We start from the raw sequence: 106,911 nt of genomic DNA on the forward strand, positions 1-106,911 counted from the left end.
ATTTTAAGCCAGTGGGTTACAGAATGAGACTGTGTCTCGCAAAGCAAAGCAAGGAGGAGGTTTGAGAACGTTTCCAGTGCATCTGCCTAGCACGGCATGGCACAGGGCTGGCAGAGGAGAGGTACCTGGGACGGTAGAGAGTGTCTGCACTCCGTAGATGGATTAACAGAGAAACTCACAACCAGTCAGAGTGCAGAGGATGAGAATGCAGTGCTCAGCCATGAATGGAACATCACACGCACGCACGCACGCACAACACGCGCCCACCAAGGCTCAGGGACTGTTATGGAAGAAGGAGCAGAAAATGAGAACAGCCAGCGGTCAGGGAGGACTGGGGTGAAACTCTCTTCTGAACATGACTGGACAGCTGCCCCCATGAACTCACAGTGCTGTGGCTATACGCAAAAGATCTGCCCAAGATCCAGGTAGTCAGCCTTCCAGCGTGAAGGTGGGGAAGGGCTTACTAGCTCTCACCCCTCACATAGGAGCCTCTATAGTTGATGGCTGCTGCAGGAGAGAGAGACAGTTTTATTTAAGGGCGTAGCCCCTTATAGATCAACCACCTTCCAGGGGATGGCCACTTACTTGTGTATATATGGACTTCATGGGCTATATTATATATATTATATGAAGATGGGGGTATGGAGAGTTATCTGGGAGGAGCTAGGGAGAACAGTGGGAATGAGTATGATAAAATAAATTATATGCAAGTATAAAATTATCAAAGAATTAAAGTCAGGTGGTTGTTGCACACACCTTTAATTCCAGTATTCTGGAGACAGAGGCAGGTGGATCTCTGGGAATTTGAGGCTAGCCTGGTCTACAGAGGTAGTTCCAGGACAGACAGGACTACACAAAGAAACCTTGTCTTGAAATCCCCCTCCTTAGAGAGAGAGATAGAGAGAGAGAGTTAATAAAAATATTCTATTAAAAGAAGGAAGTTCCTATAGTCAGAGCTGAGTTCGGAATCACACTGGGCAGCTCCTGGGGCTCTGAGTGGGTCCTAAATCCTTAGTCTCTCTTGTAAAGTGAGGATGGCATTTATTATAAAGTGATTATGGAAATTAAAGGGCAGAGCAGCTGATCTCGGTGTACACACACATGGGAGGCAGGAAGATTACATAGAGTTTTTTTATTATTTATTTATTTATTAAGGATTTCTGCCTCCCCCCTCATTCGCCTCCCATTTCCCTCCCCCTCCCCCGATCAAGTCACCCTCCCTCATCTGCTCGAAGAGCAATCAGGGTTCCCTGACCTGTGGGAAGCCCAAGGACCGCCCACCTCTATCCAGGTCTCCAAAGGTGAGCATCCAAACTGCCTAGGCTCCCCCAAAGCCAGTACGTGCAGTAGGATCAAAAACCCACTGCGATTATTCCTGAGTTCTCAGTATTCCTCATTGTCCTCTATGTTCAGCTAGTCCGGATTTATCCCATGCTTTTTCAGACCCAGGCCAGCTGGCCTTGGTGAGTTCCCGATAGAACATCCCCATTGTCTCAGTGTGTGGGTGCACCCCTCGCGGTCCTGAGGTCCTTGCTCGTGCTCCGTCTCCTTCTGCTCCTGATTTGGACCTTGAGATTTCTGTCCCGTGCTCGTCTGTCTCTGTCTCCTTTCATCACCTGATGAAGGTTAATATTCATGAGGATGACTATGGATTACATAGAGTTTGAGGCTAGCCTGGGCTACATAGCAAATTCCGGACCAGCTCAGGCAACACAGAACAAAACAAACCAAAGAACAATGTATTCTCTAGACTCCTACCCAGGAGACAGTCAATGGGCACTCTTCTCTCCCTCTCTCCTTCTCTCTCTCTCTCTCTCTCTCTCTCTCTCTCTCTCTCTCTCTCTCTCCACACTCCCTCCCTCCACCCCACCTCTCTCTCCAAGGTCTCACTTTGTATTTCTGGCTGTCCTGGAACTCACCATGTAGACCAGCCTGGCCTCGAACTCACAGAGTTCCACTGCCTCTGCTTTAGAGTGCTGGGATTAAAGGCATGTGCTACCCAACCCCAGTTTGTTTTCCCTTTTGTGAATTAGTCACACGGACCCCAAAGTTATCAGAAACGTCTACAGATCCCAGTGGAAAGGTTCATCTCAGGGTAACTCACTGATATGAAAAGAAATATATTTAAAAAGATCATTATGTGGCCCGGTCATAATTACAATGTACTGAGAACACATTACATGCCAGGCACATGGGAATGACTTAAAAACGCTCGTGTCTTATCTCATATCATACTAATCCTACCGGGCTGATACTATTTTCTCCGTTTTAGAGATGAGGAAAGCAAGCTCAGAAAGGTTAAGAACCCTGCTCTTTGATGGTTGACTCCAACAGACATCTGACTTTGAGCAGCACTGTCTTCTGGATCCTAGAGAGCTTCTCCTGGACTTTTCCCCTGAGCCATGTGGCCTGCGCTGAGAAACAGGGCCTTCTCACACAACATCTTTGGATGCTAGATGTTTCTGGACTTGACCTTACCAGGAAACTCTTACTCCTGAAATTCCAGAAGATTCACACTTGAAAAATGCCAGCCTTCTGTGACACTGTCTTCTCTGCCAAATTGGCCATTATTCCCTAATTTGCTTTGACCACAAACATAAGCCCTGCTATTGACTAAGTAAGCCGAGCAGGGCTTTTTAGACTTTTATTCTGTTTCCCAAAATATGACGAACTGAAGTCATCAGCTGATGAGCTCGTACTTGAAACTGAGAGCAGCGTGAGTCACTCCCGTGAGTTAGGCCCAGCAGTCAATTCATCCAATCGTGTCCCACTGCCAACACCGCTCTCAACAGTGTGCCCAGACACGCTAGGGGCACTCCTTGACCTTGAGGAGATTAAAATCTTCAGGTGGCAAATTAGCATATAAAACAACATCCGGCAATAAACATTTTAACAAGAGACCTACTACTAGTTCGGGCACTGTGCCAGGAGCATAGTGTCCCAGTGAGGTAAACCAGTTCTCCAGGACGCATAGTTCATGGGGACACAGACAGTGGCAACCCTATGTAATAAGGGTGACATAGGGCAGAGAGACTGTGTCCAGGGAAGCCAGCAAGCATTGATGAGCAAGTGGCTTATAAGGAGGAGAGGGCACGTCCCAGACAGAGGTGTACAAGGAGCCATGGGTGTCTGGCTTGTCTCTGCCCAGTCCCAGCTTCTTGTCCAGTTCCACACCACAGATCCGCACAGTCGATGAAGGCAAACAAAGACTTGGGAAGGCGTGGGGCAAGCAAGGAGGACAGGAGCCAGGGGCTGAGCTGGTGAGCGGCTGTAACAGAGCAACAAAGCCTCTGCTAATTATTCTGAACTGAGTCCCCAGGGACAAAGTGATGCTGGGAGGTAGAGGACACCACAGGGCCTTTCAGTAGCAAACATGCAGAAACAGCAAGCATGATAGCCCAGGGTGTAGGTGGACTAGTTAACTGCAGCGCAGCAGGCAGGTGAAGATGGAGACAAGGGAGAAGCGAAAGGTGGCCTCACCTCAATGCATGTTTTTATGAAGTAAAAATTATCCACAAAGCAATGCTCTGTTATGTCCTGAAATCAATAATCTATCTGTCTGTCTATCTATCTATCTATCTATCTATCTATCTATCTATCTATCTATCCATCCATCTATCCATCTATCACCCATCCACCCATCTATCCATCCATCCATCCATCCATCCATCTATCCATCCATCCATCCATCCATCCATTGTTTTTTCAAGACAGGGTTTCTCTGCATTACAGCTTTAGCTGTTCTGGAACTCACTCTTGTAGACCAGGCCTCAAACTCACAGGGATTCACCTGCCTCTGCCTCTCAAGTGCTGGGATTAAAGGTGTGCACTACCACCGCCCCGCTATATCCTGAAGTATAAAGTGGATTTCTTATTTTTTTTCTTTTTTAATTGATTTTATTGAGCTATACATTTTTCTCTGCTCCCCTCCTTTCCTTTCCTCTCCCCTCCCCTTCAACCCTCCCCATGGTCCCCATGCTCCCAATTTACTCAGGAGATCTTGTCTTTTTCTACTTCCCATGTAGATTATTAGATCCATGAATGCCCCTCTTAGGGTCCTCATCATTGTCTAGGTTCTCTAGATTTTTTTCTTTAGATCTTGTCTCGCATACACATTTCTGGATTCCTTCATTCAAACAGAACTTTGGGGGAGGGTTCGCTTTACCAGTACCTGGTGAACAGAAGGGGATTCAGGGATTTGGGTGTGGGCATCTGCTTGCTGTGAGATCAGTTGCTCCATCTCAGGCGATACAGGGTGTGAGGAGAAAGCTGAATGAAGATTGTGCAGGCCAGGGGTGAGACTCCAGTCACTTGGGAACAGACGGGCATAACAGGTGAACATCACAAGGGGATGGGCTCTGAGAGCCAGCGTGTTGGGGACACAGTAACAGAAAAAAGGGAGGGGGCGGTCAGGGAGAGCGAGTCGCCAGAATAGGGTTTTTGGAAATTTACTCTTAGTTACCATGCACTAAGTAAGTAGGCTCTATCAGCTCACAGCTGGACGCGGTTTCCCCAGAGGCTTGGCTGTATCATAGCCCTGGCTGTGGCATATGAACAATGGAACAGTCACTGAGGAGCTGGGGAAGTCAAACAGGGCTCAGCCTGGTATAATTGGGAACTTAAAAAGGTGAAAATTTATTTAAGTAACAGTCTACAAGACACATTGGTATGTGTAATTGGTACGTGCCAACAAAAATATTATAAAAAGATTATTTTTGAGCAGGATATGGTGTCATGCACCTTTAATCCCAGCCCTTGGGAGGTAGAGAGGTAGAGGCAGGTGGGTCTACAAAGTGAGTTCCAGGATAGCCAGGGCTATCCAGAGAAACCCTACCTCAAACAAACAAACAAGAAACAAACCCAGTCAAACAAAAAAGACTGGTATGGTGGTACGTATAAGTACTTGGGAGGCTGAGACAGGAGGATGAGAATCCATTCCCAGTTTTGGCTACAAATTGAGTTTGAAGACAGTATGGGCTACATAAGACCCTATTTTTAGGAAAAAATTAATTAAAATTCTATTCTTTGAATGCTCTGCCACTATTTAAAAAGATGTTTACTACTGCTCATGGTGGCATATGCCATAATCTCAGCACTCTGGAGGCTAAAGCAGGAGGATTGCTGAGAGTTTGAGGCCAACATGCGTTATATGATAAAAAAAAATCCTGTCTCAAACCAGACCAAAAACCAAAACAAAAAAAAAACCACCCCAAAGCAAAACAAAAACCCAAAACCAACAACAACCAAAGAAACAAAAACAAAAGAAACAGACCACCAACCCCCTCCCCCCCCAAACCCATAAAACCTGTTTCCATTCCAGCAATCTTAAAGGCCCCAGCAAGAGATGCCAATTTCAGATCACCCGGAGCCACAGAGCAAGTTCCAGGTCAGTACTTGTCTCAAAACAGCAAAAAGAAAGACAAGCAATCGTCTCTAAAGAAAATGTAGCTTAGAGATGCCGTGGGAATCATGTAAGGCTTAAAGACAGTATTGTCAACAGAGCACTTGGGATTCAGTAAAAGTATCAGTGAATAACAAATAACAAGAATAAAAAGATACCTGTACTTATTACAAGGCTCTAATTCCAGTTGGTTTCCCCTCCTCTAACCTACAGATTTCTCAGACACATGTCCCATAGCAGGGATAAGGTACTCCTGAGTAGATGAACGGAACTTTATGTTAGGATGCGTGTGAAACCCGTGCCTTTCGAAGAGAGCACAGATTGCGCAGCCTGGTACTGAAGGATCAGGATTTTCCAGGCAGAATCTTAGCTCAATGAGTGCACAGGCATTTATGGGACCCCTGCCTGGGACGAGAAGGGACATAGGGAGGAAGAGTCATCTCTCAGGCAGGCGGGGGGAATGGCAAGTCCTTGGGGAACTCGTCCTGCTAACCCTGCGGCCCAGAAGGAAACCCTGGGTGAGCTTGTCCCCACTAACCCCAGCTAAGGCTCAGGTCCTGCTTCCACACCGACAGAACAACCTTGGGAATCTCTCCAAGGCTCAGCTCACCCCTGTGTTAACCAGGGTACAACCCCAAAAGGCAATGGGAGTCCCAGTTTACCATTGTTGACCTGGAGCACTGAAATGGAACGCAAAATGCCTGTCTGTATAGCGCTGACTCGGGAAGGATGCGTAGAAAAAGCGAAAACACTGGGGATAATAAGAGTTTAGTAACCAGGATACAGCCAGTCCCTGCCCTTCCTCCACCCAGCCACTCACCCTCCCTTTAACTGTTATTCTCTACTATCCCCGAATTCTCTCAGTCTCTTCCTCTTTCACTGTGGTCTAGTCTCTCTCTCTTGCCAGCTTGCTTCTCCTCTATTCTCTCCAGGCTTCCCCAGGCCTGGCCATGTCCAGTCTAGTTTTGTCTCTTTCTGCTATGGACTCTTCCAGGTATTGATGTACATTTTCTCATTCTTACACACAATAAAAACTTCCCCTAACAACAGGGCAGTTGGGTCAGCAGTTTTTTCTGCACCCTTTTGCATGCAGGGTCATCAGCAAGTTCCAGGCCAACTACGTAGTGAGAACATAAGATACAAATCAGATCATGGTGGCAGGGTTTGAAATCTGGATACTTGGAGTGCTAAGGCAGGAGTGTTACTGTGTATTCTAAGCCAGCCTGAGCTATAATGAGTTCCAGGCCTGTTAGGTCTATACTGTGAAAGGAGGAGGAGGAGAAAGAGAGGGGAAGAATGTGTGTGTGTGTGTGTGTGTGTGTGTGTATTATAAACACAATAATTAAACAGCAGAAAATATAGCTTCAAAAACTGTACGAAGATAAATACAGTAAGGAGAGAAGAGATACTTGAAATATAGAAAATTACCAGAAAGCAGAAGCAACCGTGATTATAAATTAAAATTTTTTTCTCTTGTCATTCCCTGTTGATCAAGGCTTCCACAGAAGAGACACACGGGTAATCATATTAAGGTCACAGAGGAGGCTTGTATTGTCTCAGTCTTTGATGGACCCGCCTGGCTGGATGTGGCATCTCTTTCTCTAATCCTCCCTTGCTGTGAGAAGTGACCACATCTACCTACCCCTCCTGTGCAGACTACTTGCAGGGCCATGTGAGGATGTGGGGGTCACAGCAGGAGCAGCTCAGCAGGCAGCATTTGTCCTAAGCTGAAATGAGGCCACGTGGAAATCCGGAGACAAACCTAGTATCTTCTCATCAGCATTTTAAGAAAGGAAACAGGATCAGAACGTTGACTGCTCCAAGCTCAGGTTAGAGCGAAGCCGCTCCACACCGTCACGGTGGAGCGTGCACTCTCTCTGACACTACAGAGTCTTAGCTGTAACTTTCACACTCCCCACAGTGTACTCTGCCTTGGCTCCTTACACGCCCTGACACGCAGAGTCCCAGGAAACCCAAACTGAAAACGAAACCACTGTTCCACCTGAGTCACATCTGTTTCTCTTGTATCACCACAGCGATGAACTCCCACACAATTGAGGCGCGCTCTATTTAGGTCTTAGAAACGTCATCCCGGTAATTAAAGCAGGCTATTATTGTACAGTAAACAATCAGAAAACATGTTCTTAGAAACATCTCTCTGATTCACAGATGTTTGTGTGGTGACGTAAGGGAGGTGGAACGCTTTGCTACCAGCAGGATAAGGATGGGGGACCCCCCCGCCCCCCGCACACGGGGTTAAGCCAGTGGCCTCGAAGTGGAAAAAAGCGGCAGGGACATGGGACGTTTAGCTTGTAATGGTTGTTTGGAGTAATCTAGTTTAAAATATATTCTTCTCCTAACATTGTAATCCACTTGATATTTCTTTATTCGTTCTTTCAAGAGGTGTTTATTGACTGTACCCCGTCCTTCTTGCTGGGTGGGGACCACGCTCCGCTGCGTTTCAAAGTCCAGCCACTTGGAGCGCTGTCTGTGTTTCTACGATCCTCTTCCCTCCGCCTGGAACTTCCTCCTTCCAGCCACTCCAACTTCTCCCGCAGAAAACTGCTATTTTAGTTTATTGTTTAGTCTTTTAATTCCAGGCTGGTCGTGGTGGGGAACCCTTGTAATCCCAGCACTTGCAGGACAGAGGCAGGACACTCCGGAGTTAAGGATCACAGAGAATGAAGGAGGCCAGCCTGTCTCAAAAAAAAAAAATCAAAACTACTTCCTCCTGTAGTGGGGTAAGCCACATTCAGCAGGAATCGCTATGCCGTTTCAGGGACCCACGACCAGATGTAAACGCGGAGTTCCCTTTTCAGAGTGGTCACAGCAGGATGTTAGGCGACTATGACTTTATTTTTTGTAAGTGGGTATAATGGTTTCTCGGCTAGTCAGCATCTCTTCACTCCACCGGAGCCCATGCTTCCCATTTGGCCCCGGGGAGAGCAGCACACCTCACATTTTTGGTTCACAAGTAGTGGGCGAGCAGGCTGAGCAAACCATTCTAGGAACGGGTGTCTTTGGACCCAGTCAGAGCTGACACGCTGCAGCAACCACAGGGCTAGGGCTGGGTCCAGCTTTCCTGCTGGACTTAGAGCCAAGGAGCTAAGAGCCTGGGACTGCAGAGGCAGCTTTGTGTAGCTGGAGAAAAAGCGGGGACCGCCACCATCAGGCTGGTATGGTGACGGCTGGTGAGATGACCGTCAGGCCGGTCTGGGGGTCTCAGGGGTGGGGTCCCATAAGTCTGCTCTCTTCGGTCGTTAAGTCATTTGAACTGACATTCCCCATACTTGCCCATATTAGGCAGAGGGAAGAACATTAAACATCATATATGTGCGGCTCTTGTTAGTGGCTTGTGTTTTATTGTTTCTGCATGCAGATTTAGAGCCTGGCTTTATGGCTCCCGTTCTGCTTCTGTCTGTAGCCTCCTCTTGCTCCGGACATCTTATCTCTGGTTTTTCTGTCATGATCCGTCTCTCCTACCTCTGTACCCTTCTTTCTAAAAAGACAAAATATGAGAAGCCAGGCACGGTGGCTTGTGTGTGTAACCCCAGTGCCAGGAAGGCAGTGACAAGAGGCTCTCTGGAGCTGGTTGGCCAACTGGTCTACCCACCCACCCAGTCTCACTGAGTAACCCTGTGTCTACAGGCAAGGAGGGTGGATCCAAAGGAATGACACTCAGATTTGTCCCCTTGACTCTACACGGACATACACACACACAGCCTCCCCAATATTTAACCTTCTTGTTTCTGAGACAGTCTCTTGAAGGTCAGAATGGCTTTAAACACACTGTGTAGCAGAACTCGGCTCTGCACCTTTGATGTTTGTGCTTCTGTCTCTCTAGGGATACAGGCAATTTTCACACTTTCCTGTGTGTGAAATTTCTTTTAAAATGACTTTTAATGATGTATATTTATCTGTGTGGGGTCGTATGTGTATGTGCATGTGTGTGGGGTTGTGTGTGTGTGTGTGTGTGTATGTGTGCGCGCGCGCGCAGGTGCCCCTGGAGGTCAGAGGAATCAGATGCCCTTGGGTCTAGAGTTACAAGTAATATGAGCTGTCCACCATGGGTGCTGGGAATTGGCCCCGAGTCCCCTGCAAGAGCAATGCATGCTTTAGCCACTGAGTCATCTCTCCAGCTCCTATGTTTGAATTTTGTTGTTGGTTGTTTTTTTTTTTTTTTTTTTTTAAGACAGTGTTTCTCTGTGTAGCCCTGGCTGTCTTAGAACTTGCTCTGTAGATCAGGTTGGCCTTGAACTCACAGAGATCCACTTGCGTCTGCCTCCCAAGTTCTGGGATTAAAGGCATGGGCCCCCACCATCCAACTTGAAATTTCTTATAACAAAAACATTTTAGAATAACTATAAAGTGCCCTAGTATTGAAGATAAATGAATGTATTAAAGATCTACAGCAAACAAACTGAAACAGAAGAGACTGATCACAGGCCCTTTCTGGCTGACTTGAGCGCCCACTTCTCCAAACTCCATCCTTACCTCTGTGTTAGCTGGAGCTCTCCAGGCTCTTCTCACCCAGCGGGATGGTCTATGAATTGTATTTTCTGAGCAGCATGAGCTAAGGCTCCCTGTAGATTATAGGTCGTGATAGGGTCTTATAGCAATGTTGTCGAGGGACCTGTATTAAGGATTCTTTCTGCCTCAGGAGTGTGGGGTGACTGCAGGGCAGAGTACTTCCTTAAAGATGGGTCTCAAAGGGGAGGGTGGGATGTGGGTGTCGCTCATTCCAGAGAACTTGCATGGTGGGTATAAAGCCCTGTGCTGGATCCCCAGCACCACATAAACTAAGTGAGGTGATGTACATCTGTACTTGGAAGGAAGAGGAAGGATGATACAAAGTTCAAGTTTAGATGTTCAAGGCCATCCTTAGCTACGTAGTGAGTTTGTAACCAGCCTGGGATACACAAGACTGTATCCCAGATGGCTGGGAATAAGGTAGGAAGCATTCTAGGTACAGGAAACAGACTTCTACAAAGGCGTGGAACACGAAGGAAGATGGCTTTCTTCAGAGAGAGAGAGGAGACCTATAACCCTGGGTAAGAACACATTAGCAAGACGAACCGGGGAAAGTCACTTGAGGTTAGATTATTAATGGTCTTGAATGCCTAGCTGTGAATTTAAAACTTTTGACAAGCTGGGAATCTCCCAAAGGTCACATTTTTTGTCAAGATCGACACTTGAATGTTAGCACAATATCGCCTTGATGATTGTCACCCCCATTAATCGCCAGAGTTTATTCTGCTGATCTGACTGGCCAACCAGGTATGCCTTTCCTCCATCACTTCTCCATGTTTGTCCATCCTGGAGACAGGTGTCTCCAGCTAAGAAGAGGACTTTCCCCAGCAGAGGCAGGCCCTTCTAGGTCGTGTGTAGAGAAGTAGCCTCAATCCCCTGCCAGGAATTCCAAACAAGCTCTCAGGCTGGACACTGCCCTTTCCTCTTATTTTAAGTTTGACTGAGAGCTGGGACAATTAAGGGAAATGCATGAGTCTCTGGACAACCTGGGGGACCTGGCTCTGGAGTTCAAAACTATGAGTTACACCCCAAGCTTTGAATCTACAGTTAAACACAATTGTTCAGACATGGATGAGAACAAGGAGATAATCTGCTCAGGTGATACAGGATCTCATCACAAAGAGGGCCCTTGACCTGGCAGTCTGGTCTTCACTGTCTAAGTGGCTGGCACACTTGCCTCAAAGCCAACAGAGAGAGCAGTGAGACGCATTCCCCCCCTCCCCCCCGGAATGCTGCCCTTGTCCAGTGCTGACTTCCTAAGTCTTTCACCAAGGGGCCCAGTGAGCTGATAGAGTCTCTCGCAGGAGTGCCTTGGAAAATGCTGTTTATGAAGGAACAGCACAAACTGCCATTGGGAAGCCTACACGAGCAACCATGGCTCGTGAATTTGAACCTAATTCTGGTTTTAAGCCTATGTTGTAAATTGGGTGTGGTGGACTAGGCCTGTAATCCCAAAACTTGGGAGGTAGAGACAGGAGGATCGGAAATGCAGGACCACTCTGGGTTACACAGAGCCCTGACTCATTTTTTTTTTAAGTCCATGAAGAGAAATGAAAGTTCTGTTCTTTGCAAAAAATGGAAATAACGGAGAGAATGATTAGGCAAATGAAGTCTCAGAAAGAAGAATGGTGCATGTTTTTCTCATTTGTGGTTTCTAGATTTTGTAAAAGTTACATAGAATTATACATGTGTATAGGATAGGAAAAGGAAGTGAAACTGGCCAGGGCCATAAAGAGGACTGGAAAGAGAAGGAAGGGGAGAAAAGGGAGGGACACGGCATGGGGTGCGCTCAACTATAATACATACATGGATGAAAATTTTAAAATGAATAATTTTAAAAAATGCAAATAAAAAACCCTCCCTGGTCTTCCTGCTCCCCCGTGTGGCTCTCCCGCTGCCATGACGACAGGAAGGCGTCTTGGACGGTGCGGTGGAAACACAGGAGGAGCACTAAGTGTGCAAAGGAAGGGCTCTTTAGTAGTGATGGTGGCAGCCCACGCCCAGGAGTGGCCCACCTTAGCCATACAATGGTTTCCAGTTGTAGCCTGACATGAAGGGAAAGGTATCAGCATTCACCCACTTGTCCTGGGCGCACACGCAGGACAGCTTGTGTCCCCTCCCGACTGATGTTTTTTGACACGTCACACTCTGAAAGTAAGAAAGGAAGGTTTTGTGGGTCTGGGCTCTGTCTGTGAGAAATGGACTAGAAACCCAAGTCAGCCATGAAGGAGAGACTGACAGGGCCAGTTTCACTCCTTCAAGGCCTTGCTCCTTGCAGACTCTGCCAGTGATGGTCTTGTTTTGGACCACAGGAAACAAGATTTTTATTTTTTTGGGGGGTGGGTGGGTGATCTGCATACCATGCTCTGTGTGTGTGTGTGTGTGTGTGTGTGTGTGTGTGTGTGTGTGTGTGTCAGAGAACAACCCAAGGGAGTTGGTTCTCTTCTTTTCCTTTGTGGGTCCCTGGGATCTAACACACTTAGGCTGGAGGCGGGCACCTCTACTTGCTCAACCATCCCCCCAACCTCTTTTTCAGAAATTTTCTGGTAACAAACGCTGAGCTAAAGTAGCTGTGGAAAAGGACATATTATATCTAATTATTTTCTTCTTAAGGTTTATCTCAACACTTTCAGGGTGGAAAATGAAGACTGGAACGACTGGGGAATAGAGACAGTGAGGTCTGAACCCTGAAGTGTGAATACTGCAAGACGTCATTATGTTCAGGAACCAGGGAAGTTTCGAATCATATAGATTTCTACTCTGATGTTTCCAGCCAGGCTTTCCAAGGATGCTTGCTTGCTTGCTTCCTTCCTTCTTTCCTTCCTCCCCCCCCCCCTTTTTTAAGAGAGGGTCTCATCCCAGTAATATTACTTTTGGATATATATCTAAAGGATGCTCAATCGTGCCACAAGGTCACGTGCTCAACTATGCTCATAGCAGCATTGTTTGTCATAGGCAGAACCTGGAAACAACCTAAATGCCCCTCGACCAATGAATAAATAAGAAAAATGTGGTACATTTACACAATTTACACAGCAGAAAAATAACAACATCTTGAATTTTGCAGGCAAATGGATGGAGCTAGAAAACATCATTTTAAGTGAGATTCAGAAAGACAATTATCATATGTACTCATTCATAAGTGGTTTTTAAAGATAAAGCAAAGAAAACCAGCTCACAAATCACAATCCCAGAGAATCTAGACAATGAGGACCCTAAGAGAGACTTACATAGATCTAATCTACATGGGAAGTAGAAAAAGACAAGATCTCCTGAGTAAATTGGGAGCATGGGGACCTTGGGGGAGGGTTGAAGGGGGAGGGTAGAGGCATGGAGGGGAGCAGAGAAAAATGTAGAGCTCAATAAAAATAAATAGATAATAAATGTTTCCAAAGAGAGGGAGAGAGAGAGAGAGAGAGAGAGAGAGAGAGAGAGAGAGAGAGAGACTGACTCATGTAGTTCAGGATAGCCTTGAACTTGCCAAATGTCTGAAGTTGATCTTGAACTCCTGACCCTTTTCCTGCCTACTCCAGGCCTGGGTGTAGGTGGTCGTGGAGATGGAAGCCAGGGTTTTTTCATGCTAGGCAAGTACTCTATCAACTGAGCTACCCGGCCAGTCCTAGAGGGCAGATTTTCTCTGCTCAGACCCTCTCCTCTGAGTTTTTTCCTGTTGTCAAGACTACACGTCCTTTGTTCCTCCTTCCCCAAGACAGCAATGAGGAAGAACCAAGCTTCTCCAGGTCACCCTGTCCAGAGAGGTATCACGTGACTACAGCCTGCAAAGGAAGCCACTGAGGCAGGAACCTTTTCTGGCTTGGACTGAATAGACTCCCTGGTCTCAGCACCCCTCACTCACCTCACATCTGAGCCTCACCAGGGAAGCAGAGGGACTGACTGTGTGTGTCCTGGCAGCCACCCTGCTTGAAATCCTGCTTTGCCAAATTAAAGATTATTGTTACTGTTGTTGCTGTTATTAAAATTATGTGTAAGCGTGTGTCTGCTTGTGGGTCCGTCATGTGAGCACACAGAGGCTAGAGCCGCTACATCCCTGGTGCTGGAGTTGCAGGTGGTTGGGAGCCACTTGACATGGGTACTGGGATCTGAATTCAGGTTCTCTCAAAGAACAGCAAGTGTCCTTATCTGCTGAGCCATTTCTCTAGCCCCATGAAACAATCTGTCCACTTTGCTAAATTAACAACACAGCTTTCAGTCCACATCGTCCACTTTCTACAATTCTGTTGAAACTTGTCTGCTGTCGTTCCCCTTCTGTCCTTTAATGAGTTATTTTCTATTCTGTTTTGTTTGTCTTGAGATGGAGTCTGGTTCTGCAGTGAGGCTGATCTCAAACTCACTATGTAGCCCAGGACCCACTGCAATCCTCTTGCTTCAGCCTCCTATTGTACAGTAACTACAAATGAGAGCCACCATACTCAGCTCAGACTAGAATTTAAAACTTTTTAAATATAAAGTGTCTGTTTAGTGTTACTTTTGTTGCTGTTGTTTTTGAGACAGGTCTCACTATGTGGTCCTGGCTTGCCTGGGATGGCTGGTTTTGAACTCATTGTTGTTGTTGTTTTTGAGACAGGGTCTCACTATGTGGTCCTGGCTTGCCTGGGATGGCTGGTTTTGAACTCATTGTTGTTGTTGTTTTTGAGACAGGGTCTCACTATGTGGTAGCAATCCTTTTGTCACAGACTCCCCAGGTCTGGGATTGCGTGTATGCCTTGCCAAGCCTAGTATGAGATTAATCTTGATTGTCTGCTTGACTGGAGTTAGATTCACGATCCCAGCAGACCTTCTGGCACACTTGTGAGGGAGTTTGGGGTAACTGAAGAGGGAAGACCCACCGCAAATGTGGGCAGCACCATTCCACATGCTGGGGTCTCAGATTAAATAAGAAAGCGAGCTGAGTACCAGCGTTTGTCTGTCTGCTTCCTGACTGAGTACCAGCAGCGTGAGGCAGCGCGACCAGCCACCTTGCGCTCCTGCTGCCTGCCTCCCTTCCTTAGCGGACTAGATTCTTCAAACTGTGAGCCAAAACGGACCCCTCCTTCCCCAAGTCACTTCCGTCAGGTGTTCTGTCATAGTCACAGAAAGTAACCGGTATGCTGGTGTCAATGCCTCGTTTTAACCCAAGGTTACAAGAGAAAGCCAGATTCCATTGGCCATTGCCTGTCTTCTCATGTTGTAATCTACTTGTATGACAGCCACGTGTCTGAACCTCATCAGTGAGTGCCTAAGCACGTGGTTGGTCACAAGAAACCCTGTGGATTGCATCATGAACACAACCTCAACTTCTGCAAAAGTGTACTTGCAACTCAGTAGTTCAGAAGGCAAAACACTCTAGTATTTGAGTTCATTTGTCAAGCTGTCTAAAGCCTGTTTGCCCCTGGTAAATACTATGAATACAAATATTCCTTATTTATTTTTGTGTTCATCCACAAACGTGATTGAACACCAATTATGTTTGCTTTGACTTACGTTATTACCATAAGACCCTATCAGATATGACCTTGTAAACACACCACCTCTCTTAGTTTTTAATTTCCATTGTTTTCTACTTTCAAAATCTCAATTCATTTTGTATTTTATTTCTTTCTTGCAGAAACAGACCTCATAGAGCCTGGAACAAAGTCTTGTGCAGTGAAGCGTGGCTTGAGTCATCCTCCTGCCTCCTCTTCTAGTGCAGGGTTTGCAGCTTTCGGCCGGCAGACCCAGGCTCCCCCACCTTTCTCCACGGCCTCTTTCTCCTAATTCATTCATTTTACCGCAGGAGGGGGGAAAGTGAGGTTTGTGTCAGGATCAGTGAGAGCATTCATTTGTCACAGACAGAAAGCCCCAGCATGCTTTGCGGTACCCAGAAGGCTCCTGCCCCTTGGTTCAACCCCAGGGTCGCCACAAGAAGCCACTTATTGTGTTTACCTAAGGGTGCTGCGATAATGGTAGCAGAACTGGGAACGCAGATCTTCCTCTGCAAGCTTCTCACCACTGTCAGGATAAAAAGTCACCTCTGAAGGTATGGCCTGGTTTTTGTTTTTTCCTTGCTGTGAATTCACAGGGAGCACACCGTCTACTGGTGCTCCTGTTACCTTATTTCCACGTGTCTCAGTTCATATCTGCTTTGGCATGTTCTACAAGCTGGTTCTGGGCAGGTGAGTCATCCAGGACGATAAACTCACACTGATCTAGTCATTCATACTTTTACTTTACTTAAAATATTGACTTGTGTGTATGTGTGCTTTGTGTGCACATTGTCTGTCCTTGCTATGTGTCCCCCCACTGCCCCACCACTGAAATTACAGGCATGGACCCCCCCACAACCAGCTTTTTTTTAAAGATTTTATTTATTTATTATGTATATAATATTCTGCCTCCATGTATGCCCACATGTCAGAAAAGGGCACCAGATCTCATTACAGATGGTTGTGAGCCACCATGTGGTTGCTGGGAATTGAACTCAGGACCTCTGGAAGAGCAGCCAGTGCTCTTAACCACTGAGCCATCTCTCCAGCCCCCCACAACCAGCTTTTTATGTGATTCCTGGGGATCCAAACTCAGGTTCTCACGTTTGCCCAGCAAGTACTCTACCCATTGAGCAATCTGACCAGCAAGTACTCTGCACACCGAGGCATCTGGCCAGTCTCATATTCATCCATCCATTCATTCATTCATTCACTCCTCAGGGTCAGTTTTTATAACAATGCCTAATATCTGCCCGAAATCATAGTCTGGTGTTGAACACGGCTGTTCAGCCTGTGTGCGAGGACAGCTGATGGTTTAATTGCTTGGAAGTTGCTTTTTTTTGTTTTTATTTGTTTGTTTTGTTTTTGGCTTCCTGAGACTAGGTTTCTATGTATAACAGCAGCCCTGGCTATCCCGGAACTCACTCTTTAGATCAGACTGGCCTCAGACTCACAGAGATCCACCTGCTTCTGCCTCCCGAGTGCTGGGATTAAAGGCGTGCGCCACCACTGTCTGGCTGCTTAAAAGATTTTTAAAAAATAGTGTGGGCATGTTTCTTGAGTCTTCTCCTCAGGGACGAGGTCTCCTACCCTCAACCCCAAGTCTTTCAAGACTTCAGATGTCTCTTGTAGATCTCGTGGATCTCTTGTCATGGGATAGATGTGACTCTCAGGACCCCTGAGTTTTTTCTGTAGAATCAGAGCTAATTACTCCCAACTCTGTAGGGGAAGTAACAACCTCCTCTTGCAGAGTGGGCATGCCAATGCATCTCCTCTCTCCTCCCCTTCTTCCCCCCCACCCCTGCCCCACCATGTCTTAGGGTTTCTATTGCTGCAATGAAACACCAAGACCAAAAGGCAAGCTGGGGAGGAAAGTGTTTATTTGTCTTATACTTCAGCCTTGCTGTTCATCACTGAAGGAAATCGGGACAGGAATTCAAACCGGGAAGGATCCTGGAGGCAGGAGCTGATGCAGAGACTGTGGAGGGGAGCTGCTTACTGGTTTACTTCCCTTGGCTTGCTCAGTCCGCCTTCTTATAGAACCCAGGATCAGCAGCCCACGGATGGCACCACCAGGGACTGATTCTGTAGGCCCATATTTCTATATGGTGTGGCAGCCAGGCTCTGAAGCCATAGGCCCCACCTAAGGTTGTCACATAGCCCCGTAGACAGACTGTCACTGCCTAACAAAGGGTCAGGATGTTGTTGCTCCTTTCTTTGTAATTTGGAGGATGCCTGATAGAGATGCTGATTCAAACCACTGTGATAGCAACAGACTGGCCAAATTTCCTCTTAAAGGTATGAAAACTTCCGTAGTACAGCCAGAGTTGTGAGGCACCTTGAAATCTCAGCTGATGCGGGAGGATTACCATGTAGCCAGGACTACAGAGCAGGATTTTATTTTATTTTATTTTTGGTTTTTCGAGACAGGGTTTTTCTGTGGTTTTGGAGCCTGTCCTGGAACTAGCTCTTGTAGACCAGGCTGGTCTCGAACTCACAGAGATCCGCCTGCCTCTGCCTCCCGAGTGCTGGGATTAAAGGCGTGCACCACCACCGCCCGGCTCAGAGCAGGATTTTAAAGAAATCTTATTTTATTATTTTTGTTTGTTTGAATGGCAGGATTGTAAGAACTGTAGGCCGGTGTACAGAATGCCCTGGTACGTGTGAATCTCAGACCCACAACAAATGATTTTTAGCATAGTTATGTCCCGCATAGTATTGGAGATATACTTAAAGTGAGAGTACTTTGGGATTTTGTTTTTTTCTTTTCCTTTTTTTTTTCCCCAGATGGTTTCTCTGTGTAGCCTTGGCTGCCTTGGAACTCACTCTGTAAACCAGGCTGACCTTGAACTCAGAAATTCACCTGCCTCTGCCTCTGCCTCCTGAGTGCTGGGATTAAAGGTGTGCGCCACCGCTACCTGGTGAGTGTCACCGATTTAAGACAACACCGTTTGTAAGACCCCCTCACTCACTTTGGAAGTCACAGTGGACTTGTAACCACTGTGGGACTGGCTAACGAGTTCAGACTCCTAGAAATGCCTGGGGGCCGGCAGCCTGCCTGTAACTCCAGCCTCAGAGGGTGCTGATAGGCATCCCCAGAGCAAGCTGGCGGGAGAGGAGTCTGGCTGTTCTGCAGGGAAGCTGTACGGGCTTGATTCAGAGATCCCCAGTTAAGGGGAAGAATAACTGAGGCTGAGTCCCTGCATCAGCCTGGAGTCTGCAAGTGTGCATGCACACACACACACATACATACACCACTCACACACACACCACGTACCATACACACACCACACATACACACCACCCCACACTCACACAATACACACTCTCACACACAATCACATACACACACATACCACACACACATATACACCACACACTACACAAGCACACACACACATACACGTACCACACACACATACACGTACCACACACACATACACACCACACACATACCACATATGCACACCACTCACACACACAACACACTACACATACACACCACACACACACAACACAAAATACACACACATATATACCACCACACACACATACACACATTCTCCTGCACACGCAAACACACACACGCATGCCAGACACACCAAATTATAAAAAGAAAAAATAGAAACTAACATGCTTTTAACAATTGTTCTCCTGGATTTACTGAAAGAGATCTCTAAGTCTCTGCTGGGGAGGTGGCTCTTCCTGTAATTCCAGCACTTGGGAGGCAGGAGGATTGATACAAATTCAGACCAGTTTGGATTATATGAGTTCCAGGTTAACTGGGACTACCTCATCACAGCTAAAAAAACAAAAACAAAAACCATCACCACCAAAACCCATTGTCTTAGCTGAATTCCTGTGAATGTTATAGGAAACAGCAACACTGTATCTCCTTGGGAACTTATTGCTGTCTCTTCCATAAAAGCCATGTAATATATCTAGCAACTTCAAATACCAAAGCACTACCCGGTGGTTATTGTTGGTGTTTGTAAGATATTTCACATGAGTAATTAAGCCTCGGAGTCAGGTGAGGAGATGCACCCCTTTGATCCTCCACTTGGGAGGCTGAGGCAGGAGCATTGCTATTTTGAGGATTGTTTGAGCTACACAGAGTTCAAGACCATCCTGGGCAACTTAGGCCCAGTCTCAAAATAAAGCGACATAAAAGGAGCTGCCTGGGTGGCTCAGTGGGGACCTCGCCCCGAGTTCCAACCCCAGGACCGCTGTGCTGCAGAGCTGGAGTCTAGACCGAACTGTTCACACTGCTTGTGTCTTTCCCAAACATTAGTATCATATGGTGTTCCGAAGCCTAAGCCTTCACAATGGTCTCTGTACTTTTAAACTGAAAAGATTATGCTGCCATTGGCAAAAGCAGTAACTATGACGACAACCTGCAAAACTCCTTTCATGGCCCTGGAGAAGCCAGGAGAAGGGGCGTGTGGTGACACCTGCAATCCCTTCACTCCAGAGGCAGAGGCAGGAGGATTGCTGCAGGTTCAAGGTAAGCATGGCTTCCATAGTGAGCTCAGGTCAGCCAGGGCAACACAGTGAGACACACTGTATCCAAAAAATTGGAGGGGAGGGGAATGGGGAGATAGATGGCTCAGTCAATAAAGTACCTGTCCCAAAGCCACGAGTACTCGAGTTGGGATCCCTGGCAGCCCACGTAAACGTCATATGTGATTGTACGCACATATAAGCCTGCCCTTCCAGTGGGGGTGGGGGAAACGGAAGGGGCAGGAGAATCCCTCAGCAAGCCCAGTTAATGGTGAGCTCTCAGTTCAGTGAGCAATGCTTTCTCAAAAGGTAAGGTGGGTGGGCTGGCAAGGCAAGATGGTTCAGCAGGTGACGGCACTTGTCACTAAACCCACTGAGCTAAGTTCATTCTCTGGGATCCACAGGTTGGAGAGAGAATAAATGCCTGCAGGGTCCTCTGACCATCGGTGCGCAGTGCATGCCCACCTGCACATTTGTGTTTGTGCGCTTGCACACACGAAGGCATGCTGTGCACACACACATACACAGGGGGTGGAGAATATATAAAAATGTAAGAAAAAATTAAAAAATAAAGGAGATGTGCTTGGTATTGGAACATGCCCAATGCCAACCTCTGACCTCCATGATGTCTATGTGCACTCATGTGCATTTGCACATACCGTTACACACACGCTCAGGGCACGGAGAAGTTTTTCTTACATGTCTATTCTAGCCTGTCCCCCAAAGGCCTGTGTGATAAAGGTTTGCTTCCCAGCATGGCGCTAGATAAACGATGGAAGATTGGGATTGGAGGGGTCACGGGCAATGCGTCTTTGAAGAGAATGTGGTCTCTCTTTATTCCTCTAGTTATGAGGTGAGATGATTAGCCCTCATTGTTAACGTGACTAGCTTGGAATCGCCTAGGAGACACACTATTGGGCATGCCTGCAAGCTTTAACTGAATACAGAAGACCCCCGTCCCATGAATGGTATCCCCCTATAGGGTGGAGTCTTCAAGTGAATCAGAAGGAATTGGAGTCAGAAGGCAGGGCAGCACACGTCTCTTCTTGCTTTCCTCCGGTGAATGCTCCCTTGACACTCCATGACAGTCGGTAGCATGTGAACATGGAGAGCCAGGGCCAACCCTTCCATCGTTAAGTTGCTTTAGTCTTGCATCTTGTCACAGCAACATGAAAAGTGGCTAATGCACGAGGCAAGTAGCGGAGCTCGTCTTCATCCCTTGCACCACGCCGCACCTTGTCCCAGACCCAAAGCAAGGATGGCACAACTGTGAGCTGGAACCTCCAAAGCTCCAGGCCAAGCTAGACCTTTTCTCCCTGTAAGTAGACTGCCCTGGACATTTGTTAGAGTGGCAGAGAGGTGGCTAACCCGCCGAGCTCATGCTGAGATAGCAATCAACTCAAAGCCTCCGATCTGAAACAACGGTATTTTCTCCTGGCCTACGTTGCTGCATATCTGCCGTGGATCTGCCGCGCTCTTCCCACCAGGGAACAACTGACATGATGAGCCGGTTATCCTCCCTCAGCGTGTTTATTCTGCCATGGGGGAGAGTCTTCTGTTTTGTGTTAATTTCTTTGGTTAAATAAAGAGACTGCCTTGGCCCTTTAATAGGACAGAAAATTAGGTAGGCGGAGTAGACAGAACAGAATGCTGGGAGAAAGAAGCCGAGTCAGGGAGTTGCCATGATTCTCCCACCTGACACAGCCGCAGGTTAAGATCTTCCCTGGTAAGCCACCTCGTGGGCTACACAGAATATTAGACATGGGTTAGATCAATATGTAAGAGTTAGTCAATAAGAAGTTAAAACTCATGGGCCAGGCAGTGTTTAAAAGAATACAGTTTCCGTGTAATTATTTCGGGTATAAAGCTAGCCGTGCGGGCTTCCGGGTGCCAGGAACGTAGCCCGCTGCTGATATTACAACAATTCTGGAGCCGAGGAATGTTGAGCTAAGTGAGCTTGCTGGGCAAGAGAGAGAAGCCACAGCAAGGCCAGCTCTCCCACCCTTTGGGCCAGTGTTGCTTCCTCTCTAGATAGAGGCCCAGCTATGTGCCAGGTGACCTATGCTTGCCAGGGGGACTGGGCTTAGCAAGAGAGAGCGCTAGGACAAGGACTAACCATAGCAATCCAGTTGTTGACCTCAGCAGCCTTCACTTGCTCAGCCCACTGTGAGCTCACAGTGTCTTACACATGGAAGACCAGACCTCACGAAGTCCCTCTCCAAGGAGAGGATGGTTCTGTGATGGGGTGGCAGATGTGTTTGAGATTCCCAACTTGGGAAGAGAGTGTGGAAAAGCTGCCCAGGACCTACATGCTAGAAGTGCTGTCGGTTTACAAACTGCAGGCCTCTGGGGTGGGTAGGAGGCCACAGATGCACAAGTCACCGCGGTGGTGACTCACACTATGCCACCAGTCACCGTGGTTCCAGGCTGGGAGACAGAGGGCTTGGAGCTGGTCCTGGAGGATGTGAGGACAGGAAGGAGCAGCTAGGAGAGAGGTGAGAAGAAAAAGGACAACAAACATGGCTTTCCTCTGAAATGTGCCTGGGAACTCAAATGTCAAAATACAGAAATAAACACAACACTCAGAAGGAAGGGCCACAGTGTCAGTAATTAGATCAGAGTTTTACTCCAGACCGAAACCAGTTTATAGATCAACATCACAGAGAATTTAGAGTAAGTGCATTCAAGACGTCAAGAGACAGCTAAGAGAAGATAAGGTGTAAATGACACAGATGTAGGTAGGGCTGGGCATGTTGCTTCCATGACACATGCTCCCAGCACGCTGTAGACCCTGAGTGAATTAGAAGTGGCACTGCCTGTGTGCAACGCCACTGACTCAGGGAGAAGCAAGAGGGTTATCCTCGGCTACAAAGTGATTTAGCGGTCAGCCTGAGCTACAAAACAAACAAGTAAGAAGGAATCCCCAGATGGTTCAGAAAGGGCCGACCACCTGCCTCCTAAACGGATAACAGAAACACTGAGGATGCTGAAGTTAATAGTGTGTTATCTGGGGGTGTAGCTTGGCCATAGGGTCTGATGAGAAAACTCCTGGCCCGGGTGGGAAGGATGCTGCGTGGCACATCAGAACACAGGCAAGAGGGGGAAGCCTGAAAAGACAGAGTAAGTTGTCCTCGCTCCATGAACCCACCCCCCTGTGCTCATGCAAGCAACCCTATTTAAATCCAGAGGAACACAAGAAAAAATAAATACAATAAAGACACACAATATCTATCGGTGGATACCAGTCACTGTCCATAGGGGTTCTGAAGGAAAAGAGCAAATGATGGCAAAACAGTATTTAAAGAGATGGTGCTGGTTCCCTGCAGAGAGAGGAAGAGACGGAGAGACAGAGACACACAGAGAGAATTTCCAGAATAAAATAAAAATAAAATAAAATTCTGCAGGAAGACAGAATCCTGGGGACAAGGAGAATTGGTGCAGAGACACACTGCAGGAAGACAGAATCCTGGGGACAAGGAGAATGGGTACAGAGACACACTGAAGGAAGACAGAATCCTGGGGACAAGGAGAATGGGTGCAGAGACACACTGCAGGAAGACAGAATCCTGGGGATGAGGAGAATGGGTGCAGAGACACACTGCAGGAAGACAGAATCCTGGGGACAAGGAGAATGGGTACAGAGACACACTGAAGGAAGACAGAATCCTGGGGACAAGGAGAATGGGTACAGAGACACACTGAAGGAAGACAGAATCCTGGGGATGAGGAGAATGGGTGCAGAGACACACTGCAGGAAGACAGAATCCTGGGGACAAGGAGAATGGGTGCAGAGACACACTGCAGGAAGACAGAATCCTGGGGACAAGGAGAATGGGTGCAGAGACACACTGCAGGAAGACAGAATCCTGGGGATGAGGAGAATGGGTGCAGAGACACACTGCAGGATGACAGAATCCTGGGGATAAGGAGAGGATAAATGGTTACTAGATAAGGAAGGATTACCTACAAAGGAGTAAAAATCAGCCAGAAGCCGGCGTCCACTTAAACAGCAGTAGATTCTGGAAGATGAGAAGGGTAAAGTGTTCAAAGTGCCAAGAGAACCTAACTGTCCAGTTAGAATTCCGAGACGCTTCAACCCCCCCAGAAGGTTTACCAACTGCAGACTGTTGCTCTAAAAGCCAGAGAAGAAGAATATTGTGTTTTCATAAACAACATTTAAATATTGACCATTTTAAAATTTGTAGAGCCAGGTTCTGAATGCAACCCAGCCATGCTGGAGTCCTCGTTATGGCCAAGGAGAGTGGAACTTGTACTTAACCAAATATGGATGGTTAGGAAAAACCAAATGAAAAATTAAGCAAGCACAGAATACATAAGTGAAGTGCTCAACTTAATAAATGAGGAAGAGGACCAGAGAGAAACTGAGCGAGAAGAAAAGAATAAATACAAGAAATAAGAGGGGAGGGGAAGCAGCATTCCGGAAGATCACCAGAGCACAGAGGGGCTTTGTTTCTAAGAGACCACTCTTTACAGAGATGAACTCCAAATGTAGCTGACGAGAGAAACTCACACAAGTATAAATAAAAATAAAATTAAAGAAGAGAAATCAATTATTCCTTTTATCCTAATAAATACAGAAATCTAGAAGTGGATAACGTTTCAGAAAATAAAAATCTGATAATTTATTTAGAAGAAATTAGGATAGAACTTCCAGTGAAAATCAAATGTTCTCCGAGCTGCAGGACAATAAAGCCAGATGACTTTGCCAGATCTTCAACATAAACACTACAAGACAAGAGCTGTTCCAGACACCGGGGCAAAAAGGAAGAGGACATCTCCAACTTAATTTTCAAGACAAGAAAGTCAGTCAAGAGGGCTAGTAAAAGGAGGTAAGAGCTTAACCTTGGTTTTCAAGCAAATAAAAATCTCAAAGAAAATATAATTGAGCAGAATTTAACCTCAAGAATGAAACTGTAGTTCAAAAGTTAAAAATCTGTTTCAATCAACAGATTAAAAAGAAAAGCTGTTTATCCTTCATCTTAAAAAAACACCTCAAAAAAACACAGAAAAAATGTTTGACAGGAGGCAGTATTCATTCCTGATTAGAAAAACAAAACCCTTGGCAGACTAAATCAAAAGGCATTTTGTTCACCTGACACAGGCCACAGTTAGGTCTCTTCCTGCAAACACTCGAACTGGGGATATCTAAAGGACATTTCTGTTAAAGTCAGGAATAATCTACCGAGACCAGTTGTAACCACTGTTTACACTGAAGGGCTTTATTGATGTAGCATACGTAGAGATGGCAAAAAGGGAAAGAAAACTATTTTCAAAATAAAGGACTCAAGAAAATTAACAGAAAACTCAAAATATTCAGCAAGGGAACAGAAACCACACCGAGGCCAATGGCGTTCTTGACAGTTCTAGAAAATATAAAAGAAGAGGACTATTTGCACTCATAAATTATATTTTTAAAGTTTTATATAATTTATTTTTGTGTAATTATAGTGTATGTTTCTTAGGAACAGATTTGTTAAAATAAGTGCGAAGCCTCTGAAGAAATCCTAAAGTAGAAATACTGTGTTCGTTAATCAGGACCCTCAATAGCATGGAGCAATCAATTACCCTTATCTGACTCAATGCAAGTTCAGTTTGAAAGCCTCAAATGTGTGAGTATGTGATTCTTAGCTAAGTTTAAAATTCACATGTGAGGGCCCAGAAGGGAAGATTATTTTGCTGGAAGCAAGAGACGGACAGGATTGGTCTCATTAAATATTTAGACGTATGGAAGGGACCACTGGTACTGGCACAGGAGATCACAAATAAATGAATGGATCAGAATAAAAGCCCCAAAATCACGGAGAATTGAAGTGGTGCCAGCAGGTGACTGGGAGGTGGCAGGTCTGAGACCACTGCTTGTCTGTGTGAGGGGAAGATGGACAGGCTCCCACATCTATTAGCCGCAAGTAGGAAAAGATTTCTTACATGATACACAAACATTCAAACAGTGAAGGAAGAGGATCCATCTGGTTGCAGACAGAGGAAAACTGTGTGTATGAAAGGGTACAAGAAACAAAGTAGGAACCAGGTATGGAAAGGAGGAATGGACGGACCAGGCATATAAGCACCCAAACAAAACAAAACAGAAGCAAAGAAAACTAGAGGAGGGAGGGAACGACTTTAAGAAGCAGAAATTACATAAGCTTAACTCTTGGATCCCAAGTAACACAACAGCTGTAGAAGCCAACATGAAAATGAAATATAAGAAAGTTTTTAAACATGGAAGTGTAAGAACACAGCAGCTGGGAGATGATTTCAGAAAGCCCACCACAGCAACGTCGTGGCAGATCTATATTAAAAAGTGAATCTATAGTTCGTGCTTTAATAGTATTCAAGGAAAACAAAAACGAAAGTATTCAACCCTAACATTCACAGAAACAACAAAATCCTTAAAGAATAGAAAGAGAGAAAAGAGAAGAAAAAAAACCAAACAGAAACCAGGAAAATTTATAGAATTAATCCAAGAGCTATATTTTAAAATAGATGATAAGACAAAAATAAATAAGGAAAAAACCTGTAGATAATAAAATTACTAGTAAAAAAGGAATGAATTCACCACCAGAAGAGGAGACACCTTAGTCTAAGATGATACTTTGCAAAACTATGCTGTAAACTTGAAAACCCAAAGGAAATGAATAGCCTAGAAATATATATCTAGTCAAACCAGAAATATAAACCTAAATACCAGTTACAATGGAAGTGACTGGAAAGGGGGAAAGGGAAGGATTTCTCTGCAGAAACATGCAGACCTAAAATCCACAGGCGAAAAGAAATCTTTCAACTCTTAAAAAAATCAAGTCACTACTTCTCATGTATAATTATTTAAAACTTGGAAAGTATGAAAGCTTATGTGTGTTACGGAGGCATCCTAATATCAAACCTTGAAAAGAAAAGGTTGCCAAATCATAAACATAAGGAAAGAAATCGAAACAGATAACAGAATGTCAAAAAGACTCATCCAAGCTGAACTAAGAATAAAAACCATCTGTATCTTAACTCTGAACATTCGAGTCTGTGTGGTACACAGAGGCCGAGGGGCCTGGGAGGGACGATTAGCAGAAACCACAACCTGGTACAGCCAGAGCCCCGGGGTTCAGTGCCCAGCCCTGCAGGAAAGCTACAGAGACACACGGTAGTCTCCCAGACACAGGGAATTCCATCACTCGCCTTTATTTGAGAAGGATTACATACTAAAGACAATCAAAGTCACCCTTTAAAATGAAGTACCATGGCAACGTCACTAAAATCAGAAATGAAATGTCTGCCATTGTTTATGGCCAATTTTAATTTTGATATTAAATTTCTGACCAATGAAATAGAGCATTTCTAAAAAGTAGAAAATAAAAAGTGAATGTTACCATTATATTTCTGGAGACTTAAAGGAATAATCCAACTAAAATCATTACAATGGACACGTGAGTGTCCTAGAAAACTGCTAATCTAAATATGTGTGTGATTAAAATATCAAATAGTTTCTAAAGGAGATTATTTTCAAATTTTACTTTTTATGTTAAAAATCTAGTAGATCTCTCATACAGAAAATAGGAAATATCTGTGCCTTTCTTCCTTCCTTCCTTCCTTCCTTTCTTTCTTTCCTTTTCTTCCTTCCTTTCTTTCTTCCTTTCTTCTTTTGTGTGTGTCTGTGTGTGTTTTGGACAGGGTTTCTCTGTGTAGCCCTAGCTGTCCTGGAACTCACAATGCAGACCAAGTTGGTTTTGAACTCACAGAGATCCTCCTGCCTTTGCCTCTTGAGTGCTAAGATTAAAGGTGTGCACCAACATATTCCGTGCTATACTTTTCTGTATGAAAATACCATCCACTAGAAAATGTGGTTTATTATTAATAATTATTATTTCTTTTAGAAAATGTGGTTTTTAGAAAGGTGAAATTGCTGTAGCAGACACCAACAGTCATAGTATAAAATGTCTATCGCATGCCTCAGGAGTCCCTCATGAAAATGTGACAGACTCAGATAACACCAACACTAGAATGTTAGTTTTTTATTAATTAAATTTAATTATTTTTTATCCTGACCAAAATTTTAGTTATTAAATCTTAGAAGCCTGTATGGCAGATGGACCCAGCACTTCCAGCAGTTAGGAGGTCGAGGCAGGAAGACTGTCACAGTTTGAGGTCACTCTGAATTATACAAGATTCTGTTTTACAAAATGAAACAAGTCTAAAATTCTAGCACTTTAAAGATGGAGACATGAGCATAAGAAATTTGGTATATATCAAAATTAAGGCCAGTCTGAGTTACATAAGATTCTGTATCAAAAACTAAAATTAAAATAACAGCAAAACCCTTAAGTATAAAAACATATTAAGTATGCTTTAATGTACTTTTATATTATATATGAATATTTTATATAATGCACATATAGTATATTTAAATCTATGAGCCCAAATGTATGAATATAACCAACATTAAAATGTAACTATCAAGCCAGGAAATTATTATTATATGTTAAAAATATTAAACTAGACATGGAAGTACTTGTAAACATATTTCTTCTGTATGTGTAACAATTCTAAATTGCTGCAAATGTTCAGAAGGCACAGATATGTAAAGACTAAATAATATATATAATCAGAAAATGAAACTTGTTTCTGTACATTTACCAAAATTGAAATTAAAATTATATTACAAGCCACATACACAAAGGGGTCTCTGACTTGTGTGCTCTGGTTTATAGTTAAGAAATATACTTGTTTTCCTGTAAAGGCATATAAAAAAAGAACAAAGAACAAAACCGAAACCAGTCATGTATGGGAAAAAGGCTGTGCCCGGAGATTTGATTGCAAGAGTGTCTCTTGCAGCGCTGTGCCAGGAGATTTGATTGCAAGAGTGTCTCTTGCAGGGCTGTCCCTGAGTGTAACCCAGGGGACACGTTAAGAGAGTCACAAAGATGCCAAACCCGCTTAGGACTCTTCATACCCTTAAAACAGATGTTGTAGAAGATGATTACACCGTAACTATTTTTTTCAGACTGAGAGCTATTTTGGTGTGGTGGCTCACACCTTGAAGTAGCACTCAGGATGGCAAGTTTGAGGCTAGCCTGAGTTACATTTCAAGACCTTGTCCCCAGACAAAATATAATAAAATTTAGAAATAAAACAAAAATTGGATAGAGTAAACTGTCACAGAGAGAAAGATTTTGTAAAAAGCTACAGCTGCAATTACAAGACATTGAAACTTGTAAGTCCATCCTGATATATAAAACTTTATTTTCCAATTACAATGATACAATTAATTGTTTGCAACTTCTTTGACAGAATTAATGTTTTATAATTTCCTCTGTACCTTTAAGTGTGCCTGAGTGTGAACGTTAGTTGTTTTTTTTTTTTAAGATTTTTTTATTTGTTTTTTAAAACAATCTTTTCTCATTTGAACTTCAGTTTTTATTTTGTCTTTTGTTTTGTTTTAGAGACTCTCAGGCTGGCTTCAGAGATCCTCCCATCCTCCTGCCTCTGCCTAGGAATGCCAGGATTCCAGATGTGTGTGAAACTTAATTGAACAGCTGTCAATCCCTTGGCACAGGTTCCCGAGCAATCGTCACCGTCACATCTTAGCAGCAGTGTGCTTCTGTAACGTCCTAAGATGACCATTATAATTGTTTTTTTCTTTGCTTGCTTATTTTTTTCCAGACAGTGTTTCTCTGTGTAGCCCTGGCTGTCCTGTGTAGCCCTGGCTTGTCCTGTGGACCAAGTTAGCCTGGAACTCAGAGTTCCGCCTGCCTCTGCCTCCCAAATGCTGGGATTAAAGGGTGGGCCACCATATCTGTTAGAATTATTATTGTTGGTATTATTATTATTATTTTCTATCTACCATCTGCCTATCTTTTTATGAGGCCAGGAGAGATGGCTCAGCAGTTAAGAGCATATCCTGCTCTTCTGAGGACCCAAATTCAGTTCTCAGCATCCACATGGCCGTCTACAAACACCTGTAACTTGAACTCCAAGGTATCTAAACCCACCTCTCTTTTCGCTTCTTTGGACACCAATACTCACAGGCACACAAATCTACACACGGACTCAAAGACACACATTTGTAAAAATAAGTCAAAGAAAAAGAAAAGAAAGAAAACCAAAATTAGGGGGGGAGAGAAGAGGCAAGGAGAGAGAAAGTGAACCAAGCCTTGTGGCAAGGCAGGGGTGTGTATCTCACCTTCTCAGAGCCTGAGGCAAGGGGATGGACGGCAAGTTCAAGGTTGCCTGGAGTAATCCTGAGCTACAGGTGAGTTTAAGCTACTCTGGGTAATTTAGCAAGACCCTTTCTCCAAATAAAAGTTTTTAAAAGGGGTCGAGAGCGTAGCTTAATTAGGAGAGGGCTTAGCCTGGGGCACGTGAAGCCTGGGTCGGATCTCTAGAACCCCGTGAACCAGGCCGCTCATACCCATAATTCCAGTGCTGCGGAGGAAGCCATGGGAGGATCGAGAGTCCAAAGTCATCCTGGTCTGTACAGTGAGCTTGAGGGTAGCCTGGGCTACCTGAGACCTTGTCCAAAAACAGCTTCTTTTTTAAAGACTGGAGGACATAGAGCAGGGACAGAGTATTTTACCTAGCATGTTTGAAGCCTGTGTTCAGTATCTAGTATGGCAAAAATAGATACATAAGTAACATACACTATATATAATATATGTTATGTATATATAGTCCCAAATACTTTTTAAATTACTTTTTTTTTGAGACGATCTCATCATTATGTAGCCCAGGTTGACCCGGATCGCACAGTAATTCTCCTGCCTTAGTCTCTCAAGTGTTAACATTACAGTTGTGAGCCTCTATGCTCAGCTACTTGCCAAAGACTTTCAACGTATCTTTTCCTAGATATGGAAAAACAAAAAAATAAATAGGAAAGACTTTTTATTTTCTTTCTCTGTTTAAACACCAGAGGCAGTGGTGGTCCTAGACCTGTGTGCTCAATCCTTGGAGCCCGCTGTCACCTGCCAGCTGAGGTAGGTGGTACCCAGGGGTACTCTCCTGCCCTTGGCTTGGTTCTGCTGTGAGCAGCAGTTGGGGATGCGCCGTAAACATTCTCTAAGACCGGGCATTACTCATAGCTTGAAGATCACTGTAATTATGTCAGATGAGTCAGCTACTGGGCAGCCCCGCTCTGCCCTGGCATCTCCTCCAGCCTTGAGAGCCTCAGCACCTGGGGCTTCAAAACGTCGAGAACCGGAAGGAAAAGGAGGCTCCCCAACCCCGACCCCGCACCCACCCTGCCCTGAGAGGGAAGCGAGTGAAGTCACGCCGCTGGTTCCAAGAACCGCTTCCAAAGAGCTGCCAGTTGCTGCCGCTGCCACAAGGAAGGGCGGGTTGCAGGGGCATCGCTAACCGGGGCGGGGGTGGTGGGTTATCTACTCGAATGAAGGGAAAGAGGAGTACGGACTTTCCACAGATACTCTGAGACCGCCCTGGTTGGGTGGGGGCGGGTCACTATCGGGAGGTTATTTCCAGGACTCCTCCTTCCTGTGTTTTCACATCTGTGGTACGCGCTCCTGAGAAACTGGTCCAAGACCATTCTCTGGGGTATCCCTGGGACCCGAGAGACCGCTCCTTGTTGAGAGGACCGCACACCCTGGCTGTCCTCCCCAGCGTCTTTGCTTTAGCCACGTGCCCATTTGGATATTGAGCGGAGCAGGCAGCCGCTTTTCTGGGCTCATGTGTATCCTGTCTTCTCCCCTTCAGCTGTTGTGGAATATCAGGATATAAGAATGTCTGGACTAGAAGGAAGCTCTTACAAGCTGGCTGACCATAACCCTCCCTGGAACAGCCAAACCTCCGGCACCGCCGTCATCTGCCTCTCAGCCAGCTTTAGCGAGCATTCCAGTCAAACCCAGGGCACAGCTTCATACCTTTTACATTGCCTCAGAAAAGACTCTCAAATACATTCCCTCACCAAGGTCTCCTAACAACCATATTTTATAAAGAAGGAAAGAGGTTCAGAGAAGGCATGCCACTGACCAAGGCTGCACAGCAAGCAATAAACCACCCCAGTACTGGCGCTCCTTCACTCTGGCCAAGACGCAGTTCTTTCCCATTGAAGGAACTGGAGAGGACCAGACTGGGTAGGAGGAGCCCTGAGTGCACATCTTACTACAGCTGAGGTGGAGACAGAATCTAAAGAAAGGCAGCGATGGCTTGCTCAAGGTTACACAAGCATGTCAGCCGCTGCACAGGGTTCCAAACGCACCCCCTGTGCTCCCTCTGGTTCTCGAATGCCGCAGCCTCTCGCTTGCTCAATCTGCACTTAGTGCAATATAGTCGCTGGGAGAGCCCCCAAGACCACACAGCTGCTGACGTGAAAATTCCACCGCCACAGCACGGGGGCCACAGGAACAAGGACGGTCAAGGGGGAGAACACGAATGAAGGGCTGCCCCTAACCCCACGGCCCCGAGGGTGAGACGAGTCATCGTCACCCCAGGTGGTATCAGAGTTTGTCTGGGATGAGGCTGGACCATCCCACCAACAGCTGAGCTGGCCCTGCCCCTGTCATGGAACCTGTGCAGATCAGGTAGTCACGCCCAGCCTGGGGGTTCTGCAGCAGCCTCGCACCGAGTCTCTTTCAGTCCCTACCACCTTATGATTGGTTCACAGAATCTCACATTTTCCACCCTCTTCAGGGTGGCACCCACCCAGCCTGGCCCTAGAGGGCACGCCCCTGCTAAAAGATTCCTTTTTCTCCCACTGGTTCCCCCAATAAAGAAAAAAGAAAATCAAGACTCACATCTTGGAATGAGGTACTCGAAATCCTTGGGACCCTGTGGGAGATCCAGTTTAGAGGAGTCTCTCTTCCCTACTCTTGTCTGCTCTGGTCCTACCCAATTTATCCTCAAGGCACGATTGGTTGCCTGGGGTTGACCCCTCCCCTGCCCCCCAAAGCAGCTAACAGCTGTTAGTCTATTGAGTGGCAATATGATGTCATACTATAGGTGACTAACCCACCAAGGCTTCCTTGCGAGCCAGCATCTAAATATGGTGACCTCTGTCATTCTGACCTTTCCATGGAAGAAGCTGAGTGAGGGGCTAGACACTGACCCTGGGGCTCAAGTGAACATCTGGCCTTCAGGGGCAGCACCTCTGAGCATCAGATGACAAGCCACCCCACATGCACCCTCCCTTCCCAAAGACATCTTCACTCCAGAGAGCCATCTTCCACTGGGCTGAATATGAAGTCACTAGAACAGAGGCTATGATAATCCAAACCAGGAAGAGGGCTGTGTACCTGCCCTAGATGCTGTAATAGACTCTTTGGGAGGTTTTGCACTTAACTTCAAGACGTCCCGAGGGAGCCAGCCGAGTTGGAGAAACTGAGAGCACAGGGTTAAGTGACTTTCCCAAGGTCACAGAGCTGAGCAGTGCTGGGCTCAGATTTCAGCCCGTGTCTGTCTGTGAGACTCCACAGAGCCCTGAGCTCTACGAAGAGGCCCTGCCACATCGCTTGGCTTCTTTGTTTTTTAATAAAGCAGTGCCACGCTTTTATTTTTCTGTAAGAATAAATCAGAGAGCATGGAGACTTCTCAAATATCCCGTTCCCATACAGGGCATGGCCACTCTTGCCGTCTGCATCCTCCACTGGAAAGGTTCACTGATAACCTTCCCCGACACGTCCTGATCACCCACAGCCCACGTTTACCTTCATGGCGCACACATTCTGTGAGTGTGTGCTAAAACGACTTTTGTGTGTCTATGCTTTTTTGAGACAGAGTCGCCTTGCTATGTAGCCCATGCTCACTTGAACTCACTATGCAGTCTAGGCTAGCCTAGAGCTCGGAGCAGAGCCTTCTGATTGCTGCATCACAGGGGGTACCAGCATGTCTGGCTTAGGTATCCCCCATGACAGTGCCATCTCACTGTGCTCCGGAGACACACCTGCTATCCCAGTGCTCAGGAACTGGAGACCAGAGGATGGGAAGGTCAAGGCCATTCTTGACTCATAGCTACACATATTGAGCTTGAGGCCAGCTTGTCTTTTTCCTGGAATATCAGAATACCATGGAACTGGAACTGCACAGTAAATTGTCTTCTAAGATTGGCTCCACGCACAGTAAAGACATTCGAGTTCCCACCACGTCTTTTCAGGGTAGATAGCTTCTCTCTCTCTCTCTCTCTCTCTCTCTCTCTCTCTCTCTCTCTCTCTCTCTCTCTCTTCTCTCTCTCTTCTCTCTCTCTCTCTCTCTCTCTCTCTCTCTCTCTCTCTCTCTCTCTCTCTCTCTCTCTCTCTCTCTCTCTCTCTCTTTAGCACTGACTAATATCCTATAGAGTAGATGTACCATAATTTGTTCATTCACCTACAGGATGATGGGATTCTGAATTGAGCGTGGTGACCCATACTGTAATCCCAGAACTCAGGAAGTTGAGACGGGGAGATTTTCATGAGCTAGGGGGCCAGCCTGGGGTACATATGGAGGCTGCTCTACCCTATGGAGATCTTGTTACAATTAAATAAAACAGAGCAAATGAGCCCTGCCGAGCTCTTAACAGGTCCCTGTGATCTGGACCCTGTTACCACGTGGGTCCTCTTTTCCCTTCTGCTGTCTGCCCATCACTCAGTATTCCCTGAGCACTGTCATGGCTTAGCGAACATTGCTGCTGGGTACTGTGGAACATGCTCCCCATCTGAGCACGTGGGAGGCTGAGGCAGGAAGACAGCGCGTTCCAGGCCACCCTGAATCTCCACACCCTAGTAAAGAACATTGCAGCAGACGGGCGGTGGTGGCACATGCCTCTAATCCCAGCACTCGGGAGGCAGAGGCAGGCGGATCTCTGTCAGTCACGAGCTAGTTCCAGGACAGGTATCAAAAATCTAAAAAAAAAAAAAAAAAAAAAAAGGACATTGCAGCCTAAAACTTTAGCTCCAGGATGACGGTGTTGGGGTGTGGATACATATGGATTACAGGGGTCTCACTATGTAGGCTGACCTGAAACTCACTATGTAGAATAGGCTGGCCCAGGACCTACTGCAATCCTCCTGCCTCAGCCTCCTCAGTACTGGAAATTCAGATAAGAGCCACCATATCAAGTTGAAGCAAAGCTTTTGGGAGGTGACGAGGCTTAGGTTAGGGCAGGAGAGTGAGACCCGGCTGATGCGGTTAGTGTCCTTCTAAGAAGAGGAAAACACAGATACCCTAACCTCCATGGACACATCACCAAGGAAAGGCCCTGTGAGCAGGCTACAGGAAGACAGCCATGCACTGGGGAGCATGCACCAGGAAGCACGCACCAGGGAGTTGCTCTCATCAGGGGTAGGATCTCCGGCACCTTGGACATGGACTCCCCAGACTCCAGAACTGTGAGAAATAACCACCTGCTGGGTGTCCCTTGGTCCACGGGAATCTGTGAAAGCAGGCTGTCCCCATGTGTTGTCTGTTGCTCTGATAAACACCATGACTGAAAGCAACTTGGGGAGGAAAGGGTTTATTTCAGCTTACAGGTTATATAGCATTCCTCGCCGAGGGAGGCCCAGGCAGGAGCTAGAAGAGGAAACCAGGAGGAAGGTTGTTCACTGACCTGTTCTCTAGTTTGCTGTCTGCTAGTTTTCTTAGACAGCCCTGTCTCAACCGACTAGGCATGGTGCTGCCCACCTTGGTCTGGGCCCCCTCCACCAATCATCAGTCAAGACAATTCCTCACAGATAAGGCTGTGGTTGAGGCAACTCTCCCATGAGGCTCTGGGTTGTGTCAAGTTGACAAGAAAACAAGTCTAGCTAAGACAATCATTCACCATGAGTGACCAAGGACAGTAAGGCCTTGGAGGACGCAGAAGCCATTTACACCCATTTTTTTCACAGTTCTACCCTCTCAGATCCTCCCTCCACGAATACTCACGAAGGTGAGGGTAGGTGTGGGCAGAGGATGAAGTATTGACTGGGAATAAGAAGCCTTTGAGAACCTCTCTGGGCTAGTGAGGGAGCACAGTGGGTTAAGGTGTTTGCCTCTAAGCCTGCCGGTCCCCAGGATCAATACATTGGAAGAATAAATTGACTTTTACACGTTGTCCTCTGACCTCTATGAACATGATACCCACAAATAAATGTAATAAAAACAGCGATCAAATTGTAATGATTATTTTATGGGTGACATGTATAAGCATAAAATTGCCGTTATTACTGTAGCAAACCCCTTTTCTTTCATTTTAAGACCTAAACTTTTACAGAAATGAGAAAGCTAATGTTACTTCATGGACTGGACAGTTTATAATATAAATAAAAAAGTTTCAGATAAATTCCTGGCAGTGCAGTTGTATAAGTTACAAAGGGGTAGGAATAAGCAGGGTGCATTTCTGACCCGTGAGTCGGAAGTCACAAAAGGCAGTGTCCTAATCCTTCCCAAACATCGTAGGAGCTCTGTTTGAAATAGGAACACTCTAGCAGACAAAGCTCATGGCTCACCAGCATACCACTGCTGGGGAGTTGCCACGGAGTTGGGCTCAGCCACGGACCTCTGAGTTCCACAGGTGTGCGGTTGACTCCCAGCCCCTGGACCACTGCCCACTCCCGTGAGAGTGTGTGCCCACTGCTCTCGGTCTCAAGAGTTGCTTGGTGCTCTGTGTGGCCAAGTGAGTCAGCACACAGTTGGGAGTGGTCCAAGGGCTCCTGCTCTTTGCTCGCCGGGGCCGTTTGCCGGAGATCACAATCCTTCCACATTATTGGTGGCTCTCAGTGACATTTAATGGAGCTTCTGGGGTGGCGAGTGAATACTGGGATCTCAGAAAATCAAAACCTGTGATGACACACAGGATCTCTTGCTTACTGCAGATTTAAAAACAGCAGAGGACCTCAGTGTCATTCCATGGGGAGAATCACCCCCTGGGTCACCTGTCTGGAAGCTAGGTGGAAGAGAGGGGAAAAGGGCAAGCCGGCAGTCCTGGGACCATGTTTCCAGTTCTTCCTATGACTTCAAGCCCGTGTTCATGTGCATGCCCAGCCTACTACTCTTTGCGAGCACATTTCTGCCCATTGTCTTACCTGGGCCTTGTCTTTTCTAGTTGTTTCTGATCCCCTCCCCCATCTTTTCATTATTTTCTTGGGTTGGCTTACAAAGAACTAGGTTTTGCTGTGACATTTTCATTCATAGGTCATTCTAGTCGTAAATAGGTCATTCTAGTCACACATAGGCCATTCTAGTCATACATAGGTTATTATAGTCACACATAGGTTATTATAGTCACACATAGGTCATTATAGTCATACATAGGTCATTATAGTTTGTTCTTGTTCTCCTCCTTTACTGTCCTCTCAGGCTCCCTCTTTCCTCCTACTTTCTTGCCCCCCATTACGCTCTTTCTCTCCTCTCAAACTCCTTTTACTCCCCTTCATCCCAAGTCCCTCCCTTTTTGTTTTAAATATTTATTTTAAACTATGTGACTGTTTTGTGTCTCTGTGTGGGTATGTGTACGAGTATCTGCAGAGGCCAGAGGTTTTGGATCCCTTGGACCTGGTGACAGCCATGGCTGTGAGGAACGAGATGAGTTGGGAACTGAACTTGGGTCGTCTGCAGGAAGAGCCTTAACTGTTGAGCCATGTCTCAAGCTCCCGGAGCTCCCTTTCTACTTCAATGTCACACACACACACACACACACACACACACACACACACACACACACAGATTTATTCTAGACTCCACATATGACAGAAAAAACATGCTATGGTTTTCTGAGTAAGGCTTAGGTCATGTAACATAACAGTTTCCAGTTTCATCCATTTCTACAACAATTTTCATTCTTTGCCTATAAAAATTCCATTGTAGGGGCCAGAAAAGACGGCTTGGCAGGTAAAAGGGCTCGTCATCAAGCCTTAGGGCCTGAGTTCAATCCCTACAACCTGCATAGCAGAAGGAAAGGGCCAAGTTGTTCTCTGACCTCCACAGGTACACTGTGGTCCCATACCCACCCACCTACATATAAATAAACCAATAAGTTTTAAATTCTATTGTATATATGGAACACACCGTCTGTTGATTGACATCTGGGTTGTTCTCTAGCTGGCTATTGTCAATAGTGCAGCAATAAACGTGTGTGTGTGTGTGTGTGTGTGTGTGTGTGTGTGTGTGGTCCGTGTTAAGTTCTTAGAATCCTCTACAGGTCACAGGACTGTGACCTCACTGAATATCATGCTGCGGGGCCCTGTACCAAGAAGTGGCTGCCCAGCAGACTCTCCCTGTGTGCCTGGGGCGGTGGGGGGGGGAGCGCCTGGGGTAGCTGGGGAGGCCTAGGGCTTTCTCCGTCTCTTGGGGGGCACAAATGTGTTTTGCCACAGACTCCAGGCATGGGGCAGAACAGAAACGGCAGAAGCATGAGACTGAGGACAGGAATGGCTTCTGTATGTCTGCAGAGAGGAGCTTCTGTGTGCTGGCGCGTGTAGCCCGAATACAGGTCTGTGGTATTTAGGGAAAGGCCAACAGCCTGAGATGCCACCTGCCCTGCTGGGCTCCCTTTCCACTGTGCAGCCTCTCGGAAGCTGTTCTTGCCATGAGGTTCACAGGGCAGGGCTCAGGCCTGAGGAGCAAGGCTCAGGCCTGGGGTAGCTCAGGATGGCTGCAAGTTCCAGACACCTGCAGGGGAGACTCCGCAGGGTGGGCCTCGGGTCAGCCGAAGCCTAGCACCCGAAAGTGAGGATTCTGGAGCCAGCCCTGTGGGCAGGGACACCGACATCACCCGAGGAAAGGGAATGGAGGCACTGGGGAGGGCCCTGAGGCTATGGCAGTACTGGCGGGCGCAGGTCCACCAGGAGCTTCCGCAGGCCACCTCCGCAGGGGACGAGAGCTTGGCTCAACCTCCCTTGCGTGGTTTCGACTCACAAGCGTGCCTCGGCCGCCGTGCACAGCCGGCCCCGGCAGCCGTCTCGGGGACACATGGGGCCGCAGTCCCCGCGCTCAGCGCGGGGCCTTGAGCCAGCGCCCGGCGAGCACAGTTAGAGCTGTGGCCCCTTTAAGATGGACTAAACTCGAACTTTCCGTCACGGCTTCTCGGGGCGCGCTTACGTCACCCTTCGGGGACGCGCCTGACGTCGCGCGCCCTCGGCGAGGGGGCGGGGCCGATGACTCACGCAGCCCGGCCTTCGCCCCGCTGGGCTGCGTGCACGTGAGCGCGCTGCTCGCCCGTTCTAATTTTAGCCATGAGGTGTCAGGGTCGCGTGAGGTGAGGCGGCGGGGTCCCTGCGGGGACAGGGTCACGTGAGGTGGGAAGGAGCCTCCTCGGGGGAGGGGGGAGATGGGTCAGTGAGGTGAGGGGGGCCTGCGCGGGTGAGGGGGCTCCTAGGGTCTCTGTGGCCCGAGTCACGTGATGTAGGAGCCCCAGCAGGGGAGGGGGAGATGGGGTCACGTGAGGTGAGGGGTAGGCCCCAGTGTGGGTCCTCTTGGTGGTGGTGGTGGGGTGTTTCCAGGGTCACATGACGTGACTCCACAGAGTCTCCCAGGTTCGTGTGAGGTGAGGTGGTGGAGTCCAGCGTGGATCCTCTGGAGGGGACTGGGTCAAGCAAGTTGAAGTGGGATCACCTGTGGAATTGTGGTCACGCGAGGTGCGAGCATACACAGCCCAGAGTCAGTGCCAGTCAAGGAAAGTCAGTGGGGCCATGCTTTTCCAAGGGAAGCAAGTTCTAGAAAGTTCTCTGGTGGGTGAACCGGACCAGAGTTCGAGTTTAGGCAGTGTTGGGATTGTAGTAGAAAGCCATGAATACCTTCGTGCTCTAGAGACAATGTTGAGTTCCAGGCGTGCCCAGCTGGGACTTACATGAGGAAAACAGGACAGACAAATGCCTCCGTCATCCAGAGTGCCCAGACCAGGGATGTGTGGTTAGATTGGGAGGGAAGACATAATTGGCACACCTACTTCCTCCAACACCACTTGGAAGACAGGACATGACTGACCCCTCCCACCCACCTGGCTCACGTGGGAGGGTGACTGGAGGGGCCTGGCGTGACCTTGGAGATTTGTTGTAGAGTGGGACCTTCCAGGAACCAGATATGAGTAAACCCTGTCTCGAAAAACCAAAAAATAAAAATAATAATAATGTTGAAGAAATAAATGCCAGAAACCTTGTAAAATTGACGCTCAACCCTACATTGGAGAGAAGTACTAGAAAATGGCCTTTTCAGCAGAAAACTGTAGTGGGAGGCTGCTTGTTGTTTCCTGGCTGGCTTAGGTCTGAAATAATCACACAGAAACTGTATTAATTAAATCACTGCTTAGCCCATTAGCTCAAGCTTCTTATTGGCTAACTCTTACATATTTAACCCATTTCTATTAATCTGTGTATTGCCACATTACTGACTAAAGTTCCCAGCATCTGTCTCCAGTGGGCTACATGGTTTCTCTCTGACTCTGCCTTTCTTTCTCTCAGCATTCAGTCTAGCTTTCTCCTAATTCTGTTCTTCCCTGCCATAGGCTCAAAGCAGTTCTTTATTCATTAACCAATAAAAGCAACACACAGACAGAAGGACCTCCCACACCAGAACATGAGCAGTTTGCTGTGTCCCAGTGAGTGCTTTCTGCTAGTGACAGATTTTAGGATTACAGCCGATGTCTCCAGAGGCTGTAGAAGGCCTTTGGCCTTTGTGTAAGGAAAAGTGTTTAGTGATAAATGGTAATACAGGAACAGTGTCTAATGGTTAGTGCTTCAGTTTTTTCTTTCTAACCTCCTTCCCCGCTTTCAGAGAGAATCTGGTGAGTTTTTTCATTTGCTTTCCAAAAATAAACACAACCCCCCCCCGTGAATGTGTACAAATGCATGTGTACAAGTATTTTAAAATTTATTCCCATAATGATCCACCTTTAACCAGCTTAAAAGCCCTGAATGTTCAAATCTAATGTTGGTATTTTTGACATACAGCCATCTCATGACCAGTGGTTCTCAGCCTTACAAATGCTTGACCCTTTAATACAGTTCCTTATGTTGTGGTGACCCAACCATAACATTATTTTTGTTGTTACTTCAGAACTGTAATTTTGCTACTGTTATGAGTCATAATATGATATGCAGGATACCTGATATAGGACCCCTGTGAAAGGGTCTTCAACCCTTCCCAAGGGGTCATGACCCACAGGTTGAGAACCACTGCTCTTGACTCTAGCATGAAAAAAATGTGTGTGCTGTTGACAGTTAAGCTGAGGATTTCTGTGTATTCTATAACCAAATTGTACCTTGAGTTGTCTTTATTAATTTCAGTTTTGGAGATACTCTAAGTTGTACAGGTTGGCCTTGAAATTGTGATCTTCCTGGCTTCACCTTCACAAGGACTGTTTATTTCTGTGCCGCCATGCACAAGCAGGGACATCCCCTTTGAAACATTCATTGTAGAGGATACATTTGGAGGTCAGAGGCCAAATTGGTGTTAAGAGACTTTGCCTAGGGGCTGGAGAGATGGCTCAGTGGTTAAGAGCAGCTTGAAACTTTCTGTAACTCCAATTCCAGGGGATCCGACACCTGCATACAGATACACATGCCAGCAAAACAGCAATGCAAATAGAATAAAGATAAATTATTAGGAAAAAAAAGAACCTTATCTGCCGTACCATCTTGCTCTCTATCGTTATTCCTTATTTTTCTACTTCCATCTCCCTGATTTTATGCCCGACTGGTCTGCCTTTCTTGGACCACATTTTTTATTTCCTCTATAAACTTTCTATTTTGGAAGGGTTGGGGTTTTTTGTTTGTTTGTTTTCTGATAGATTTGTGAGACAGGATTTTTTTTTTTGTTATACAACCCTGGCTGTCCTGGAACTCACTGAATAGACCAGACTGGCCTCAACTCAGACCTGATAAATTACCTGTGCCTCACAAATTCTGGGACCAAGTGTAGTGGTTCACATCTTTAATCCCAGCATGAAGGGGGCAGAGGCAGGTGGATATCTGTGAGCTCAGGACACCTCGGTCTACAGAGTGAATTCCAAGACAGCCAGAACTGAATAATTGAAAATGACCATTAAAAAAAATGGCAAATGAACGAATGCATATCACCATAACCATCCCTACCTTGGAAGTTTTGGTTTGATAAGATATGAATGACACTGAGTCATGTTCTCAGCTGAGCTGATGTGTGTGTGTGTTTGTGTGTGTAATTTGTAAGAACCTTAATGTGGCGTTCTCTTAAACAGGTGTTTGTTGGGGTTTTGTTTGTTTTTTTTGTTTGTCCACCAAACTTCTGTATTGGACTCAGGTTACTGGAGAGAGCACAAGCTCCAGGCTTAACCTAGGTTGACTCAGGGTAGAGTGTGGTAAGAATTGCCAGCATACTCGTGCACGCTTGCTCCTTGCTGGGTCTGGTGGTGCAGGCCTACAGTCAGGTACTCAGGAGGATAGGAAGTCAAGGCCAGATTGGGCAACTTTATGAGGCCTTGTTTCAAAATAAAATTTAAAGAGGTATATATGGCTTAGTCTGTGTGAGGACCTGGATGCAAAAAAAAAAAAATAGAACCTTGTTCAGCTCTCCAGACCATAACTGTAATTTATACATAGATATTATTAGTAGTAGTTGAGGTCTTTTCATAGAAAATTGGCCATTTGCTGTTTTTAAATTATTTGTACATGGGGATAGGGTATTTATGTGGGATGTCCTTCTGTATATGTGTTGCTTTCATTAGTTAATGAATAAAGCTGCTTTGGCCTATGGCAGGGCAGAATATAGCCAGGCTAGAAGAGATAGATAGATAGAGTACATGGAGTCAGAGAGACGCCATGTAGCTGCCGAAGGAGACAGACAATGGAACCTTACCAGTAGTACACAGCCTCATGGTGATACACAGATTAATAGAAATGGGTTAAGTTGTAAGAGTTAGTTAGTAAGAAGACTGAGCTGATAGGCCAAACAATGTTGTAATTAATATAGTTTCTGTGTGATTATTTGGGTCTGGGTGGCCAGGAATGAAAGAGCAGTCTCTGTTTACAAGGCATGAGTACCATGGTGTTTATAAAGGACAACGTGGAGTTGGCACTAACCTTGCACCATGTGGGTTCAGGTATCTCAAGCTCAGATTCTCAGGCTTGGCAGGTACCTGCTGGGCCATCTAGCTGGCATGTTAAACTTTTGGTCACCCTGCTTCTACCACCCACGTGCTGGGATTCCAGGCCTTTACTACTATGACCAACACCAGATATAAGGATTATTTATTTTTATGTATATGAGTATTTGGCCTGCATATGTGTTTGTGCACCACAAACATGCTGGTACTTGAAGAGACCATAAGAAGGTATTAGGTGCCCTAGAACTGGAGTTACAGACTTGTCATAAGGTTCCTGTGGGTGCTGGGAATCGAACCTGGGTCTCCTGGAAGAGCAGCTATTGCTTTTAACCCCTGAGCCATCTCTAACTCTTCTCTCTTCTCCTTAGTCCCTGTGTCACCAGATGATAAGCACCATGAAGTCAGGCCCTTTGTATTGTCAGTGCATGGTACATAAGTGTTCTTGGATTAGTGGATCACTATGTATGGTGGGTTAGATAAAGTTACAATAGGATCAAAATCTGGGAAAGCCTACCGTGTTCTGCTTGGTCAAAGTCACAGGTGGTTTTGGAAAATGGAATGATTTACTTATGCCTTAGATGAAGAATCTGGATGTAAAATACAGGCCAGATTTCATTTGAGAAATACCAGCATCAAAACCAAGTCTAATACCTCTCAAGACATACTATCAGGAGAGAGTCACTAAGAAGACTGTCATACAGTATCATAAAAGATACCATCCCAACAGATGAACAATTAATTCTCAACACAGAAAACACAAGAACAATAAGGAGCAAAAAAACAGTTAAATGAGCAAAGAAGTCGGGACCACTAGGGGTGCACCCACCCACTGAGACAGTGGAGCTGATCTACTGGGAGCTCACCAAGGCCAGCTGGACTGCTACCAAAAAAGCATGGGATAAAACTGGACTCTCTGAACATGGCGAACAATGAGGGCTGATGAGACGCCAAAGACAATGGCACGTGGTTTTGATCCTACGCAATCTGCTGGCTTGGTGGGAGCCTAGCCAGTTTGGATGTTCACCTTCCTAGATATGGACGGAGGGGGGAGGACCTAGGACTTACCACAGGACAGGGAACTCTGACTGCTCTTTGGACTGGAGAGGGAGGGGGAGAGGAGTGGGGGGAAGGGGAGAGGGGTGGGAGGAGGGGGAGAAGAGTGGGAGGAGGGGGAGAAGAGTGGGAGGAGGGGGAGGGAAATGGGAGGCTAGGAGGAGGTGGAAATTTGTTTTTTTCTTTCTTTATTGTCCTTTTATCAATAAAAAAAAGAGAAAAAAAACAGTTAAATGAACTAAAGAAAGCAATACAGGATCTGAAAGGGAACTGACAGAAATCATGGACCTTTTGAATTGTTAGTGTCAGACAAGAACAGAAGAAAAAAGCATGAAGAGAAAATCCAAGACATTTAGGTTTCTCTTTAAAAAAAAAACAAACATTTGGATTATTAGCATACCTGAGGAAGAAGAGCTATAGGTTGTGGGCATTAAAAAAAAACTTAGTAAAATAATAACAGGAAACTCCCCAAATCTTTGGAAAGACATGGACATCTAGGTGCAAGAAGCATTTAGAGCCTCAAACACCTCTGGCCATAGAAGTAATAGTTAAGTTGTAAAGAGTACAAGACAGAGTGTGGCTAGCTAGTAACTGCATGGGAGAGCACTCATTTAGTCACCTGGAAAATGAAAACAATGAGATTCCATTACAGCTGAGAAATAGTTTTTTTTAAGGTAGAATTTGGAGAGAAGCCCTTATCATGCTTGTACTGTTAGAAGTAAATTAATACCACTAATAATCTTTGTGGGACACAGTATGGGAGTTTCTCCAAACATGAAGGGTAGAATGACTATCAATTAGCTATCACATTTATGGATTTTTTTTAATCAGAAAATGGAACCAGCATACAAAAGAGATATCTGCATGCTTACTGACATTTGCCGTAGCCAAGGTGTGGACTCAGCCTAGACTGGTCAGTATCTGAATGTCGTATGTAAGCAGTGGTGTTACTGCCTTAGAAGATCTTCACTTGCAGGAAATGGTGGGATAATTACAGTTGTGTTTCTTTACACATAAATAGGAAAGGGTTTGAAACTAGACGTGCTATTGGGGACTGGAACGGGGACCAAGGGGAAGAAGACATAATGCATTCATGTGTGGAGATGCCATAGTAAGTCCCATTTTCACAGTTTTGATAATAAAATGGTGGCAGATATAAAAACAGAATATTCCATTTCTGTGTTATGCCATATATATTGGAGGGAAAATGAAGATGAATGTCGTTTTTGAGATTTTCAGATTAATTTTTAATTTTGTGTTTGTGTGGGGATGTGTGCATGTGGGTGCAGGTGATTGTGGAGGCCAGAAGAGGACGCCAGCTGGAGTCGGAGTTAAAGGGAGCCGAGGGTCCAAGGACCCTAACTCTGGGTCTTTGCATGTGCTCATGCTCTCTTACCACTCCTGGGTTTGTAGTATTAAGTAAGTGACTTGTCTTGCTGTAAGTTTATTTTGTCAATGAAATAGAAGAATACTTTTTAACATTTTAGAGACAAACTTGGAGAACTAGTCAAGTACAATGTCTTTTGTTTTGGACTTATTTTCTATTAAATAGACAAGAGTTATTATAAAGGTTCATATGGCACCCAATCTTTCTAGCTATCTTCTCAATCCTTAGAGCTTATCAAATACAAGAAAGTATCCAGTCCGTTATTGAGTTTTAATAACTAGCAAGTAACTGTAGAAAGTTATCACCACCATATTGTGTTTTTGAGCTGTGATCTTCATGTGTAATCTGGCTTGGAACTGGACGTCTGTCTCAGACTTTGAGCATTCAGCTGCTGCTGCAGCTCTGCACCACCTAGCAATCACCAGTTATGAAATGCATCAAGTCTCTCTTACCTAGAATTTCTGTGTCATACCCTTAATTAGGTCTGGTCTCCCTACGCCCTCAAATATTTCAGTTCAGTTTTCTCTTTCTACACTAAAAACTTATCAAGGTAACATCTCTTTTATAGTTTAGATATGTAGTGTGAGCTGCGGGCTGCGTTCCTGCCACCCGGCTCCCAGCCGCCTGGCTAGCTTATGCCCCGAAATAACAACACACACAAACTGTATTCATATAAACACTGCTTGGCCCATTTCTATTAATGTGTGTAGCACCACGAGGTGTGCTTACCAGGGAGATTCTAGCCTACGTCCACCCTGGGTCGGAGCTTCATCGCATCCGCATTACTTACACTCTTACTCTGTAGGTGGCTGAGTGACTGGCCCCTCACATCTTTCTCTCATTATTCTCATGCTTCTCCTCATTTCTCCTTCTATTTATTCTGTCTGCCAGCCCCACCTATCCTGGCTCCTGCCTTGCTATTTATTGGCCATTCAGTCTTTATTGGGACCATCAGGTATTTTAGACAGGCAAAGAATCACAGCTTCACAGAGCTAAACAATACAACATAAACAAAGGCAACACAACTTAAAATAATAAGTAAAGGAGCCTGTGTTCTAGTACTGATAGTTCTTCCTTACTAGCCCTGAGACCAAAGCTAGTTCCCATACCTCCTTTGCTACCTCCTATAAATAAGAAGGCTCTAGAACTTGTAAAATTCCATTTCTTCTGTTTCTATGGTTTTCAGATTTGAACCTTTACCACCCTCTTTTTCTGCTTTCACTAAATCACCCACACTATTTCCTGCCTCTGTTTCCCAGGCAGGATTCTAAGTTGGGTAGCTGGGTTTCCCTCACACACGTAGGAACAGAAGCTGCCCTTTCAGGACTGAGCTTGTTCTGCCTGACTCCCATGCTGGCCCTACCACTATCTCTTCACCCTGTCAGTGAGCTTAGAGTGAATGGCTTTACATTTCGCACTCTCTACCTGGCTGGTCTACAGTTAGTAACCAAGGCTTTCTGAACAGCTGCAGTGTAGAGTCACCACCATTCCGGTTTCCCTTTATCTTACTTGAAGAACTTCTAACTTACGTTTCTTCCAGTTTTGTCACTTTCTTTTCTGTATATTCTTTTTTGACAGTCTTACTATATCCCTGGCTGGCCTGTATATATATTAGCTGTGTATTTCAAGGTGGTCTCCAACTCAACAGCAGTTTTGTCTCGGCTTCCCTAGTACTCAGTTTAAAGGGATAGGTCACCAGGCTTGACTTTTCCTGGCTTTTTGTTTTGTTTTGTTAAAGACATAGTGTTATGCTAGGAGCGGCGCGGGGCTGAGTCCCCAGCACCCCAGCCACCTGGCTAGCTTATGCCCCGAAATAACAACACACAAACTGTATTCTTTTAAACACTGCTTGGCCCTTTAGCTCTAGCCCTTACTGGCTAATTCTGATATCACGATCAACCCATCTCTAATAATCTGTGTAGCCCCGGTCTGACCGGGAAAGATTCAGCATGTCTAACCTGGCGGCTTGCTTCATCGTGTGTGTCTGCCAGGGAGAGTGGAGCATGGTGTCTCTCTCCAGAGAGCAGAGCTGTCGAGTCTGAGCTCACTTCCTCTTCCTCCCAGCATTCTGTTCTGTCTACTCCACCCACCTATGTTCTAACCTATCAGGGCCAAGCAGTTTCTTCATTAATTAACCAATGAAATCAACAGATTGATATATGACACTCCCACATCACTTCCCCTTTTTCTGTTTAAACAAAAAAGGAAGGCTTTAACTTTAACATAGCAAAATTACATATAACAAAACAGTTATCAAGCAAGAATTACAGTTACAATATTTATATCTATTTTATCTTTTATCATAACAATGGAAAACAACTATAACTAACTATCTATTCTTCAACACCATCAGAGACTCCTGAAGAATATAATATTACCTAAGTAAACAAGAAATCCAAAACTCTAGAAATGACAGAGACATCTCGCTGCCTGGACAGTCACCCAAAGTTCCTCTGTACCATTGGGGCATCCATCTTCAGCCTACAGGCCCATGGTATCCAGAGACATTTCCATGAAGCAGGACATTTCAAAGTCAGTTCGGTCACTATCTGTTGTATCCTGCAGAATGTCTTGCAGACTCTTTCATGAATCAGGAACCCCGAAAGATCATCTCACCTTTAGGCAAGTTCAGTAGTCCTCTCTCTGCAGGTTCTCTGTGTCCAGTTTATGCAATAGTCCAGGCAAGAGCAGTTTCTTGCCCAAATGGCTATCAAACTCCATAAGGATCCTCTTCGATGCCCATCTTCTTCTTGAAGTAGATTGGTGCTGCCAGGAGCAGAGTGTCTCATTGTCATGAAAAACCCTAAGTTATTAAAACATTTAATGTCCTATTCTGTAATCTTTGAAAGATATGAAGAATGTCTATCTAAAATTTATCTATGTACATCTAGAAAATCTAACATGACTACAAACTTGACTATTACGATTATCTATTAACAATCTATATTTCTAATTATACATTACATTTTTAAATGAACTACACAATCACAGTACCTTAATCAAGATCAGAAACACATATACATATAACAAAATTGACCTTAAATTTAAATCACTAAAACAAAATTCATATCAATGTAAATTATTCATATCTCTATCATATCCCCCTTTAAATGTAAAAGAACGTTTATAAACCATATTTGGGAACATGGGTGCAGTTTTTTCTCTCCAAACTGCTTCCTGCTGAATGGGGGGTCATTAATTAGGTCTTTCATGGTATAACCTGTGTGCTAGTTTCATCTCAGTTGGCAGTTGAGCAAAGCAATTTTCTGAAGATGTTCACAGCAACCCTTCAGGAGGGCGTGGTCCATCATACCATATTGGAATAGAAGAAATGAACAGGGTCTCATCCTCTGTGAAAACAAAATAAGAAACTCCTTTCCAAAGCATCATGTCCTTAGATCCAAATTTCAAAGTCAAGGCATTTTCAAAATATCTATGTTGGATTAGTTCAGCAGCATTTATAAATAAATATCTTTTAGCAGCTGTTGCTCTTTCCTCAGCATTCAAATAATTCAAAGAGAGCATAATAGCATACAGTATCAAGATTCTCATTGTATTTTCCATCTTTGTGCACTTTATTTTAACCTCTATTTTGTTTATTTTTACTTTTATTTTTTTGCTTTTTGAGATAGGTTCTCTGTATCTTTGACCTGGAATAACTCTATAGACCAGGCTGTCCTTGAACTCTCAGAGATCCACCTGTCTCTGCCTCCCAGGCACTCAGATTAAAGGTGTATGCTACTACCTTGAACTCACAGAGATCTGTTTGTCTCTGTCTGTTAGGCACTGGGATTAAAGGTGTGTGCTACCACACCTTGAAGTCACAGAGGTCAATCTCTCTCTGCCTCCCAAGTGTTGGGATTAAAGGTGTGTACTACCACACTCAACAACTCCCTTCCTTTTTTTTTTTACTTTAAGAACTTCAACTTTTAGCCTGCGCATATTTTTAACACACTGTAAATCATTTAAAAATTTTCTTTGTCTTTGAATCTCTCTTTACTCTATATCTCTCTTTTTCTGACCACATGAGTCTTTAATTTACCAAGCAATCTCAGTAGGACTAAAGCCGTGGCTTTGCCGGCTAGATGTAGCCCATTCCTTAGCTTTCTGCCATTCCAACCTTGTGGCTGAGGTACTGGCCAGAGCCGCATTCAGTGCCACAAGTCTACAGTGTTTCAAGGTCCTTGCCATCAAACAAGCTGCAACAGACAACACTCAAGTCCTCTCTCTGTAGCTGGCCCTCCTGCCTCAAACAGTCAGAGTTTGCCCTGGCAGGACGGCTCAGAAAGCCGGCATTTTAAAACAACACAGGTTTTTTCCTGCTGCTGAGTCAGGAAAATTTCAAAATGGAGGACGTACCATTTTGTGATAGCTCTGGGGCCGCCAGGTAGGAGTGGCACTCAGCACTTTAATTCTGAGACTGAGCATGCAGCACAGAAATCCTTTTCATCCAAGTTACGTCCAAATCTGACACACAGAGCACTGCGCATCTGAAAACACGTCTCTGTATGGCGCCAGGAATCCGCCATGCTCTCTGCCTGCCTAAGCCTGGTTCGGCTGTCTGCCCAGGTGCAGGCGGGGAGCGCTGAGCCATCAGCATGGTCTCAGAGCACTCTCCTTCCGATCCCAAGTGGGAACACAAACATCCAGTCCCATAAAAGCCATTGAAATGCTTTAAAGCCAGAGTTCACACTGGCAGCACAGTCCCAAGAAGCTGCGCTTTAAAATGACACAGCGTTTTTTTTCTGCTGCTTTTGCCAAATCAGGAAATCTCTTTACAGCACGCCACCAACAAACAGCAAAAATCTGTGTTAAACTCTCTCTCCCTTATTTTTAAGTCTTCTCAGGTTTTTAAGTGGGTTTAGTCCATCACGTCTGGGCGCCAAAATGTAACGGCATAAACGAATGCAGACAGATTGTAAAAAAATATATATAGTTTTAATGGAGAAATAGACTTACAGAACCACCGTTCCCGCGGAGACCAGGAAAGCAGAAGCAGGGGCTGGGAGCACACTCGCTAAATTTATAGGCAAACATTAGCCCGAGGCGAATATGCCCCCTAAGGGGCGGGACTTATCCCTACAACATAGTGTCTTAGTTACTGGTCTATTGCTATGAAGAGACACCATGACCAAGGCAATTCTTATAAAAGAAAGCATTTAATTGGGACTTGCTTATAGTTTTTGAGGGATAGTTCATGATCATCATGGTGGGAAGCAGGCAGGCATGGCACTGGAGCAGTAACTGGGAACTTTTTTTTTTTGGTTTTTCGAGACAGAGTTTTTCTGTAGCTTTGGTGCCTGTCCTGGAGCTAGCTCTTGTAGATCAGGCTGGCCTCGAACTCCCAGAGATCCGCCCGCCTCTGCCTCCCGAGTGCTGGGATTAAAGGCGTGCGCCACCACCACCCGGCTAACTGGAAACATTACACACTGATCTGCAGGCAGTTAGTAGACAGACACTGGGCCCGATGTGGGCTTTGAAGCCTCAAAGCACAGCTCCAAATCTAACCCTTCCCAAATAGTTCCACAGTGGGACCTAAAGGATTTGAACATGAGGGGGTGCAGACAGCGGATCTGGAGGTAGCTGTCCTTGTAGAATTCAGCCGTTGCTTGTCAGCCGAGCTCTGGGCCTGCTCGTTTCTGGTTGTAGTCTTTTGTATTCTCTTTGTGTTTCCTACAACCGCAGCGTGTCTTTCTCACAGGTGGAGAATCATGCGTAAGATACGTATCACAGTAGTCACAGTACAATTTAGGCAGTTCTGTAGACTGATGATTAAAACAAAAACCATAAAGCATGCACATGAGTGGTATGTTTCCATTAATGTTAAAAAAAAATCTTGTAAGGAAAATTTGGAAACTAAAGGAAGTGTTAGTGATAGCTTCATGTTATTTGGGATGAGAATTCAAAAATTATTTTTCCACTAAAACTAACCAAACAACAAAATAAATATTAACCTGTGTGGTTTTTTTGTTTGCTTGTTTGTTGACAGGGTTTCTCTGTGTTGCTTTGGAGCCTGACCTGGAACTAGCTCTTGTAGACTAGACTGGCCTTGAACTCACAGAGATCCACCTGCCTCTGCCCCCCAGGTGCTGGAGTAAAGTCGTGTGCTGCTACCACTACTCAGTTTATTAACCTGTTTTGTATAATCTCTTCAGGAGAAGGACATGAGGCTTTGAGAACTTAAGAAAATTTGTTTGTGTTTTTAGTACTATTTATTGTTTTCTTTATATGTGAGGAAAGCATTAAAGTTTGTAAAAAGACATCGAATGTAAATAAACTCACCTTTTTATCACCATCTGACCAAACTCAAGGCTTATACAGGAACAAGGAGGGAGAGTCTAAACTGTCTCCAAGATGTGTGGAGTTGGAGTGAAGCAATCTAGATGCTAAGATCCTTGTGTGTACCTTGGTGTATAAGATATTTTCCTCCGGGATTGCCCTCAGACATAGAAAGCTGGACTTGCTCAGTACTGTAGTCTAAAAACCATGTGGCTCCTTTATCTCAGGATCTGATGCTCAGGTATCGCCCTGGATTGTTCCAGGGCTGAGTGATTCAGATGTTAGGACAGTTCTTTACCACATCTCTTGCTAGGAAGTTTTGGAAATTGAGAGGGTCTGAGTGGAAGAAACACTTAGATTAGAAGACAGTGTGTTATTCTTGGATACTATGAGTGCAATAGAGTCTTTCACAAGGAATTACCCTATCCTGGAAATACGAACAATGTACAACATTTTCTTGCTCCGGTATGTCTGTACGTGCCTACCCAGCAGTAACACACTTCCTCCAACAAGGCCATACCTATGCCGCAAGGTCACACCTCCAGTAATGTCACTCCCTAAGGGTCTATGGGGAGCATTTTCATTCAGACCACCACAGTTTATATAACTTACATGTTCTGGGTGGTTTTGTGTGTCAACTTGAGACAAGCTAGAGACATCGGAGGAAGTAGCCTCAGTTGAGGCTCAAGGAGATCCAGCTGTAAAGCATTTTCTCATTTAGTGATCAACAAGGGAGGCCCAGCCCATGGTGGGCGGTGCCATCCCTGGGCCGGTGGTCCTGGGTTCTATAAGAAAGCAGGCTGAGCAAGCCATGGTAAGTCAGTCTGTAAGCAGCCCCCCCACCATGGCCTCTGCATCAGCTCCTGTCTCTGGGATCCTGCCCTGTTTGAGTTCCTGTCCTGACTTTCAGTGATGAACAGCAATGCTTAAGTGTAATGAAGCCAAATACATAAACCTTTTCCTCCCCAACTTGGTTTTTGATCCTGGTGTTTTGTCGTGGCAACAGAAACCCTAAGACAAATTGTCACCAGCATAGTGAGGTATTGCTGTGACAGACCTGACCATGATTTGGGAAGGATTGTGAAAGGTCTTTGGAACTCTGGGCTAGAAGAGCTATTGAACGTTAAAAGTTCTGTAGGACACTCTGCGGGAACTTGGAAGATAAGAATGTTAAAACCAGTGCAGGAGATGGAGGGAAGTTTAAAGACTAAGGGGACATTTGTTACTTTGAATTAAAATCCTGTGGTTCTGGTTAGCTGGGGCTGAAGAATCAGCTCTGATGAACAAGATACCAGAGCTAGTAAATCAAAGCCTTGCTTTTCTAGGATGCTTGATGCTGGTCGGCTAGAGCTAAGAAAAAGCAGCGATTCAGAAGAGGCCAGCATCGCTAAGGTGAAATCTTGTGGGAAGTGTTTCCTGAGAGCACAGAGAAGCTGTGTTCTAGAAGCGGCCAAGGTTGTACTTCATGCTGGTGGCCAGACCTGGTAGTGTGTTAGAGTCACCCAGGTGGTTCTGGTTTTGAAGGCGTGAAAGGATCACGGAGAGCAGCTGAGGCTTGGCACTGTGAGGCCAGGAGAGGTGATTGGTGAAGGTACAGCCCCTTTTCTTTCTTTCTTTTTTTTTTTTTAAAACAGGGTTTCTCTGTGTAACAGTTCTGGTTGTCCTGGAACTCACTTTATAGACCAGCTGGCCTCAAACTCAGAGATCTGCCCACCTATGCCTCCCAAGTGCTGGGTTTAAAGTTGTGAGTGACCATTGCCTGGACTTTCCTTCACTACACAATTGTAGGCACATTATAATCCTTTTCAATAAAATGTGCAAACACATTATTGCATTTATACTGGAAAAACAACTTTATTTTTAAGTTGGGTCTTCCTGGGTAGCTCAGGCTGACCTCTTAACTAGTGTTCTCCTGGCCTCAACCTCCAGAGTGCTGGAATCATAAGAGCTCAGAAAATTCCTTTTGAAATCTAATCTACAGGGAAACACTCTTCAGATATTTATATGTTTGAGAATGTGGGACAACTATGTAGCCTTTAGCGACAGATACCAGAACAAAAAGCTCATCCAGATACAATGTCTCATAACTATAATTCCCACAGTTGGAATATAGGCAGTGAATTAGGGTTAAAGGTCATCATCAGCTACATATCCAGTTTGAGAATAGACTGAGCTACATGAGGTGTAGTTTGTTTTTGTTTCTGTTTTGCTGTTCTTTTAAGTGGGTGGGGAGAGACAGGTGCAGTGGCTCCAAGAGTTAGGACTCGCTATGCAGCATGATGCCTGACCAGTCCAGTCCTCAGAACCTGCTGCAAGGGATGGACGCAACCCCTGGAGGGTGCCCTTCGCTTTCACGCGCACTCATGCACAGAGTAATCATTTTTAATGCTAAACATGGACTATACAAGGAACCAAAACAAGAAAACATGGCAAACCTGGGATCCAGGTGAAAGCCAACACTAAGAATGAACCAGAGTGGAACCAGAGTATTAACCACAGAAAACTGAAATCAGGAAGTGAGGGTAAAATGGTGGAAGACAGGGACATTAAACATTTTTATAAAGTGAGCCAGAGGAACAAATAAGAAAACATTGTGTTACTAATAACTAGGACGGGGAGAAATATAAGTTCACTAGCCCAGTGAACTTAGGTTGAGAGGGGGTCACACTGTTCCGTGGGTACAGGGAGGCTGCCTTTGTCCCAGTGACCTCCCAGCTTGGCAGTCGTTGCTATTGGAATTACCTTTTAAAACCCCAATTTTGTAAGCTGTAATGAAAGTGATTCTGTTGGGCTGTGGCAATGGCTTGGTAGATAAAGTACTTGCTGTGCAAGCATGAAAACCCGAGTTCAGATCCCGCCAGTCCATGTAACTGCTGGGTGTGGTGGCGTGTACCTGTAACTCCAGTGCCGAGACAACAGTCTCGGGGCTTGCTGGCCACACACCAGCACACTCACACACACCCTGTAATTTTGCCACTTTAAAGGGTTATTATAGAGGACATTGTGAAGCAGTGTGAAAATAGCAGTGACATACAACTGTGATTCCTAAAATTTTGGGAGGTAGAAGCATGAGGATCAGGAGTTCAAGACCATTCTCAACTGTAGAGCAAGTTAGAGGCCTGCTTGGGCTACATTTTTAAAAATGGGGGTCAGGGAGAAAAGGACATAGCGTGGCAGTCATAGTTACTTCCATAGCTCTGAAAAACACACCCCCATTTGTTTCTAGTCTTTTTCGTTGATACCTTGGATAATGGACTGAGTTGTTTCACATTCTTTCGTGTTTGTTTTTCAAGATGGTTTCTCTGTGGAGCCTTGGCTATCCTGAAACTCACTCTGTAGACCAGACTGTCCTTGAACTCACAGAGACCCACCTGCCTCTGCCTCCCAAGTGCTGGGATTAGAGGTGTGCACTCAGTCTTATTTATACTCTGCATCACGAAGTATTACTAAACCCTGGCTTAATTACAGACATCAAGTGTTGGAGATGGGACTCAGTTGGTAGAGTGCTTGGCTAGCAAGTGGGAAGTTCAGGCTTGCGTCCTCAGAACCAGAACCACATAACCTAGGCACAATGCTGCACACCTATGATCCCAGCTCTTGAAAGGTAGAGGCAGGAGGATAAGAAATTCAAGATTATCTTTAGCTCCATAGCAAGTTGGAAGGCAGCTTAGATTCATGAGACTGTATCTTTAAAATAGAAGAAGAAAAAAAAAATCTACATTTGCCCTGTAGTATCAGTATTTCTTGAAAGGAAACATCATGATGCTTGTGAAACATTTAGTATTAAAAATATAAAACAAATTATTCACAAGTTGATATTTGAAAAATTTATATTATAAAAGTATGCATTTTGTTGTTGGAGGCTATTCCCCATCCCCAGATTTGTTTTTGAGATCAGGTCTCATTTTCTAGCCTAGCCTAGCCTCGAATTCTCCATCCTCATGCCTCCACCTTGAGTGTACAGGGACGGCAGGTGGTGACGTCACACTGGCTTGTGCATTGTACCTGGTCTTGTTACTATTGGTAACTATAGTAGCAGTAATCATCAGTGTTTATTCTTGCCTTCTCCATCTACTCTTTGGGGTTTGTAGTGATGTAATGCTACTTGGAACGATGTGATGGAAGAGACTCAAATGAGCATTTACCTGTCAAAGGGACTTTGCACAGAGTGGGGGGTGGGGGCACTAGTATCCCCTTCAACCCGTGTCATGGGTGATAAGTTAGACCAGAATGGCCAATCCAAACTATAAGTATACAGGTGCGGAGTTCCAGATTTAAAGCTCTGAGCTCAGTAAAATCAGGAAGTTAAGGAGATTGGCCTTGAAGTGCCACCCGTTAACTCTGCCCAAGAGAAGACGTGAGAAAGAAGAAGCGCTGGGCGGGAGAGATGAGCAGTGACTAATAGTGCTGACTGCAAGCAAGCATGAGGACCCGGATTTAGATTCCAGCCCCTAGGCAAATAGCTGAGCAGGGACAGGAGGATTGCTAGGACTTGCTGACCCCAGCCTAGCTTCAGGTTCAGTGAGAGATCTGTCTCCGAGGAATGAGGCAGAGAGCAGGACACCTTTCTCTGGGCACCACATACAGGCCCTACTGGACACATCCTTCCTAGTGATGACAGGTGGTGTATATGTGTATATAATGCATTTTAGTAATATTTGTCCTCATTACACTCTCTTGTCTCCTTCCCACCTCTTCCTCTTTCCAACTAATTCCTAATAAATGAAGGTATCACTAAAACCTGATAGGAAGCACAAAAGTATTAGTGAATCATCCACAAGAAGTAACAAAGAGGGACTGGAGAGATGGCTCTTCCAGAGGTCCTGAGTTCAATTCCCAGCAACCACATGGTGGCTCACAACCATCTGTAATGAGATCTGGTGCCCTCTTCTGCCCTGTGGGCATACATGGAGGCAGAATGTTGTATACATAGTAAATAAATCTTTTTTTTTTAAAAAAAAAAGAAGTAACAAACATACCTTTAGACAGTTCCACATGGGTGTACTAAATTAATTTTTCATATTGCCAGAGATAAGTGAAGATGGACTACTTGAATCCTATGCACTGATTCTGTGGGACAGTCCCAGACTCCTGTAGGATGGATATAGAGTACAGGGATATGCAGGCGACCTTTTGGCCCCAGTCCCACTGTCTGGGCCAAGGTCTTTGCTTGAGCAGAGACAGTGCTGGTAATCTCTGGGAGGGAGCCTGCTGTGAAAGCCAGCTCAATGCCAAGACTTCACTGGTAATTGTTCCAAAACCACACAATCACTCTGAGAGTTAACTCCAGTGTAACAGACCAGCCAGGCCTTTGTGGACCCTTCGTAGCAGGGTCTGACCACAGTGAAGCTCGGTGCCCTTTCACACAGAAAAACTTCTGTGATATGACAGAGCACTGTTTTGACCAATTTGCTGAGGCTGGTCTGAGACCACAACAACCAACTAGTTCTGAAAAACAAAAATAGCCCACAGTCTAATTCAAGACCCATAGAGAGTAGAGTGATCATCCTGAGTCACCCAACTCACTTGCTACATCTGTTATTTTTGGAAAACTTTAGTGGGATTGAAAGTGCTTAGTTGCTGGTCCTTCCCTCCAAACAAGAGCACAAAGTTGGGAGCTAGGTCATGTGGTTTTGTCTGGCTTACCACAAAGACTGCCGCTGGTGTGATGTGGTTCCGTGGCTCTGGGAAGCCCGCTGCCAGCTGGGGTGGGCTGGTGAGATTCGAACTGACTGAGCTGCCGAAAGGGTCTCGCCCTCACAACCTTTCCCACGAAGCTTGGCTCCCTGAGAAGCAAGTTAACCTGCCCACAGGTTCTAGTAGATGAGAATTTCCATGGGGTGGATGAAAAGGGAGCCTATTTCCCTCAGTTAGGCTTTATGTCTACTTAAGATGTTGAACTAATTTTACAAGGGTTTATAATTTTCTTCTACAATTTTATTTATTTTGACAATTTAAATGTATGCAATGCATTTAATATCCCCCCCATTACTTTCTCTTGCCTCCCTCCCCTCCCGCTTCATTCCAACTAGTATAGCCTGAGTGGGAAGTATTTACGAGTGCATAGAAAACTTAGCTACTTGCCAGGAGCTCCATTGCTGAAGAAAACGTCTCCCTCTCCCTCAGCAAGCAGTAGTTCTCAGGGCTCAAAGGGTGGTGAGGCCTGTAAACTCTCTCCTATCCATGATGCAGTGTTGACAGGCCCAGTACAGCGCAAGTAACTGCAGATGCTCTGAGTTAGTGATGGGAAGACAGCTGCCATCACATTCCTCCCCTCTGAGCCCTCTCACGTTCTCTCAGAACCTCTTCTGTGGTGGTCTCTGAGCTTCGGAGTCAGTGATGTTGCTCTCCTGTAGGGCTAAGCAGCCACTTATTTCTCGGTGCTTTAACTGGTTATGAGTCTTTGGAGTAACTGCTGCCCACTCCAAAAAAAAGTGCTTTGACCACAGCTGAGAGCAATACTAAACTATGGGCATAAACATAAGTATTTGGAAGATGTTTCGATGGGCCCAGTATATCCACTGAGAAAAACACAGTAGTGCGCCATAAAGCCTTACCCTCAAGGGCCTATGGACTCCTGAGACACAGGCTTCTGATTAGGTTTTCAGTGCCATGCATAAATTCCCTCCTATGGAACAGGCATGAGATCCAATCAGAAGACAGCTGTCCTTGTAAGAGTTGTGCTCCTGATGCTTGGGGGGCACATCTTGACTGTCAGGTTAGTAGTATAGCACACAGGGTTCATGCCTGAATAAGACTGTTTGGTGACTTTTCTTTCTAACTCCTGGCATCATGAAACCAGGGAGAAAGCTTATACGTTAGTTCTACTTTGATTTCTCTGTCTGCAACCATGGTGTGTGGGATTTTGGCAATATCATCTTATCATCTTGTTTTGGTGATCATAGTCTGTATTGTTTGGGAAGCCTCAGAGGTCTTATTAACTCACAACTCATAGGGAGGTTCCGCACACAAATTTTCATTTTAATAGCCTTTGCTTTCTGGGGTACATGCAGTTAGTTCTGCTCAAATGGTTTTTAAATGAAAATTTTAGTTACCCTACAGAGTATTGGTTTCCTTTTGACATTTTGATCACTCCTTAGTTTTGGTTGACCTTTTCTTATTTCTTCTTCTCCTCATCCCCCATTGCTATGTGATAAGACTTTTCCTGAGGAGATGCAACCCCAACAGGAAGCCCATGACAGAACCAAGTATGGATACCACCAAAGTCCAATTTGGTGAACCAGTAAAGTTTATTGGTGTTGCTTACAGGAGTGTTGGTGAAGGATTTCTTACAGGGGCAGAAATGACTCACAGACAGCTGCATCACCAAAGCCCACCCCTGCATGGTGACAGCTCACAGAAGCTGGACACCTGGAGCACACTGCACAACCTGCAGGCTGCTCAGCAGGTTGGAGGCTGTCCGTTGAGGTGCTCAGTTGGGCTAAACTTCTTCCAGGCAGCAGAGCTGGTTCCTGCTTCTTCCAGGCAGCTGATCTGCTCTCACAGTCTTCTTTGCAGCTTGGCTGTCTCAGAGTGACTCTGCAATCTTTACTATGGCAGGGCAGAGCCTAGTGAGTCTGGTCAGTATCAGGGACTTCCTGAAGCTATTTTGAGTTGTTTAACCTTTTAGTTTAAGGCACTTCCCTGTGGGACAGAATGTTTCAAGATTTTGGAGGAAATTTATTCAACACCCATCTCTTTCCAAACCTTTTCACTTATAGCATTTCCCCCTCTATTTATAATGTGGACTGTAATTCTTACAAATGTATTTCAATTTATCAAATATATTATCCTTTCCATAAACTTATTTTCATAAGCACACTACCAAGTTTCTCCAATTCTTACCACTCCAACTTTATGCCTTGTTTCTCTCCATCCACTGCTGCTCGGCATTCTTATTCCTGCAAAGGGCCAAGGTCATTCTTCCTTAGCCTCTTCGCATCCGCTGTTTGCTTAGCCTGGGTGCCCCCCTTCCCCTCTGTGCAGTTAGCTTCTTTTTGTCACTTATGTCTCTGTTCAAATATCCCTTGGAAAAAATTATGATCATTTTGGCTCAAAGTCCATCTCCATCAGTTCTCCTCCAATGTATCTCCTCATTTGTTCATCTTTAGAGCATGCCTGACTACCTGATAACTCACCATTTAATTTAATTACTGTTTGTTATCTACAGTGAAAAGTCAATGAAAATAGCAAGTTTCCCCTGCCTTCTTGCAGCCCAGCTGTGCTGTAGATAGTGTCTAGCATGTAACAGCAATAAGTGCATGAATTGTTTCAAATTTGCCACCTTTCCCAGAGAATCCATGCCTGAATGGCACAAAGGCTGATATATGTTCAGCAGCTCTGTTGCTGACAAGCGTGGGCTACATGACTCATGATTTAAGATTTCAGTCATCTGGCTTGGCACTCTCTAATGGATCCTTCACTGAATAGCTGCCAAATACCCACTTCACTTAAGTTTTAGTTCACCTTGAGACCCAAACCTGATAAGGGCATAAATAAAATTTTAATATTAAAAAAGAAAGATGAGATGTGATTTAGAATAAACAAAATAAAATAAATAAATAAATAAAAAGTATCTGTTTTGAGCTAGTAGCTTTCAAGGTAATTACTAACAGGAAAAAAAAAAGCCCTGAAAATAAAAGCCCCACTCTCCCCTATTTAAAATATTAACTGGGAAACCAATGCAATAAGATAAGAAAATTAAGAGTGAGACAACAAGCCAGGCATGATAGTTGAAGGGACTCTGGCAGCTAAGTGTGATGAGCACGGCTGGCAGGCCTTGCCCTTCTCTCCCATACCCTCTGCCTTGTTCAAAACCGTCACATTGCCTGGGTTTAGGGTTCTGAGCCAGTACCTTCCCTCTCAGCGGTGTACGGCTATAATCTCTGCACTCAACTCATCAGCCTGGGCTGTGTGGGAGTTCCAGGCCAGCAAGTTTTAAAACAGAGAAGAAAAAGAAATTATCTCTGTAGATAATGATTACCCATCAGGAAACTACTTCTCCCACTCCTTGTATATTCATATTCACTCTCGTTCTCTCTGTCTCTCTCTCTCTCTCTCTCTCTCTCTCTCTCTCTCTCTCTCTCTCTCTCTCTCTCTGTCTGTCTCTCTGTCTCTCTGTCTCTCTCTGTCTCGCCCGAAGCTCACTATGTAGTCCAGAGATCCTTCAGCCTCTGCCTCCTGAATGCTGGGACACAGCTGAGTTCCACAACACCATGCTGCTGCTAATGTCTGTATTCCTTCATTTATGGTTCTAGCCTAAAACATGGAGAAAACAAAGGACAAATATGCTACAAGCCGCAACCTTATACGGTAACTGACAAGCCATCTTTTCACAAGCGACTTAACAGAACCAAGGGATCTGAGAAGGGCTAAACCAAAAAGCAAGGATTTTTTTGGTATTTTTGCTATGTGAATGAGTGGTTGTCCTTTGCTAAAGATTTTGCTGTAGCTAACTCTCTTTCTATTACATATTTGGGGATTAATTCCCACAGCTCAGAACTGTTTTGTGAGAACAGTTTCCCACTGGCCAGGCCTTGTTCCTCTCTCCTGGGTGAATGCAGACATCTGCCTTCCTGCACTTATCTTTATCAGCAGGCATTTGGTCAGTGCTTAGGGTCTAGGCATAGAGTTACTACCTGCCCAAGCTGCTGTTCTGGTTTTACCCCACAACCAGAATGGCTGATAGCAGCATAGCCCAAAACTGATAATTTAGAGGCCTGGGTATCTTCTTTGTTTAGAGCAGTAAGTCTAACGCCAGACCTAGGCCCATAGAAACTGCAGCGTCTGGTGTATGTGCTATCTGATCAAGAGCCATCAGTTTCCTCCTCACTGTTTACATAGTTTGCCTGGTTACCTGGTAGTCTCTTTGCTTGCTGGGAGAAAAGAAGCGGTGCACTGATTCAAACAATCTGTGCCCTATTCATAATTTTACTGAAAATAAACCTTTTAGCTTTTTACTTCCACCTAAAAATGTAGCAAAGCACACTAACCTGTGTATTATCAGGATTCTGATAACTTAATCCCTTTCTTAACTAACTTTCTCATTAAGGAATTCACTGGATGTGCACGGATCTCTCTCTCTCTCTCTCTGTGTGTGTGTGTGTGTGTGTGTGTGTGTGTGTGAAAACTCTTATCTGATTTTCTATGGAGCAAAAGAATTCAGGCCCTGGAACCTGCTAGGGCTGGGGAATCACCAGTTTTAAGGATGTATATGACTGGGAACATTTGTAATGGGTGGAACTAGGAACAATGTAGAACAGGAGAACAGGGAAGAATAAGGATATAGAGAAGAATAAAGAAACATGGACAGATGGTTCCTGTTGTGAGTAGATTTCTTACCTCTCAGATCTTTACCCTCAGATTTTTAGCCCCCTTTAGCTATTTGTGGCATCTTTAATTGAACCCCCTTACAAATAAGAAAACATCATCCCTGCTCTTGAAGACTTTGATATTTTTCTTCTAGAAAAAAATGCACGAAAAGCTTCTCGGTAACCATTCCTGGCAATGTTCATTTAGAGTATGCATACCACCATCTGTGCTGGCAGGTCTTTGGGTGTTCTGTGTTGTAGGCTTTCTGGGAACTGGGACACTGGAGCTCTTCTGAAGGACATTGTCATGTGCTAGCCTGACCCAGTAGATTCTCCCTCAGAGCCGGAGCTCCAGCTCTAACAAAGCAGGGATTTTTATACGATTTTGGATTCTTTGTCTCCCATGTATGTCTGTCTGGGTGTTTTAAACTGCTAGCAGGTAGATCAAGGATGATTGGAATGTGGAGGAAAGGAAAGGAATAGGTTGTAGGAGAGCTGTGGTGGAGTTGCATGTACACACAAGGACACTGACCATCCTGTGTCTGTTTCCTGTTTGTCTTAGCTCTGGGGGCCCTACCAGTGTAGGTGGAGCAGTGGTAGAAATGACTGTAGTGATTGGAACTGACTCAAGACCAAGTTCCCAGCACAAAGGAGACTTATCTGCTCCAGAGGGACAGAAGGCAGGGATAAGGAGCAAACACAGGAGATAGAGGAAGAGGGAGAAAGGGAAGGGAGCAAGGGAAAAGGGGCAGGGTATTTGTCCTGGAGGGAAGGAGAAAGGACTGCCTCTGAATAGAGAGGAGACAGCCATGGCACATAGGAAAATGGTGGATTATAAAGATAAAATGGGAAACCCTGTGTTAGGATGAGGTGTTTAATTTTAATATGGGAATATTAATTAGGTGAGCCAAAGGGAGCTTTTGATTGCTGGACTTCAGTGCTTTGATAGCTAGACCTTGGTAATCAGCCTCAGGAGGAGGAAGTGGCCAAATAAGGGAATAGATTTTGGTGACTAGCTTTAGGAATATAATCTTAATGGCTTTTAGCAAGGCAAGGGGATGGGGGAGAAGGACAAGACCAGGCAGAGCCATGCTCACCACACTCAAGCTGGTCAGAGTCCCTTCAGTGACCATACAGATAATTGCAGGACTAAATTAAGAAGTAATGGCTTAATTTATGGTGGAGAAATCTCAATCAAGGATAGCATCCATGTGTTATGGTTACCGCTCACTGCTCTGGTCTAGGTCCACAGTGAGAGCAACAGGTGAAGAAATAAAAGAAGAAATACATATTGCTTGATAAGCAGAGTGTGAGGGACTGGACAAATGATTTGTTGTATAAAGTCCTGTACAAGAGGCCCTGAGTTTTGATTCCTAGTAATCACATAAAAGCCAGGCTTGTCACCCCAGTGCTGGGGGAGTGATGGAGACAGGAACATCCTGGGGGTTCAGTCTAGCTGAAACAGGGAGTCCTGGGTTCATGGAGAGAGAACTTGCCTCATAAAATAAGGAGGAGAATGATAAAGAAAAACACTTGAAGTTGACATCTGGCTCCACAAGCTGGCATGTACACACACATGTATGCACACATACACACATGAACATGTGTGTATGCACACAGACACACACACAAGCCTCACATGAAGGAGTGAGTTTAAGGTTACAGACAAGGCAAGTCAAAAGCAGCTGTAATTGTTAGTGGTTAGCATCATAAAAATAAACAACAAAAAAAAAAGGGCTGCCACTTTTCACTGGGACAACAGGAAAGGTACCTGAGGGGGAAAAAATTCAACCTAGTAAAGGCTCTGTCTTCTGACATTGCACATGCGTGTTAAAGGAGAGAGTCTTACCTGACTACAGAGAGCATGGAGAGCTTCCCTGCTTGAAAGCAGCAACCTGGGAAGTGTTTTTTTCCCCAGGGTCAGCCTGGAAGGTGTACAGGAGCTGGTGCAACTGTAGTCAAGGGACCAGGCTCCATCCCACAGCGGACAGAGAACCACTGAGGACAGGCAAGGGGTGGCAGTATCAGTGTCCCTGAAAGGGGCCTAAGAGGACCTAAGAGGCCACTGCATGAAGCTGGGAAGGTAAAGCCTGAGGTAACCGTGGAGACCCCAGGATATTAGATATATCAGAGCCAGGGGGCACCTGTAGCTTTGGAGCCTGTCCTAGAACTGACTCTTGTAGACCAGGCTGGCCTTGAACTCACAGAGATCCACCTGCCTCTGTCTCCTGAGTGCTGGGATTAAAGGCCTGTGCCACCACCACCTGGCATTGTTTTAGCTACATTTCTATTGGTATAATAAAACACCATAGCCAAATCAACTTACAGAAGAAATGGTTTATTTGGGCATGTTGTTTCTGAGGGGTGGGAGCCCATCATGGCCGCAGGTGGTGGGCATGGCAGTAGGAACAGCTGAGAGCTTACATTTCAGGTAGCAAACGGGAAGCCAGAGAGAGTGTACTGGGAATGGTGCAGGGATTTGAAGCCGGAAGCACTCCCTTAGTGGCATACTTCCTCTGATGAAGCCACATCCTAAACCATCCCAAAACAGCTCCCTCAACTGGGGACCAAGTGTTCAAACCCCTGAGCCCACGGGAACGTTCTCATTCAGACTCCACCTTTCCTTCCTTCCTTGAGTTGCTTTTGCCAGAGCTTACAGCAGAACTTGGCAGAAAAGAACCGAATACACTTCTCTTCCCTCTTCCCTTCCTCTCTCTTCTGTCTTTTCTGCTCTCCCTCCCCGCATCTTCATTTTGTTTTCCACACCACATTTCCGGGGTGTGGCACAAAGAAGGCCTTTAGTGAACGCATATAGACTGTTTTGTCAGCTTTTAGATGTGGGATTCAGAGAGACAGTTCTGTTTAGACATTTATATTTCAATGTTAATGGCATGCTTTCTTTTATAGATATTATTAAGAGGGCTGGGAAGATGGCTCAGTGAAGTATTTACCACATAAGGATAAGGACTTGTTTGGATTCCCAACACCCCAATAAGAGCTGAAACAGCAGCATGCACCTGAAACCCCAGTACTAAGGGAGGCACAGAGGATCCTGGGTCTGCTGGCCACCTAGCCCAGCAGGATCAATGAGCTCCAGATTCAGCAAGAGAACCTGTCTTAAAAATAAAATGTTGAGGAAGACAGCTTCATGCTGACCTCTGGCCTCAATTTACACATACATCCAGCACAGGCACCATTAGACACACACCACATATGTACAAACACATGTAAAAAATATTCAGTTAGTAATAGGAAAGTTAGCATTTTGAGGTACAAGATTATTTGGGTTTTTTAGAAGTTACATTTATTATTTGTGTGATGTGTGTACACATGTGCCATTGATAGAGGACAGCTTGCTGGAGTGTGTTCTCTCCTTCTCCCACGTGGGACCCAGAAATCAAACTCGGGTTGTCAGTCTTGGCTGCAAGAGCCTTTACCCCAGAGCCATCTTGCTAGCCCTTATTCACCTTTTCCTTCCCTTCCTTTATCCCCATACTCTCTCTTTGAGGGTCTTATGTCGCTGTGTGGTCCAGGATGGCCTTAAACTCTGGCCTCAGACCCCCAAGTGCTGAAATTACAGTTGTGAATCACATGATTAACTGTGTTTGAGACATTAGGTGGATTGTCCAGGTAAATGGAGAATATGCAAGTAGAACTGTAGATAAGATGGACAAGCATCAGTCTAGTAGGCACTACAGGAAGTGTAACTGAAGTGGTGTATTTGGACACCCAGAAGGAGGTGTAGAAGATGAAGGGAACTGGACTCAGGGCAAGGTGATAGAGAGAGGATCAGGAGGCACGTCAGAGTTGGGAGCAAACTTTATTCACTGCACGCCAAGGGGGAATTCTGAGGACCTTAGTCAACAGCTGAAGCAGTGTCAGTTAACAGGAGCGGGTTCAGAGCTAGTGCATGTCTGGAAGGAAGCTTGGAGGTGAAATCAAGTTAAACAGGACAAAGTTGATGGAGGAAGGTCATTGGCTAATAAAGGAACTGCCTCGGTCCATTTTATTGGTTAGGACATAGGTAGGTGGAGTAAACAGAACAGAATGCTGGGAGGAAGAGGAAGTGAGCTCAGACTCGACAGCTCTCCTCTCGGGAGCAGACACCTCAGAGAGACGCCATGCTCCCAGCTCCCAGGCAGACGCACACTATGAAGCTCCAACCCAGGATGGACAGAGGCTGGAATCTTCCCGGTAAGCGCACCTAGGGGTGCTACACAGATGATTAGAAATGGGCTAAATTAATATGTGAGAATTAGCCTAGATAGAAATGGGCCAAGCAGTGATTAAATGAATACAGTTTGTGTGTTGTTATTTCGGGGCAAAAGCTAGCCGAGCAGGCGGCTGGGGTGTTGGGGACGCAGCCCCGCCGCTCCCTATTACTACACAAAGTATAAGAGAAATGCAGTAGACTCTCCTCTCAAGAAATCTAGCAGGCAGGATAGAGGGTTGTGGCCACATTTCTCTATAGACACAGTTAAGTAACTGGTTGGTAATGTGTCAATACTACATAACAGTCTGTGTCATATAACCTCCCATGATGTATTCTCTACTCAATAACTAGTCAGCAGGTGCTATAGATGCTGCGCCTACGTGGCCTGGAACCGAAACCGAGTGAAGGACGTCAGGATTGAACACGCATACACCTCTCTAGCTGCTGGTAGAAGAAGCCCTTTATTGAACAGCACCATGGAGGTTTTATACCTAACCCGGCCAGGTGGGCCAACAGGTGTTTATACCTAACCCAGCCAGGTGGGCCAACAGGTGTTTATACCTAATCCAGCCAGGTGGGCCAACAGGTGTTTATACCTAACCCAGACAGGTGGGCCAACAGGTGAAGACTGATCCTCGGTCAAGGCCAGGGCAATGCGTGCTCAGGAAGCAGGGTTGATAAACAAGTTTGATTCCGCTCTCAGAAGCTCAAATCAAAAGAGCAAGAAAAGGTCACTAGCAGGGAAGAGCAGCTGGAGGCCAGGACTCCAAATGGTCCCAACAAGTAGAGATGGGCAAGATAACTCAGTGGAAGGTACTTGCTGCCAAGCTTGATGATCTGAGATCAGACCCTGGACCCACTTGGTGGAAGGAGAGAACTGATTCCTGCAAGTGTTCTTTGACCTCCACACATGTGCCCCACAAACAAACAAACAAACATTCCAGTGGCCTCCTGGAGCATTAGCTGGACCTGGAACAAATGGTGGTTGGCAGTGTGGGAGACATCACATATGTAACAAGAAAGCACAGGCCCAGAGAAGTACTCAGCTGGTTCACAGCAACAGTGACTTGTTCTGTGTGGCTGGGGTTTCTCTGTGAGAGACTTAGTATTAAGTATAAATGCTCAGCCAATAGCTTAGACTTGTTACTAACCCTTACAACTTAAATTAACCCATATTTCTTATCTACCTTCTGCCACGTGGCAGTGCCTTCTCTCAACACACACATTTATCTTGTTTCTCTCTGCCTCTTCTTGTGACTCCTCTGACTCTGCCCTTCTTCCCAGCATTCTCTCTACCTTGAAAATCTTGTCTAACTTTTCATTTTCACAGAAGGATTATTCCACAGCATTTGCCCCCTTTTGTTTTGTAACCAACCTTCCCTTAATGATAACAACCATCCATAACCCATCTTTTGGGAATGTGGGCATTCTTCTCTAGACTGCTTCCTGTTGTCTGGTATTGTTGAGGGAACCATGGGAAAATCAGGTTAATTGCTAAGTCTTGACTGGATTAGTCTGTGAGATTGGATCATCTCATTAGCATCCTTGAAACTGCTTTAGATGCAGAATTCTGAGGAGACTGTAATAGGCATTTTGAGATGCTGGGTCACCTGGGCCATCATTTTTATTGATGTCTGGTCTCCTTGTTCTGAAATACATAAAATTTTAAAGGTAACATACATTTTTGTATTAATACAAGTATAGACTGTATGTTGTACACAAGTTAGCCAAAGATGATTTTTTGTTTTATGTTTGAGCAGGTAAATACAGGACTCATGTTTTGTAGTTTTTCTACGTCTATTTCTTTATGTCTGTAGTCAGGATTTTCAGAAGGTCTTGTCTTCCCTGATCAAACCTGATTCATACCAACCTGAAGTAAATCCCTAGCTTCCCATTTCCTGTGAAAGTAAAAGCATGACCTTTTCCCCAAAGTAACCTAACTGTTTTGAAGTCAAGATATTTTTAAAATATATAGGCTAGTTTACTAAAATATATAGGTTAGTTTAATCTGGCAGTTTTTATAATTTAGTGTGATTTAGCCGCTGTTATTCCTTCATTAGAAATCAGAAAATCTAAAGACAACATAATAACACACAGAATCCAGACTCTCTGTGTATTTCCCATCTTTTTACCCCCAAGATGAGGTTTCTCTATATACTACTCCTGGGTGTCCTGGAACTAACTCTGTAGACCAGGCTGGCCTCAAACTCACTGAGACCCATCTGCCTCTGCCTCCTGAGTGCTGGGATTAAAGACGTGCATTATCACCGCCTGGCATATTTCCCATCTTTACATAGCTTTTTTTATATCTATAGATAATAGATATTCTTCTTAAGGACTTTACTATTTTTTAATCTATAACTGTCTCTATCCTTTCTCTTTTCTCTTTCAAGCATATGTGTATTTTTAAACACACTGTAACCCATTTAGGGTTTTTTTCATCTGGATCTGTCTTTACTGAGCATTTGTAACCTTTTCGGTCTGCATGAACAAAACCCCAAAACTGTCACACATCGACCTGGCTGGACTTGCATTGGCAGCCCAAGCCTCCAGGCAGTGTCTGGGAGATGCCTCTCTGTACCACAACCTGTGAGGGAGACTGCAGGAATCCTCATGGCTTAGCTCATGGCCTGCTGACACGGCTCGTCCTGGCGGCTCAAGGAAGCTGCAGGGAGTGTGTCTCTGTACTGAGGTCAGCATGAGAGGTACAAGACTAGGAAGCCGTGTTTGGTTCATTTTTGTGTGTTTAGAACCCTTTTGGCTTTCTCAGGTCTTATGTGGATGTAGGTGTCGGACGTTCAGGCGCCACGTGTAGACAGAGTTTCTCTGTGTCCTGGTAGTTACGCCCAAATAATTACTCAGAGACGTAATATTAATATTAAATCTCAACCAATAGCTTAGACGTGTTACTAACTAACTTTTACAACTTAAATTAACCTTTTTAGGTTAATCTACATTCTGCCATGGCATTACCTCTTTCATCTTGTACCTCCTGTTTCCTCTCTGTGTCTTGCTGGCGACTCCTCTGACCCTACCCTTCTCTTCCTAGTGTTCTTAGTCTGGCTTTCCCGCCTCACCTTATCCTGTCCACTGAAGTTCTGTGCCAGGCATGTAGTCTGGGAGGGCGAGGTCTGTTCCTAGCAACAGTGGCTGGGATAGCAGCAAGGATATCACTAAGTTGACTTTGACATTGGCCTGCAAGAGCCAGAGTGGGAAATGGGACCCTTCAATGGTGGGAACACAGAAGGACAGCACAGAGCATGGGGACTGCCTCCCTGAGGGCCTTTGGCCTTTCCCAGAGCTGTCTTGGATGTAGAGGGCTTAGGAGAGAGCAGAGTTATAGAGGGGATCCCAAAAGGTATGTCTTTGGCCCACAGAGGTAGCTCCCCCTTGGTGTGGAAGTACCTGAGATGTCACCAGAGCACCAGTGGTTAGGAACAACATTTCTAAAAACAATGAAATAAACCTTCACAATCGTAATGTTCATGTGAAGGACCTTTTCCCTGTGATCAGGAGAATGTGAACAGTCTTCCCAGATGCTCTGTAATCTGTCTCATCATGGTCATGAGACTTGGCATGAGATCAGAGATGCAATGTGACTCAAGTTCTCTTCCAAGTAGTGTAAAGAAACCAGTCAAATCCTGAGTTTCTCAGGCTCACTTGACATTAGACCTTTAAAAAAAAAGTTGTTTATATATATATAAGTGTGTGTGTGGTGGGATGGTATATGTTCATGAGTCCAGATGCTGTGGAGTTCAGAAATCATGCCAGCTCCCCAGAGCCGGAGCTACAGGTGGTTCCAGGTCACCACATTAGTCCTAGGAACTGAACTTGATCCTCTGGAAGAGCAGCAAGTACTTTTACTCCATGAGCCGTCTCTGCACCCTCTAGGCTTTCCTCCTCCCTCCCTCCTTCCCTCTCTCCCTCTCTCCCTTCCTTCCTTCCCAATAAGCTACTTCACTTTTAATATTGTGTGTAGACCAAGTGTTCTATAAGGTCTTTTCCAAGTTTTGTCTTTGTCTGAGTGTTTTATTGCTATAAAGAAACATCATGACCAAGGTAACTTATAAAAGAAAACATTTAATTGGGGGCCCACTTAGAGCATAGAATCTTGCCCTCATGTCTGGGTAAGGCTGTGCTGGCAGCCACCATCTGGAAATGAGAATCAAGCCAGTGAAGGGCTGGTTAGTTGTGCAGTCTCCACTGCACTTGTGTTTGCTCTGACTCAGTGGCTAACTTTTCTAAGTCCTCTGGGTTCCTTTGGAATTTTATCCATGAACTCGGGAGGGGGGTATAAGAAAAGGCTGAGCATCCAGAAGCAAAGTCAGCTTAGTCTTAGGTACTCAGCACCAGCACTCAGCTGCTCTGCAGACGGGACTCATGAGACCTGTTTCTGTTCTTCAGTTGTTTGGTAAGCATAGTGGATATAAAGATGGTTTCTTCCATCATCACTGTTGGGCTCAGGTCAGGTTGGGGACAAGACTGGGGGTGCCCCATAGGCCACAAGTTCCACGAGGTCTCCATTCCTTTAGCAGGGACAGAAACCAGGAAGAATTCTTACCCTTATTTATAACATGGAACTTCTTGATTCTGTGGCTTTTTTCTTTCTCCTTTGAGTGTACAACAAAATATTTGGCAATAATGACAGTGTAGAGACCCAGAACTCACTGGCTCTGTGTCAATGGGCTTCTCATAGCTTCTCCATGTTTTACAGCGGAATCAGAACCAGAAAGAAGGTTGCAGTGAGAGACGAGGCCATGTACACACCCCACCTAGTTCTCCACCCTCCTCCAGTCACCACTAGCCTTACCCCTGCCTTTCAACGTTTGTTTCCTCCTTAAACCCTCCTGCTTGAAGGCTGGTGAGATGGCTGGTGTGGATCCACATGCTCCCTCCCACAAGTTGTCCTGGAGACCTCACACGTGTACCTGCACACAACACACGCAGAGAGACAGAGAGAGGGAGGGGAGGTGGAATGGGGAAGATAAATATGATCTTTAAAAATGAAAACAACTAGGGCTTACATTTTTATTTCGACACAATTTATCTATCTTTTCCATTTCTATGCAGAACTTGAGTTATTTCATGTTGTCCAAATCTAGTGATTCACCATAGGACAGATATGCTCTGAGGGACATTTTCCCTGTTTTGTTAAAGAAAATCAGATCTTGTTTCCTACATCACTAGATGAGGATGGGATCCTGGGGTTTATCTTCCCACCTGCTTATTTGAGCTTGACGAATCTGCAGTACGAGTGTCCGGGGACTTAGATGTTTCAAGATTTCCACCATCATGAAGGATGAGCTGGTGTTCCTTCTCTCTGGTGTTATTGGAACTGTGAGTTGTTATTTGGGAGTGCCTCAACAATGCTCCAGCTGCCGGGAGCGCTCCATCTCCTGGAAAGTCTCCGGGCCAGGAGAAGGCCAGTGCAGAGTGACACATTGTCTTGGTTTCACGAAGAGCACATTTGACGGGAAATGACTTAAGGTTACTGTATCTGCTAGTAACCCTGTGATGCCATCCCGACAGAAAGCACATGACTACTCGTAAGCCCGTCACACAAGCAAAGGAAATTGGATTCTGCTCAGAAAAACCAGGCTGTAATCATCCTGATCCAATAATGTAGCCCTGCAGGGTGGCGTCATCAGCCCTGAGACACAGAGAGAAGGAGGGGGACAGGGAGGGTAAGCACTCCGGGAGGCCAGTGCCCAGCTCTCCAGACATTCAAGCCAATGAAAAATTCATGAGGCAATGTTTTATAGCCAATGTCTAATACCACTGCTGGGTCACAAGCTGATCCGAGCCAATCAATAGAATTCATCACCATGAAGGGAACTAGCGAGGGGATGTTTATGAGAACTGGGAGTGTTTCAAGCCAACACCATTTTCTGGCTACTTAATATATGTCACCCTTAAAGGCACAGAATGTACTTTGAAAATGGACTTGGTGAGAAGAAATCTCCCCTAGATTTCAAAAGTCTCCCAAACATTACGGAGGGGGAGGGGGAGGGGTGTTGTGATCATTTTAGAGAGCCAACCCGAGGACCACTCGAATAGAAACTGCTTTGTTCCAGTCTGCCGCTCTGTGATTTCTTTTTACCAAGTCTAGAATTTTTTTATTTAAAAAAAAAAACAAAACTATTCATTTCCTCCAGGTACAACTGGAAATACACGAGAATGAAATTACATATATAAAAAAACCATAGTCAGAGTTGTAGGTTATGTCATTAAGTCGCAGTTTAATGATAAAAAGCTTTTAAGGTCATAGGAACACCAGCCCAACCCTTGTGGCTTTCTCTGCCCAGGTGCTGTTTCAAGCAGAGCCTTGTTAGAAATCAGAATTTCTTAGCTCAGAAGTCCGCTAAAGACTTGAGAGTGACAGTCAAGCCTGGTTAGGTGGGAGAAGAGCTGTGACTACAGGCCATCAGTGTGGATGTTCCAGGCATGGCTAAAGCAGGGCCCTCCTGAGGTCTTCTAAGTAGGTTCCATTAGGTGTCTTCCCTTCCACTCCCACCAAAGTTGCTTTTCAGTGGTGGATCCAATCTCAGGAGGTCACGAGTGGAAAGTTGTGGAAAATTCACCTGTGAGACAGACAGGAGAGGAATGCCAGAGAGGGGCGAGGTAAGGTCCGTTCCTGATGGTGGCGTCATCACCACCATCAAGATGTGCCTTGCATCTTTGTAAGCAGGTAAGATTTCTTTCTGGGCTGCAAACAAGATCACTGTTTGAAAACTAGAAGACTCAGAACAATGAAAGAAAATAAGTCATTCATGAGATTAATATCCTGATAAACCACTTAACAAAGTGGCTCATTCTTCCAAGTCTAACAAACATACATACATGTACACAGACATGCATGTGCATGCTGCATGCACACATGCACAGATACTCAGGTGCCCGTGTGAATGGTTCTGTGTCTAGTCAGATCTACTTCACTGTTACAGAGACACACCCTTGTCACAAGGTCATGTGTTTTTAAAGCCCCAGGCCTAGTCTACCTGCACCACTCTTGTTTCTTAAGCTGAAGCCTGTTCTGCTCTTCCTTGGGAAGTTCAGGTTTGGGGGTACAAGGCTGAGCTGCAGCCCTGAAGCTGCATGTCCTGGGGAGCTTCTGAAGTAATCTAATCTTTATATATCACCCACAGCAGGGAGATAGTACTTCTTATCCGGGAGTCATGCTAATCTAAGGAGTGGCCAGAAGGATGATGTGGTAGTTTCTCCCCACTCTGCCCTTCCTTGGTTTTCTGTTTTCTCTCCAGAGCAGGGTAGTGGTTAGGAGTTTGAGTGAGCTTGGGCAAATGGCCTCATATCTCTGTGCCTCAGTTTCTTCATCTGGGCTATGGGTCTAACAGTACTTATCCTATATTACAGGCTTCTGAAAAGATTAAATCTGGGGCTGGACATAAGATGCTTGATGCCTGCTCTTTTTAGTCTGAGGAGTCCTTTTGGGATGGTTATTGAGAAGGATGAGATTCCCTCATGACATTACAGGACATTCTCCTCGGTTCATTGTCTCCTGGAATTCTCTGCTGACTTTCAGAGCAATCTAGTGCTGTCTAGACCCATCCTCATCGCCTCCCATAACCTGCAGGGGCCTTTGGTCATTTGGACTTCCCCAAAGTCCCTCTTGGTGGGCATCTTGGAATGGAGGAGGCCTGGGCAATGGTCTGAAGAGGAGGAAACCCTTCTTAATGACTTAGCATCCTGACACCAGACCTGACAGTTCTCAGAAGGTGGTCCTAGGAGGGGCACACCAAGAGTAGCCTCAGCAGCCTTCACACCAGGACCTCATCTTCGGGTGCATGTGTATGGGGTGTCTCTTTCTGACAGGAAGGTGGTAATGTTCTGGATTTGATGTAGGCTCACAGGGGAGGACAGTTCTTACCTGGGTGTGTCTGCCCTACCACACTGTAGACTAGCTGTTGTCAGTGTGGCCCCAGAAGCTGGTGTTGCAATGAGCCTTGCAAGGGTTTTAGTTGCCCTCAGGGAGAAAGGATAGGAGTCGAAAGGTCGGAAGTATATTTTTCTGAAACTGGCTGAATTCCTGCCCTGAACTTTTGTTGTTGTTGTTGTTTTAGGTAGGGTTTCTCTGTGTAGCTGTGTCTGTCCTGGAACTCACTCAGTAGACCAGGCATGCCTCTGCCTCCCGAGTGCTGGGATGAAAGGTGTGTGTCACCGCACCATGCCTGCCTGACTGCCCCAACTCCTCGCACTAATTATTTACTTGACCTGGCTTCAGGTCTCTGAACCAAAGAATAGTAGAGTAAAAACCTTTTAAAATTTCTTTCTTATTTTCTTTGAGATAAGATCTGCTGTGTAGCCCAGGCCAGCCTCAAATTTATCACAATCCTCAATCTCTTGAGTGCTGGGTTTGAAGGTGTGATCCACCATACCTGGCTGAAAATTTGAAACGTCTCAGAAAACGGTTATAAGATAAATGAAGCTTTGTGGTGCCTGGGCCCCTTGCTTCACCGTTGTCTGTTTTTGAAGCCTGGAGCCCCTGCCGGGGGCCTGCTAGTGACAGCACAGTGGCCCAGCATGGAGCCTGGCATCACTGTCTCATGTTTGGTGAGTATCTATTAGTAAGAAAAGCACATCACACTCTGGCCATCAAAACCCTTCACCAGAGGATGCTCAGTAGGATGGGGTCAGGAAAGAGACTAGCTGTCCAGACAAAGGAACCAGGAGAAAGTGGGGCTAGCCAGGCTTTAGAATCCAGCCTAAAGGTTCAATTCTACCTCTACTATCAGACATTTAATCTCAGACAATCTTCCAGTCCAAAAGGAGGAAGTCATTCACCTTTCTACTTCTTTACAGCAGACAGTGTGACAAAGCTGCCCATCTCTCAGTGGCTGAGCAGCGCATACCTCTCTAGCCGGGAACTAAAGAAGCCTTTCGTCAGATATTCTGTCATAGGCTGGGAAAGTCACCCGGAGCACTGCAGAGGGTCTGAGAGCACACATGTTCAGCTTCCTTTTCCTCAGGGGTGGTTTGGAATCTGATTCACATTGTTGTCTTCGCAGGCAGTCTTTACAGTTCTTCTCTGGTGTTGCCCAAGATCACTGAGACTTCTAGTTACGTGCATCTGTATATGGTTTCTTAGTGCTGTATCAGCAACTGGTCCCCAAAGCCTGGTCTCTTTGGAGGATTGGGTGTATGCTACACACACGCGTGCACGTGCGTGCATACACACACACACACACACACACACACACACACACACCCCTACCTATATACATGTAGAAAGAATAATAAAACCCAGAGACAGAAATTGGGGTTCAACTGAAAACTAGAAAAGCAAGGCAGCCAAGCCACTAGAGAAGTCTTACCTCTACCAAGGCTGGGCGACCACAGACTAAGCCTCTCTCTCCTCTCATTTTATATTCCCTCTAGTGCTGGGATTAAAGGTGCATGATGACTCCTTAGGACTGGGATTAAAGGTGTGAGCTACTACAACCTGGATTTGTTTCTACATTGATCTTGTGTAGCCCAGGGTGGCCTTGAACTCATAGAGATCCATCTGACTCCCAAATCCTGGATCTAAAGATCTGTGTCACAATTGCCTAATCTGTGGTGGTTCCTTCTATGGTTCTCTCTCTGGACAGAATGAAAACTGCAGTTCTGAGTTACTTTCCTGTCACTGCTAATGAGTGAGTACATGTAGAGTTATAGATGTTAACAAATAATTATTTTACTTATCTATTTTGTTTTTATTTTTGAGGCAGGGTCTCACTCTGTAGCCTTGGCTAGTCTGCAGCTCACTGTAGACCAAACTGACCTCTCGTCTCTGCCTCCCACATGCTGGGATTAGAGAGTGTGCTACCATGCCTGACTTACAGAATTTAAGAAACGTTACCAAATAGTTGAAAAGGTGCCAAAGAGTCTAGAGTGAAAAGTAGCCTTTCCACCCATTTAAAGACCAGGGGATCAACTGGCTTTAAGTTTGCCTGTGGTGATGATTGTCCCTGGAAATTTGTGTTCAGCTTTTGAGATTACAACAGAATTTTAAAGATACAATCTCAGTTTCTCTTCCCAACTAGTTGGAAAAGTTTTCTTCATGCTGCCTTTGCAGTCTTAGGTCTTTACTTCTAGCCAACTTCTCTCTCTCTCTCTCTCTCTCTCTCTCTCTCTCTCTCTCTCTCTCTCTCTGTCTCTCTCTGTCTCTCTCTGTCTCTCTCTCTCTCTCTCTCTCTCTCTCTCTCTCTCTCTCTCTCTCTCTCACACACACACACACACACACACACACACACACATACATATCAGGCAGTCCCTCCAGAACTCTTTTGTAAGCCTTCTGCTCATGTCTACTCCTTAGCTGGATCGCCCTTCTTCTGGGCCTCCAGAGGGATCTGAGGCTTCTGACTTCCCCAGGAACCAGACTCACATGCACATACCAATACAGAGAGAAAGAGAGACAGACAGACAGACAGAGAACTTCAGAATTCACACAAGAGCCTGTGATGTGAATGGGACAGGGAGCTCGTGGGGGAAGCACCAGCTACCAAGCATGAGAACCAGAGTTCCCATCCCCAGAGTACATGGCAAGCTGGGCAGACAGCATTATCACTGTGTTTATGAAGTGTCCATAATAAAGAGGAGTAGCAGTTCTGTTAATTTGAAGGATGTTTTATCTAGATCTATGCATAGATCAGTGTGTATCTATTTCTGAAGATCATATAACCAAGCCTTTTGAAGCAGTCCATGTCTAAAATAATTCCTAGGGCTATGTCATGATCCCTTCCCTCTCTGCCTGGTTCTTCTTTCCTCAGGTTGTCTCCTGTCCGTGAGGATCTACGTAGTTTCTTTCTTTTTGTTGTTTAGTGTGTTTGTTTTTGTTTTGAGATTATGTCTTGTTTTATGGCTCTGATTGGTCTGGAACTCTCTATGTAGCCCAGACTGGCCTCGGACTTGTAGCAATCTGCCTGTCTCAGGAGATGGTCCCCATGCCCAACTCCATGTCCAGTCTCAACATCTTGGTGGCTCTCCTTTTCCTGGTCTCTGTGGACACCATCCACATTTGCCAACCTCAAACTCAGACTCAAGTCTCTACCACAGCCTTGAGGCTGACCTTCCAGCTTCTCATCTCATGCCCTTCTTGTTCTTCAAGTTTCAGCTGGGGCCTCTTTCTTTACAAAGCAAAACTTACAGTGTGCTTGGCTTAAATGGAAAGGTCCAAGTTTCACTGTGCTCAGGAAACAGTTCCTTCACTCTAAGATCTGGCTCCCCCTCACTTCTCAAGCCTCCTCTCCTTTCTAGATCTGCCAGTATCCGTTAGCTGTTGCTGGTGTGTCTTCCTAGGGCTTTCCTCTTACCTCTAGGCCTTGCTGGGCTGTTCTGTAGTCATTGCAGCCTACCCTGAAGTAGCCCTACTGACCCTTCCTGACTCAGCCTTACAGACTTGAAGGAAACAAGGCTAAGACAAAAACATATATGATGTAATTGCTAGCCTTTATTATATGTGTATAATATATTTATAAAGTAAATATTTATTATGTATATGCCTTTATTATAACATGGGATGCAAACAATCCAGCAATTCCTCATCACAGAAGAATTGCAGTGTGGTCAGAGTTACTGCTTATGATAGAGCTGATTCCAGTGAGCCTGTGGTGGGGCAAACTTTTTGCAGAGCCAGTCAGTCATTCAATATTTCCATCTTTGGACAAAAGGCTGTGGATCCATGAGGATGCAAGTTCACTTATTGTGATGGTTAATGTTGATTGTCAACTTGCCTGGGTCTGGAATCAAGTGACACACAAGTTGATAGACACACTTGTAAAGAATTTTCTTGATCAGATTAATTGAAATTAGAAAACTCACCCTAAATGTGGACTGCACCTTCCCACAGTAACCCAGCTCAGATACAAGGAGTTTCGAGAGAAAGCTTTCTTCCCCTCTTAATATCACTGAAGAGTTCATCTACCCTGTTTGGGAGCTATCTGTGCTGACATCAGACCTCAGCTTCCTGAGGTTCCAATGTGGTCTAGAAACCAGCGGCTCTCCAGGAATCTTCCAGGCCTTCAGCACCAGGTTGAGTCTACTGTGGTGTGAGCCTCATAGCCTGAGCATCTGCTGAGACTCAGCCTCTCCAGTGTGACACAGCACACAGAGTAAGCTTATCTAGCCCTTGAGTGTGCATCTTACCATCTTATTCCTGTAGAGAACCCTAGTGCTCAGACCTATCATGATGCCACTTTCCCCACGCCACGACAAGAACAAAAACAGAGTGTCACAGAGGAAATGAGGTTGAGCGGAAAACTCGCTAAGTGTTTAACCAGTAGATGAGGTACTAGAGATGGGAGGAGAGGGAACGAGAGGGCGGGTCATTCCAGAGGGGGAAATAGGTACAAAGACTGGCTTACACAGTGGCCCAAGTACGGCATGTACGGTCGTACAGTATGCACACTGTATACACTATATGCAGTACGTCTCTGGAGTGTAGGAGGTGGGGCTCAGACGTAGGCCTTCACCACATTGGAAATACTTCTTCCATCCTTCAGATGCTTCAGCTTCTCTGTAAAACCTCTTTAAACTATGTACCAAATAAATGGCACTTGATTTATTCTTGGGTGTTTTTGTTTGTGAGACAATCTCACATAGCCCAGGCTATCCTGAAACTGGCTATGTAGCCAAGAATCATCTTCAGCCCCTGCTCCTGCTTCTGCCCCTGAAAAGCTGGGATGCGTGTGCTGTCCTGTCTGGTTTATATGGCTCTAGGGACTGAACCAGGGTGTTGTGCACAGACAAGCGCTCTATCAGTGAGGTACACCCTCAGCCCCTCATCTTGTTTTGTATATTACCACCCAAGATTTCATGACAAATCCCACCTCCCACCAAACTATAAACTCCTTGAAGACAGGGACTGTGGTTCACATCTGTGTTTCATTTCTTCAGACACCCAGTCCCCAAACCCAGTGCTGCTATGTAGGACTCATTGAAGTAATACTGACCTGGAATTTCTTGAAGTCCAGGTCCTGAGTACCTACCAGCGAGCAGTGGCTTCCTTCCCTCTGATGTTTACTCAGGCTTAAGTGCTGCTAGCTTGCACTTCTGATTTTTGGAGAAGCAATGAGTAATAACTTTACAGGAATTTAGTAAGATTCCCATTTGAAGGCCCTAGCTCTAATAAGCCTTTGAATTTACTGTTAATTAACTTCTCAATCATGGAAAATTGTTATCTGGGAAGACTGGGACTTAACAGATGAAATAAATCTTTTTCAGCCTATGACATCAGGCAAGCTGTCTATGTACTTGTAACTAAAGTTTTCTCCACTAAAATGGTTAAGTGTGTGTGTGTGCGCGCGCGTGCGCGAAAGAGAGAGAGAGAGAGAGAGAGAGAGAGAGAGAGAGAGAGAGAGAGAGAGAGAGAGAAAGTATGGACATGTATATGTGTAAGTATAGGTACCAGAGTTGTCCAGAAGAGGGTGTTGGAATATCCAGAGTTGCAGTTATAGTAAGCTGACTGATATCGGTGTTGGACACTGAGCCTAGGTCCTCGGCAAGAGCAGTATGTACTCTTAACCACTGAGCCATCTCTCCATTCCTGAGTTTTTTCCATTTTTAACACTAGAATTATAGGGGCTGGGGACATGGATCAGCAGGTAAGAGCATGTGCTGTTCAATTTCTCAACAACCACATAAGAAGTTAGATGTGGCCTCTCAAACCTGTAACCCCCGATTGATTGGGAGCAGAGACAGGCGGCTCCTGGGGCTCAGTGGCTGCCGGCTCTGTGTTCATTGAGACACTCTGTCTCAAGGGACTACAGCAGGAAGTAAACAGACACCCACACAGAATGCACAGCACACACACATACATATACCATGCACATATCTATAATACAGTAAATAAGTAAAGAGCTTATGATGCTTTTGAATTATAAGGATTAAATGTGGGATAGATATGAAATTAATTGGTAATATGTGAGCCATCAACTAAAAATCAGAGAATTTTTATCCTTTTACAGACTTAAGTGATCTTGTTTTATTCCTGGCATTCAGGATCCCTATGCAAAATTTACTGAGAGGTAAATCTGAAAAGATCTTTCAAGGCACTGAAGTTTGTCCATCCATCAGTGCACACCTAGGAGAGCAGCTAGGCACCTTCTCAAGCAGCTCACATGTGTCAGAATGGCCATGTCTGCAGAGTTATCAGGTCATCAGGGAATTTGTTGTAAGAAGGTGGGTATCAGCACAAACACACAGTGGACCCAAAAATGACTCCAAAAGAGAAGGGGAGGGAAAATTTCGGAGAGAAACAGTTGTGTATAATAGCAGACACCACAGAGTTCTGACTCAGAGCCTATAGCTATACAAGGTGGTGGTGCAGCTAGGTATGAAGAAAAGTAAAGTTTTTTCTAAATTCTTCTTTCTGTCCCATACCAGATAGCTCCTGACATGAGACAAAAAGTCTGAAATTTTCTTTTAACAACATGCTTGAATTTAGAGGACAGAGCCATTGTCCGACTCCAAAGCCAGCTTTGATTTTTAAGTGATCGTTGCTATAATTCTATTTAGTATTCAGAGATTCTTACCCTCTGATGACCTGTCCTCACAAGTGATATTCTCTTTGTTTGGTGATCCTATATGGATTATTATCTTTTCCTCCTAGGCATCTAGATGTCCAGGGTCTCTTGACTTTATTGAAGGTGAGTGTTTTCCTGCAAAGATAAGAACAGAACCCTGCCCCACCCTTAAGAGGTTCCCTTACCACCTGATTGGTTGTCACCTCTGTGGATGAGCTGTCATTTTTCTTTTTCAAACCAAATCTTTATTAATTTTGATGGTATCCATAACTTTTCTTCTCCTGTTGAAATAAGAGCAAAACCCCTTCCCCAGTATAACACATCTCCTGGTTTCTATTATGAGCTCAACACATCCTTGAAACACACCAGGTGATTTAATTCAAAAGACTTTTCTGTTATCCAATGTCTGTCTGCTGCTGTTGTTCCTTTCTCATTAGCGTTAAGAAAATTCAAGGTCAATAGAGCATTATGTAGTCTATTTCTGGGGGTATTTTCTATTCATTTCTGTTTGTTTAGCATATCCCTTATAGTTCAGTTTGATCATTCTATAACTGCCTGGCCTGTAGGATTGTGTGGTATACCTGTAATAAGCTTTATATTATAATAAGCAAAAAACGGTTTCATTTTCTTAGAGACATATGATGGACCATTATCTGACTTTATTTGTGCAGTTATATCCATGATGGCCATAACTTCTAATAAATGTGTAATTACTGAATCAGCCTTTTCTGAGCTCAAAGAAGTTGCCCATTGAAAACCTGAATAAGTGTCAATGATGTGGTGCACATATTTTAATTTTCCAAATTCTGCAAAGTGGAACACATCCATCTGCCAGATTTTATTCCTTTGAGTACCCTTTGGGTTACTCCCTGCAGGTAGCAGTGTTTGGTTATAGAAAGAACAATAGGACATCTCTTTATAATCTCCTTAGCTTGTTGCCATGTAATAGAAAACTCTTTCTTTAAACCTTTGTATTGACACGATGTTTCTTATGGAATTCTGAGGCCTTCAACACTCTTCCAATCAGTAATCAATCGATTTCTGCATTACCTTGTGCTAGAGAACCTGGTGGACCCATATGGGATCAGATGTGTGTTATGTATATGAGACAAAGCCTTTTCCTGATTATATCTTGAACCTGAATGAATAATGAAGTCAATTCTGTACCATCTGATATAAATTCAGCAGTTTCAATATGTAAGACAACTCTTTCTGCATATTGTGAATCAGTAACTATATTAAGGGGTTCTTTAAAATCCCTTAGCACCATGAGAATAGCATATAATTCTGCCTTTTGGACAGAATTATGAGGGCTTTGTTCCACCTTACTTAAATCTTCTGATTTGTAACCTGCCTTCCCTGATTTATTTGCATCAGTATAGAATGTACGGGCTCCAGTTATTGTTGTGTCCCGTATAATGTGTGGAAGGATCCAAGTAGTTCTCTTTATAAGGCTAATTCTATCACTTTTGGGATAATTGCTATTAATCTCTCCTAAAAATTAGCACAAGCTCTTTTCCAAGGTTCATTGTCTTCCATTATTTTTTAATTTCATCAGTTGTAAAAGGCACTATAATCTCTGCTGGGTCTATACCTGCTAGTTGATGAAGTCTCAATTTTTCTTTTATAATTAATTCAGAGACTGTTTCCACATAAATTTTTAATTTTTACTTGGTTTATGTGGTAAAAAGATCTATCCTAAGATAACATCTTCCCTTTGCATAAAATTCTTGTAGGGGAAATTCTGGAAGGCAATATAACTAGAATAAAATTAAGATTTGGATTCACCCTACCCAAATGTGCCTCCAGTAATTTTTCTTAAACAACAATCAATTCTTTTTTTTTACTTCAGCTATTAATTCTCTGGGACTATTTAAGTCTATGTCATCGTCTAAGGTTTTTTTTTTTTAAAAAATGAATGATTAGATCAGGTGTTATCTCAACAGCTGGTTGTAGACTGGAAATGTCTCCTAACAATCTTTGAAAGTAATTCAGAGTCCGCAATTGGTCTCTCCTATCTTGTGCCTTTTGTGTTCTAATTTTCTGTAAACCTATTTTTATCACTTAGGTAATTGACAGAATCTCCTCTCTGTATTTTTTCAGGAGCAATTTGTAACCCCCATTTTGGCAAAACTTTCTTTACTTCTTCAAACATTCTTTCTTAAGTATTTATGTTTGAATCAGATAGCAAAATGTCATCCATGTAATAGTAAATTATAGATTTAGGAATTTTTTTTACATATTATTTCCAGTGGTTGACTTACAAAGTATTGGCATAGGGTAGGAATATTGAGCATTCCCTATGGAAGGACAGTCCACTGACATCTCCTAGTAGGCTGAGAATTATTATAAGTAGGCATCATAAAGGCAAATTTTTCTCTATCCTTTTCTTGTAAAGGTATAGTGAAGAAACAATCTTTTAAATCAATAACTATAAGAGGCCATCCTTTTGGTAATAGAGAAGGCAGAGGAATTCCAGATTGTAGAGGGGTCATAGCTTGAATTACCTTGTTGACAGCTCTTAGATCTGTCACCATTCTCCATTTACCAAATTTCTTTTTAACAACAAATACAGGAGAATTTCAAGGGCTGGTTGATTCTTCAATATGGTGAGCATCCAATATCTCCTGTACCAGCTGTTCTAAAGCCTGCAGTTTGTCTTCTGTTAAAGGCACTGTTTAACCCATAAGGGTTAACCATTTTAAAGGTAGGGCTGTTGGTACCTCTAAAGTTTTGCTAGTTGCTTTATGTTCTTGTACAGTCTGAATGGCTGGTGACCTTTGTGGATAGTACCTTATAATATCCTTCCCAGAATTATGAGTTTCTGGGACTGCAGGAATGTTAATCCTGATATTCCTTTGCTGCAGCAGGTCATGACCCCATAAATTCACTGCAATATTAGACACATACAGCCTCAGCCCTCCTTTCTGTCCTTCTGACCCTATGCATTCAACCTATCTTGTACTTTGTTTCTCTTGAGATATGGTTCCAGTTCCTAGGAACTGAACATCTGCCTTTTGAAGAGGCCAATTTGGATGCCAAGATTCTGGAATAATGATACTCACGTCCGTACCCATGTCTATCAAATCCACAATTACAGTGCCATTTATACACACCCTTAGCTTTTGTCTTTATCATTTATAGAAGTCTGCCAGAATGTGCATTTCCTATTTTCTGTTGGAATTTTTTTATTTATCCTCCATATTTATTCCATCCTCCAGAACAGCATGGTCTTTTAGAGAAGGCTCTGGATTTTTTAATTTTTCTGGTGAGACATGTCTTCCACAGTGACTGGGAATGACTGGATCACTTTTGACTTGAGGGCCTCTGAGAGGCCTCCCAAAGAGTTTCCCAATGGTATGGGGTTGCCTTGTCTGTCTTTTATTGATCTGCATTCATTGGTCCAATGTCAGCCTTTGCCACACTTTCTATATATACCTGAAGGCTGAGTCTTCCTGTTCTTGCCATTCCCAGAGCAGATATTATTCCTAGGAATTCCCTATCTATAATCCCTTCTCAGATGTCCTATTCTACAACAGTTAAAACATTTGGCATTTTGATGCCTCCCATACCTTTGGAAATTGCTTCTCCTGCCCAAGATTCAGTATTATAGTTAAATGTCTCAATGTTCATTGTATGCAGGATCCATTCATCCATAGGTGCTGATCTAACCTTTAAAGGCCCAAGTATATTTTGCATACTAAGCTGGCATTTTCTAAACCCAGAGATTCAATAAGTACTCATCTAGCATCTGGGTCTGTTACTCCTATTTGTACAGCCTTAGTTAATCTTTGTAAAAAGTCACTAAAGGGTTCTCTCTGGCCCTGTTTATTTTCCTAGTTCCTGAATCCTGTTCCAAGTATTTAAGGCTGTTTTGTGGCATAGGGACAAGATTTGTTCATTGTAAAGAGCTTGAGCTTGTGGGTCAGCATAAGTGCTCTTACCAAGAATTTGATCTTGGGAAGTCTCAAGTTTTTTTGCTTTTCCCCGTTGTTCTAAAATTTTAGCATCTTCCCTGAAATAACATTTAAACATCAGTTGAGGCCCATTATCGAGGATTGCTGAAACTAACTGAAGCCAGTTGGTGGTGTAACTTTAATTCTAGAAGCCCATATCTTTACCATCTCCCTAACAAATGCGGAATACAAGCCATAAATTACAACAGCTTGCTTAATTTCTTTTAGATAATTCATTCCTATAGGTACCCATCTACCTTCTTTGGATCCTTTTGAGCCTTTAGAACTTGATGCTTTGTCAGAGTAGATTACAGGGTAGGAAGTAAAACCCTGGGTAAGTCATCTCTTACCCAGCTATATTTAATCCTGTCCTTGTATCTTTATCCCCTGCTCATCAGCTCAAATAATTTCCAAAATCATTTCAAATCTTTTTACTACTGTGTTTTGTAAAACCTGAATCTCCTAGCCTGTATATATCACTAGTGATTTCATTGTGGCACCTAGCTTCTGGTTCTCATTTTGCACATGTGATTCCAAGGTCTGAAATTTTTCCTTTAAAAATAACATCCCATCTTTGGATAGCATGCAGATTGCCATCCTGGAGAGATACTCTATCTGCTATCCTAAAATTCTTGATGGCAATATTGTCTGCAATTATATTACTTTCAAGTTTATTGATTTATTAATAAAATATTTACCTGGTATGAGGTCCAGTAAATTATCTTAGGGCTAATAATCTTTATTGTTCAGCAGTTGTCATGTTGTGGTTGTAGAGTCGTGACTAGCGGCAGTGCAACCAGTGGCAATGCGAATGGTCCTGAGCCGCTTTGGTTTCCCCCTTGGTGCTGGTTAAATACTGAGAAATGTGCTTTGCCTGACAAATTAAAAGCAATTAAATCAATTCCATACGTGGAGCAAGAAGCCCAGAACTCACGGGCAGGGAGCACAAACCAGAAGCTGTGTAAGTTGCCGGTGAGGCAGGGAACGTCGGGTGGGAAGTGCATGAGCTTGGGAAATTTCCAAGTCGCCACAGGCAGTTAGCTCTGCTGTGGTGGGGTTTTTACAAAAAACCACTTAGGTAAAAGCAAACAAGCAGGCAGGGGTGGGAAACTTTCTGGGCTGTGGACTGCCTAGGCCTTTAAGCCAGTCCACCCAGTAGGTGTGGAATTCGGATCCACATGGGGCACCAGATGAAGATGGACGCTTAAAAGAAATCCCACAGCACTCAGAATTGAGCATAATAGAGGGTTGTTTATTTAGGGGTATCACAAATCACGGTCCTCTGCTCAAACGGGAAACAGCAACCGAATCCCACGGCCAGAAGAGAGACCTGAAGCACTTTACCTCGGCATATGTAGCATAAGAGGCCACGCCCAAGTGGGTGGGTAACTTCAAGCCTACTAGCTGTAGGAATTCCTACAGCATGCCTCTGCCCCCCATGTGCTGGGACTTATAGTGTGTACAATCATGACACCCCTCACATGGCTTTTTATAATACCTGTCATACATGACTGCTGCCATACAGCTCAGAAACACAGTAAGAGCTCCCGGGCCACAGCATCCTGGACACGGGCAGCTTGCAGCTCAGCTAAGACCTGCCCAGGAGTCTGACTGACAGCTTTACTCTACCTAATCCACGCTTACATTAAAGCCCCATGGGTCAGTGCTGTGGGGGTAACAGACCCCCATCCCCCTCATTGTCCACCCACCCCGCTGACACAGAATTACCTGGTAACTCTGGCTTGGCCTGGACCTGTGCTTCTACGGTGCCCCTTTTCTTGCATTTGTTTCCATGGGCATCTTTTGGCATTTGCTCTCTGGCTGGGTCCTTACTCCCTTGTGTAATCAGGCTCTGGTGGCCAGTGCTATGATGAATGGGCTTCCTCAGGCAAGGAGGCAGTGACTGAAGCCCTGCCAGCTGTGTGGCCTCAGCTTGCACCGCACTCCCCCAGGATGAGCCTGTGTGTCACAGCACTGGGCAGCAGTTCCTGGAGGCAGCGAGCCCTTTGCTCGAGCCATGGCCTCTCAAGTGGTTATAATTTCATTTGGCTGCTAATTGGTTGGCCTGTTGCATCACACTGCCCTGACCCCTCCTTTATACTGGATTTTTTTTTTCAGGAATACTTGTGTGAGGATGAAGCTATCTCAGAATGACTGATGTGAATGATGAAAACAAGGCTGCATGTTTTAGCAGGGAACATCTGTCCTCTTGCTGGTCCAGAGGAGGAGGGACCAATGCGGTAGCCTGTGAGCCCAGCACCTGAACCTTGGTGGAGAGCAGGGTCAGTCTTATTTTAAAATTCACTTTAAATTAACATGTATATGAGTGTGTGAGAGAGAGAGAGACAGAGAGAGAGAGAATGAACAACTTGCAAAATCCATGGTCTCTTCTTTTATTGTGTGAGTTCCAGAAATTGAACTCAGGTCACCAGGCTTGGCTGCAAGCTCCTTTACCTGCTGAGCCGTCTTGCTTGTCTTCATTTAACACATTAAAAATGTTTACTCTTATTTTATGCACATGAATGTTTACCTGCATATATGTAATTGTAAACACCACATGTGCCTGGTGCCCACAGAAGGCAGAGGAAGTAATAAGAACCCTTTGAACAGGATTTAGAGACAGTTGTGCGCTGGGAACTGAGCCCAGTACCTAGGAGCTGTCTCTCCAGTTCTCATTCAACACTTTTTTAAGTGAACACATGTTGTGTGCCAGGCACTGGGTATATGACATTAATCAATATAGACAACAAGCTTGGCCCACATAAGGCAGATCTTATGTGATGAGAGTGGGTGTGTCACAAACTACTATCAGAAAGAAAGGGGGAGAAGAACCCGACCTCGGGGACACTTCTCAGTACCCACACAGCCCCCAGCTGAGCAGGTACTGACTCCTTGGTCTCAAGTTTGACTCTCACAGCCCAGACATATGTGATAAGGACTAGTATAAAGAAAGACACCCCCCCCCCAGAGTCACACCCAAATTTTTGTTTTTGGAGACAGGGTTACTCTGTGAAACAGTCCTGGAAATGTAGGCCAGGCTGGCCTTGAACTCACAGAGATCCACCTCTTCCTCCCAAGTGCTGAGATTAAAGGCGTGTACCACTATCACCTGGCCTCACTCCCAAACCTTAATGGCAGATGAGCTGTTGCCCAGGTGGACTCCATCTCCCCTGCCAGAACATACTGTCTGACAGGGCATTTTCTCCTCTGTCTCTCCAATCCTGACTGTAAAATCAGATATTCCAGTCTACACTGTACAGTGGGGCAGTCAGTCGGCTGACAGACCAGGACAGACCTGGCAGCCTGGGCCTGTGATAGAGGGGCAAGGAGCCGCACCCCACCCTCAGTTAGAACAAGAACTGTCCTCTCAACCATTGCCTTATTACCCTGGGGCAGAATCACCTTCAAGAATCTCTTGTCTTTTTTCAGTCACCCAGTTTCTTTGACTGAGACATACTCTGAATTTATTTGTTGTTGATGGTGGTGGTATTTTCTTCGTTTGAGGCAGGTTTTCCTGTGGCTGGCCTTGAACTCATATAGTTGAAGATAATCTTGAATTCCTCATCCTCCTGCCTCCACCTCCCAAGTGGGGATTATAGGCAGGTGCCATCATGCCTGGTTCTATTGCAGTGCTCGGGATTGAGAGCCTAGGGCTCGGTCCATGCTGGGCAAGCACTCTGCCAGCTGATTGGTGCTCATCACTTGTCACCTAAACACAGGGAGGGCTGGGGTCTAGTGATGCCCATGTTCCATATCCCGGGATCTGGGCGCTGCTTGGCCCTGCCCACATTGCATTGCACAGCTTTCTGCATTTTGTTTCAGCAAAGCCCACCTGCCCATCATTGCCTGACCACTTTTCATTTTGCATCCTGGGCCTTTGCTGGGTAGTATTCTTGTCTGGATGTGTTTTCCCTGGTTTGCCAGTTCACTGTCATTGACCAAGCTGGGTGACTGTGGACGACTCCACCATTTCTACCTCTGATGTGTCTCAGAGGACCCACAGTTCTGTGGTTTTGGAGTGCAGGCAGCTGGGTATAGACCTTCTCTTCCAATTGACTCTATGGTCTCTAGAGCCTGCCAAAGCGTATGACATACAATAGGTGCTTAATCATGATTAAAAAAATGAAGTGAAAAGTGAGAAGGTCACAAAAGAGAAGACAAAGATGGAGAGCAAGCCCAGGGTCAGAGGAAGAAGGGATGGGGGCTGTCATCTTGTTACACTGCAGGAAGAGTTGGTTGACTTGCCTCCCCTTTCTTCCTTTCTCTTCTAGCTAACACTTCAGTTGCCTCAGCCCTTGTTCCCACTTCAGTCTCATTTCCATCCTTTTAATCATCTTGTTCTTCATGACCCTTCTTGGTGAGGCCAGACTTTTCCTGCTGTTCTGACATCTAAGAGATGCTACAATCTGTTCAGATATGATGGGATTTGGGGGAGACACGCTGAACACCCACAATTTCTAGCTCCTCTGTTTACAACAGTTCCTTTCTGGCTGATGGAAGCCCTCCACTGGATCAAACCTGTCCCACCCGTTTGTTCTCATCAGCCAACTCCAGCCCACCCCATCTCTCCAGGGGAGGCTTCTTGGACTAGTTCCTGGTTCCTCTCATGCTTCAGCAGCCCAGCACACTCCTGCTATGTTCACTGAGGCCTTTGTCTTCTGACCTGAATGTTTGTGCGTCAACCAGTTAATCAGATGTCATGGGGGAGGGGGGGCAGGAACTGCTGTGACTGAAGGAGATTCAAGAAAACAAGGCAGGGCCCCTGTGCTTAGAGAGTGTTCATGGGTGGAAAGGGCAGTTAGTGCAGAAGTTTGCATATTGGACGTCATCTTATAGCTTCAAGACCTGTGTGGAGCCTGTTATATAGCAAGGGCAATCAGCAACACCTCAAGGCCTCACTGTACCCATTTCTGCCTCCCATGCTACCCCTTTGGCAGCTGTTCAGAGTCCAGGGAGTAAACTGCTTGAGAAGAATTTGGTGACTTTAATACTTGGCCACATCCAGATCTCCCTTGGTGACGGCTGATCCAGGACCATGAACTTAAGAGTTGTTGGAGACTGAATTTAGGATCTGACGCACCCACACTCAAAGCCTGGTAATGCCATAGCTTGAGCCTTGGGGAAATTGCCACAGTTTGCCTCAGCTTCTCTCCTGTCAAGTAGGACATGCGTACCTGGCTCATGTGTTAGCCACGAATCAACTGGTGCCCACCCTTCAAGAGAAGCAGCAAGAGGGTTGGTCACAAAGGAGAGGACGGGAAAGGCAGGCAGTAAGCCAGAAAGGCCAGTGGCACTGACTGGAGTTGAGAAGGCCAACATCCGTGTTCTGGGACGCTTGCTGCCTGCTGGCCCTCTGCTCATCCGTGTTCTGGGACACTTGCTGCCTGCTGGCCCTCTGCTCATCCGTGTTCTGGGACGCTTGCTGCCTGCTGGCCCTCTGCTCATCCGTGTTCTGGGACGCTTGCTGCCTGCTGGCCCTCTGCTCATCCGTGTTCTGGGACGCTTGCTGCCTGCTGGCCCTCTGCTCAAAGCCTCATAGCGCCGATTACAGCAAGAGAGCGCCTAAAGGGATTAAAGAATCTGTCTGACATCGCTCAAAGCCAGCATTTGAACCCTAACTCCCGGCTACCAAACCCTGCCCCATCCCTCTCCAGTGCTGCCAGTGAGGGCCGAGAAGCCAGGATCTGTCCCAGCAGGGCCTGAGGTGTAGCGCCTGCGCAATGGGAGGGTACGCGAGCCAGGAACTAGGCTGGAGATTTAAAAACACATGCACACAGTCACAGGGACACAGGTCATCCTTGAAACAAGAATACCAACTTTATTGTACTCCAGGAAAGCCTATATAGGGATCCTTAACCAATAGCCACGCCCCAGCTCTTGGGATTTTCAGCTGTAAAACCCACCAGAATTCACTTGCCCACCATAAGGAACTCATGAGGGCCTCATGCTCAGAGCAGCTGCAGGCAAAGGAAAACAAGTTGTTTCTCTCCAGCAGGCAAAGGGTCCAAGGCAGGGAAAGAAAGTCAAGGGGTCAGGGGCCCCGCAGCCCCCAACACTGAGGCAGACAGAGATCCTCCTCCTGTGAACTCTCCACACCCACCTCTGTAAAATGCTGATGAGCTGCCAACTCCAAACAGCTATGGTCATGTGACCGGTGGCCCTCCTCATTCTCCAGAACTCTGCAGGAAACGCTAAGAACTGGGAATGCCTCTGTCCCTTCAGCTGAACTGTTGGGACAGTTCCATGATAAGTGGGCTATGAGGAAGAAATTCATCAGACTTATCCCTGTGGGAGGAGAATGAGGGACAGTGGTCAGGCTGATGCCTCCAACAAGCTGTCCTGGGTCCGATTTCCTCCCACATGCCAGACCTGAGACCTAGCATAGGTGGGGACAGGAGGAGGAGGGGAAGCTGTGACCAGCTAGGGAGAAAGAATTTTCTTAAATTTCACACTAAACATGTGGGTCTAGAATTACCTTTTTGTTTGCCACCTTGTGTCCCAGGAGGCTAGAGCTTGCCCTCCCCAGGATGGGTCAGCCACCAGATATTTCAGAGCCTGGGGGAGATTTCTTGTTCTGCCTTTGAGTCAGAAGATAACAAGAGAGAGAGAGAGAGAGAGAGAGAGAGAGAGAGAGAGAGAGAGAGAGATCCAGTTAAATGCATCAGTTCTTCTCAGACTGGGATTGTTCTTTTCTCTTAAAATTGTGTAACACCATTTTCATGAGGAAAAAAAATGTAGTTTTAAGAATTAGTCATAGACTTGGCCACTGAGAAGAGCCCGTGTGGGAAACACCTTCAAGGAGTAGGTAGCCATCTCTTCAGAAATATCTGCTATTCTCCACACAAGGCTGGGCTCTCCTGCTTGGTGGGCAGGCAGTGTGAGTGTTAGGGATCTGATTGGTACTTTAAATGGACCCAAGATTGTAAATGGAGACTGTGTTTTCATTTCCTGACTGCCCAGTCCCAAATAATCACACAAACTATATTCATTACAACACTGTCTGGCTGTTGGATCAGGCATATTTCTAGCTAGCTCTTATATTTTAAATTAACCCATTTCGAGGCTGTGGCTTACTGGTAAGATTCTGGGGTCTTTCTCCTTTGGCAGCTACATGGAGTCTCCCTGACTCTGCCTTCTTTCTCCCTGTATTCAGTTTGGTTTTCCCATCTAGCTATATTCTACCCTACAATAGGTCAAAGCAGATTCTTTATTAACCAATGGCAATAAAACATATTCACAGCATACAGAGGGGAATCCCACATCACAAAATGGACCAGGTGAAAGATAGAAGTCACAAAAGAAGCGCTGAGCAACAGCCGTGGAGTATATAGTACCAGTTTCTATGACACTCACTCCTCTCTTAGAAGAAACTGTCTGGATTTTTCTCAGATCCTAGTGTCTCCTTATTCTAATCATAACTTCATCATGATGTTACTTCTGAACCCAAACTGCATTAGAAGCACGCACATTGGAAGAGAGAGAACCCTAGAGGTGTGATACTTAACCAAATTTTGGGAGGGAAGACCTCTGAAAATCTGATGGAGGCTGTAAACTAGAGACGTGCATGCTGGGGCTGGAGAGGGCTCCCTGGTAAAGAGCAAGTTCTGCTCATATTGGTCACATTTGTGTTGCTTTGATAAGCTATCCTGACCAAAGGATTCATGGAAGCTGGGATTCTTCTAGCTGATCACATTAGTTAGAAGTGATGCTGCATTTAACTTCTGCCATGTTCTGAAAGCACCCCTTAGATATGCTATCAGAACATGAGGGGCATCCCAGCCAACAGCTAGCATCAAGCACAAGATGCCAACCAGGCCCCCAGCTCAGGAAAACGTAAGTAAGGCACAGAGGAGCCCTGTGAGCTACAGTTAAGGGAAATGACGAACGCCATCTTCAGCCCCTGTTCCATGATGCAAGAGTGACAGGTCTCCCCAAACCCCACTGTACCCACCAAAACTGAAACTACAAAGCCAGTCAGCTGAAAAGATGAAGAAGGTTTGTATGCTAGCACTGGGTAGGATACAGGGGGCTAAGGGAGCAGCTACTGACTACAGCTGGAGAAGGTTTGTTTCCGAGAGGGAAGTGATGAGACACCCTGGCTTTGATTGACACCTAACACCTCATATACCCAGCTTGGTGGTGCACACCTTCAGTCCCAGCATTCCAGAGGGGAAGGCAGGAAGATCAGAAGTACATCATCATCCCAGACTACATAGTGAGTTTAAGGCCAGCCTGGGATACATGAGAACTTGCCTCAAAATAATAAAAAAAAAACAAACCACATACACACATGTATACACACATGTGCATGAATGAAACAAAAACAATTTTTTGCTAAAGTCTCTGGAACTAAATTTCTGGGTTTAATGTCTATGTTTAGTGATAGCAGATCCTGACTGAGTCACTGAACTAGCTGAGCAATAGTTTTATCTGTCTTACCCAAACAATATGAGGATTAAATATAATTTCTGTTCAGGGGCTGGCACAGAATAGGTATCCAATAAATCATAGGCATTCTGACTATTAAGATTTGTGAGAAATTTAGTGTGGAGTCAAAACGTATTCCACTGTTCTAGGTTTGGAAGGAATCAAGACAGCCTGACAAAGAGGGGAAAGAAGCAGGGCAGAGAGCCGGGTTAAATGCCACCCTGTGTGGTCAGTAAGTTCCAGCGTTGCTAAGCTGGAGATGTTCTGCGGGTTCCTGCCCCTCCTTCCATATTTCGGTTATTACTTGGCTTTTAAGGCGGGTTACCAGAAGCTGGGTCATAGCAGAGTGACTCTCCACACAAAGGCCTAATTCATTCCCAAACATGCCTCCAGGTTTTTCTTCCAACACAATCACCCCAAACAACAAGCTGCCCCATGCATGGAGCCCAGGAGCAGCCTGAGCATGGCTATCGCGTGCAGAATCCTGCTTCAGGTCAAGCTGAGGGCTGGAGTAAGGCAGAGAGGTCCTGTCCTGACCTCCCACAGGCCTGGGCTCTGAGAAGCCCACTATGATTCTGCACCCCACCGGCTGGCCTCTGTGGGGCCCAGTGTGGAGCTTCTGGTCTAAATGAGTGCATAAGTGTTTATCAAGTGGACTGAATGGGAGACGTCTCTAGATGCTAGCCACAGTTCTGGACACGAGACTTAAACTAAACTTAACTTTGTCTTTTCTACATGTTTCCAATTGTCCACAATGACCACCTGTTCCCTTTATAATTTTGGTTAGGAACAACAATGTAATCAGACATGGTATAGCACACACCTTTAATCCTGGCACTAGGTAGTTAGAGACAGGCAAATTTCTGTGAGTTCAAGGCCAGCCTGGTGTACTTAGTTCTAGCATAATCAGGGCTGTGTAGAGAGACCCAGAATCACGAAGATGATGATGCCGGCATGAACTAAAGGTACAGAATTCATGAAAGAAAGGAAGCTCCCAGGGCTCTGTAACAGGAAGGCTGCTTGTTCGTCCTGCTGCCCAGTTCCTAGCTGCCTATCTAGCTTATACCCAAAATAAATCACACAAAACAGTATCAATTAAATTACTGCTTGGTCCATTAGCTCTAACTTCTTATTGGCTAGCTCTTACATCTTAATTTAACCCATCTCCATTAATCTGTGCATCACCACGAGGTTGTGGCCTACCATCAAAGTTTCGGCACGCCTATCTCTGGCTGCAGTGGCTCCATGGCATCTTGCTCTGACTCAGCCCTTCTTCCTCCCAGAATTCAATTCCTTCTTCCCCGCCTACCTAAGTTCTGCCCTATCAACAGGCCAAGGCAATTTCTTTATTCATTAACCAAGAAAAGCAACATACAAACAGAAGGACCTCCCACACCATTTCCCCTTTTCTGTTTAAACAAAAAGGAAGGCTTTAACTCTAACATAGTAAGATTACATATAACAAAACAGTTATCAAGAAAGAATTACAATTACAATATCTACTTTATCTTTTATCATAACTAAGGAAAACTATATTATGACTATCTATTCTTCAACTCCAACAAAGACTCCAGAAAGATATAATATTGCATAAGTAAACAGGAAATACATTGTAAGCAATTTTCAAAACTCTAGAATTGACAGAGACATTTCGCTACCTGGACAGTAACCCAAAGTTTTTCTGTACCGTTGGGGCATCCATCTTCAGCCCACAGGCCCATAGTATCCAGCAGACTTTTCCATGAAGCAGGAAATGTCAAAGACAGTTCCACCTATACTGGCAGTTTGTCTGTCACATTTGTGTGTGTGTCCTGCAGAATGTCTCACAGACTCTTTCATGAAGCAGGAACCCTGAAGGATTGTCTCACGTTTAGGCAAGCTTAGCAGTCATTTCTCTGTGGGTTCTGCATGTTCAGTTTTTACAGCATATCATGAAGCAATCCAGACAAGAGCAGTTTCTTGCCCAAATGGCTAAGGAGCTTCTCGGATGCTCATCTTCCTCTCAAAGTAAGTGGTGCTGCCAGGAGCAGATGGGTCTCATTGTCATGATAAGTCCTAAGTTATTAAACATTTAAAATGCCATATTCTGAAGGTCTCTGAAAGAATTGAAGACTACCTAACTGAAATATATCTCTATACATCTAGAAAATCTAACTAATATGACTACAAGCTTAACTATTACTGATGAGTATCTATTAACTTATATTTCTTAATTATACATTACATTTTAAATGAGCTAAACAAACACAATACCTTAATCAAGATCAGAAATACATATACATATAACAAAATTGTCCTCAAATTTGTATCAATAAACCAAGATCCATACCAATGCAAATTATTCATATCTATATCATATTCCCCTTTAAATGTAAACAAACATTGCAGACAGTATTTGGGGATATGGGCATATATTTGTTCATATTGATTCCTGCTGTTTGGGGTCACTGTTAATCAGGTGTGCTAGGTTCATCTCAGTCAGCAGTTGGGTGAAGTAATTTTTTGAGGGTGTTCATAGCAACCTTTCAGGGGGGTTTGTTCCATGAAAACATACTGGTCTAGAAGCAATCAATGGGTTCTCATCTTCTGCGAAAACAAAAGAAGAACCTCTTTTCCAAAGCACCATATCCTTAGGCCCAAATTCTGAAGTCAAGATACCTTTATAATATACATGGTGGTTTAACTTAGCAGTCCATACAATGAAATGTCTCTCTGTAGTTAGCTCATTCACAGTCAAAAAATTCAAAGATAACACAATAATATACACAATCCAGACTCTTGTTCTATAGTCAATCTTTATGTGTCTTACTTTTTTTACTCCCCTTAATCTATGACTGTCTATACTTTCCTCCCAACCCGGAGTGGGCACACAAACACCGGGGCCCACAAATGCCATTGAAATGCTCCATAGCCAGAGTTTGCACTGGCAGCATGGCTCAGGAAGCCGCTTTTAAAACCATGCAGCTGTTTTTCTGCTACAGCTGAATCAGGGAAACCTCTCTTAAAGGAGCTGTGGTACGCCACCAGCAAACAGCAAGGAACTGTGTTAAACTCTGTATTTTTTGTGTCTAGAATTCCTTTTCAAACTATCTCAGGTTTCTTTTAAGTGTCCTTCTTCAGGGCTTTTAAGAGATAAGTTACTTTCAGCTGAGAATTTTGTCCTTCTGGCCCCTAGAATGCTATGTCCATAAAAATTCTGCAGACTCACTGGTTAAAACATCCTGATTGCAGAGAGTTGAAATGTCTCAGCTCCAGAGTCAGAGTCATTGGGGCTGTCTGAACTCCTCAGTAGTCCTTTGTCAGCCACTGAATCCGACTAACATCCGTCTCATAACACAAACCTTTGGGATGTGTCAGCAGAACACCAGCTTCCACCAAGCCCACTGAAACCTCAATGGAATGTGTCCCTCCACCGGATACTCCCTCCTTTGCTGAATCCTTCCTACCTGTTGTCCCATCAGTGTACTTGGTAATAATGATTTATGACAAACTTTGATCTGTGGCTATAACAGTCCATGTAGGGCTGGGGATAGGGCTCAGTGGGTGAAGTGTTCCCCTATCATGCATGAAACCCACACAAAACCCTCCTGTGTGCTTGCCCAGCACATGAAAGGTAGAGAGAGGAGGAGTTTAGAGTTATCCTCAGGTCCATACCGAGTTCAAAGACAGCCTGGGCTACATGAGATCCTGTCCCCCCAATGCAAACAAAACATGTTCATGTAATCATGTCCACAGTAGAACAGGTCATTTGGGACCTCTGAATCCATGTTTCCAGGCTCTGGCCATCATACTGGGCTCAGAATTTGTTCCCTTTGGAGTGAGAACTGTGCTGTGGACCAACACCACCAGCTCCCTTTGGGGCCTGGATATGTGGAAACAGTTGGGACGTGGGCCTGGCTGGGCCCAGAGACAGTCCAGAGCCCTTATTGTTGTCACTAACCTGGCCCTGTGGCTAAACCCCATGTGTCTCTGTTCTGCTCGCAGCAGTTTCAAAGTGCCTTACACTGGGGCCTGGGTTGGCTTTGGGGAGACTGGTATAGCTGAGGGGTGCCATCCTGATTGCAGACGTAACTTTCCTTTCCTGGTAACTCTTCCACCCCCTCCTCAAGCTCTGGACCCACCCTGTCTTTGCTCCTCTCTTCCGGTCCCACCCTTCCATCATGGTGCCCTTGACTCCTTTCATCAACCTGCTCCTCCACTTGCATTCTCCCATTTCCAGGCCGCTGCACCAGCCTCACCCTGTTCTTAAAGCTTGACGTGAACAAGTGACTTTAAGTCCATTCATACACTGGGGCTACTGACAGATCCCGAAGACAAATCGTGGGAATCTTGGGAGTGCCAAGCCCAAGTTAGAAGCCCTAGGTCCTGCTGCTCCCCAAATGCAAGGCCACCCCTATAGAGATCCTCAAAACTGTGGGTTTGCTCTGTTAAGCGTCTTCCATGGTCTGCTTCCAAGCTTTGCATCTACATCGCCCCTTTATGGAGCCAGCAGAAAGAATGGCTTGCTGTCTCCTACCCTCTGCCCTTCAGCTTCCTCCTCCTTGGAATTTCATCTCCAGGCCCTTGTGCAAGCTGTTTCCTCATTCTAAATGTCATCTCTGCTGTCTTCATGGGCGTGAGCTCTCCCTCTTTGTTCAAAACGTCACAGGATTCCCGCTCTCCTCAGTAGCCTCTGCCCTTCTGGATTCTTGTAATTCTCCTTGGCCCCATTGCCTTGTGTCACAATTGCAGGGCTGTAAAGTAGAATGTTGCATATTAGCATGGGAGCTGCAAATCTATGCCTGGAGCTTTGCCACGCAGTCACAGTCAGAGGGCAGCTTCCAGGCTGGCCCTTGTTTCTCTGCTGTCGGAGTGCAGCTGTGTCCGGGGCTTGGCATTGGCCTTCCCTCTCCGCCACCATCTTGGTGAATTCACCAAGTCTACCTTTGAGTCAGCAAGAGCTACATGGGCCACTGCAGCCCAGACCCCTACTGAGCTCGCTTGCTGTCTTGCTACCCACTGGCTCCTTGTAGAGATATCTGAGAGGATCACCATCCTCATAGGTCGAAAACCAATCCTCCATCTTTTCTCCTCCTACAGTGAGTGATGGTAGTGCCACCATTGCTTAGGGCACACACTTGGAGCCACAGTTGACTTCTGTTTCTCTGAAGCTCTGGACATTTCCCCGCCCGCCGTTCTGCTGTAAGCCACAGCTAGCCCTCGCCTGCTTTGTGGTACCTTTAATGCATCCCTACTTCTTCCTGTGTTTCTGTAATCTGAGGAACTACCTCGGCAGCCTGACCTTCTGGGAAGTCAAAACTCAGCTCACAGCCTTCCGATGGTCTCATGTCTCAGTTCAGTTCACAGTAAGAGTTGGCATCCTTGCAGTGCCCCGTGTGGCTCCCCAAACAGGGTGTCTCGCTGCCACCAGCCACAGGGGCCTAAAGAACTCCAGATCCGCCCCTACTTCCCAGCCTGGACAGCCTCCTCTCTGCTTAGAACATGTCTTCTTGGTGTCTGCATGGTGCAGCTTCGCCTGTGGGTTTATTCAGGAGGATTTTCTTTACATCCCCACCCAATTTTTTCCCTCTTTTTGTTGGTAACACTTAACTCCAGTCAACCATGCTGTATACCTTTTACTTTATTGTCTTTCTGACAGAACACAAGCTCCTGGGAGGCCAAGTGTTCATCTGGCACTTGGTGGATGCCTAGTGACTGTCTTTAAGTGAAGGAATAAGCAGGAATTAATGGTTCAGATGTGCCTGGATTGACGTTTTGGGGAGCAGGTTTTTCTCATCATGTATCAGACTGGATGCCAGGCAATAGCAGGGGGAGACATGCTTCAATTCATCAAGTTTAGCTGTTCCTTTGAGTAGTGGCCAGGCCCAGCAGGAGAGGCATCTCAGACAGCGTGCACACTGACGCTGGACTCCTGGTGTCTCAGGTAAGTTCCATCTTTTAATCTCCTTGTTGCCACATTCTGACAGAAGTTCTAGTTTCATGAGCTGTAAATTTAGAAGAAAGCATTAGGTGTGAGGAATGGGTATTTTTAGCCTTTTTGGTTTCTTGGTACTTGCGTCTGTAGGAAGCTCGGTCTGTACTTAGTATCAAATCAGGAAGTAAGAGGCGTGAGTGGTGGCTCAGCTTCTCTGGGGGTGGCTGCATGAGTCTGTGGTCACTCAGGGTTAGGCCAGAGCAAGTTCCCTGGAAATGGCCCTGCAGAACCTTCCTATTCCCTTTCTTCCATCAGACAGAGGTGCCAATGAGAGTGGAAGGCACTGGGCAGGTGGCGGCCAATTGGGCTCTCAGGAGGGCAGTTGGGACTCAGAGGCTCGGGCACCAGCAACAGCTGTGGGCCATGCTGGGCCATTCCTGCGCCAATGACATGGGACTGACGTCCTCTTTGGGGTTCTCCTCAGGCTGCTCCAGTGAAAGGCCTTGAAAGCTGAGAAGATGAAAACATTCAGGAGAGCAAGGGTCATATGCACTTAGAAATGATGGTTTGACAAGAGCACTGGCAGAGGAGTGGTGGGAAGTGGCCTGGTTGATAATAAAGTCTATAAGACCCCTTCTCTGATTTGACTGTTCCCACCAAGGCCTCGTGTCACAATATCCATGTGGTGCAGTGTCGTGAAAGCTTGGTCCTTAGTAGGTTGTCCCGTCCATGGGTTCATGTGTTTGTCAGCTTTTTCTACCTACAAGAAGGAAGGGCTTATTTGGGTTCACAGTTTCAGAGACTTGGCCCCATCACCTTTGGGCCTGTGATGAGGCAGAGCATCATGGTTAGTGTATGGTGGAGCAAAGCTGCTCACCTCATGGCAGCTGGGAAGCAGAGAGCTCAGAAGGGCTGGGATGCTAATGCCCCCCATGAGCGCATGCCCAATGCCCATAGTAACCACATGACCTCCACATTGGGTCCCACCTCTTAAAGGGTCCTCAGAAAATGGGGCAGGGCCAACGGTGAGCTTTCTAGCCTTCAGAGCTGTGAGCTAAATGAACCTCTCTTCCTTATGAAATGCCCAGACTCTGGTGTCCTGTCATGGCAAGAGAAGACACGACAAAGCTCACAAGACTTGCCAGTGGGCCTGCCATAGAATGAGACGAGAAGAGAGGCTGTGGTGGTGACTTCTGCGATTTGGGTGACCAGCCCAGTAACCAACAATCTCTTATTATAGTGAGAAGCGAAGTGGGTTGCAGAGTGCTTTGAAGGCAGAGACAGGGTCAGCCTCCCATGCAGCTGGGTTCATGAGAGGAGGCCAGACACGGCAGCCCTGCAGGCCGACACAGGATGTACTCTGGGAAGCGGCTGTGGGAAGACTGAGAACCTGGGCTTTGATTTCAGACTGTGCCGATTAGTTGTTTGTCAACACAAGCTCAAGTCACCGGAGAGGAGGGAGCCTCAGCTGAGAGTGTGCCTCCGTAAGACCAGGTATAGGCAAACCCGTAGGGCACTTTCTTATTAGTGACTGATGGGGGAGAGCCATCCCTAGCCTGCTGGTCCTGGGTTCTATAAGGAAGCAGGCTGAGCAAGCCATGGGAAACAAGCCAGTAAGCAGCTCCCTCTCCATGGCCTCTACATCCTGACCCCAGGTTCCTGCACTTGTTGAGTTCCTGTCCTGACTTCCTTCAGGGATGAACATAAAGCTAATAAACCCTTTCCTCTCGAAGTTGCCCTTGCCATGGTTTTCATCTCAGCAATAATAACCCTGAGCAGGACACAGAGCTAGGCGAATGCAGCGTGGACAGTGCAAACAGTTCCCAGACACTCTTCATCATCTTCCCCAACACCGAACGTGAAGACAGTCATCAATACCAGGAAACTAGCACGAGCTGCTGGCATCACTGCAGCTCTGCCAGACTGCCCCCGATGCCCAGGTCTGTGGTCCGAGATGGCCCCACAGCTGGCTCTTCAGAGACCTTCGTTCGTCTGAAAGGTGCTTCCTGGGTGGCTCATGTGTAGAACGCCCTTACATTTGGCTTTGGATGGTATCTGATCATGCTGGACACTTGACTGGAACATCATAGTGGATGCTGATCCTTCCAGAGTCTCATGGCGGATGGTCCATGAAGTCCATGTGTTAGACTACTGCTCTGGTAACTCTGGTCACCTGGGTCAGGTGCTGTCTGCTAGGCTTTCCACCATAAAGTCACCACCACCCCCCTTGCCGTGTTAAGCGTCTCATGAGGAGACACTGACATTATGCAAGCATCCTGTTTCTCATCATATTTCCTCCCACGGATGTTTGTTTCCATTGGTGCCTCTTACTTAAAATAACAGTTGCTATGCTTGTCAAGTGGCGTATTTGTTTCCACCATGCTGACACTCTATAGACAGGAACATCTGTTCCTTCTCACTCGCTGTTCATTTATTCATTCATATGCTCATTCATTCATTCATATACAGTTATCCCTACTGTCTCCAGGAGACATGGCTGCCGCCAGGACCCATTGAGCACGCTAACGTTCCTAGAGACTCCAAGTCCCTTATCTGAGATGGTTTGGCATTTGAATATAACTTATGTATCCGTTCCTCAGAGCCTCTCCAGCACGCTTAGAATGCCTAACACAGTGCAGCTGCTGCACAGATAGTTGCTGAATATGTTGCTTAGGGAATGAAAGAAAAACAGTTCAGTAAAGATGGGATTTTTGAAGTAATTTCGGTCTGCAGTTGGTAGAACCTACAGAGAGAGGCTGGCACTGCTTCCCTATCAGCAATGTGACTTATTTTATCTCCACTGTTATGTGTATTGTGATAATGTTTTTGTTGTCATTCAAACTTATTCCTGTCCATGTTCACAGAGGCTCCAGTCTATGGCTGGTTGGCCCCATTGCTTTGGGTCATGGCCAGGGACACAGTGTGGTGGAATCAGCTGGTAGGCCTTTCAGTTCTTGCCTGGAACCGGAAAGAAAGGAGAGGAGAAAGGAGCTTGAGTTCCCAGTATCCCCCATAAAGACATGCCTCCAGCAACTGGAAGACACCAGGTCCTGCCTCTAAAAGGCCCCCTTCCAATGGTGCCATTCTAGGGAGCAAGCTTCGCCACATTTAGGAGACACTTACCCTATGACTGCATTAAATAACTCATTTCTTCATCTCCTATATTACAGAAAACCTGACGTGGATGGGCCAGGGCTGGTGTGGTGGTCCTCTACCATGTGTTTAGTTCCCCAGGCTCCTTCCGATCTACCATAGTTAGGATGCGGCATGCCTTCTGTTTTCAGGGTTGCTATATGGTCATCGCATGGCCACCATGACTCCAAACATTGTACTCATTCCAGACTGGAAAGGGGGGGCAGTAGGGACAAGGGTGCTGTCAGCTGAGCGACATCGGCTTTCATCTCTGACCCCACAAGTGAGTCTTAAAAATATAGGTTCTTTTTTTTTTTTTTGGTTTTTCAAGACAGGGTTTCTCTGTGGTTTTGGAGCCTGTCCTGGAACTAGCTCTTGTAGACCAGCCGGGGCATTGCTCCCTAAAGTAAACAGTGGGGCGCCTAACAAAGAAAAGGATGGGTGGTTATGGGGGTGAGTGTGCTCGAGGTGGGACGGTGGGGCTCTAGCGCAGTTGAGATAACACACAGAGGAAGGGGAGCTCTGGCAAGCTCTTGGTGTTCTCAGAACACTGCCATGGCCGGTCCGGGTCTCCTCAGAGAACAGTCTCCGATTGCTCAGGTGGGAATTTTAAACAGAGAGCACTTACTTAAGGCTTCATTCTGAAAATAAGCCAATCTGTTTTATAACTTTAAAAAATCACATGTTGAGTGAAAAACGGAAGTGGACATTTTCAGAGCTGAGAGCCTTTTTATTGGATACCCCAGATGCAGGGCAAGGAAGGGCACCAGAGGATGGGGCAGCAAAGGGGCCTTAGGTGATCATGAGGATGCCGGCCATCTGGGACGCTCAGGTGGATGGAGGCAGATGTGTGGGGGACAGGCTGCTGCTCTGAGTCCTGGGACATCCCTACCCAGGGCAAAACTCTGGGTGTCCTTACCCAACGGCCCATCAGTGAGAAAGGACCATGTGTCCTCAGCCCCCACCACACACAGGAATGTCCGAGAGTGGGTCGAGGGGGTAGGGTGTTGGCCAGGCAGCAGCTGTGGCTGAGCGCCCCCTTTGGGTAGAAACTGGGACTGCATGCAGAGGGACTAAGGGTCGGATGCATCTCCCCCTCATTCTAGTTGAGCCCTGTCTGTGGCCTGGTGTGACTGAGGACAGTCACGAATGTGGCCCAACACCAAGCCACGGTCTTTTGCTATCCTTTCTGTGACTTAACTATGTAGTTCTGCGTGTAAACCTTGTAGATGACATCACATGACAGGGTCAAAGGTTGGCCGCTCCTGGATGGTCCCCATCTGAAAACTGATCGGACTGATCCCACCTTAGAGGTGGTATGCAAGGAGACTCAGGGTCCTGATACAGCATAGCTGATGTGGTGACTCATGCCTGTATCGCCAGCACTCAGGACATGAGCCGGAGGAGGCTGTGAATTCAGGGCCAGTCTAAAGTAGGTGGGGAGTTTAAGGCCTTATCCAGCTCAGACCAGGTCACCAGACCCTGTCTCAAAATACAAAACAAACAAAACCAGCATATAACTCCCTCCCTGCTGCACCAACTCCACTGATTTGATTATTGTTTTGGTAGACAATGGTGTTACGACAGTGGTGAGTCCCAATACAGAGAAAGTGGGTGGGTGGGGAAGAGGCTGGGCAGAGTCATTTCTGTTTCCAGGTAAAACGGAGCCGTCCTTGACCTCAGGTGACACCTAGGGCAGTTGAAGTGTGAAATGCAGGGACCTGGACCCAGTGCTGTCTGGTCAGGTGCAGAGCTGCAGACCCTGCCCTCACTGATACCGCAAACACAGCTGAGAGCCAGCAAAAGGGCTCAGCTGCGAAAGGCACTTGCTGCTAGGCCCGGTGACTTGAGTTCAAGCCATGGGACTCATGTGGAGGAAAGAGAGATGCAACTTTTACAAATTGTCCTGCTTTCATGTGTGCGCGCGCACACATACATATATGTGTACATACATACACACACATAATTTTTTAAATTAAAGAAGAAAAACTAAGCTCCAGCTGATCTATTGGAAGTGTCACATGGGAGTTCCTAGACACCTGAAAATTTACTTTTTAAATTTATGCCAGGTGTGGTAGTACAAGCCTTTTTTATTGCAGCATTCTAGAGTCAGAGAATTCCTGTGAATTTGATACACAGTGAGTCTGAGGCCAGCCCGGTCTACACATTCTAATAACAACAATAGCAATAACAGTGCTTTTTACAGTTAAGCTCCGGAGGGGAGGTGTTTCCAAGTGTGTCGCATGGGAGCCATCCCATCTCTGCCTTCTTGTGGTGTTTCTCCGGCATCATCTCTTCTCCCCACACCTACGTCCTTGGCGCCATCTTGGTTTTGTGTTTGTTTTTATTTCGCTTTTCTAGGTTTTCCCTCACCTTCAGGTGTCTATGTTAAGATTTCCTGGCCTTTTGTGAGTCTTTCTTGAAGGGCTCTCACCTCACAACCTCTTTTTTGTTTCTTGGTTTGGTTTGGTTTGAGTTTTTGAGACAGGCATCTCACTATGTGCCCTGGCTGTCCTGGAGCTCACTCTGTAGACCAGGCCGGCCTTGAACCCACAGAGATCCGCCTGCCTCTGCCTCCCAGTGCTGGGATTAAAGGTGTGAGCCACTAAGTCCGGTGTCTTACCGCTGCTCTGGGGTTGAGACCAGACACAGAAGCTTCAGCCCATCTCAGGCGCAAAGGGAACTGTTGCACATACAGGCGCTTCACTATCTCTTTCAAAACTGCCATGTCATTTTCTCAACAACCCTGGGAGATGGAAATTTCCATCTCTATTTATAAATCAGTAGACTTGTTATAAATTTATATTTGTAAACTGTTTATAAATTTCTGAGGCTCAGAGAATTTGGACAACTTGTCTAAAACCACACAGCTAGGTAGTGGCAGCCGAAGCAAAGGGAGGCCCACCTCCTGGAGGCCTGATTCTGATCCCAGGGCCTGTTCTGTAAAGCAAAAACTTTGGGGAGGGGAAAGGTCCCATCTCATGAGTGAAGGATTTCATCACACAGTCCTGTCTGTGTTTGGCTTTCTGGGAGGAACCTGGCTCAGTGGAGAGCACCTCCCCTCATATGACTGGGGCACACAAGCCAGGTCATGTGATTACCTTTGCCCATGAGCAAGCATTTCTCTGCATGACATCATACTGCCATTGCTGATTGCTCAGGTGTTTCACGGCCTCCCAGGGCCTACCCGGAAGTTGCGTCATTTCTGCTGCTTGGCTTCTAAGTTGTTTGTCTTTGGTTAATAGTAAAACTGGAATGGGGTCTGGAAAAGTTGTCAAGGCAACCAGACAGCAAACACACTTGCTGTGGCCCTCTGGTGAATCATTTCATAGGCCCGCGGAAGGCCAGGGTTGGGCTGGTCAGCAGAAAACCCCTGTACTGGGTAGAAGAGACCAAGGCAGGCACCTGAATTGGGCACTTGACCTGATTCACTATGTGGCCTCCTCATAGCCTCCTGAGAAGGAGCAGGCAAGGAGCCCATTCTCCAAGCCACAGGTCAAAGCTTGGGGCCTGGTGGGCTTGTGAAAGGTTAATTCCTCCACGTCCCTGGAGGGTCTCAAACCTTGTGTGCCCAGAATTTGCTAGAGGGCTCAACAGGACACAGCTTGGTGAGCCCCACAGCACCTGAGTTTACCATCTGGTAGGTCTGAGGTGGGGTCAGAAAAGTCACATGCCTAGCAGCTTCTCAGGTAATGTAACCCATGGAGCTCAGCGTCTCCACTCCTGTCTGTGTGAGCACAGGCACTTGGGATGGGTGGGACAAGGGGAGGAGCTGGCTGTGGCTCTTCGGCTCTGGGACTCTCTCAGTCTGTTCATTGAGTGTGAACTTGGGTCTAGGACTCTCTCAGTCTGTTTATTGAGTGTGAACTTGGCTCTAGGATTCTCTGTCTGTTCATTGAGTGTGAACTTGGCTCTAGGACTCTCTCAGTCTGTTCATTGAGTGTGAACTTGGCTCTAGGACTCTCTCAGTCTGTTCATTGAGTGTGAACTTGGCTCTAGGATTCTCTGTCTGTTCATTGAGTGTGAACTTGGCTCTAGGACTCTCAGTCTGTTCATTGAGTGTGAACTTGGCTCTAGGACTCTCTCAGTCTGTTCATTGTGAATTTGGCTCTAGGACTCTCTCAGTCTGTTCATTGTGTGTGAACTTGGGCAAGATCCAGCCGTCCCTCTGAATTTGACCATTGCATAAGCAGAAATGAATGCTTCCAACCAGCTGCTCAGTTCTCGAGCATTATCCTCTGTTTAAGACCCCCCACCCCAGGGCTACAGGAGCCTCCCTGGCCCATCTTCCTGTTCGCATTGGGCCTCCAGCCATACTCACCCGTGGTATTTCTCAACACCCCTTGTTCTCTCTGGCAATGACCTCCCCATCATACAATAATACAACAATAATACATACAATACACATACAATAATAATAATAATAATAAAACAAAAACGAACTAAGCATGCTGGAGCTGGGGAGATGGCTCAGTGCACTCAGAAAATGGAAATGGGGAATCCTTCCATCAAGCTGGAAGCTAGAGTGGCTGCATCAGTGAGCTCTGAGCTCCAGCGAGCTTCAGTATATATGGTAGAACCCAGTCGAGGAAGAACATGACAACAAGCCAACATGAACCTCTGGCCCCCACACATACACACATGCAAGCGGGCACACACATGCTACATATGCATATATATGCAAAGAAAATGCGTGAATATGAAGTGCAACGAACTCACTGATTGCAACACAAGTGCAGTGCAGGGTAGCTTTGCATCCCTGGATCAATGGGGAAGGAGGGCAGAGCCATCCTGCAGTCCAGAGGACTCCAGTCTGAGGGCGCCTGCTGAGTGGCAGGAGGGGG

General features: G+C 45.5%; 1 long non-coding RNA gene across 2 annotated transcripts; it reads left to right on the forward strand.

Moving 5' to 3' along the window:
- The first annotated feature begins 38,952 nt into the window (after positions 1-38,952).
- Positions 38,953-101,280, forward strand: LOC142858426 (uncharacterized). 2 transcript variants are annotated; one of them, XR_012912018.1, is made up of 4 exons: positions 38,953-39,055; positions 86,713-86,876; positions 98,660-98,944; positions 100,024-101,280. It is a non-coding gene; the product is annotated as an uncharacterized LOC142858426 (long non-coding RNA). The 2 variants fall into 2 exon arrangements; XR_012912019.1 differs by having other exon boundaries at positions 100,176-101,280.
- Positions 101,281-106,911: the final 5,631 nt, after the last annotated feature.

Source organism: Microtus pennsylvanicus, chromosome 10 (genome assembly GCF_037038515.1).
Source record: "Microtus pennsylvanicus isolate mMicPen1 chromosome 10, mMicPen1.hap1, whole genome shotgun sequence".
NCBI lineage: Eukaryota > Metazoa > Chordata > Mammalia > Rodentia > Cricetidae > Microtus > Microtus pennsylvanicus.